Raw genomic sequence first — 144179 nt, forward strand, 5'->3', positions numbered from 1 at the left:
ACAAATAAACCTTTATACCAGTGCCTGTCAACCCCTCCTGGGCAATCTATTGTGGTGACGGGGGGCTGTGTGGATATGTTCTAATACAAAGACCAGAATGTCTGTCAAGGTAGAGCTATAGTCCAAGCCTGTTGTCAGTTCTGTAGTTAGTGATAGGCAGTCGAAGTTACTGTGTGCAGCCATCAGATCCAACAGTAGGTTGTGTCCATGTGACAGTATTACACAGGTTCCACTGTGGGTCATGTCAAGTGGTTAATGTACCAAGATGCCAGGAAACCTTAGTGAAGGAGAGAGACCCAGAACGCCTCATAATTCAATGCTACATCACTGATGTGTGCAGGTGCATTGAAAGATGTATATTAAAAAAAAAAAAAAAAAAAGCTTTTTACACTCAAAAGGTGATACAAGCATTTAGTGTGCAGTTATCTTTCTCAGGGGATGTGGTGGCGCAGCGGGTTTGGCTGGGGCCTGCTTTGTGGTGGCTCTGGGGTTCGCGTCTTGCTTGGGGTATCCTGCGATGGACTGGATTCCCGTCCTGGATGTGTCCCCTCCCCCACCAGCCTTGTACCCTGTGTTGCCGGGTTAGGCTCCGGCTCGCTGCAACCCTGCTTGGGACAAGTGGTTTCAGACTCTCTGTATCTTTCTCTAATTGCTTTTGTACAATATTTATTCCACACATTTCATTTGTGGCTAAGATGTGTGGAATTAGAGGAAGAAAGTGATAAGCAGTTTAACACAGTTTCTTATGTGTGTGACTTGGGAGATTCCACAGCAGTATTTTTTTTTTTTTTTTTATAAATAAAAAAGTACAGGGTTTTTGGAGGCAAGGAAAAAAAACTGGGAAAGCACAGACAGGGTGCAAAAATATTTATTGCTAATAAACCTGTAGTCAGTTGGTATACATTTGCTGTATATTTACAATGACAGAACAGAGAAATTAAACATGAATCAATTTCAAAAATATTTAAATAAATACAAAGGGACTGCCACTGACCAACACTACAAACATAACCAACTTACAGCGGAGTGAACCATTATGATTATAGAAAGAAATATAAATTTATATTACTATAACAGTGAGACTATCAAAGTAAATTTAGACATTGCCTTCTTGGGTCTTTTCTTCTTTTTCCTTAAAAGTTACACTAAGATGTTAAGAACCATATACAAGCCAACATGAGTCAGGCTAACAAGGAAAACTCAGGTTAGCCTTGTTACACTTGTAAAGTAATGCAGGCAAATGTTCCAAAAGCTTGTTTAGAAAGCCAGCAAACATCTGCACTAAGATGATAAGGGGGTCAGGAGTAGGCTTTAACATGTGCACACTAATCAGACCTATCATTACACGCCAGGCTGAAGGCAAGACTTTTGATACCATTGTTTATGAAGTAATATTCAATTTTCAATATGTTTTGATAATTAGGCATTACGAATAGACATTCCTTTGGCTATTCACATATACTAAGACCATGTTTAAAACAGTAGCTTACACAGTAGTGTTTAGATTATGTATGATAGATGCTCCATTAAAAACACAATATTTACAGTAAGACGTGCCAATGGAAAATAGTCACAGTAACTGTAGTGCATGGAATGCAGATTCTAGACATTAAAAATTAAAAAAAATTCCATACCAAATTTAATATAGGACTCATGTGACAGGTGTATTTCTAGATGAATTACAATGGCTAAAATATAGTTTCTCTAACATGCAGCAATGGTTGTTGATTCTTCTGTTAAAACTCCTTCGTTTCCTTGTTGTCAAACAAGTGGAGTCTCTGCTCAGCGGTGAGGCCCTCCTTCAAACTCTAAAAAGGAACAAATGAAGGAAAGATACAATAAGGATCCAATGTTTACAACGAGGTGCAAGTACAGGCAAGGGAACTTCCCAAAACAGCTGCATGACAGAGGAATCAACCCAAGGAGGACACTCAAGGTAGACATCCCGTGAAATACACCAAACAGAGTCACACTTTCTGGTGCACTTTCAGCTTTCTGTCACATAGAAAAGTCACACACGAATGATCAGAAGCTGGCAGAAGGCAATCTATAGTGTAGATTTGTGTTCCTTGGAAAATAGGCTAGATACAACTTTTTTTTTTTTTTTTTAAAAAAAAAGGGGGGGGGGGGTGTCAAGCTGCCACAATAAAGAATAACTTTACAGCTGCAATAAAGTGAAAACTGAATTCTATATTATTACTTATACTCACAGTGTTCTTTTCACTATTAAGGGCAGAGACATAACTCAACAGAAAATATGACTATAACTGACATATTAGAGGAAGGTGGAAGAAAATTTCACATTCTTATAGCAGACATTTGAGATCACCACACCGAGAGTCAATAAATAAGCAAATTACACCATCCAAATATTTTCCATCTGAATGCTACAGTTATCCCAACTATAGATAGAATGTTGTGTTACAGGCAACAACTTCTAAAGGAACGAAGCCTTAACTACTTTTTTTGGGGGGGCCAAGATGGCAGCGCGTGCAGATACAGCGGCTCAGCGCTCCCTCAGTACAGCAGCTTTCAGCGCATATTACTAATTTCATTTACTTTTCACCAGAGACCAGCACACAGCTTCAGATTTGATACCACTTTCATCCCCTTGGAGATCCTACGCGCCCCAGAACCCATCGGAATTGCCATTCCACCAGTGAAGCAGTGCAGGTGGCGGAGGGAGAGGAAACAGAAGCGGGGATGCGAGCTGGCCCACGTGCTCGGCTAAAGGTTAACCTGTACAGACCAGCGCTTCCGAGCCTGTTCCTCACCACCTCCAGGCCTTTTACCAACAAGATGGATCTGAAGCGGATCGGACGAGGGACTCTGGGAAGAGCAGAGGAGGAGGAGGACTCTACGTTTATGTGAACAAGTTAGTGCGGTAGGCTATACATTCCTCCACAAGCTACGTTAGCATTAGAAAAGCTACATGAAAGGACTTCAAAGTTTCAATCTATTTATTCATTCGTTTATCTTAAGTGTTCTCTCTGCTGCTGTTCTGAGGGCTGCCACACAAAATTTTTTTGTATTGCTTACAATGACAAAGTATCTCAATCTCATCTCTATCCACAGCTCCACAATGTGTGCCAATTAAAGACATGCAAAGAATGTTAAATTACTTTTATTCAATTCAAACATTTCAAATGCTGACCCAGTTTTCCATAGGAAAAGTTTCAAGCTATCCACTGACAGAGTGCATTTTTACAAAGGGGACAAAATTAAACTATAATGCTATAACAGATCATAAATGTCTACCAAGAAATGTTCAATGTACCTTGTGAAAATGAGTGCTAACAAGTTCTACATATAGTTAAAAACTTGGAAAATAAAATGGCAAAAGAATTAACACCATTACTTTTTATAGATTTTGAGTGTGTAAGGTAAATTTCAGCAACTACAGGCAGATTAGAATTCCCATTCAGAAAGAAACCATCTGGACAATTCAGATTTGCACAACACAACCTATACAAATCATTATTCTTTTTAAAAAGTCAACTTTTAACCTCATGGTGCAGCATTAATCACAGTGCAGTGTCAAACTGTTAGCTAAATATTACATACACAAAGTGTTTAGTATAGAAAGTATCGACAACACGTGACAAAGCCGATTCCAAAAGCTGTGTTATGTCACCACCTCCACAGTGAAAATTGCATGTTTGCTGAGTGGGACAGAACAAAACAAAACAACACATGCTGAAATATGCGTAATAGACTTGACTGATTACTATTCACACCACCACAGATACTTTGCAGGTGGACTGAGTTGAGTCTTCGGAAGAATTTTTGAAATGGCTGCAACGAAATTAAGGGCACTGCATGAAGAATAAAGGGTAAACTGGATAAAGAGACAAAAAGAAAGTCATCCCTGCATTTATGACCACGAATACACATTTGAGAGCACACCCAAGTAAAGCATTAGTACAGAAATCTCCATTTTTGTGGTTTGTTTTTCAGAAGCTGATGAAATGAAAAACATACAAACATGAAAAGTTTTGTATGCTACTACTTAGGAATATTACATGCTTCCACTGCGTTTACTTACCACAGACTGCATGAGGTTGCTCACACAAAAACACAAAGTGTCAGAAAATACTGATTAGCACAGCGGTGAAAATAACAAACTTTGACCTCTTTCTTGTAAAGAGCCTACATAAATCATACATTACAAAAAGAATTGACCTCAAGAGGCTGGACAATGTGCCAGAGTGAAATCAGAGAAAACGTCAATACCACCACCACTGCATGTTCCAACAATGCATGATGGCGTCATCACAAAGATGGTTGCATCCTCTCTGACAAAACCCCAGAGAACTGAAAGCTTTTCTGCTCACTGCTTGTCCATGCAAAGCCACCTTTGATGACCCTCTGTGACGTACCCATAAGCCCAAAGCGTGCTAAAGTGCCTCATGCTCATGAAACGCTTCAGGCAGCCTTCACAACAACCTGATTTTTAAAGGAGAAGGCTCCAAAGCAAGGGATCTGTTTGTAAAAAAATTATACAGTTCATGGAGTTTGAAATATTTTCAGGATTAGCTACAAAATCAGTTCCAAAATAAGATGAGGTGGGCTACGCCAATGGTGATCTAAAAAGGGGCAGAGTCAGTATATCTTCAGGCAGCCCTAGCTGTTCCAGGGCATGTCATTATTCACAGACTGAGGACAAAAGGAGGAAATGCACCAGGGTGTATTAGACAAAGGAAGAGGAGGGGGGGGGGGGAGGAAAAAAAAAAAAAAAAAAAAAAAAAAAAAAAAAAAAAAAAACATACCTCATTACACTTACCAGGCTTTTTCCTGTTAGATGCAATGGAGTGACATTTTCACATTAGGATCAATTAAATCAAATATAAATCAGTGTACAAGTGATAACAATATTGGAAAGTTATTAGAGGACCTTCTCCAGTTACAGAAAATGTTCTACTACCAGGAAGTTTATTACAACTAGCTCATTGTGGCCTGGCTCCTTAACACAGCTGGAAAAAAAAAAGTGACATTTATAGAGCTTCAAAACTGAGGCAATGGCTTATACAAAGACACCTGTGGAAAAAGTAACACACACACAGAGTCTGAAACCGCTTATCCCAAGCAGGGTCGCGGTGAACCGGAGCCCAACCCGGCAACACAAGGCGAAAGGCTGGAGGGGGAGGGGACACACTCAGGATGGGACACCAGTCCACCGCAAGGTACCCCAAGCAGGACTTGAACCCCAGACCCACCAGAGAGCGGGACCTGGCCAAGCCTGAAGCCACCATGCACCCCTCAAAAATAATAATATATTTAATTTTTTCAAATATATTTTCATATATTCTTTATTTTCTTTACATATATTGTTTCTATATGTGTGTGTGTGATTTTGTAAATACCTTTGAGACTCATTTAAAAAGAATGCTATGGATACATAATGAAAACAGAAAATGACTAGAAAGCAAAAATGTTCTCTGAAAAAAATATTACAAAACTGGGTAAGAAAAACCTCCATAATGTCTCCATGTAGCACAGGAAATTATTAATAGTTACTGCTATAATGCTTCACTAACAGCAGAGGGTACATGAGCAAACTATAATAAATGCACGGCGACTGGCAGAGTTGGCCTGTAGGTGGCAGCGTGACTGTGTCATGCAGCAGTACTTATGTGCTTATATAGAAACAGCGTTTGGCCAGACTGCTCTTTAATAAGACTCCTCTACATTTGCCTAATTTTCTACTTTGCATTCAAGATAAGAGCAGAGAACCAATGCGAAATATGCAGACTACTGCTACCTTAGAGACTGGCGATGTTTGTTGCCTACCTTTGACCTCATCGTCCGCTCTGAGCGTTTAGCAGCTGCCGCGGCCATCTTCAAGATGTCTGGATTGCTTTTAGACTTCATGATATCTGTCAGGAGTTGACAAGCATCAGCTATAGTACGTACTTCAAATAAAATTTGCAGCAAAAGTACCACTCCCTCAAAGATCAGCGGTCATATAAGGGTGGGAAGAACTTCACTCAGTCAAAGTTCAGTAGCATCTAATTTACTGCGAACAAATTGAAGGCTAGCAATTACATGTTTGGGCTGGTGGTCAAAATTCCTGTGAAACTGGATCAGTTTAGAATCTAGCACTATTCATTTCATCACTGCTTTAAGGCTAAATGTTTGTGGGCTTCAGATGTTTTATCCAGCAGTGCTGTCACAACTGGTTTCATAGTGACTCTATGGATATTCAACTAAAAGAAATGTATCCCTTACTTTGAACAAATGGATACCAGCAGCAATTGTTACACTGAATGCCATCTTTAGAAGACAACTCAACAGATTTACTCTGTTGTAAGCTAGCAATGTCCAATGCATCCACTGCTAGGTGCACACCTGGTGTCTTGCACTCCACACTACAAATCCCAAAGTTCAATAGCAATCTGTTTCGTGGGACTTGTACGCTGCCTCTCCGTGAATTTCAGCTTTCAGGCCTGTCAAGGATACTCCATGGAGCCCCTACCGTAGCTGCCGCGCTCCACGTCCTCCAGCGAGGACTCGCCCAGTGCCTCATGGGCCAGCTGCAGTTGCTCCCTCAGCCTTCCCAGGTCACGTTCTGCTTTGGCTCTCACTATGCTCAGCTCCGTGTAGATGTCTTTGTATTTATCCGTTGCATACTTCTTGTCCTGGAGCACATGTATATAGACATTTTGCAACCTCATGCTGTTCTAGTTACAAGGCTGAGTACCTGTGTGACCAAAGCAAGACACTTTTCTCAGAACTGCTGGCTACATACTCTCTGAGCAGCTTGCAGCTCATCCTTCAGGGAGTTGATCTCCTGCTTCAAGTACTGTACCTCTGATTCCTTCACCCGCAGCATGACCTAACAGAGTGAAGAACCATGAGAAATGTTCTCTTATGCATTTCCTTCTTTTATACAGCTGAGAAACTTCTTTCAGTTGCAAAGCTTAAACAGATGGAAAATTTAATTATAGTGTTAAAAAAGTCTTAGAGAATGCCCTTCAGCTGAGAGCACACTTATATTAAAAATGTAAAGTCATACAAATCAAAATTAGAATAAATAAGAACTAATTTAACACAGCATTTAAATTACATTTAAGTGTAGTTACTGTGCTGGAATACAGACATTTCAGGGGTTAAACATTTATTTGCATCATTTTAAAATACCCTTTATTCTTACCTCAAGCTCATATACTTCCTTCCCATGGATCATGGTACAGGAATCACCACCATCCTCACTGGTCATTGACCGTAGTTTTGTTATCTCTGCTGCGAGACGGTTATTGAGCTCCTAAGAAACAAACAGATTCTATATTAAAGTGATGTGGGAAATCTCACGTGTCAGAAACAAAAACATTAAGATGAAGTTACTCTCGATGGTTAAATAAAACTGAGCATTTAAGTGTGGACATAGAAACCAAATGGAGTGTGAGCAGAACTACTCCGGTGTCAAGTGCCAAGGGGCCGACCCCACCACCCTCATGCGACTCAGTTCCAGGCAGACATCACCTGGTTGTGTGCGTTGAGCTCCTGGTTCTCTCGTTGACACTGGCGCAGTGCCTGCCTCTCAGCCTCCAGGGCCTGTGCCAGGTGGGCATTCTCCAGACACTTCTGGGAGTACTGCTCCGACAACACCTCGATCTCTCTCTGGAAGGATGACAGCTCCTCACTGCCACACATACACAGGAACACAATGGGTCACCCTTCATGCATTCTGGCATTGCCTTGCCAAAGCTCACCCATGTTTACAGAGCATGGCCTCTATTTTCCATGCACTGCTGACACAATCTCACTCAATGGCTAGACAAGCAGCACCAGGGTGGAACATAAGGGGTGGTTACTGCCCCTAAACCAAGTACTTTTTGCATTTCCAGTTCAGGTGGAGCCAGAGTCACTGTTCTGTCGTTTCTGTTGCGTTCTGGTCTGCCCTGCCAAGTCTAGTCACACTCACCAGCTTTAACCATCCATCCCCTATGCAGCCTGCATTGCATTCCAGATGGATTAGGGTATTTTCTTAATAGTGCTTGTTTGTATTAAAAAAAAAAGAAAAAAAAAAATACTACTACTCCATTACCACCTATACTAACACTATTGACAAAGGGCAGTCTAAATCTAAAAAAGTTTGACATGGATTTAGTGCACTCATAATATAACATCAAAAACAAAAAACTGCCCCCCATATTATTCCAGTGCCTAATTTAACCTCACACTTGCTGACTCAATCATGAGATATTGCCAACTGTATAAAAAAAAAAATACAGAAATTTATTTGGATAGAAATTCCTCACTTAATAGATAATGACAATAATAATCTTATGTCTGCTTGGTAGGACACTTTCCCCAATGGAAAATAGACTTGCACAAGGGCCCACTTACTCATGCTGTTTACGGATTTCTTCAATATCTGCATTTTCTGTGCTGCTGTTTGCTTTCCGTGCTTTTTCCAGCTCCCTCTCAAGCTCTGTGCGGTGTGCGTTTTTCATGGCTTCAATCGCTGAAGTGACAGAAAAAGAGAGGCATTCCAGAAAAAGGGAATAAGCTAGCCTGGCATCACCAAATACAGCACTGTTGAGTCCACCATTTCTTCATTTCCTCTCACAAAGTAATTTTCCTTCATGTCTGTAAGAATAACCATACATTTTCAGGTTACATGTCAATTTTATTATGCCATTTATCAAAGGGCTTTAACTTTTCAGTTAAAGATTATGTTTTAATACTGTTATCTTTCAAAGAGGATAAAAAAATCCTCGGTCACCTGGAAAGCAAAACTATCCATCTGTTTTACATGATCTCCTATGCAGTATTAAAAACATCACACACACAAATTCCCAATATCCAGTTTTTCCACATATCCAGTCTGCTATTATCTATACCACTTATTAACTGATCTGGATTTTCCTCTGCTTCATCTGGTCTGGGACACTCAGTCCAGGATGGTGACTTTCAGTCTGGCACAAACTGAAACTACATTTTAAAGCTGTACCAAGCAGATGAGAGAGAGACTATGAGACATGCTCACAGTCTCATAGAACGGGATCTCTACACTCTAAGCTGCTTAAATGGACAATCGGGGACTGGAGTGTTTGCACTGGAACACAACATGCGGCCCAATGTTCCTGGTTTATGGTCTGTTTATATGCCTGTTCTACTGACTGTTTTATATTTTAATGAAGAACTTCACCAGTCCACCCTGTACTACCTGTTGCCTAAACTGGGAACACACAGCATGCTATAACACTTTGTGTTTGCATCCCTTCATTGTCTATTTTTTCATTTATTTATTATAATGCTTTATTTCTGAAAAATGGCTCCTAAAGAAGAAAAGTATAAGTGCTGGGTAAGGTGGAAAAGGCAAAGCGTGTGAGTGGCTCATAATAAAATTTAGAAGGGTTAGTGTATAGAATGTGGACAAAGATATTTCCCTTAGGTTAGGTTGGTCTAAAATCACAGTGAATAGTAATTATTCTGTGAGAGATCAAATACAAGCTAGAATTGAAAATGTCACCCTCTCCAGGTTTCTTCCCCACCCACCTAACAAAACCACCTGTGTCCTCAAGCTAGTCCACACAGACTATCACAAACTTGTTTCCACTACACAAGCTTACTGCAGAAAAGCATTATTTCTAACTTATGAGACATATTCTGGGTGATTTTGGAGTGAATTTGGGATAGTACTGGAAAGAATTTTAATAAAGGAATAAGTCATTTTATTTTCCAGTTTTTCGAAACAAATTAGGACTGGTATTAACCAGTTGGATGGATAGACCAGTTGGATATACCCACCCATACATACACACACTTGTACCTCATGTTACAAATACCCAAGTTATACATTTTTAAAGATACAAACATTTCCCAGTTTATTTTCAATTAGATTTTCTTGGCTAGCCCATTTTATAAAATTTCTGTGCTGCATTGAAAAATTTCTGCTTTCTGCCATTAGGGGCAGCAAAATGTACTCAGAAAAACTCAAGCAGCACTGAGCAAGGTGGTAATGGGACTGTAGAAGCAGGGAGCATCTCAGACTAATACCAAGGACATTTTTTTTTTTTTTTTTAATTTATTATTGCTTTTACAGAGACTACCAAACAAATAAATACAACAAACAGAGGTACATATTATGGTTTTTGAGATAAAAAAATTAACTAGATACTGCCAAATGCTAATATAATGAATTGGTCACTTTGTCATGGCCAGCTTTGTTAGTTTGCTATAAGGCACAGTCTGTATTTAAGACAAAACGCTTCTCAATTAGTTGGCACCACAGGACCCACTTTACCGCAACTTACCCTCCTTCCCTTACCCCACAGTGGTAGTGCCTGATCGAACAACATGGTTCTGCCTCATGTGCGTAAAGCAATTTTTATTTATTTTTTATTAATTTCAGTCATTTTAAAGTATACTTAACAGGAAGCAACATTTTAGTTAACAAAAGATAAACTGGAATCCATGTTCTGTGTCATGCCTGATGTTTCCAACACAGGAGCATCAAAGCCATGCAATGTACAAGCTGTTTATAAAAACAGCATACATAAATATGTCTTAGCACAAATTTCTATTCATTTCAGTTTATCTAAGTTTCTAACTTAACCCATCAGGCTTCACATTATCCATTTAAATGAACTAACATACACCTCACACGTGGAGATATTTACTATCATAATAATCACTTCAGTAAAGTAGGTAAGAGGATAGAAGAGCCAGAACCTGTAGAGCCACTGTCATGGACTCAATGTGGATGACTCTGGTTATGTGTATTATGTACTGAGGAGGGCAGTATCACCATAAATGGCTGTCCTCATATAGGAGGTGTGCATCAGGCTCTCACCAGCAATAGTGGCAGCTGTCTCTTCAGCCAGAAGCCTATCTTTTTCCTCCTGAAGGTTCTCAAGCTCGCGTTGGTGCTTGCGCTGAAGCTCCTCGATCACCTTCTGATGTGACTCCTCCATGGCAGCAAAGCCTCGCTCACAAGTGTCCTACAATCATGGGAGAGAGTCCCAGTGTTTCTTAATGTTGAACTATCTGGTTCCTCTGCACTCACAAGTGAGCAACACAACACACCTACAGTTCTGTGCAACCACAGCATCACACACTTAATGGCAGTTGACAAACACGTCACAAAACAAACAAAACACAATGAGAACTGAGCAAATGCCTGATCTTGTCAGATGGACTGAATATAAACAATGGAATAATTCAGTTTCATTTATTAGGCCTACACATTCATCTTGGGTGTGCCTAAAGAACAATACACTGACAGGATTATGCATGGGAAGAGAGATCTGCAATCCTTATACACAAATCTTCAAAAAGGATCTATGCAAATCTGAAATATGGGCTGGGATCAGCCATGATGTTTGCAAACAGAAAGGCTGGCATATCTTCAAAACACTGTATAAAGTGAATTTATCCCAAACCTTAGCCCACTTCTGAACCGTCAGCGTTCCCTCCTCCACAGTACAGTCTGAGGGGAGCTGCTTGAATTCAAGTGTGCTGCTCTCAGATTATTCCCAGAAGAATGCAGAAGGATTGATCACCACAGTTAGAGATCAGCATGGTTTGAAGATAAGGGGGATTTCACTATTATATTTACAGTACGTTTCCATGAGAAAGAATCTGAATGGTGCGTTAAGCTTCAGGCCAAGCATACATCCGCCCTCCTTTCAACAGCGTTAATCTCAGCTGCCCCATACACAATGCTGTCGAGCGCATTCTTGATGTGACCGAACAAGCACATTGCCATCCATTTCCACAGAGTAAAGTCCAAGGGCCCTGCATCCTAACCATCACAATCTCCCAGTATAAACAGCTCCCCAGCAGGGCGACACTGCTTCCCGTCGCCAGAGTTCAGCGACAGCTGCACTTGTTCGCACAGCACTTTTTTTTCTGTCTTTTTTTTTTTTTTTTTTTTTTTTTTACACTCACAAAACAGATAATAAAACTGCTCACGTGAACTTCTCTTGGTATCCAAAAACAGAATTTTAAGGTCATTAAGAAAATCTACATTATTCCAGTTTGCCTTCACAAGATATTTCCAGAGAGCTGTGCTTTAAATTTAAGGACAATCCTGACATTTTGATGCACTTACTTTGGGAATGTGGTTCAATGTAAGCTTATATCCTATGTTCATTCACTTATTTAAAAGATCTTTAACAAAAAGTTTGATATACCTCCTGTTCCATTCACAAATATATGAATGACTCAAGTATCAACTTTCTTTCAACAGAGAACATTTGAACTGTATTATACTCAGAGAATTCTAGAATATCTGGTCATCCTTTTGGGATTTCTCACCCCCTATTAAATATTGTAACCTTTCCCCTTATGTTCCATTTATCTATATGTAGTTGCATTTCTCAATATACTGATTCTGATCCTGCTGTTATCCAGCTCTGTTCTGTTGTCAGGTAAAAAAAAAAAAAAAAAAATACAACCACACAATTTCTGAGGAAATTGGGACAGCCGGTAGCATAGTGGTTACAGCTACTGCTTTTGGATCCAAAGGTCACAGGTTTGATCCCGACCTCAGGCTGTAGTACCCTTGAGCAAGGTACTTACCCTAAAATTGCTCCAGTAAAAATTAGCCAGCTGTATAAATGGGTAAATATTGTAACCTTAACACTGCAAGCTGCTTTGGAGAAAAGTGTCAGCTAAATGAATAAATGTAAATTACAAGTACTTCTTGTAATTACAATAGTTGGAGAAAAAAAATAAAATGCTTCAGAGGTCACAGCAAAATACTTTTACATCACATTAGAAAAATGGCAAATGGAACTCAGACTTTCTCAATACATGTTTTCTACAATGGTATACTGGTAAACTGCCATATATTCTACAGCACATTACCTTAGTTTCCCCTGAAATGTGTCAGATGACCAGAGCTCACATTGTTCACATCAACACCAGAGACTGACCACGAGCCCTAAAGGGCTGGTGGAATGGGGCAAACGGTACACTGAGTGTGTTGCATTACCCAGTGAAACTTTCGATTAGTTGACTGAAAAAGAAGCAGTTACTAACACACACACACACACACACACACACACACAATTTTCAGAACCGCTCATCCCATACGGGGTCACGGGGAACCGGAGCCTACCCGGCAACACAGGGCGTAAGGCCGGAGGGGGAGGGGACACACCCAGGATGGGACGCCAGTCTGTCGCAAGGCACCCCAAGCGGGACTCGAACCCCAGACCCACCGGAGAGCAGGACTGTGGTCCAACCCACTGCGCCACCGCGCCCCCCTATGCAGTTACTAACATTATATGAAAACAATCTTTCCAAACTGGAATGTAAAATATTTCATCCAAATAAGCAAGAAATAAGAATTTAATTGTATAATTTTATACATGACCAGCAGTTATGTGTAAAATAATAAAATGGATAAATATAGCTATAGTCACAAGGCAACAAATATTTCATAGTAAAATTTTCAATATAGTGACAATTTAATAAGCTGCATGAAGAAAACCAAAACTAAGAACACTATTGGAACTGTCATTTAAAAGCAACATTAAGCTTTTAAACTACATTCCTCAGAAAAGAGAAATTAGTGGGAAGACACTTTATGTGCAAGTGTTAAAATTTTAAGAAAATTCATTTAAAATAAATAATTCTAGGATGCGATACTAAGCAAGAGTGGTTTCCTGTACAAAACACTATATAATAAGAAGCAAAAACAAAACAAAAAAAAAAAAATGAAAGGGTCCAGTTTGAACCCAAATTGACAAAGAATGGGTTTTGACTTTGGTGTCTCCACCTGGCAGCACTGAAACATGGTGGTCATCTTAAAAAATATTCTGACAGTGGTGACATTCACACTTATCTTCTTTACAATAAAAATAAATTAATCTAAGACAAAGGATTCCATTTAAATGCAATAATTTACTGTCAATTTAAGGTTTTTTGTTGAATTAATGACACAGCAGTGCTCTTTTTTAAAGAGAACCTTTTTTTGTTCCATTACTATTGTTCATCATCAATAATAATATAGTATAAAATACATCCTTTCAAAATGGGATCAAAAACATTCTATACTAATACCTGTTGACAATTAAAAACTTTGTTCAAAGACATATGTATGTTACTGTTAATGAACTGGGCATAATTTGCAATTGAAAGGGATTTACTGAAAGAAATCCAGGGCAGGAACACACAAGACACACAATCAGTGGTGAGGAACCACTGCACTGCCACCTCCTCATTACAGATCAGATACAGAAATGGTCTCAGTGAGCAAGAAGATCATTTACAAAGTTACTTAAATGTCCAACCGAGGCTAAAGCAAAGTCAGGACATGGCAACATGTCATTTCAGCACAACCTGATTATTTCCCACCCACCTTACAGCTCAATACTTCAGAAGCAAAATATTAAAATTTCAATTCATGCTGCCTCCATAGGTAAATACCTCTGACAGACTTTTTTCCAGAATTTTTGGAAAGAAGGCCAACAACAAAGTACAATGCTTGGAAGTATTTTTAAAGAATTAGTTTTACTGTACATGAGGTTACAGTAAACCACTCACACTGCAAAACAGCACCATCAAAAGAAGAAAGAATTCATCTTTCATAGAGAAATGCTTTTGGAAACTGACAGACAACACCTAACTAAAAAAATGTATTGATCTTCTTGCATCTTACTCATATGATATATACTGGTTTGTATGGTGGAATGTGACAAATTAACTGTGCTCTAGAATCACGTCTCCATCTAAGTCTCTCCTTATGTTAATGTAATGTGCTCATTGTCCCCCCCCCCCCCCCCCCCCCTAAGATGAATGTCACTTTGGAGAAAAACTAAATGACTAAATTTAAATGTGAACACTGATCTTTTAGTGATTATTCATATCATTATTAAAACCTATTTGTAACACGTCTAAATGATCATTCGCAAGTCAGTGGCAAGGAGCAGTTTAAGACGGAAAAAGGAGAAGTCACCAAAGACACACATATGAACCCAAATACATACTCAAATCATAAAACTATTTCATTCCTGGTCCAGGAACAGTACATTTTAAAACAACCAGTGTAAGAAGTATATTAGTGTATGAAGAAGCAATCAAATCAGAATAAGCATAATGTGACTTCTGTATTAGGGTTCCACTGCATGTTTTTGAGTGTCAGTGTATGTAGGGAAGCAAATGTTTATCTTGAAGTCTAGTAGAAGCATGGCATGTCCTGTAACTGTGGGACCCATTTCACAAACAGTTATGGACTTCATTGTACTATTGAACTTCGGCAGTCCTAGTGTTTTATCTTTACCAATATTTAAGATGAGTTTACAGTTAATATTTTCAGTATGACCATCATAAACTATGATAAAAGAAATGGGTACCTCAGTATACTGAACTACACCAAAGGGCTACATGCAGATAGAGGGTTAAATGCCATGCAGCACTTCAGGAAGTTGTTTACAGAAGCAGAACTAGAAAGGAAATAAGGTCACAGGGTTACAAGAGGGGAGTATCACAAGGAGTTACAAGGCAATACAAAAGAAAGCAGAAACAAGGAACACTTCCACCTTCAGTTTTTCCAGGTCTTTCTTGTATTTCAATCGCAGAGATGCTGCGTGACCTTCGCACTCGCGCCGTTTCATCTCCTCAGTCATGATGGAGACCTGGCCCTCTAGCTCTTGTATTCGCTCTTTCAGAGAGGACATCGAATGCAACCTGCCAGGCTCAGAAATGTCTTCTCCATCTGGAGCCACTGTGCTTCTCAGCGCCTCAATTTCCTTATTGAAGTGCTCCTCCATATCTTTCCTCTCCATCTCATGTTTCCTCTTCAGGTTCTCCATACAGATGGTTAGGGAGTCAATCTCCTTCACATTCTCCTCTGATCTCAGCCGGAGGGTCTCTCCTGCTCTAGCAACTTCAAGCCTCAGTTTCTCTGTCTCCTGTTCATAGGCATCCTTCACTTCCCGAAGCTCTTTCTTATGTTTGGCCACCATGTCCTGCAACTGGATGGCCTTATCTAACGAGTCAATGGGCTCACCATCAATATGGATGTGTGTCACTGGCTTGTCTACCTCAGTCTTTGGGCCTTTGTTCTCCAAAACCTTTTTTTGCATGTTTTCCAGTTTGGTTCTGAGTTCTTTATTTTCCCTCAGTAGTTTGGCATAGTTCTGACAGCCTGTTTCAGTGGCACATGACCCTTGCAACATCATCTGTTTAAGTACTTTCCTCTGTACATCCAGCCGGCTTATCAGGTAAGATGAGTGTGCTTCCATAACTGCATCTTGTACATAACCAAACCACCCTTTCTCTCGGTTCTCAAAGTCACATAGCCTTAATACCAATGACTGCAGTTCATTGTTTGAACAGGTGGAGGTTTGAATGGCAGAGAGAATTTGGTTCAGCAAGAAAACTTTCCCTTGTAAAGTTTCCATGAGATCTTTTTTTATTAGTTTATTAGTGTCATCATCAAGCCAGCTGCACCAACTGGAAATGTCCTTGCTGTCTGCTTCAACAATTTTGTTTTCAGTGTTTTCACACACTTCAAAGCTTTCATGAGACTTGGTTGTGTCTGTTGCTTCGACAGCTTTCAGGCCGATTCCATGTCGTTCCTTTTTAGGTAGGGAGAAAAGCTTGCTGGCTAAAACTAACATTCGCTTCTCTACTATCATGCGCTCTGCAACATCATGCAGAAAGCTGTCTGCAAACTCACATTCATTTGACTGAGGTGAGCTGACCAACACATTTAATAACCTCCCCCAAAATTCCCCTTCTAGAAGTAACTTTCTCATCACCACTTCATTCATGTCAACAAGCTCCTGCCCATCAGAAGGCATCTGACTAGACACACTGCTGATCAACTCATTCAGTGTCCTTTCAACATTCATGTCTACCTTTCCTAACACTTCTGATACTTTGCTAAGTGCTTCTGACTTGATCTTTATATCTTCAATCACCTGCTGCATACTTTTTTCATCTGAAAGAAGTCTCTCAAAACCTGCTTCTTTATAGCTAATTATTACCCTTTCCCCTTCCTCTGACTTTCTCACTGCCTTCTCTTTCAGCATCACATCACTCTGCATATCTAAAAACTTCTGACTATGTACTTTTCCTGTTTCCTGGTTGCTCACTCTGAGCTCTGCATTCTGGGCCTGAAGATCATGGCAGGACAGCTCTGCAGAGCGAAGCTGCTTCTCTACTTCAGAAAGTTTTGCCTCCGTGGCTTGTAGCTGATGGTGGAGCTGTGCCTTTTCTTCTAGGAGCAACTCATGGTTGATTTCCTTACCCATTTGGAAGCCAAGACCACTCAGTGTTGCTTCCTTGAGCTGCAGCTTCCTTTCTGTGTCCTTCAAGTTGTTACCTAGCACCTCTAGTCTACGGAGGGCTTCTTGAAGCTTTTGTGACTTCTTGTTTAGCTCTCTCTCATAAAACTCCTTGTCAATAGAGCTAGCTTCCCTCTCTGTCAGGTGGACTTTCATTTTATTTAGTTCCTCCATGACCATCTGATATTCGTGCCCACCTTGCTGATCAAAAAGCTGTTCCTTCAGTCTCTCTATCTCCCTGTCAGCCTCTGTCAACTGATTCATGATTTCTTGATAGCGCTGGTTTAACACCTCATTCTCATTCATAAGCAGCTCCAACTTCTGGGACAGTTTCCTGATGGTGACCTCATTAGCTTCTGAGTGTTCTTCGATCTGGCACAGTGGCCCATAAGGGCTCTTCAAGCTTTCCATCTTCTGCCTCTGTGCCCTCTCTAACAAACCTTCCATGCTTAAGAAGTGCACGTCATAATCATGGACACCTGAATTCTTCAAAAGGCCATCCTCAGATTCTTGCTGGTATTTCAGACTTCCTGTCAGCTTTGAACCACGGGGCCTGTCGCCTACAGATATCTGGTTACTGATACCCATACTATTGAAGAAATCTCCATGATGGAGCTCACCATGGGAGCCCAGCAACTGCAGCAACCCTTTCAAAGTTAAAGGATTGCCCGAAATCAAGTCCTCTACCTCCTGAATTGTTCCAGCAGCATCTTGCAATGTGATGCAAATCGTTTTTGTGTGGTCAGACTCAAAAGGATCACTTTGCAAAATGGCTGAGCTTTGGACATTGGAGAAGGAGGGTTCTTTGGTAGACAGAGGTGAGAGCGAAAGGCCAAGCTGAGCCTGCATGCTGCGCTTTTTCAGTTCTTGCTGCTGCAGGAGCTCTTTTGTTTCCTGGTACTTCTTTTTTAAGTTCTGAGCTTGAGAACTAACCAGCTCTTGTCTCTTCTTCTGGGATTCCAGTTCAGCCTCAAGACCCAAAGGAGGATCCAGCTTGGAAAAGGGGACCAGATAGTTGGTTAACATTCAGCAGAGTTGTGGGGGAAAAATTACTATATTGTGGATTCATTTTCTACAAAATTCTCCCAATTTCTTTTCACTTTGGAGCAATGCAACAAATTACAAATTTCTGGCCTACTTCACAAGGTCTGAAACTTTCAATTTTAAAAGTAAAAATGTCAAAGTATCCAGTTTGATGGGGGGAAAAGCAAAAATGCAGAGTGCTGGGAAAAAAGACTTAAGGGCTAAAGTTAGTAGGTCACAAAAGAACATGCACATTAAATGGTTAAGAGTTATTTATGTTGTAAGAAATGCAAAATTAGTACCGAGTTGTTTACTTGGAGATGGGAAGCATACCATAGTTAAGCATGTACGTCATGGAGGAATTGTATGGTAATTTTTAATTTTCTCCATATAAAGGGCAAAAACATTTCACAGCATTATAATGTATCCGTTCTTGAATACTTATGCCATTAGAGCTTACAAATTTAAAAATGTATGCATGGGTTGAGATACACCTGAAACCTTACAGAAATAAAATAGGATTATTTGAAATAACTGTTCTGAGTAAACTGGACATTAATTCCCGATTACATGTTTCTCTGCATGCTAATAAAGGCAATAAAGACTATTCAACTGAAATAAAACCCTTTCTGGCCATCGCAAGTTTCAAATGGGAAAACATTTCACCCAAACAAACCATAACAAAAACCAAGGATTTTTTTTTTTTTTAAAAAAAAAAGTGTAATGCCCAATACAAAGAGCAAAGCTTTTCATTTGCTTAAGTACACAAACTCAGAGAACGCCTTTTACATTTCCATTTCAATAAAACCCAAAACAAATAACTAATGCCACATCTCATACACTTCAATCATTTACATAAACTATGTTTCTCCATTTAGAATTATCAGCATCAATGGACGATGACAAAGATCACAATTTAGAGAAGACTGTCTACACAAAATATTTAGGAAAGGCCAACACATGAAATGCAGATGAACTTCTCTGGTCCAGATAGTTAACAAAACAAATAGCAAATGCATGCAAATGTATATAAAAATATACATTTATGCCACTTATTTTGACATTTCAGCAACTCAGACTTTACAGTTTTTCTTGAGAAAGTAATCCCCCTTCATCAGCTTCCAAGGATCTCACGCTTCATTCCCAATTCATGTTCATGTTAATAAATGTACATTTCAAAATTGCTAACATGGCTTGTCAATCATACTTATACAATATAGCAAGAGAAGATAAACAAGTAGAAGCCAAAAAGGTTAAAACAGGAAGATCCACATCTTTTTGTCACATGCAATTTACTCATGCAAGCCATTTCTCCTGCTGGTTTGTAGCTTCAATGATGTCAGTTTGTTGTTCTTTGAAAAAATTAAACATGCAAAGACTGTTTAATGGAAAGAATGCCACCAGGTCCACAGACAAGCCCTGCCCTCTCTGCTTGGAGGGACAAAAAAAAAAAGATTGACAAATGAAGTTTACACAAACTCACCGGGGAGATGTATCCAGTGCGGATCTGCTGCTCGCGCTCTAGAGCTGTCTTCAGCTGGACCTCCAGCTCCAACTTGTGGTGGTTTGACTCTATCAGCTGCTGGTGACAGTTGTCCAGCTGCTGTTTCAGCTCTTCTACCTGTCACCAAACACATGCATCATATGGATAGTCAACTGACTGGCAGTCATTTTGTTGATAATCTTGCACAACTTTTGCTGCTAAGTCATGGGGTATAGGGGGTAGCAGGTAGCATTCTTGTCAGGACAGAACCTTTAGACAGAGATTCAGTGGTTTGAATCCCACCTCCTGCTTTAGTACCCTGAAGTAAGGTACTTACCCTCAATTGCTCGAGTAAAAATTACTTGGCTATAAAAATGGGCAAACCATTTTAAGCAGTATAACACAAATGGGCTATGGAGAAAAGCACCCCTAAATAAATAAATGTAAACGTATGACTGGGCTCTTATACTCACTGACTGTTTGTAGCTTTCCAGAAGATTTTCCAGCTCAGCTGTGGCCCTGGCCTGTGTTATGGACAAAGGAACCCGGCGCTCCTCTCGGATGGGTGTTCTCTCCACCTGCTGCCAGCGCTGTTCAATCTCTTCCTGCATCATTTTCTGCCGCTCTAGCAAGGGTGCAGCTACATCCCCATGGCTACTGCTCTCAAGGACCACCCCAGTGGGTTCCAACGAAGACCCTGTGACTGACTCATACCTCTTCCTGCGCTCCTCTCGCCGTCGGTTGCGCTCTATATCACCAAGCTCAGCCTGAACAGCATCAGCCTCCCGTGCCCGCTGCTGGGCGAGTGCCTGGGCAATAGGGCGGAACTCAGCCCAATCAAAAGTCTTTGAGCGTCCCTCTCGTCTCCGGTCCCGGGCACGACTCCTCTTTAGGCCTGGTTCCCGCTCAACAGAGGAGGTTTCAGAAGAGAGGGAGTCCTGCGTTATGTCAGGCTTCAGAAGACTTTCCAATGGGCCACAAGGTCCATGATCATCCGTCAGACTGCACAGTAGAGATGTAAAGTAACATTTCAATATTTTAGCAAACTTTGACTTTATCTTCCACATGACAAGTACATAACCCATTGGGTTTGTGTTTTACTAATTAAAACTATTAGTTGTCCTAAGGTTTCTTGTAGTATATTGCTCTTATACACAGCTGTAACACTGATCAGATGGAGAGAAATGGAGGATGTGTTTATCATCAGATGGATGGGGTTCATGAAAGTCAGACCTAGCAACATCAGGAGCAGTGGAAGGTCGCACATTCTTCATCACTGCCTGTATCCAGTTCCGGCGTATCCCTGCTGTCATGGCTGACAGTGTGTACACAGCTTCTTGTGTCTGAGGTTCAGGTTGATGGGGGGGATGCAAAACATTTAGACGTCAAAGCAAAGGTATGCTGTACATGGCAAATTAAATATCAAGTTTAGAAGCTCCTCTCATAAGAAATGAGGACATCCAGCATACATTTTCAAGCCATTTTGTATCCACACACTGATTTACTAGTTTAACAATTGTACACAACAGCACCAAGCGATAATGGTCCACTAAGTTTGAGAAAAAAATCTTTTTTTTTTTTTAAAAAAAAAAAAAGCCTTGAGGACTAAATTTTTTTTCCATCAAATCTGAAAAGCTTACAGAATGATTTATAAAGTCTGAGTTCGAAAATATTCCATGACTAACATAAAACATCCTAAATTAGCTAAGGAAAATGTACCTACAATCTTTGAACAAAAGCAAACTAACTGGAGTGATCAGCCATTAGGTTGATTACTCATAACTGTTTTTAAACCTCCTGCAACATTTATAGATGGTATTTCAAATTCATTAGAAAATGCTAAATAAACATGTTCAGTCAGTGAAAATCTGGAATGTGCAAGCAAGCTCTTCATGGGTAACTGTTGGCCTTTTCTTGCACATTCAAACTGCAGTGACTGGCCCAGACAGAAAAATTGAACCATGGCATCCTCCACTGCAATATAAGAGCATGGTGTAACACATTAGTTAAGGACCTATTTCCTCCAGTTTCCACCGGGAAATTTAGTAACTCGGTCTAATTCAACTACGCAACCTGTAAACTGTGTCAGTCATTCTTGTACAAGCACTTGCTAGCCCTGAAACAATGCAAGTTTCAGAAAGTAATCTATTATTTACCATTTCTACGCCTTTGGGGCTGTCTCTGGACCACCGTAGTGGCGTACCTGAAATGTCTTTAATAACCAGACAATCTAGTGTAAAATGAGATGACACAAAGAGCTCATTCACTTACATGAATCTGGAAGCCATAATTCCTCTGAACCTGGTATTCAGTAACATTAAAGCAGGTAGTCAAGTCAATCTCCCCATCCAGATCCGAGGCCTGTAACAGGAAAAAGGTGACACTTAAAATAAAAATAAAAAAAAGAGGCTGTATCATGGTTGTATCTGAAATTATTCTGCCAACATTTAAGTAGATGAACAGAATAATTACAGTAAATTTTATCCTTCAAGTACCTCTTCAGCAATAGAATCCTTGTAGTATCGAAGGCTGTGGTCAGTCAAAACGAACCAATATTTCTTCCACTTAAGAGGACAAATAAAACAGTGTTAAAATTTATCCAAAAGTAAATACATTTGTTCTTGGTATGCTGAAATTGTAATACCTTAATTTGTGGGAACAAAGTCCGAAAATACTCATACTTATTTCAGATAACAGCAAATATGTTTTACAGTTATTTGTTTTCTGGTTTTGTACTCCCTGCAGGCCACTGGACCTCACAGTTATACAACTGTATATAGTTTTAAAAACACAAGGATAACAAGTACAATTTAAAGTGACCCAGAAGAACTAGTCAGACAGCAGAGACTAGAACATGGTGGCAGAACTACTACATATATAAACACATCCAGCCCCATGGGGGATCAATTTAGAGGTTTTTCCCACAACATTCAAAGTCTGTACTTTCAGCCATCAAGGGAGAACAAAAAAGCATCAGAGTTACAAGAGGAAATTTAGAACACAGTGATTCTCAGCAGTATCAATATCTTAATTTCAGTTCAAAAGTTAAAAGAAAACAGATAAGAGTAGGTTTCCCCCTCTGTCAAATCTTTTAGCAACATTGGTTTTATTTTTCCCATAAAAAACACAGTATAAAAGTCAGAGCCCTAGATCACAAAGGGTAAAGTTGTGCCTCCATGAGAGCAACTGAATTGATATAAATTATTGGAGAACGTTTCAAGAATAAGAGGTCATGCTTCTTGAAACGATAAAAGCCATCTGAAAAAAGGGACCAAAAAGGGCAGTGGCAACCCTTTTGGACCTTTGGCCATTGAAGCTACAGCTTCAAAGCATAACTCTTCACTTTAAAGGCTACAGAGAATCTCTGCAAGTTCATCCAAACCACTCTGAAGCCTGCATGCATAAATAAATAAAATAAATAGCACTTCAGCAAGTGCAAAGATCTACCAATGTATGCTTTACATTTAACATCCAACAGACACAGTTAAGTACACAGACATATGAGTAAATACAACAAAACCTAATGAACCAAAGCTCTGTGTATACTTTTTGCCTTATAATAATCTCTGGCAAATAAACTAATTAGATTATTCATTATTTTATATTCATTCAGTAAGATTTGTAACATTAATGAGGGTCAAAAATGTAAAAAAAACTAAATTTTGGCCATGGTTACCAGCAGTTCTTTGCTGAGGCTGCAAATGTTTCCACCATGTTACCATTGACAAAATAATCCAAAAACAGAAAATCCCTAATGTTTCTGATCTTCTGACTATATTAATGCAGAACACCACTTTGTAAATCTAACAACAAAACAGTAACAGAAGTGAAGGTATGAAACAGCTGAAATATTCAAAGAATACAGAGAAGCACATACTTGCAACAACAATGTAAAAAATGTGCATTGACTGGGTGCGATGCATTCATGCTTTACTGCGGAATGTATACATGCTACCATTTCAACTTGACTCCTCGTGTGTATAAACTCACATTTGCTGTGTTGACAACTTTGCTGATAACCTACCTGTCCCTGCTCATCAAGTTTCACCATCCACCCTTTTTTGAAATTCAGCAAATCTGGCTGGAAGGGGGGGAAAAAATTAAAGTACTTTGAGTTATTTAAAATTAGCTTATTCACCTTGACATTTCGATGAACAGTAATCAGCAGTGAACCTAATGCTTTTTACTAACCATGAAGAAATCTGACATGACATGCCACCAAGATGAGTGGAATTAGAAACACAATATCAAATTTATGCCAGCTTCAATTCTCTTTCCTGACCACATCTACTTACATCAAAAACTGAAATGAAAACTTGTTCATATGAGTATATCAAGCATTACACTATTACAAAGGCCAATCATTTAAGAGAAAGGAAAAAAGAAATCAGTACCATGAATAAAAGTCACTAGGATAAAACAACTTTTTCTTACATAAACTCACGATTCCTTTAGTTGACAGAAGTTAGAAAAAACACACAAAAACAGCAAGGGCAAAAAAACCTCATCATGTTACATTCTCTTTTTTCAAAAGAGCAGCTTGCGAAAACCAACTACACCAATACTCCAAATGTTGCCACGCCTGTTGGCCACACAGTGATATCGTTAATCTCATCCCAAGTGTTCAGCTGTGAGATGCTGCTGTGTGAGGGGGACCATGCAGTCACACACATATGTGCTCACTAAAACTCACCAACCAGAAACACATACATGCAAGGTCGCCTGTACGGCTGTGGACGCACAAAGATGGATCCATGATGTGTACATAGACAAGGCAAACTGTGAGGAATAGAAGCCATGGGCAAGTGCAAAGACCACATTATGATGACCTGGGCAGTGGAGTAGGGGGGGCGAATGCTGCCCCCAGCACCACGGGGAAGGCAAATAGGATGTCGATGTTCTCAGAGAACAAACAGATACCACAGGAACAAATTAAGTAGGGTACAGGAGGATTTGTTAAAAGAAACCAGGAGACCACAACTCTTTAACAGGAGATTAGAAATAGAAACCACTTAGAAGGTTGCAAGACCTGTTCTTTCACTATTACACTATGTGCTACCACAGTGTATAAAAAGATATGACTGATATACAGATCACTGACAGAGCACTCCACTGAAAGTGGTCAGAAACCCTGTTCTACAACTGGCTGCAAGGTGGTATGGTTGGTTTTTATAGCACCACACAGAAACTGCCTTATAAAGCCTGCTCCTCTTTGCAGACCTCTATTCCTCACCATGAAATGTAGAAACTTGATGAGACCAGACTAAACTTCTGAAAAGGGCAAGCCACGTAATACTGTTAAATTCATAATGTTCCAGTACACAGAAATATTTGTGAGACACAGACTCTTAAGACTTTCTAAAACAATTTCACCTGCAGAAACAAGACTAGATTGTGCTGCTCTACTCATAACTTCTACATCTCAGTCCACAATGATACTTTTAATTGTTCATGCTTCCGTTCAGTTGTGCTCACCTGTGCTCATGTAACTCTTCAACCTCAAAAATCAAGTCTGCGCAAAAAACACTTACTGTCATAACAGATTCCGTGGTTCTTCGGTCAAGTGACTTAGCTCTTCTTAGAGGTGGTAGAGTTGAACGGGTGAAATCTAAACCCTGTGGCAAATCATGTTTCTTCTCCTAAAAAAAAAAAACACATGACCAAACATTACATCACAGATTTAATAATACAGGTATGAAGATGTTCATGTAAGGTATAAATGTTCATGATCATGCTTGGATCAATCCTTTACAGAGACACTCCTGCAATATAACATAAATATTTATGTTCATCTCCAAAACAAAAGAAAAAAAAGAACTAGCTAGGAAGGTGATTAGGAATCGGCAATATTTGGGTAATTTTATGCAGCTACTTGTGTGATGAACGTTGGTGCATATGGTAAAGGAAACTAACTGTACTTAATCACATCTGCAGCTGCGTCTTTCTCCTAAGGTAATGCACAAACTATTTTCTACGAGGTGTACGTCGCTTTGGAGATAAGCATCTGCTAAACGAATGAATGTAAATGTAAGATGTTTTTAATAAAATTCAGTCCTTCCCTGTGCTATTTTTTAATGGCGCCATTAGAGCAAACAGCACAACATTACTTACAAAACAAGGACAATGTATTCACGAAGATTTGTAAAGGATTACTTCTCTACAACAAGGTAGTAACTAGGAATGGAATTTTACATATTTTAGTATGGAAAACAGGACCAAATTTTACACAAACAAAGCCACTTTTATTTCGGAACTTCAGCAGCAGTCGAAATGTTGAGCACAACTGTTGTAAAGTTCTTTTTAAATCACAAAGCACTGGGCTCAACTTTGCTCAGGAAATCTGCTGACATGTCTTCCTAGATCTTCTGCAGCAATTCCCAGAGATGTAGGACACTTTGGGTTGCTTTCCTTTTGCTGTAATGAACAGTTTGTCCCATACAAGTATTGTCTAGGTGTACTCAAACATTTCACATGTACCGTGCTTACTACCTAACTGACACAGTAAAGGAGACAAAAAAAGGAACTCTGTCTTTTTGCGTTGCATTTGTCATATGAACTTTTGTGTCTGCATCAGCACCTCTCTTTGTTCTGAGACTACCAGATTGATACTTTCCTGGTTGTGTGTTTTTATCGTCATGCTAGTGCATTTATTCGCCTTATTCTAGTGACTAGCCAACTTGTCTTCTCTTTAAAAACACAAGATGCCATACTAACCTACATAAACAGACACACAAAGTCTGTGTGAATGGTGTACAGCGCTGCTAATGTAATCCAACTAATCTGTTTCTCTGAAATCAAGCAGCACAATTCTGCTTAGGAAATGACCCACAAGACCAGCAGTCCGAAAAAGCTCTAGTGTTACTAAGCAGATTCTCAGAGGGATAAATGGTTTTATTTCAGGACGTGCATGTACATGTCATTGAATCTAACAAGGCAAAAATAAATATGTCTATATTTAATTTAAAAAGAAAATTAAAAGAACTGAAAAGAAAATTAAAAATACAAACAAAAACCACAGTAAGTCAGCATCAGCTGGAATGGCACAAAAGCTACAAGAAATGCACATTGATTTGGACAGCACTTTTCCACAGCAACGTGATTCCTCCATTAAGGCAAGAATTCAAGAATATAACGGGAAACATTTTTTAACGGAAATATCAATAATGTGTAGAAAGGGCCAAGTGTTTGTGTGGCCCATGGAACAGTGATGGTCAGCAGCAGAGGAAAATTAAGGTCCCTCTCGATCTTCTGCTAAAAAGAGCACTTTCCACAAAGCTCTCAGGTTCAGTGAATGAAGACTTTAGTTTTTCCCTTGTCTTCCCAAGCATAGGGATGCCACCAGGTCAGCATAAAGAGTAACAAATTTCTTTATTAGATCTCAGAAAAACAAGTATTACCAACTGAAGTTTTGACTGTAAATAGAAACCTTTTAAGGAGTGAACCTGACTCCTTAAGTTTCTCATGATTGCAGCTGTAAGTATGCAGTGACCTCTGACCAAACAAGAGCAGCCACCTTCCTGCTTGACCTTCATTTCTTTTTTAGCATCACAGTCAAAACAAATAGCTTGATTCACGTGCTTCAGGGCCATGCTAAACTTCTGTTTCCTCTATGCAAGAAATATAGAACAGAAAAATACACATAATGGCAGGAAGAGAGAACAACATCATTTTAAAAATCTCATTAGAACGATCATGACAGCCTTTGCAGTGAAGCATGGCACAATGAGATAAAGCATTTTAATTGGAAATAAGATATAATCCTCCCTTTCCCTTGACTTTAAAGGGCAAGGGTATATGAGAAAGCTATGTCAGAGTTTCTAAATTTACATTTAAACATCAAAACGAGTCCTAAAATGTTGCATTTGGCAACCCATGATTGAATCATTCTCAAACTGGACTACACCACTTAACTTCAACGGGACATCAGCATGCAAGTTGTTTTAAATTCTGAGGAAGCGTTTTCCCCAGGACAGGGTGGGAAAAGGAAGTGCAACTATCGGGGAATCTAACCACAGCATGGAAAATGGAAATTAATTGAGCTCACACCTCTGACCTCTACTTAGAATGAAAACAAAAACAGCAATAGAGAAGCATCATCTGCTAGAAGTGTAAAGATTCATCCTAGTTTGGTTTCCATGGTGCTTTTTGGGCCAACCTCTTTTTCTTGATTGCTCCAAAGTCACAATAATTAACAACTATAGTGAACTGATGTATAGTGTAAAGGCTTTTTGGTATGATTGCAAACATACTGTACTGTACATTACATTTATTCATTTAGCAGACTCTTCTCCAAAGCAACTTCCAACAAACTATGTAGTGTTACCAGCCCACACACCTTATTCACCAAGGTGACTTCCAATGCTAATACTGTACACTACTGACAATGGGTCACTCATCCATACATCAGTGGAAGACACTTTCAGATGAACTTGAACAGCATGTCTTTGGACTGTGGGAGGAAACCGGAGCACCCGGAGGAAACCCACGCAGACAAGGGGTGAATATGCAAACTCCACATAGACTGAGAGGGGATCAAACCCACATCCTCTCGCACCACCCATGCACTGTGAGATTGCAGCGCTACTCATTGTGCCACCATGCCACATTGTAAATACTGAAAATTCAGTAGTACTTGGTGTTACTATAAAGTTGAATCATCCAGCTTGAATTTTTCTCAGGAACAAATAAAAGAAACTGAGTTTTACAGGTTGTGAATATTAGACTACACATTTCTTTCAATTAAAATATAAAACATCTAAAATTATTTAAGATATAAATGTTTAACATATAAATGTATGAACTGAGTTGTTTTAAGTGATAATCACATTAGCTTTTTGGGTGGAAGAGGCCAGGCTAAGAGGATGAGGCCATACCTCCCTCTGGAAGCGTCGTGTCTCACTACGGCCTTGTCTAAGACTGCCACAGCTGGCCTCCTCCACTTCCATCCTCTCTGCATTCTCCAGCTCCAGAGCCTCCAACTTCTCTATCACATTAGAGCGACTGCAAGACAGGAAAAAGGAGGCCAATATTAATTTAAGAACCAACACAGACAGAAACAGAGTTATGATTGCAAGGTATGACTGAGGAATGAGAGAAGGAATTAACTGTTCCTGTTAAGATGAGGTTTAAATGTATAAAGACTTTTTTGTGAGAAAGAAATATGTCTGCATGAGCACAGGATAATCTGACTACAAAATACTTATGTCCCACTTAAAATGTGTACATAATTCTGCAATCATTATGAATTGTTCCATGTATTAGCTCAGACATTTGCATTTCCATTGTTTACCCCATGAGGTTCTTTTTGCATACATACAAGAGTTGCTGTGAAAAATAATGCCTTTCTCTGATGATCACTTTCTTTACCCACCATTTTGGTGAAAGGAAGAATTTAGACAGCTAGGAGCCAGCTGGAAATATTAAAAGTGACTCTTTTTGAAATTTGACCTTATATGGAGAATTCGCTGCTGTGCCGATCCTCCTTAAAAGGCAACTGAGACAGCCAGCGAGGTATTCGCATCACGACATCAGCTGTCCCATTGGCTGCTAGGCACTAAACGGCACAGCTCACGTAAACAAGAATTAAAACCAAACCACCCAGTTACAATGCGAACAACTTAAGTCACTGTTTAAGTTGTTTCTGACATTTCATCTGCAATCTTCAGTAGAAGGAAAAAGGGGCCAAACATATCTGAGAAATAAACTTGTCCCCCATGGGCTCAAGCCATGTTAAGTGTTAAATTTAATTTTTTTTTACTCTTAAGAAACATATGGCTGAAAAAATATCAGTTTACTTAATTTGTTGCACCTAAAACAAAACAGATGAAATTCAGTTGATTGAGTAATACAAAGGACTTAAAGAAAACAATTACGTATGCATTCCATTAATTTTAAAATGTATTTTTTTTACAATTGTAAATACTCCATGATTAATTACGATTGAACTGTTCATTCGGTGTTGTTCACTTATGCAAATTCAGTTAAACCTTGCATTATTCTACATTTTCAATCTGTTTAGTGAGTGTGAAATATACAGTTATATTAATGTATTGATTACAGATATTTTAAAGTTGATAAATTAAAACAAAGCGAAACATTTGATTAAAAATCATTGTTACACCCCTTATGACGTTAGCTCATCAGGGCTCACCTTGTCTCTGGGTTTGGGTGCCGCTCACTGCCCTGCAGGTCAGGGCTATGAATGCGACTGCGCTTCTCAGCCTTGCGTGACTCTACCTCAAGGCGACGCGAGCGTGGAGCGTCATAGGCTCCAGCCACGCGATGGCCCCAGCCAGGTGCTGGCTCAGCTACATGGCTATCCGTGCTGGTCACAGTACTACCACTGGCATCTGAGTCCAGGGAGCTCATGGAGCCACTGATGTGGGAGCCATTGGAAAGCAGGCTGCTGCCTGATGGGAAGGGGTCACTGGGGGCTGGGGAAAGACACCGTGGAACCCCACCCAGCTCCCCGCTGTGACGGCTGGAGGTGCTGCCTGCTGGTGAGAGGATGTCAAGGGGGTGCTGTGGGCTGGTGGTGTGCAAGGGGAGCCCACCACGGTCCACTTCGTCACCATTGATAGAACCACCATCAGAGTTGAGGTCCACAGGGATCCCCTCACCTTTGACAAGAAAGGAAATATCAAGATAAAATTTATACAAAGAAACCCCCCAAAAAAGCCTACTTGGTTTCTGAGAAAATGTAACGCATACACTAGATACCTGGACTGAATGAACAGCTTTAGCAACAAAACAGAAACAATTTATTTAAAAAAATATTTTCAGAAAGAAAATTTATATTTTGTAGGAGAATTGGGTGAGCATATGTAAATTACTGCTATGTCTTTTAACCTTAACATTTAAAGATTTTACACTACTAAGCTTTTTTAATTTTTGCCAGCTTGCCAGTAGGAGGACGAGCTTTTTTAAAAAGTGTGAATCCAATTTGACTTGGGACCAAATCGATGACCAACATCTCGCCTTTCTCAGTAGCATTCACTATTTCCACTTTGAAAGCAATTGTTGTGTGGTGGCCTGTGATGCTTCCTCGTTGCAGCAGAATTAGCACCACCACATGTGGAACACTTTAGGGTTCAAAAAAATCCTCAATTTGTGTAAAAATACACAAAGCGAAGACACCAGTAACAGACATGGTTGAAACAAACTACAAGCAGACAACACAGGATGTGCAGTGTGAAATGGTTCATAAGCCATAAGGTTCATACATTTCAATATTTTCTCTTTAATCATTACTGTTTGATAGCTTTCCATACTTATTCTTAAATATTTTAACTGAAAATTAGTTACTGTACTGTAACTTTTTCAGTATGCTGTGAGTACATAATAGGCAGTGAGTCAAGGGAACAGCATGCCATAGGATGGCATCACTCAACACAGCACCTTCTGACTAAAACAGTAGCTTACCAGTGTAGACGTGGAAAATTAAATCTGTGAATGCCTTTGGTATTTCAACAGGTCTCACTAAACTGTTTTTGTGAGACATTCTGAAGTAGTGGGAAGAGTCTAATGTCTAGTATTTAAATATCATGCCAGCTAGTAAGACTGCCAAAAAGGTATAATCAATTTCTGCCAAGTGAAATACCTCAAATAATGAAAACACTCAGTGTTTACATAACAGCATGATAGAATTTTTGCTATGAAAGCAATTTATACTGTAAAAGTCAAGGATGAAAAACTAGAGAACTACAGGCTTAGAGTTGCTGAAACAAAAGAGAGTCTTCTAAACCTTTTCAAATTCACAGAACCATGGAGAGAATGAAAATAAGTCTATATAGAAGTGCAAATTTTACATTTCATATTAACATGAGACATCACTGAAAAAGCTTACAATTCCTACTTCTTATTAGAATTTGAAATGAAATTTTTGGCTCCAAAATAAACCTTATTGAAAAAACGGCCATCCATAAAAGTGGTGTGCATATGGATGTTCATATTTTTCCACAAATTTGCTCAGTGTGGAAACACACACACACACACACACACACACACACACACACACACACTTTGTGAACCGCTTGTCCCATACGGGGTCGCGGGGAACCGGAGCAACACACATTAATAAAAAAAGGCAGGTCCTGATGATTATAGAATCATGCTCTAAAGAGTACCTTTTCACCAAAACAGTTTAGAATAATTCTTGACAAGAACTGAAAATTTCAAACAATTGACTTTGTCAGACCAAAGAGTTTAGCTTCAGAAATTGAGGTAAAAGTACTTAATTGCCTGGAGTGCAAAATGCTTTCTGAAAAATAGAAATATCAAATAAGCATATTATACATGGGAGTACAGTAGACTGTATACAGATGACCTTTACCTACTAATCAACAATGTGACAGTGTCTTACAGTAAAATGCACTATGGAATTCTTGTGAACATGTCTTGCTTTTGGGTTAGTTTTACAAACTACTATTGCATTAGAGGTCTTGTAAACAAAGGTAGCCTTGACTAGAAATATTGTATAAAACTCAGCTATGCACATTTCTGTAGATGAAAAACCTACAAAGCAATGAAAGAAAAGTGGCCATTGGGGGTTTTTGTAACCATTATACACCATCCAAATAAAATATCAATACAATAGGTTTAACACACTCCAAAGATATGACATATTCAAAAAGAAAAGGACAAACCAGCAAACAATGAAACAATAAAAACCTCAAAAAAAGACACAAAACAACCAGAGAGGAAATCCAGACATTGACACCATTTATTTTCTTGCATGCCTGTTTTTTTTTTTTTTTTTTTTTTAATTTAAATACTTTAACTGTTCCTCAGCTGGCCCAAAGGACACCTGCTGGGGACTGGGCCTCACCACACTACTGGAAACGGAAGTGAGAAAGTTGGCAGGACTTGAAAGGCCACCTGTTGACAACAGTGTTCCCTTCATACCTGTTGGGGACAGAGGCGTGCTGAGTGGCACAACATCAGCCGAGGGCCAGGCTGGCCCCACATCTGCCTCTTTGTTGTGGAGTTCTTCTTGCCATATCATGGAGCGCGAATCTGGAATTTTCTCAGCCTCTGGGATCCCCAAGCCAGTCACAGCAACCTTCGCAGGGCCAGGCTCCTGAAAGGGAGTCACACGACCAACAAATATTTGCATGCAAGAACTCATTCCAGATTTCATCATCTTGATAGACAATGTGAAATGGCCAATTTAACAAAATCAAGCTGTATGTTGTAATTTTTTAGTTTTTGATTATGACCATGTCCTTTTGCTCATCAACAGACAATTCAGTTGTTACATTTTACTTGTTACTTAAAAAAAAAATTTAAATATTTCATAAGAATATTAGCTTGTAATATCTTGATGACAAACTAACTGAAATAAAAATACACTGATGCACTACAATGGGGCATCAGAAAAAACAATTTCCTCACATAAGAGTTAATTTGTTCTGGAAAATCATTCCATGATGGCAAATCTTGTTGTGAGGTGGTCCAATTAACATTTTTTTTCCATGGGAAAAAGAAAATTGGTTCTCAAATAGAAAATGCCACCTACAACTGAAATACCAAAATAAAAGGTAATAACACCAAGATGTTTCATAATATTTGTAAGAAAAAATATTGATAGCACGTATAAGTTCTAATGTCATTCCTTCATTCATAATTGTTAACTGCTTGCACAATTCACGGTTGTGGAGATTTGGATCCTATCCATGAACCATGAGCTATGACATGGGGTGTTCCCTGGGAGGAAACATTTTCAAAATTTCACTGACGGATGTTTATGACAAAAAAACCCTACATACAACATGGGTTTTGAGCACTCAAGTCTGTGATTCTTTCCATTAATACAAGTTGAGCAAATCTTTAGTTTTTTCCTGACTTTTTCTATCATTTTAGTGTAGCCATTTTTTGTAAATTAGAATTGCTAAAACACTAGAGTGCACACTGCATTAAGCTGCCATGTTGTTCTATTCTAGAACAAGTTAGTCTAAGTGATGTTCCTCCTAGCACAAGCATTACATGCAAGACAGACAGCACTTGGTTACAAATTCAGAGTTACAGTAAAACATAATTCCAGTACTCCCACTGCAATGTGCTACATGGAACTGATAATGAACTTTGCAGCTGTGAGAGTTAGGTGAATGTGTGGTCAGAGGAAGTTACCTGTGAAGTGGTGGGCTCTACTTTGCGCTTCTTCTTTTGATTCTGCTTGTTGGTCCTTGGGTACACCACCAATTGCTCACTCCACCTGGTAACCCAAAAGCAAGTAGTGGATTCAGTTATGCCGTAATATGTGAAGGAGCATGTAGAAACAACAACAGTGCAAAACTTAGTTCATAAAGGGTGGGTTGTGGTTTAACGTTTTGCAATCTGTCTAAAAGCTTGCCTGTCTGTCCTTAAGTGGCAGCAGAATGAAGACTACTGCATTCCATGCAAAAAAAAATGCAGTTAGATATAAACCTGGGCCAAATGCTAACCACAATGCAGGAATTAGTCATTCCATAGGCTCCATATACTCTTAAGCTACAACACTTCAGCAAAAACTAGTTACTGCACCCAAACCTCGACATAACTTGAGTTAAACTTTATATAAATTTCTGAAGAAAAAGCATAAACTAGCTGTGGGGTCAACAGGAAAGAGCAGAAGAATATTTTACACCTCTCAAATATATGACAATATAACAAAACACCAAACAGAAGTCAACAGCATTGCTAGCTTTGAGAAAATCTTAGTAGTCTGGTAATAATAAGAGATTTACATTACGTTTATTCATTTAGTAGACGCTTTTCTCCAAAGCGACATACATCTTACAGAAAGAGACAGAAGCAGCTTTCCCCATTCTTTAGGGCAACAGGCTGTGTAGTGGTTTGAGCAATCACATTTTACCTGAAGGACCCAGGTTCAAATAGTGCTCCTGTTGTAAAACCCTTGAGCAAGGCACTTATCCTAAACTGCTCCAGGCAAAAGTACCCATATGTAAAAATAGGTAAATAATTATATGTAGCTGACTAGATAAATATGGATTTTAAGTCACTGTAGCATGAGCTAAATGAATAAATTATAAAAAAAAAAATAATTTTACTCAAGGAGGACACAGTGATAACATACAGCCTCTAAGCTGCTCCTACCCATTAATTATCTCTTTGTTTTCCCCACGGATGTAGTATTCTTGATCCGGTGTGATGATGCACAATGCGTTCTTCTGTCCGGTCCTTGGTTCAGCATCAATGACATCTGTACACAGGTTCATATTCACTGTTCCCTGAGGCAGGGTGCTTGGCTGGGGGAGGAGGTTAAACAACCGTATTGAACCAGAAAGTAACGTCATGTTGGCTTTACAGGTGAGATTAATTGCAGAAAGCCAGTGAATACAGAAAACATTACACTAATATACCATAAGAAACCCTAACAACAAAACATTAGCGTCTTTCAGCTGCATTTAAAAATTTTTGTTCATGAAGATACATGGACACATCCATTACTCCCTCACAACACCCCTTCTCTGGGTGCTCCTTTATTAACTTCATCTGATCTGGAATGCATGTCACTGTGAGGCCAGTTATGTTTGGTGAAGACTGTTCACTTAAGCGTTCTTGGAAATTATTCATTTGTCTGAGTCCCCAGGGCTGCATCTGCATCTCTAGAAATGGAAAGCAGATTCATGACATAAAATTAGGTTTTCCTCCCACTGCTACAGATGTAATCTGAAGTCACTGGAGCCTCTTTTCAAGTTCCCGTGGAGTCAGAAATAATTTCCCTACTGTCCACAATTACATGGCAGATGAAAAGATAAATGCAATTTTGTGTAAGCTAAACAAATTGAAAGCTGTATCACTTCAACTTACAACTTAGGGAGGGAAAAGAAAAAAAAAAAAAAAAAAAAAATCAAGAGCAGCAAATTCAAGCAGTCTCATAACTTTGCGTGGAAATAGAGACCATCTGTTCATGCTGGACAAGTATTTATCTGCCAGTTAACAACTGCAGAGTTCATCTATAAAACTAGTGTGGAATGAAAGATTCAGGATGCAGTTTCAACCCCTTACAGACAGAGGTTTATTTAAAAAAAGAAGGTGAACAGTGGCCCCCGATTCAGAAGCTCAGTCTGCACTGAAAGGGGAGTGTCTGAGCTATGGCCTTTGTTCTCTGCAGACAGTAGGAGTACACTTCTTGCCCCCCATGGCTGCACCCTAATGCTTGTATCAGAGAGGTATTTTGTGAAAAATACTGGCTACCCAGAACACGCCCATTACAGCTAGGCATCATATAGCTATGCCAAAGAGAAGGTGGGGATTTGGGACTATCACACCACCACTGTGCTGTCTGCCAACACCTATAAGAGTCAACTGGGATCTGTATCATGCAGTAACATTGTGTCACTACACAATGATCAATGCACTATAATTTAAAAGCTTTACATAATAAAATTCTTGTATCAGCTGTATTCATTGCACTGGTTTTTAATAAGTAATTTCAATAATTTTGATTTTGTCCACAAAACTGGCAACAGATTAACAATAACAAATATAAATCTGTCAACATTATATTACATTATGTATTAGACAGGCTGAAGAACTAAACCTTAGCAAAATAATTCTGCTCATGAAAGTAGCAAGTAGTACAGTAAAGCTTTTCAGAGCACATAATGCACTGCTACAGAAGTCAACAGGAAGTCAATATCATTTCAGAATCAAATACAAAACTTCAGCTTTGTGTCAAAACTGCCTCCACTGTAAGGTCACTATATGGTTATCAAACAATTGCTATGGCAACCAGGAAAAGCCTTTCGGTTCATGGTGTGCCAGCTGAAAAGAGAAGGCGACCATGGAAAACCAGAAAAAAGCTTTTTGTAGGCTGTACACAAGCAACAGATAAAAAACGTGTGGGCACTTCTGCACAGTGCACACTGTGTGAAAAAGAGGCACGCAAAATCTGTTTAAGACAATATTAGATGCGAGGTTCACAGGATGTCAGCGATAAACCTGTTCATAAACTGTAGAAGAAAACCAACAATTTCACACTGACATGTCTTTCCCACTAAACATATATTCAGAAAATTCCAGTTCCATAGAAAAGTGGTCCTGAAAACATGCAAAATATTCCACCTCATAAAGAGGGATCCCCCAAGTTCTGAACCCCATCCATCATCCAGCATATGGCAAGAATTTAAAGAGCATGAAATCTTCCCTCTGTTAATACTGTTAAATAAGAGTGAATCCACAAAAGCAGTGATTTCTGCCTTGGCTGTTATCAGGCATTCAGCAGCCACTCGATGTAAAACAGGTGCTCTCTTTTCTGATGCCTTTTATGGCCATTTGAGTGATCCTGCTTCATAAAAAAGCAAGCAAGTTAACCCACAAACCTGCCAAATATGGCAATTACTCTGTGTACATATTAATAAAAGTCAGCACAGCCAGACCTTGAATTCTTTACAAATGTGAATTTATTTAGATTTAAAACAGTTACATGTATGTGTCTCACACAATCTTACAGATTCAATATTTTTATCTTACGTCTTGGGAGGTATTTCAATAACACCTTCCATGCAAAGGCAATGCATTTTAACACCTCATTAAGAGATACATTTACAAAATATAAAAACTCCACACCATATTTGTATAGCTACTTAAACTTATCAGGAAAGAATGAAATGATCCTTTTAGAGTTAGTCTGTCTGCATTTAAGTGTTCTCTAACAGGCTAGATAAAAACGCTGTCCAACTGGTTTGTTACTGGCAGCAAGTTCTTGCCATTCATACGCTGCGACACTGTGGCCCTGACTTTGAAACAAAATCTCATTCTACATCCTTACATTGTTTGAGATTTTTATGGGCTGGCTAATAATAACAACCAAGAAGGGGGCTAGAATTAAAAATAGGGCTTTTGTCAAAGACAGTCAGTACTTCCTAAACAAAAAAGCAGGCAAGATCTGTTGCACAAAAAATAACACAAGAATCGTAACATTCACTTAAAAAAAAAAAAAAAAAAAAAAAAAAAAAAAACCTTATTTCAAATATCTGTTCAGAACACTCTGAAAAGAGTCTTCCATGTCATAACCTTATTAGTTTTAAAACAAGGTTGGCAGAATTGGCTGTCTCCCTATCAAAGCCTTGACTGTCCTAAGGACGCCGACTGTCCACCCTCACCTCTCTGTCACGATGCCATAACACCTCTGTTGGCACGGCAACTATTCACACTATATACTCCAGGTATGTTCCAACTTGATTTATGTCAGTAATGCAACCTGTAACTTCTCCCTCCCCTTCCTTCTTGCCCTAGAGCAACAAGCTCCTGCTTGAGTGTCTGAGAACAGGGACAAATCAGACTCGTTTGAGCCAATAAACCTCTGTCTCATCCTGCAACACGTGATGACACTCCTACTGCGATCTCTTGAAAAATTCAATGAACAGCTCTAATCACTGCCTGTACCTGAAACGAACAGATGTTGTGAATACCTTCAGATGAATGCCAAACTACGTTAGGCCTTCTTCCCAGATGACTTGCATAAAACGTCTTCATATGAGTTACTTCCATGACTAGCTTCAGAGGTTTTTATTGATCCAGCTTAAATATAGAAACCTTATTACCTTTTGAAGGTATTTGTAATGTAGGTTTACTTGAAGTCATGTTTTACTGTCTTTCAGCAGTTTAGGAGTTCAATAACACATTAATAAATTTTTTTTTCCCTTTGTCATTAAGAAAGTATAAAGTGCTGCATAACAATTTAGCTTCTATAAATACTATATAACATTTTTTGCAACTAATTCCTACAGTGATTTTATTAAAAATTAAAAAGCAGAGGAAAGACTAGGTTCTGAGATTTATTTCATTATGAAACATGTAACATTGGCACTCAGTGACTGGTCAAGGTTAACAACCACAACAGTTACTTTCAAAATATTTTACATTCATTGCTCTTACCAGACAATCGAGCTATTTAAAAAATAGGCAATTCACTTGGTAAGTTTGGCATGTTTATTCATAGTACGGCTTTGACAATCAAGTGTGGATGAAATTAAACTAAATTAAAAAAAAAAACTACCAAGCTAACAGATTAACTGCTTTATGTCTCATGGACATGAGATTTACATATGTATTTATTCATTTAGTTGATGCTTTTCTTCAAACCAACTTACAATGCAAAGTTACTTACAATTATCCATTTATACAGCTGGGTATTTTTTACTGGAGCAATTTTACGGTAAATACTTTGCACAAGGGTACTACAGCTGGAGGTGGGAATCAAACCTGTGACCTTTGGGTCCAAAAGCAGCAGTTCTAAGCACCACGCTACTAACTGTCCCTATGAAATGTCCCACATGAAAAGGTGAAATCTCAAATGCTGTGCTGTTTCCTGAATGAAACGTTCATCTCGGGCTCCGTTTAATTCCTGCCCATGCCGACCTTCAGTTCCTAGCGATTAGGCGCAAATATTTTTAACACACTTGGCTAAACAGTGACCTTAATTCAGCGATTGTGTAACACTCAAAGATTTACAGTCTGAATTGACTGTATTTTCATGTTACATAAAGAAGTGATTAAGTCAACATTTGGATCAACAACTGATTCAAATCATTTTAACTGCAGTAATGCCCTGACGCACAATAAATGCATTAAATCAATAACCTAGTCTGCTACAGCACTCAAATGTTTTACTATACATAGATAGCCAACACATCATTAGCAACACATTATTTGTGAGAAAAATAGCTGTTTTCCTATGACAATATGTAAAAGCACAAGATTAACTGAGACTCAATTGAGGAAAGCTGAGCTGAACAACTGACCTGGATGAACTAATAAAATAACAATAGGGTAAGGAATGGTTAAACCGCATAACTGCTTGAGGGCACCTATTACAAAGACCTTCCATGAAAGGGCAGGTAGTAGGTGTACCAGCAGATACATGCTGTGCCTTCACATGTACAACCCAACATACTGAACCGTCCTGCTAAAGGCAGTTAATTCAAACATTTCAGAGCTGTAAAACAGCACTATTTACTACATGTTGCAGGGAAACAGACAGCACTAGTGCAGATCTTTCAGTATACAGAGGTCTGCATAATGTCCTTTTGACGCACAAGAATAAGGTCCACCATTTCTTTTAACCAAACACAAGTTCTGGTGTACTTCTCCTTTTATATGTCTTTGAACTATGGGGACCTTTCGTTTTACGTAACCCCATTGAGTTTCCAAAAAGGATCCTATGGCAGAAGGCCTGTGGAATGTAAATCTTAAGCATATTTTACATTGCCGTGTGGTTTTCAGGGCTAATGTTCTCAGAGTATAATACGTAGCCACAAACAGCCTTTCAGTAGTTCACCAAATATGGACATATTAGAGGAATGCAGAGCTAAGTCCAGACTCTTACTCTACATTCAAATCATCTCCACTGAGTGGTTAAAATATCCCCTTTCCGTTACTCGACTCCAGCAGCATCTCTGAAAACTTGCGTCGAGTTTCTCCACATACTTAACTGCAGCTAAGTGTTTTCATCTATTTATACAACAATTCTACTGTTTATGAAGCTTAGAACCAAATACAGCAAAATCCACCCAGGTGAAACTTATTTGTTCTTATTTCATAGAAAGAATCTGAGTTCATTCTATAATGGTAAAGACAATTCAAATCATGAAACTTGTACAAGTAGCTAGTCATTCCTGATCAAGGTCAAAGAAAAGGCAGATAAATGACCTCCACTGTGGATCATGAATACTCAACCCGCTAAGTCAACAATTCTGAATTTATTCAGAATTAAAATGAATCTCTATGACATGTAGAACAGAAAATTGATAGCTAACTGGCTGAAATAAGTGTAGATGAATGGAGTCAGATGGAGACCGAGTGAGCCAGTGAAAGACAAAATGCTGCGATGAGCAACTTTCGTGAAACAAGTTGTGCTCTCTGAATAGCTGGGCGTAACCAGGCTGCATCATCATACACCAGTGAGTTACATCAGTTAAAATCCTTCAGACAGTAACTGCCGGCCACCCTTCATCAAACTTTATCCTTTGTAAAAATGCACTTTATCTGCTGTGAAAAAAATTCAAAATATAAATGGGCTGATCTGAATAATGGGTGTCCCTACCAAATAGTCACAAACTGGGTCTAGTAACAGTGTTAATTAGAAAGTCATTTTAGAGCACCAAAAAAACAATTCTAGTACTGTAAAGAATTCAGTTACATTCTGTAACTGCTGTTTTATTATACCTTAAAAATCAACTTAAACATCTTTTACAAAATTTGCAAAACCAGAACAGTGAAAGAAAAATCCAGAAATATGTCGAAGAACAATTTTTCTCTAGGAATGCACACCTAACAAACATGTCACTAAAGTAATCTGCAAGTAGTTATTTTGGTTTGAAATTGAAAGAAAGAAAAAAAATTAGGAAGTTCTACCAGAAGAACATAAGTAAGGAAATGGAGATCGGGGCAAAACTGAGGAACAAGAAGTGCTTGTTTTAAACACAGTGCACAAAAGAGCAGAACAAAAAAACATGCATCTTCAAACTGAGAGATGGTCAACTGGTCACTGACTGATCTGAATCAAAGGCCAAAATCCTTTTCTGATCATTCCTATAAATGTTTCTGCTTGTAGTTAATTTTGTAAGCTCAGCAGTAAGGTCTCAGTCACTGTCTTCTTTAGACATGTTTTATTAGTCAAACATGTGCAAGCTCCTGTGTTTCAATGCACAAAGGGAGCCATTTCACTGACCTAATTTCCGTGCCCCCCCCATCTGCTTCATGAACACTCAGAGGAAAAGAGTACAAAGACAATGCAGCTGATAGAATTTTCATAACTGCTACAATGAAAGGAAAAATTTTTTTACTAAACTCAGTGGGTATTACTGGTCTACTTCTATTACTCATTTACATACAGGCCTCCATCACTTTGTCTGCAGTCTCTGAAAATACACAATGGAAGTAGGCACCATGCCATGTCTTATCAAGGTGGGAGCCTCTCTTTCTGTTATCATGAAACGGATTTAGTGATGCACTCTTGCATACAAACAGCTTAAACTTCTGGCAGGTGGGCCAGCTCATTTCAGCTGACCATCTTAAAATACTGCAAAAGGAATGAAACCAGGCTGGATCATTTTAGGGCTTTTCATTCTTGCCACTTTGACATGTCTGTTCTTCCTCCATCCTGGATGTACACTTATACCTTCACGATGTAGGGTGGGGCCCTTCAAACACGATTCTAGAAAGTCCACACTGTTGCCTTGTAGATAAGATGCCAGCAATATAGTCATTCTTCTAGAAGAATTCTTTTCAAACATTACTTCAGACACACGATTAAGGCGATTAAACCAGCACCATTGAATTTAGACTTGAAAACAACAGGAGTCGTGTCAGCACTTAAAGCCATACCAGGTGCATAAACAGTGAGAGGATGTCCTGAGAACTGTCCACACAGATAAGGAAAGCAGACAGGAGATTCCAGATCAAGGTTTTAAAAATGTGTCCATGCCAACAGTGGAGGCCCCCACTATGCTCATTGGGTGACCAGATTCATCACTACTACAGATGGACAGTACACACTGGCCAGTAAACACTTCCAATTTTGCCTCATCCTGCTATGAATAAAGCTTTTATGAGGGTACTTAAAAATGGAATGATAAAGACAACCATAAAAGGCACATTTAAGGCAAAAAAGTTAGACACTTATGAACCCCTTAAGTACAAACTACTTACTGATTCGTCCAGAGCAAACCGCAAACAGCCATGTTCATAGAGCACGAAGAATCTCCGCTGCCATTTCTGCAAAGAGTCAACGTTTCCTCATTCTTATCAAAGTTACAATAAAATGTTAAGCATAGAACTCAATTTACTGTTCTGCTAGAAAATGCAATGAATGAAGTGTTAAAAAATCTTAATTCCCAGTTATGAGATGTTTTAACTAAAAAGCTCAGTAATGATTTACATGTTAAGTGTATCACTAGGAGACTACCCACAATCCAATTCCAATTAGGCTCTCACCCTTGATCTCTGCACCGGATTGTCAAAATCTGTCCCCTCGGGGGCCAAACACAGCCAGCCTCCATAAATAGGTTTGGCCTGAAAAAGAAAAAGAGCAGTTTAGAGAATTATTACAACCAAGCAATATGGGTTAGAAACAAAAATGTTCTTGGAGACCAGATGCAGACTGAAAAGGGTTTTTTTTTTTTAAGCCAATCAATGTACAAACACAGAAGCACTCAAACAATGTCTTCCCAGCCCTGTCTTATGGAAACCAAATGTTGCTGACTGCTGTGATTAGAACAAACAACTTCTGGACAAGTCAGTTTTCTCAAGATCAAATATTAGCAAAAACAATCAACTTAACCAAAGTAGCTTGAAAACAACAGTGCAATTGAACACAGACATCAGAAGTATCCTTAAAAATGCTCATTTTTAAGCATTATTTCTATTACAATGTACAGACACTGAGCGACTGCACCGTGAAAGACTGCTTATACATAAAGGAGTGAAACGGGTCAAAAAATTGTCTTTCAGATGGAGTCCCACAGAACCAGTGGTGCCAGCAGGCAGTCTGCAGTGGCTGCCCCAAGCGCTCCAGTAAATTTCAGTGTTTGGCTAAACGGCAGTCTTAGCGTGCAGCTGTCAGATTCGCACTTTTCTACCCTTACTTGCAATAGTACATGCAAGCTGTCCTCCCTTAAGCATCTTTTCTGAAGAGCTGTCAAAAGTCCAGAATGATGAAGTACTTCTGCCAAGTTTCTATGAATCAATCAAAATATTGCATGTTCAGACTTGCAGACAAAGCATCAGAGAAGGCTGAAGACTCAAGGGACCTTTTCTGTAATTTTAGACAAAAAAAGTTTTGTGGCAAATGAAAGGCACATCTGGATTTTAATGAAAACTTTCATACGGCAGCATAGGATACTGTAGGTACTACCTTTCTAATATACACACACATTTTCAGAACCGCTTGTCCCATACGGGGTCATATATGCAAGGGACTTGGAACATTACATTTTCTTTCATATAACACTTGAAATTTAACAGAAGTACAACAGTAAGTTTATGGAAAGTGTGCAGTGGTGCTTTTATCACGTTTCTCCCAGCTGTGACAGTGTTGGTGGGGTGTTGAGCAGTGGTGGTGGGGGACAGCCACACCCCTATGCTCTTCCTTCACACATTGCAAGCCTGCTTCCTCTCCCCATGGCCCTCCCTGCAGGCACAGGAGGCTTAACTTCCAATTTCCTCCCAGGCCAGGGGCCTCAGGGCGCGGGCCGGTCCCAGCAGGCCTCTTATCCGGGCGTCTGGCTCACCCCTGGATGCACTCTGTCATACCCCCACGCCCCAGGCCCCCGCCCCCCAGTCCAAAAAGCAGAGCAGGAATTAAAGATGCCGGCACAAGCTCTGGGAAAAGTGGGTAAACTGCACTTCCTTTCACAAGCTCCTTCCTCACCCCTGACCCATCACACTCTGCCTCCATCTTCATCTCCGTGTCCCACGGCCACCACGAGGCAGGCAACCTGGCCTTAGAGAGGCAGCACAACTGATCTACAGAAAAATCTCACATTTTGCTGAAGAAAATATTGCTTAAATTTACCTCACGAGGCTGCTGAAACGGAGTTACATCACCACAGCTTCATCAACTAATTAAACTAATTTTTGAGCTGCAATGCATCAAAATCAAGTCTTCTCCAAACATGCTCTCTCACTGAGCCACACACAGGAAGAGAGTGACTGACAAACACTCCCTGGCGTTTCCTTAACATACGACATTCACTGGGGTGAAACCCGGACTAAATAAAATTGCAAGAAAGCCTGCCCTTTCATTTGATGACCAACTCAAACATCTGTTGCTTTTTATTCTTTTACAGGCAGGGCACTGTGCTTGGCAGTTGCGGAAATTAACAAAGTTTGAGAGTAACAAAGCAGTAAATCCTTGGTTTAATTAGTTAAAGGCAGCAATCAAGGCCTTGGTCTTTCATTATTCTGAATGCTTCCTGTCGAAGTAGCCTAGAACTTTCTGCAAGAAGAGGGTCTGTCTATGACCATCAAATCCAAAGAAGAATGACAAATGACACGCTGGAGTATTTCCACCACACAACTTTTACATTTATTTAAAGGATCATATTCTTTGTTTCATATCAATAGTTTGATCAAAAACAGCACTTGATTTATGAATAGGTGCACATAAACAAATAAATTAAAAACACAGTAAGAATCAAATTTTAGAAGACCTATGGTAGAAAGCATGCTGTGCAGCAAAGCATTTTCACTGTCCATTTCCTCAGTTAACACTGAAAGAATCATGTCTTCCTCCATGAAAGTTAGTATATCATGAGATCAGTAAAGCAGATGTTTAAAGTTCTCTTTATTGGTCAGAAAGGAATTAACTTTCAAGCACTGCATTAAGCCCCTAAATGCATAAAACACAGGTAGGAATGGTGAAGAGTCATGCTCTGCACTGAGGGACAAATTATGGCATATGGTATCCTCTGTTGATGCTTAACTTGCGGAACTTGGCCAGAACGTTTTGCAAGTTCTGCAACTCACAGCCAGATTACGCTGAGCCACTCTTGCACGCCTCTTCCCTGGACCAAAACCAGTGTGTCATTGACAGCTCTTGTTTTGTACCAGAACTACACCCACTGGCACAGACACTTTAAAGAGGTAACCTTCACAAACAAACCCTTACAGAGTCTTGACTTATCACTCAAGACAAGGAGATGAAAAAAAGCACTTTAAAGCTGTTGTTTGAAAATGTACGTGAATCATCCCCAAAGAGACCCGGATGCGCTGATTCCTTTCCAACTCTGTGGGCTGGACCACAAAGCCCCGAAGGCCACCATGCCGCTCTGGACGTCTACTCAGACGTCAAGCCAGAGGGAAGAACTGACCTTCATTCGGTCAACTCTGCAGAGATCTTTTGGAAATACTAGATGGTCCTTCTTGTTAGCTGTGAGCTATTGAAACTTTGCAAAATCCAGTCAAGCCCAGAAATATTACATACCATCTCAATATAGAAAAGATAAGAATGCATGAAATACACAAGTGCTTGATGCATTAAACTACCCGTAGAGAACAAAATGACACTGTGTGCTCCTTACGTTACAGTAGTTGCTACAGCACCAACAAGCCAACCCTTTTCCCAGAATGTCAAAACAGGAAGTAACTGAGAACTGTATGGGTGTCTGAGTATTAACACAGCCAGTGACAGAGCATGTGCACAGATAACAATTAAGTTTGCATACAGTTAACTTTTTATTCAAGTCTTTGCTCAAGTGATTATTTTGTTAAATGTCACAAAAGATAAAATTAGTTACGAAAAGTAAGAAATTACAACCAGGGCAGTTTAATTAGCAAATAACTGTTCACCAGTCAAATTCAGCACATTTTTATGATTAAAATACTGCATTTATAGAGGTTGCATAACACAAAGTAGAGTCCTCAGTAATGCATAACTGTTACTGTATCAGCGTAAACTATCTACCATTGTCCACAAAGTATTTGTGAAAGCCTTAAAAAGTTAAGGAATTGTCTTTTTCAAAGATTGAGACTTGTCATATCTGTTACATCAGACAAGTGTGAACTTAAATCATAGAAGAAAAAGACAAATTATTCCCTATTTACACACAAAGCTGAATTAATTTAAATGGATGAATAAGATTCACTGCTGCCTTTTCCACATAAACCTTCAAGAACACTCTATGCCTGCAATGGTTAGTTAGTTTATTCCATATATGCTCCTAAAACTAACCACATAAAAAAAGAGCAAGAAATACATGAAAACTGTAGATGAACAAGACATTTCAAATATGTTAAGAATCAGAAGTATTGGGAAAAAGAAGAGTTGCAAAAGGATTGTACACTCAGATCTGATCAACTTGATAAAGATGTACTGTACAGTTACGGTGTATAATGGAATTCACGTTACCACCTTCTCACTTTACTATATACACACATTCCTACACTCACACATTTTAAACTTAAAGGCCTGCACACTAAAGGATGAAATGTGATATGCAAAATCCAGTTTGCAGCACATAGCTGCAAATCTCCCAGAGTCATTATAGACAGGATATAGAAAGGGATGCTAAAAAACTAAAGCATATTTTAATGACTAAGTAGTTGTATCACTGTATTTTGTTCAGAATACTTTGACATGGTCCATTTTGAAAAACATCAGGATGAATCTGCGAACAATGGAGAATAGCGTGTAACTCCTCAAGATAACCAATAGGCAAGTAAATTCAGCAAAGACACACTGATCAAAATACTTACATGCTAACAACATTTGGGAGGGTTGTGAGTACTATAATTAAAATCTTGCTCTTAAAGTTCTGCCCTTGAGCAACTACAAAATTATTTTACAGGACAATTACAGGACAGGTGTGTCATTTCCTATACAATCACATGAAGCAAAGACTGACTGAGCCAGCTGTAAACTATACTGTGCATATAATATAGTACTGTACACAAATACAGATAAATGCATGGGTTTCAATTTAGCAGTTGTGTTTACAAATCCTAAACTGCAAACAAGCTTCATGATTCTATGAACATAGTATTTAATACCATTGGTTCACTTGTGTGAAAATGGAAAAGGCAATTTTTAACAAGTCCTAATAAATGAGATGAGACAAGTGATATTCTTAAGGCAAATTTTTCCATAAAACATATGATCACCACATTTTGATGAAACACAATGATACTTCACGGCAAGTATTTTAAGAGTTGCTTTTCTTGGATAGGCTGCTTATATCAGATTAGAGAATGTGGCAACAGCAGATGAATTCACGATTTGGTTATGTAAGGGTTAACCTGTGTTAATCACACACAGACCTCCACGCATATGCACAAGGCTGCTGATGTTGCTGTAACGCACATAAGCTGAGCACTGGCTCATTTCTCAGGGATCCTTCAGACAACCATCTGGATTAGGCGAATGGGATCAATTAGAAGGAACTACAATGGGCACAAGCGGTCTGAAAGGTTTCCTCTTGGTTTATTTAAAAAAAAAAAAAAAAACCCACACACCTCCCCCCATTCTGTTCATTGTAGCTGTTTGTTTATTTACCAAGTCTTAAGCAGACAGAGAAGGTACTCTTTCATCGTCTTTGTCCACACCAAATGACCACTGCCCTTGTTTTCGGTTAAGGAATTCAACAAATAATCATGTTGGATGTTTCAGAGCAAAAGAAGTTTTACATTGCAATTTTTAAGTTATTACTTCAGACTGCATGTACAGTTTTCCTAAAAACATTATTACAGATACATCAACTTACCCTTGTAGATGTAAATTCAAAAATGCACTTAAACTCCAAAAATCCAGAGTATTGGAGTACACAGGGCACACTATTGCAGCATGAAAACACTTGGACATAAGAGAATAAACATCAATTCAATAGCAATTAAGGTAACCAACAAGAATTATTGTGAATACATAAGTTTACTGCGGTAATGCCAATTAAGCATTTTCCTGTGTTCATGCTGTTGAATTTTATCTGTAATTCCATCGACATGAGCCTTTTTTAAGAACTGTGGGGCGAATGCATGTCTATTTTACATTATTAAAATAATTAAATGAATACAGTTATGGCTAAATGAGTTCAGACTCTGACCATAAAAAATGCTGAATATGCCACATCTGCAGGTTTAAAACTTTGCCTTAAAAAAAAAAAAAAAAAAAAAAAAAAGAAACCCATGGCTGTTCAGTCAAAGTATAGACAGCACTATAAATAAAGCATCCAACAACAGACTGGATTTTAGGTTTCCACATTTTTAGATAATTTGCTTCTCTTACCAAGCAAACACGATATGTTCTGCTTTCATCTTTGCTTGTTTATTACCTTAGCCGTTTTAAACATTGAAACTCAAGTTTATCCAATGGCATCTCAGGCCTCTCCACAATACATGTGTTAGTCATTATCCTGGAAGTTCAAAAGAATTAATGGAAAAACCACAAATCAAATGAACAGTAATGAACTTGGATATTTAAGTCATACTTGTCTTTTGAAATGCAGCATGCAGACAACTGGCCAAAAGTCCTCATTACTCCTTTACAGAAATTACTACAACTTTTTTAGTTAAGGAAGGGGGGGAACACATTTTTAACCAAGACAGAATTTCAATTCAATTAAAAAAAAAAAAAAAAAAAAAAAAAAAAAAAAAAATCACATAGATTCTAAAAAGTATAAAATGCCACTGTTTGATAGACTGTCTTGTGGGCAAACAAGAAATTCTTTTAAATTTAAATGAGTAGTCAAAAAAAGCTTTTAAACTCAGTAGTCGAAATAAAGTAAATACTGTCATGTTTCACACAATTAAAAAAAACAATAGGGCTAATATGCTTCTGACTAATTCTGATGCTTTAATCGAATAATTTTGTCTGCAATCTGACCTCAATATCACCACACAACGGTTAACAGATTTTTATATTTAAATAACAAAGGCCTATTACATTTATATAATTGCCTTGCAACACATTACAGGGTAAACATGGTAATTATTCAAACAAATTTAAGTTGAACAAAAGCACAGTCTAAAATAAAGAGGCAGGCTCTTTTCACTGATCCATTTCACAGATTTGGCTTCAACTCAAGAATCTGAAAGTCTACTACAGACGCACCAATAAGATCTCAATCCTACAACCAAACTCACAATCCATCACCCTAATTTAATGCTCCACATAATTACATTTCATATAATGACAAATGACTAAAGAAGCATCTTATGAATATATTTTTATGGAGCAGACTTTTGTTGTTTGAGAAGTGCACTTGGTTATGTAAATACACAAAGGATTGTGTAATGCATAGTGGGTGATTACTGCATACCTACAAATACACCTCCATGTGGGTCGCAATGGCTGCAAAGCAAGTTCCTGTTTGGCATAAACACACGGATGTGGAAAGTTTTATTTGCAGGCTGTTTGCAGTGTATGCTTAGAAATATGCAATGGAAATAAAGCACCGTATAATATAAAGTAAGCCTTTACAATGACTAAACACAATACCAGGACCAGCAGGTACTTCAATAGTTAGAGCCGTAACCTGGCAATTGAAAATCCAGGGTTCAAATCATTGGCAAATCAGCAAATTATCTAAAAATGTGGAAACCTAAAATCCAGTCTGTTGCTGGATGGTTTGTTATTTGTAAAGTCATTCTCTGTATTGCTTCAGTAACAATTCCCCATTTGTAATTTTACAATGTGTAATTGTAAGAAAATTAAGAAAAACTATCCAAACTGCAGAATGAAAAATATACAGCAGTAGCAAACAGTAAGGAAGCAACTGCAATTTTTAACAGAAGGTGCTTTCTCATGCATTTTTGAGGTACTGGCAACAGTAATGTGTGCATTTTAAGCACAGAAAGTAAGGCAATATAACTAGCTAAATATTCAGCGAATGTGACAAGATGATGTGCATGTCTGTCACTACACTACGTGTAAGTCAAAAACCTCAAACTGTCAAACATTAAACAGAGAAAGTGTGAGTAAATGGATTCATTTTTAAATTCATCTGTTCTGCTTTTTTTGAAAAAGCTTTCCCTTAAGATCATACATCGGCAGCTTGTCATCCTCCTCCACCATGACTAACTACTGCACTGGGAATGGACAGAATGGCGAGAGACTCGAACGTCGAAGTGCAGAAACCACGTTCCTCAATCTATAAAGTATGCAGCGGATACAACTCAAATCTCTCAACATCTGATCTGAATGCTGAAAAGCTGGAAAAGGGGACTTAGACTTGTCTAAAAAAAAAAAAAAGATAAACTCCCACAACAACAAGCCTGGAACATCAGGGGTCTTTACTTTACACACATGCTTGGCATCCCCAATTCAACTGTAATCTTAGTTACAATCCCCAGTTGTAACTAAGTACATTGACATTTATTAATTTATCTAACTCTAAAGCAACGTATATTTTACAATTATTTACTCGATTTATATAACGTAACTAACTGGAGCAATTTAGCCACTAGGGTAACTACCTTGCCTGCTCAAGCCAGGTAGTACAGCCGGAGGTGGGAATCGAACCTGCGACCTTTGGGTCCAGAGGCAGGACTGACAGTGACAGATGATGATGAGCACAAGCACTCATTAAAAGACAGCAACTGACATTTCTATATTTTCTCATTTCACAGACGCTTTTTCTACGAGAATTCTGAAATGGGGACAGAGAGAGGGTCGAATCCCACTCCGCTGTAGTACCACGCACGAAAATAAGGCAGGTAGCCTGAGGAGACAGTAAAGGAGGCAGCGGACGGGACCCGAGCAGACATGAGTGTCCGTGGACCTGCGCTGCCGATCACGACACGAACACGAGAGTGACGACACAGCGCCGTGTCGCGGTACCTGGTTGAGGTCCTGGTCGCTGAGGAGGTGCAGCTCCCGGGGCTTGAAGCAGTTCTGACATTTACTTTTGTTGAAGATGTTCGCCTGGAATTTCCTACACGGGTTCTCCTTCGCACTAGACATTTTTTTTTCTTTCAATTAATTTCTGTTTTTTTCTTATTCTCTCCCAAGTTTTTCACAAGTTTAAATATGTACTTAAGAAAACTAATAACTGACTCGACCGGCGTCGTCGTCGGGATTCGCTAGACTACACTACTCAATTTTCCCCTCTTCTTTTTTCGTTCATATATTAATTGTAGTCATTCCAGTGAGGAGCAGGGAGCCTCTCGAAGCCCTGCATGGTCCGGATGTCGCGTTTCCACCGGCTGCTCGAGGGTGTCGGCCTGTCGGGAATGTTGTTGTCCGTGTTCCAGCGGACCTGGCCGCCTCTCCTCAGTCCATTATGGCCTGCGGCCGGTTTAGTCGGCTAACTACTCGCTACTAGCACTCAGCTACTTCATAAAAAGAACACAAGAAGAATAATTTCCTCCGGCTTCAAATTTTCCGGCGCGAACCTCAGCGTTCCGACGGCCGCCGAGGAGAACCGGGTCCCATCCGCGTGTGGCGGGGCCAAGATAGTCTATACGCGGAGCTCCGAGCCCGGCGATGTTCTAGTGGATTTCTGCTCAAGTCTGTCCCAGTTCGGAAGGCTCACCAATGAATCCCCACCCCTGCCTAAGCACACGGCTAGCTTAGCTACTTCGAAGAGCTCTCCAGCAGCCTAGCTACCTACGCCAGGGTAGCGGCTTTTTTTTTTCTGCGCTGCAATTTTAAAGTCGTATGGGTTACTGTTCGTCCCCGTGGGAACGAGCCAAAAATGGAGCGCTCCTCCCGAAAGATTTGTTGAAGTGTGTGTGTTTTAGCTTGTTTTGTTTCCGTTACTATGTCCCACCGCCTGCTGCCTTCTCCTTTTTTTTTTTTTTTTTTTTCGAGCTACAGATCTTCTCCCAATGGAGGGAGGGTGAGAGCGGATTTGCTGCGGGAATTCCAAGGAATCTCGCGAGAGTGTGTCCGGACGCCATGTTGGGGACGCGGGGCAAGACGGGGGGAGTGGGGGGGTCGGAGTAATTTCATAATAAAGCTGGAGTTAATTTCTAAGACCGCATGACTCCCACGTCGCAAATACCTGTCAGAGCTCCTTAAATGAAATATCCAGGAGACAAGGGTAGTTTTGTGCTGGCTTGAAAAGACTGGACGGACGGGAAAAATGACTAATGAAGGGAGAAATCTGTAATAAGGGCCTTCATCAAAGTGTTTCGTGTAAAAAAACAAAAGCATGACATGCTGACAAATTTGCATCAACAGCAAACTCAGAGGACTACCTTCATTTAGCTTTTAATGTTTTAACCAATTCTGTTTGTAGTGGATTTCATGTTTTGAAATATATTACATTGTGTTTAAGTGGGGGTGTGGTGGTGGCGCAGCAGGTTTGGCCGGGTCCTGCTCTCTGGTGGGTCTGTGGTTCGAGTCCTGCTTGGGGTGCCGTGTGACAGACTGGTGTCCCATCCTGGGTGTGTCCCCCCCGCCTTGGGCCCTGTGTTGCCGGGTTAGGCTCCGGTTTGCCGTGACCCTGCTTGGGACAATTGGTTTCAGCCAGTGTGTGTGACTTTTTCATAGTTGTTTTTTTCAGTTTTCTCCAGTAATATAAAAGTGAAAAGGTGCCGCTTGATCATAGCCCTACTCATGTGGGTCAGTGCTTCCCAGACTTGCAAAGACCTCTAGCTGTTCCATATATTTGTTCAATCTTCCAACAAGCATGAGCCACTGACTGTTGAGGGCTCGCTGATTAACCGATTAGCTGAATAAGGTGTGCTGCTGCTGCTGTGAAGCAGAGAATGACTGGGCTTGGATCGCCAAAGGAACGTATGTGAGATACCTAGGCTATCAGCTCGTAATACAACTGCCAGCTTTTACCAGTAGATGAAGGTTGTCTAACCTAGAAGTAATACAGGGTGTCAACACACCAGTCATGACTAATGTTGAAAACTGAAAAATGAAAAGAAGCGAAACATAAAGCAAATAAAGTTTCAATGTTATGTAATACGGGGGTGCAGTGGCGCAGTGGGTTGGACCACAGTCCTGCTCTCCGGTGGGTCTGGGGTTCAAGTCCTGCTTGGGGTGCCTTGCGATGGACTGATGTCTCGTCCTGGGTGTGTCCCCTCCCCCTCTGGCCTTACGCCCTGTGTTACTGGGTAGGCTCCGGTTCCCTGCGACCCCATATGGGACAAGCAGTTCAGAAAATGTGTGTGTGTGTGTTATGTAATACCTGCAAATACCCTCTAACCTACACTTATTAATGTTAACTGTTTTTTTGATTGAATATGTAATAGTTTCACTTTTAGACATTTTGTTTAACTCTTTGATTTCACAAATGTATATGAACTGAAAGTCTGAAGATGCATTTGTAATATGGACATTCTGAAATCTACAAGTACATTCAACACAAAATTCTTTAACCACAAAGCAACATTTCTGATTTTATAGTTAAAATTATTGTTTAGAGAGAATAATTTGAGGACTCACTAAGGTAAGAGCAAGTCAACTTTATTTTTAAGTGGCTCACAAACGCAAAAAGATGTATTATTTGTTACACCACAATATATGATGGGTTTAGCCTGTAGCAACCTCATAAAAAATTTACTTCTAAAACAAACAGCTCCCAAACCAAAAACAACAGCCAGCTCTTACCTTTACTTCTGTTGCATAAAACAAATATATCTTCAGATCCAAGAAGCATGAATCTGAATTTTTATCCCAGCACAAAACTGTGATCCTGTGCACTGTACTGAGCGAGAAAGACAAAGGGAGGGAACCCAAATATCTTAAAATATGAGCTACAATTATTGCATGCATTATTGGTAGACACCAAACTAATCATAGTTATTGTAAAGTACTAAAATGCCAGAAGGCTAATAATCAGAGTTGTAATGAGAATGCCTTTTATAAAGCAACAGTACAACAAAAAAATGATACTCAGGCTTTTCCAACTTTCTACCATATTTAAAAATCTATTCTATAGATGGGCTTTCATTAAACACAATCACATACGAATGTGCTTACAGGTACAAAACAGCACCATTTAAAGGCATTTAGTGGATAAAAGTTACACTGTCGATAAATATAATTCAGTTCCAAGCTATAAATTCATTGTGCTTTTTAGCTCTAGGAGAGAGATCTGATTGTGTTTTAGTGGCAGAGGTACAGCATACATCAGCATATGGTTAAAGAAAATAGAAGTCAAGTGACGGTGGGGGCGCAACAAGCACCAAAGGTGGGAAACTGTATAGCAACCCAGCCTTGGAAATCAGTTATAACAGACCAGATGGGACCTTGATGAGAAATTAGATTGGAAACACGGTTGTAGAGAAGTGTCTACATATAGTATTCATTGCTGCTAACAGTTTGAGAAGGTGATCTGGTTGTTAATGATGACACCTGAGTTTTTGGCACTTCTGGAGGGATAGGACAGCTGGTCCCTCAACAGAGGACGCCTGACACCAGTCTAGGCACATGATCACCAGGAGTGATTCAGCCGAAGGCAATGGTGGGACATCCAGGTGGAGACCTCTTTGAGAAATTTACTCACTCAAATGAGTCAGATGGAATCCAAGCAAGTGTGTATTTTCAATAAAGCACCGATAGCAAAATCCATTTGTGTTGGTTACAGTCTGATGATCCACTATGGAGTGAGAACTGCAGAGAAGTTCACATTTTGAGCCCTGATGAACCACTGTTGAGATCTGAGACATTGAGGCAGCCTCATCACCATGTATAAATATTTATGGATGTAGGAATAAATCCAGCCTATATTTTGTACACTGGGGGTCAACAGTAAAATTATATAAGGCATTTATAAAAAAGCTAATTAACATACGTAAAACTTCTCAAAGTCACACACCTGTAAGAGCCAAGAATAAGCAGATGGCACATTTAATTTTATATTTAGTTTTTATTATGTAAATGCGACTGAGAAGACAGGTTTGTTTGGTCTTGTCTATTGTCTTCGTCAAGGCTCTGACAGTATATAAAACCATTTACTCACACCTGGAATTACCTCAGCTGCAACCAGGTGGTTTCTGTTCCTAATGCAAGAAGAGAAAATGTGTCATCAAGGGGGGGGAATGATTTTATGTAAAGTACTCCAATAATTTGTGACCATTAGCTTGATTGGACAATCTCTCAGGCATATTGTATACATTTTTATAAAACTCCTGAACAATTTTATTATTATTATTATTATTATTATTATAAGACCTACATTTTGGGAAATATCAAAGAGTGAGCTCTCTTTAACCTTGACGGTGCAACATCTGTACTTGTAGCCCTTAGCTGATTGCACCCTGCTGAGCTTTGATCAGCACTCAAATAATGGGCTCAGGCCCTGAGGACGTCAAGTCCCACAATTTTCCTTTTTTCATTTTCCTCCTTGAAAAACAGTGAATCAAGCAAAACTTGGACAATCGATAACTCAGGGGTAACCGACGATATGGCCAAGTGAGATTTACGGCATTTCCATGCAGTGAAAGGTTGTGAGCCAAGAAACAACACCCTTGCAATCTTTTCTGTTTACTTTTTCCATGGTAAGGGAAGCTTTAATTGATACAGCTGTATTTCTTTAGGTCACCAGAACAGAACTGACAGCTTCAACCATTTCTGTCTAACATTACCTTCTTTGTACACAGCTGAAGACAATTTTGCATGATTATTATTTTTATCAATACACAACTAACAATCTTATATAACTTTAATTTGCCTGCAGTATTATTGTTTTTCTCAGGGTTTGCTATGGTTGCCTGTTTCATGCTTTAAAATAATGCAATGAAAGAAAAAACACAGGGTAATTTTTAAAAACGTCTGCTAAAGTAATTGGTATTTTATCGAGATTCCGGTATAGAACTACAAAAATAACATCCATAAACCATGTAGTATTCAAGGTCTATATCCTCAGGTATGAGCTCAGAGCTTCAAATGAAGTTACTGATTTTTATAACAATACATCTGTGCCCCAGAATCTCACCGTTTTCTAAAAGGTTATTTCCAGTAGATTAGTGCATCTGAATAAATTTCAAAGCATTTATCTGTCTTGGATTTAATATGAAACAATTTGGATTTAGATTTTTGAAAGCAATTATTTTGCAAGATTAAATAAATGAAAATTAAAATGAAAGTGAATGACATTAAATAAGGCAACTTTGGTAATTTTACTGAAACAGTCATTTGAAAAATATAAAAAGAAAGGAAGAAAATTTCACTCTCAATCTCTTTAAAATTTCAATGCTGATGATACAAGATTGCTGTTTTTCTTCAGAGTGCTGCTGTTGTACTACTAACGTGCAGCAATGCCAAAAGAACACACACACACACACACACACTTTCTGAACCGCTTGTCCCTCAAAAGAACACATAAGTACGTAATCATAACTCTCGCATTCGTAATCTCTGTGCGTACTTTTTCCTTCTCTACTTTCTGCCTAGTCTATTTTGTAAATACAGCGATAATCTCAACAAATGAGGTGTTCTTGCTGCAGTATTTATCATTTAGGTGACATAGGCGTAAGACTGAAAAACAGATTGTTTGGAAATGCCTTTCAGACCATTGAGGTACACATGGTGTACCAACCCCTTCTTTTCGATGCATGAACACTTTGACTTACGTAGTTAACACTGCAGCATGTTTGCTGCTACTTTGTGGATGTATTGCTTTTCCCTAGATTACATTTAAACTGAACAACAGAGTCTCAAGATTGCAATCGATGAACTCTGAAGGACCATGTTAGGGTTATGTCTGATTGAAAGATTTGTTCTCCGTTGCATGATTGTTGGCGCTTACAGCAGAAGCATGGAGTTTGCGATTCCGCTAAAGGGAGTTCCTTTGTTACCTCGCTTTTGTTTCTTACAGAATGTGTGACATCGGACTTTGTTCGGTACACAGTGACCTATTCTGAGTGCGCCTTGAGAAACATGACACCCCCTTTTCCCTGGTTTCGGTGGCTGCAAAGTGTCATGCTATAGATACTACACACACAGCACAGATGGGAAATGACAGACTCAGCTGCAAGCTATTAAAAGGACTCAGACCCCAGCAAGTCGTCCCAGAGGCTGCCCAGAGGGTGTCTGTGAACGAAGAGAGAAGGAGAAGCTTCTGGGTCAATTTGCCGGTCGAACCTGGAAAAGAACCACCTTCCCCAGCTAAGGCTGCTCTCCCTACACACTCCACAAGGTACACGATCCAAAAATAACCCGGATTACAGGTGTGTCGTTGTGTCAGCTCTCTGATAAATCCGCCGAGGGGAGGGGGACGCACAGTGTTGTGACAACCTTGTGTTGTGGAGCACTTCTGGGCACTCTTGGGCTTTTATTTAGTCTCAGTTTATTTTTTCGGCTTCTCTGTGACGGCTCTGGGGTTCTTTTATTCATGAGATCTGGGTAGGAGGTGTGAATAGAGCCATTATTTATCATCTTTTTTTGTTACAGCAGCATGTTAGCAGTGAAAACGTTTTTTGACATCTATGCCTAGGCCAGCATATATTTAGAATCCGTCCTCAGACACTGTACATGCCATGGAATGACAGCTGTGCCACAAAGAAGACCAATTCCAGTATAGTAGCATTACAGCAGTATTTTAATATCTCCTAACGAATACTCAGTTCTCTCACTGTGTTCTTTGTACCAACATTAGAATTATTATCTCCAGATTATTATAAAGGGGGGTTGTGGTGGTGCGGTGGCGCAGTGGGTTGGACCGGGTCCTGCTCTCCCGTGGGTCTGGGGTTTGAGTCCTGCTTGGGGTGCCTTGCGGCGGACTGGCGTCCCGTCCTGGGTGTGTCCCCTCCCCCTCCAGCCTTGCGCCCTGAGTTGCCGAGTTAGACTCCGGCTCCCTGCAACCTCATATGGGGCAAGCGGTTCAGGTAGTGTGTGATTATTATAAAGGCAATGTGCTTGTGTTTATAAGATTACATTGGGTTGTTGTTTAAGAATACACTGATGGGCATACATTTTACAGGAGGTACTGAAAATTTGCCATGGGGGTACAATGTGTGTAATGATACAAATATTATTTGTACTCCTCCTTTTTCTGGTTATTTTTAAATATAAACTTGAGAAAAGTGAATGTACACTGTGTGGTGCTCCTTTTGTGCCTCACCCGTGTGATTGAATCTGGGTTCAAATCTGGCTCAATCTATGTGATGCATGCATCTTCTGCTCGAGTTTCGTGGGCTTCTTCCCACAGGCCAGACGAGTGGGGGAGTTAAAATTGTTCTTTCTGTCCCAATATGTGTGCTTTTGACATACGATGGACTGGTCCCATCCAGAGTGTATGCTGTCTCACACCCTACTGTTATACAGCAGGATAAAAACCACTGTGAAATGACAGAGGAAGAGTGGTTAATGAAAACAGAATAGGAAAGAATTTGTTTTTTTCTTTACAGTGCCCAAACTACATACATTTCTTAACCACGCATTTCCTACTATGCAAGCCAATTTTTTGGAAATACTGTGGCACACAGCACTCTGGGTTTGGATGGGGTGAAAAAGGATGCATAGGCAACATTCATTTCAAACATTTTATTAGAACACTAGTCTACAGGGAAATAATGCTCTTGATTCAAAGATCCCTTTTCCTCAAGAGCCTATACTTCAAACCTGCTTTCCCAACCTGCATAGCAACCCCGGGCTTTTTCCTCCCCCTTGCAAACGCGATCAACGCTTTATTTTGTCTGTAAGTCCCCCCAGTGGTTGCACACTTTAGTCACATTTTCCCCTAATGCAACTTTTTTACATTAAACAGGTTTCCCCCTCAAACTCATGGTAACGCAGACTGTTACATTATGTTCTGCTCTTACTTTGCCTGGTCCAGGCTTGTCTTGCTGTCTTCTTCACCAAAGGATGATGGGTAAATGGCAAAAGTACTTACAGGAGTGTCTGGGATATGGTTTTTCTGTTTTGGCAAAGCTGACACTCCACACCTGGGTAGTCCTGCAGTGTCACCGTGGCAGAACCATCCTAGGGAGACTGAGTGCTGATCAGGCTATTGGTCTTGGAAAAGTGTGTTTGTAACATCTGTCATACTTGATGAGCTGCGACAGAATGATAGTATTAAACAAAAATGACCTTTCCTCCGACTAACAGATATGGTATTCTATTGTGTTTGTCTTCCAGAAGATGGGGATCATGTCTGTCTTGGCCCTGCCTATTCTAGTGGTGCTCGTGGCAGGAATCTATTATGTGTACAATGAGGTGCTCAGGTTCATGTCCAAGTCAGTGGTGCGAAACAAGGTGGTGGTGATAACAGATGCCACATCAGGAGTGGGAAGCGGTAAGGCCGTTACTGATGAGCTACACAGACTTAACCTGCACTCTTAGTGTGTCAGTAAGACCAAATTGCAATATGTCATAAAAATAAATAACAAATACAGTATAATGGCACAGTAAAAACTAAACATGGATTGTTTCCAATTTAGAATAAATTTATGGCATTTTAATTTTGCTCGCAATTATTAAAATACCTTTTGGACATTCTAGTATTTGGCAATATTGTTGATATTACGTGGGGGGTAACTAATCACTTTTTCAGACATTATTAGGAATGTGAGGTTAGAGTGTACATTTTCACATTTTTACAGTATGTATTGAGAATAGATTATACAAAAACCCACACAGAGTATTTAGCCTATCACATGACTAAATCACATGATGATACTGCCTGTTTGCTTACATTTCTAGCTTGGGATAGCCGTATTTGTACGAAAGCAAGACTGACTTCATGCATTGGGTTTTGAAAAGTGCAGAAAAAAGCAAGGTCTCTCAGCGATAAAAAGAGAGACTGTAGCAAAGGGTAACATTTGCAGACTGTCAAATGCTGCAGAGGTAATTCACCTTCAGTAAACAGAGCTCCCCGAACACACACACACAAATTCAGACAGCTCTGCCCATAGGCTCATAGCCTTGGCAATCATCACACATACCTGTGTGGACCCCTGCCAGATTCTCTGACCGTGATCTCTATCGCAGATCTCTTCTCCATGTTATCAGCATTTTTCAAAACCACAATGTGCATAACTGCACAAATGAAAAACAAACCACCACCCACTCTGAAAGTGGAAAGGGGAGTTACTTTCCATCATTAGGTCAGGTGGGCAATGTCCCCCATGCAGTGGCGTTCCAGCTCATGGGAGTTCAGTGGATTGTTTTATGTGACAGGATAAATATTGGCCCATTGGTTTCTTTTTCTCCCTCATGGCCCTTCCTTTCTTCCTGTCTCTTTGCACAGAATGTGCCAGGCTATTTCACAAGAGAGGAGCCCGGCTGATCCTGTGTGGGAAAAGCTGGGATAAACTGGAATCCCTCTCTGATGCTCTGAGCAGTGCATCAGACCCCAGTGTGGTGCGCTTGGCCTTGTATCGGTGTGCTCTAAAAGTCTCTGCAACTTATTTGAAACTGGTCCACTGGTCCACACTCTTACATTTGTTTAGCTTCTTTCATGGTAGAGCCTTGCTCTGCTATCCTGTCTCACATTAAACATACATGCATCCACCTCATCTCACCATCCTGTACACTCAGTTTGAATAGCTATTACCCGTAACACAGCACTAAATCTTAACTCTTAATTTCTGAAGAAGGTAAATGAAGTGTAAGATTATTAGTCACAACCATTCTTATTAAATATTTCTAATTCTACATAGTGTTATTTGGACAAATGATTATACGGAGTATAAAGTTAGTATTTATTGCATACATTATTTCGTTTAGCTGACACTTTTCTCCAAAGTGATGTACAATGTTAAGCTGCTTACATTGATTTGCCCATTTTTATGGCTGGGCAATTTTTTTCACTGGCACAGTTCAGAGTAAGAACCTTGCTCAAGAGCACTTCAGCAGTAGGTGGGATTTAAATCCTTAGGATTCAAATGCAGGAGTACTAAACATTAAGCTACCTTCCAGCTCTCAATGAAAAGGCATTCACTCATAAATTTTGCAAATAAAAGAGTTTTAACTGGTCAAATGTCATCATGGGTCTTTTGAGGTAACGCTTCAATGTAACACAGGCAAAGAAATAATTGGTCCTTGCTACCATATAATTCATTTTCTAGTGCTATAGGAGAAATTGTCATACAGCTATAAATTGAGGATTATTTTTAAGCGTTAAAATAATCCTCAATTTATAGCTGTATGACAATTTTGCCTATAGCACTAGAAAATTAATTATATGGTAGCAAGGACCAATTATTTCTTTGCCTGTGTTACATTGCCTTCTCCATTCATCTGTTAAAATTCTTTAGCAGCCTTTTCAGTTTAAATTATGTAAAATACAAGTACTAATATATGGTCAGTTAGATGCCATTATCAAACTGGAGATCATTTGATGGATGCTCCGGTAATTGTTATTCTCAGGGTTTGTTCACCCATTGTGTCTGTTCCTTCCCAAAAGACCTTCACGCCCAAGCTGGTGGTGCTGGACTTCAGTGACATGGACAGCACACCCAGTGTGGTCACGGAGATCGTGGAATGCTTCGGTTGCGTAGATGTGCTCATCTGCAACAGCAGCATGAAAGTCAAAGCACCTGCTCAGACAATTTCTCTGGAAATGGACAAGACAGTCATGGACACCAACTACTTTGGCCCTGTCACTCTAGCCAAGGGTAACATCCCATTTTGCCATGTGGAATTCTGGGCTATTCTGAGATGTTGTTGTTTAACTCACCATCTGCACAAATATGAGGCAAAATTTTCGAAATGGCCCACACATCCAGGCAGAGAAACCTTTTTTGGGGTGCTTTCGAGGACTAAGGAAACAAAAAACAAAATCGAGTTTTAAAGACATCATCCCTACATAGGTGTGTCTCTACATAGAAGCAAAAATGACGAATAATGTCAGTCATCCAAATGATACCAGGTGACTCACTCTTGTCATTATGGTTCCTATTCTTCTGAACGATTGAGAAAGATAATTATTGTGTATCCAGCTGTGTAAAGGGGTAAAAATGCAAACTCAACAACAAGCAATAAAATTAATCCAAGGCAAGGGTGTGATTCATGGTAAGACTCATAACAAGAATTATGACTATGACACTGTAAACCCATAAATCCTCAAGCTTTTACCTGCATACATTTTTGTTGCAGGTGTTCTGCCTTCCATGATGTCTCGGAGGAGTGGCCACCTGCTTCTGGTCAACAGTGTCCAGGGGAAACTGTCTGTGCCCTTCCGCACTGCCTGTGCGTTCATTTTTCTGAGCTCCTTAAGCTGCACTGATTTGTGTTTTTTTTTTTACCAGAAAAAAACAAACATAAAACCAACATTCGCTGCTGTTGAAATACCTGCTTGACATTCACATAGACTACAGGTTAAATCACAACAGATAAGAGCAGAATAAGATGGTAGTGTTGCCAGGATGCCAGCTGGCCAGTCCATCTTTCTTGTTTATGAGTGATGCAGAAACACACAGTGGCCAGTTTTACAGTAGTGCTGCAGGGAATGAGTCCCGTTCTGTGCTGTTTTTTTTCCCCTCTGAGATGCCGCCTCCAAGCATGCTGTCCAAGCCTTCTTTGACTGCCTGCGTGCTGAAGTGGAGGAGTACGGCATCTCAGTCAGCACCATCAGCCACACTTTCATCAACGCCGCCTCCCAGGAGGTCACCCCTTCCTCCACATCCGACAAAACCCTCTGGACATGTGAGTCCCACAACTGAAACTGAATCACCAAATGAAGTTCCTCATTACATCTCACATATTATTCTGGGATTTTGGGATGTATCACTGTCACGCTGTTTCATATTTACTGTAGTTCATGTATCACATTCCTCACAAACCACAGAAAATTGCAGAGTACAGTTTATACCCCCTGTTGCCGTGCTGTTTTGCCTGGGTAGTGCAGCTTTCCTTTATTCTCCTGTGTGTCTCAGTCCTCTCCAGGTACTTGTCCCACGGAGTCCCCCCAGTGGACTTGGCTGAGGAGATCCTGAGCACAGTGAGCAGGAAGAAAAGGGAGGTGCTCATGGCACACCCCATCCCATGGGTTGCCCTCTACATCCACTCCTTCTTCCCCAGCCTCTTCTTTGCTGTTGTTGCTGCCGGGGTGAAGGATTCACCCATGGCTGAGCAAGTGCAGTAGATTGAAATCACATGAACAGCTGTTCTGAAGCCACAGTGTTCGGGAGATTTATAATTCAACATCTGTGACTGCCCGCGAGGCACAGTTCAGACTATATCAGGCAGAAAAATGGCTGGAAGAGTGTGGTAGTCTTCACTGATCTAAATGGTGGTACAGTTCAGCAGACTTTCAAACAATGATAATTTTTTTAAAAAAAAACTTCTCTTGTAAGTACTTGTAATGACAGAAGGACAGAATTTTCAAAATTTTGTGGAAGTAAATTTTGCTCTGACATATATGTAAAAGAATTTCCTTTGGCAAATTATAGTATAAGATATACTAAATATAAATAAATATATAGTAGTGGATAAATTATAATATTGTACGTGTTTTTAATCAGTAAAAATAGCACAATTTTATCTTTCACATTTATTCATTTAACTGACACGTTTCTCCAAAGTGACTGACAACTTTAAGCTACTTTACAGTTATTTACACAGCTGGGCAATTTTGCTGGAGCAGTTTAGGGTAAGTACCTTGCTCAAGGGTACTACAGCCAGAAGTGAGATTCAAACCTGTGACTTTTGGGGCCAAAGGCAACAGTTCTAAGCACTACACTACCCGCTCTCCCCGCATGTATGCTGCTTTGAAACAAACGAGACAAGATGTCTATTCATAACTCGATTTTTTTTTTTTGCAAATCCAAAGTCACTTTCACCTCTTTTTATCAATTCTCAGTCAATAAAAGATGACATTCATTATTTTTTAGATAGGCACTCTAAAAACCTATGACAAACATATAAAAAACTCTGTACAACACTTTTTATTTTCATTAACTTCAGTCAAAACTAGCATTGATTTAATTTTGCTGAATATAAATAACAGATGTAATTTCTATACCTCCTTATTAGTCCCAGTAGTTAACCGATTCACCACACAAGTGTACCCAGTGCTCATCAGCTTTTGGATATCAACGTTATTTTCTACACTTTATTCTCTACAATTCATTGTCTATTATCTATCTAAGGAACTCAAGGAGTATCAGTGTAATTTTGTTGTATTGCACGCTGGTCCGCTGCAGGGCACCCCAACCAGGGCCTGGGCCCCAAACCCGCCACACATGGGGCTCCGGCCAAACCCGCTGCGCCACTGCACTCCCCCATGACAATAAAGTCTTCAGTTCAATTCAATACCAAGTCAAAAGTTTAATAATATAGACATCCCATGATTTATTTACCGCTTAAGTTCTGTAAAAGTCTCTGATGAAGCTATAAGGTATAAAATCTCTTCCTGCTAATGTAACGCACGCGTTGTATTTTCTATGAGATGTACGTCGCTTCAGACAAAAGAGTCTGCTAAATGAATAAATGTAAACGTAACGCACTGAGCGAGCAAATATATATTTGCTGCGCTGTCGTGCAATACGGAAGAGAGGCCAGAGCTCCTAGAAGTCATTGATACCTGCGCAGTGTGTGAAGTGCTGCCGCAGTGCTAAAATACACAATAGTGTATACGTATACAGCAGACGAGTACAAACATTGAAATGATCAGGTCAAAAGAAATGACCAGACACAAGACTTTAACTGGTCCACAACCATTTTGTTTTATTTCCTTTATTCCACTGTACTGTCTGTAAAGATAAGTCCAAAATGTCAAATGTAGTTAACGTTCCATAGGCTGAGGCCTAACCTGTGTGGGGGATAAAATTAATGTTACAGTGAATATTTGTGCTGTATTATATACGTTTTAAAACGCATGACGTGACGCTTTTCCAAATGAAAGAAATACATTCAATTAAGCTGCGGTAAGGTGTTTGTAACGGATTTAGTATTTTACGCACATTTCCCTGACGTTTAGGACGTACGAGACAGAACCGGAGGAGCTAAAACGGGTCCTCAAAAATGTGCGAAATACTGCCCCTTCCTGGCTAATCTCGGAATAATATCAGAGGTGAAAAAACACTGTAATAATCAGAATATATGCCTACAGGGATCTGCAAATGTTTTTGGAGAGTTTACAAATCAACGATTTTACGTACTGTGGCGCGCAGCGCTCTATATTCGGATGGGGTGAAGAAAGACGCACAAACAGAGTTTATTCCAAACGTTTTATTAGATCACCGACACAGAAAATAGTGCTCTCGGGCCAAGGACATCGGGGCCTGTACCTCAAGACAACCTCCGAAGCCTGCTTAGCACCCCCCGAGCTTTCTCTTTCACTGGAAGACACAACCACCCCATTATATTCCCCTAAATTCCCCAGTGATTGAACACTTTATTTACAATTTACCCAGAATCCAACTATTTCCAGAGACCTGTTTCCCGCCCAAACTGTCGGTAACGCGGGTCGTTACAACACGAACACATCTGTATCCATGAATCAAATACATGGCATAACTTTCGAAGCTTTGACGATAAACTTGCGTGTATTTAACAATTTACGATAAATTCAGCAAACGTTGTACGCTCCGCGTTAATCGTTAAGAAGTCGCCGCGAAGCGAAGGGACGCATTTCGCCAACAATTAGCTGCTCCAGAATCTCGTCAGGTGCGGAGGTGTACAGCTCGTTACTTTCCGCAGCGCTTCGCCTTTTAGGGAAACGAAACGAAAGCAGGGCGAACTGTATTAGCGAGCGGCGTGTCTTCGCGGAGGACCGCAGTGCCCCTTTACAGCGATAGAGAATGTGTTCCACTGATGTGTGGATGAGTGATCCAGTGTAAGTAGTGTATCTAGCAGTGTAAGTCACCACGGTGAGTAAGGTGTGTGGGCTGACAACACTGTATAGGGTTCACTGGAATTCGCTTGAAAGGAAAAGCGTCTGCTAAATAAATGTGATGTAATGTGTAGAAGTTCCACCTCCCTGCCAGCAGGTGGCACCAGTAACGCGCGCGGCAAAGGACACTGTTCTGTTCGCGCTGCTTGGAACAGAGACCAGGTTTAATGCTGTGAAATAGTCATTGCTTATGTGCTGTAGCTGTCAAAGCACAAGTTTATTAGACATGACATTTCATTAATACAATTTCTATTGAAGATTATGAGTGGAAATTAAGTTCCCAGGAAGTAATTTGTTGCACTTAATGGTGAGCTGATGGTGGGAAAGATAATTGCTTTATAATGCGACTATTAAAATTAACACTATTTGGATGGCTGGCCCTTGTTTGTAGTGACAAACAATGAGACAAGACAATTGTCGCTTCCAAAGTATACATTGCTTTATTTTTGGCATCATTATTATTTCTTTAGCAGCCTTATTATTTTTTTTTACTAAACATTTGCATATGTGATTTTCTAGCTCATTAATTCAGGGTAAATTAAATTGCTGATGTATATGCTTTCAATATACAGTTTGCAATCTTTAAAAAGATGCCTTAATTACTGTCAACTGCCATGATTGTTGATAAGTGGACAATATTGCTTGTCATGAAAATGCTTAAATAAGGTCTGGACTTTTGCTCTGGAAAATAATCAGTTTTGTTAAAAAAAAAGTGATTTTGTCTTTCTTGATTAATAAATGTAAGTCAATGCTGTGTCGAAAATATAAAAATGGTGATGTAAGGCAATTACCGCTTTCTGCCAACTACGACTCATTGTCCTAGACCTTTTACCAAAGTTGTAAACACAAGCGTGCAGTAGTTATTGTGTGCCGTGCTGAGAATCAATGTGGCCCTTTTGTTATGTAAATGAAAACAGTGAGACACACATATTCTCTGTGGAAGGGTGGAGTACAGCTGGCCCTGGTCGCTATCAATCCTGTAGGTCACTCACTCCTGTGGGAGTTCATCTCCATGTTCAAGAACAGGATCACACTAAGCTCATGAAGAAACAGCATAGTTACACATTAGACATCTGAATAATTTTAAATAGCATTCACCGAAAACAGGCTGAGCTCTAGCAAAATTAAACAATTCGTGATATTGCTCTTTCCTTGATCTATGTTTACTTTTGTTTAAATTTTTATGCTTGGAAACTGTGCGTAAAAGCATACATTTAATCAGAGAATGTGAATATGAAATGTATCCGATTTACAGTTCTGCAGTTTATGCTGCCCGGTGGGAAAAGATGTAAACACGGTGCATGCCTTGTCATTGAATTAGTGTTGCGTTCATAGCATCGCAAACTAAAACTTATTTATTCATAAATCTATTCTTCAGCCTCCCAGGCAACACTTGAAGAATATATGGGCAAAAACTAAATTATTTAAAACATCAAGAATATCTGGAACTATTGGCTATGCATTATTAAAGCCCCATTTTGAGACTAGAACAATGACTAGTTAATTACATTTAAATGGATCTTTAATAACTAAGATGGCTCTTTTAAGAGGTAGATTTTTCTAATTACCTTCATCAATGACAAATGACATACGTAGGAGCATGTTTATTAGACTATTAGAGTGCATGCATTTAACCACTCCAATGGTCAATTAATTAAGCACATACAATAATTTAGTTAGTATTAGCATGTTTTTTTATATTACACACATATATATATATATATATATATATATATATATATATATATATATATATATATATATCATGGACGTGTGTTCAATATAATTTTGAAACAACTATTGATACCGATTTTTGGTTAACTTGATCAATTAGGCATTACCATGGTGACTTGACTTGCAGTACAGTAGTGATATAGTGATACTGCACATTATGCGTGAACATGTAATATATTAATCTATAGCTGTATTCATATGAATATACAAGGGGTTCTTGAGCTGTCCTTTGTAACCATATTTAACCTAAGTCACATAACACGAATACTGAGCTGACTGACTGAAGGAAAGTCCAGGGAATATTTCCAGCCCCTCTCTTTTAAAACGAAAGTTAAATGTGCCATATTGTGCGTGAGGAAGTGAGTGAGACTTATTAATATTTAAGAGCTGGAGTGATTGATAGGGGTTGTGTGGAGTGCAAGTTAACCATGCCTTAACTCCAGCGCAGATCATTCCGCTTTTCTGTCTGTGCATATTGGTGATCCACGCTCTTCTGCTCTCCTCTCTGGATCTTCAGCCAAAACTGGGGAAACACTAATCGGGATTTAAAAAAAAACTTAATACTCAAATCAGTATGCTCAAAATGAGATAATTTTGGTGAAGTTCTCAGTGTATTTGTACATAGCAACATGTTGGAAATATCCTTTATGACAGGATTAGGGAGTACGGCCTAGTGCTCTATGGCTCATATTAGAGCAGGCAGGACAACACAGGGACTGCGTACACAGGACAGTCCACACAAACCCTTTTTGTCCCATTCGTTATGAATTATCGTATCCTAGACGTGCAAGAAATAACTGATGGTGGCTGAGCTGTATTGTCTTTCTCATGTTTCAAAGATTAGTCTGAAATTTCTTTAACAGATTAGATTTTAATTTAGTAGCCTGGATTGTCTTTAATCTCTCACAAAACCTCACTGAGTACAACATAATCTTTCTTAAAAAAGGGTTGTAGCAGTGGATCAGTGGCTTTGCACACGTTGCTTCCTCCGGTCATGGACAAATGGTCTTTGCGCTGCAATTTCTCCATGCAGAACCTTCACATATCTCACATTTAGGGTATTTGGCATGCAATCTTGAAAATTTGAAACAATGCCCTTGCATTTCCTTCTGGTAATTTCCATGTATTACTTTTCATTAAGGAAAGCTGGGCATTATATTATTTACAACATTTAAGTAGTAATAATAACATCAATTATTCACATGAGCATTTTTATTCAAATATGAAATTTTTCTTTTGTATTGTAGACTGTGCATTTTATGGGTACGTTTACTCATTTTGGAATTAGAGAAGATAATTGCGGTACCCTGTATGTAGTGGGTGAATAGATTTGGATGCCCATATTTAAAATGATGTCTAGACATATGTAAAATAAAAGAATAATTTGGGCTTTATCTGATTTCTGTGCCCTCATTACTGGGGCGAGCCATGTTATGACATCCCCCTCAGATCTGTCTGACATGTTCTGTCTGTCATGCACCGAGCCCCAGCTAACTGCCTTCTAATCTTGTGTAACAGTAAAGAGCATTCATATATTAGTGTAATTGTGTGAGATTTGACAGTGTTAGTCTGCCATTCACATTGAGGATGTGTCTCTTCAGTGATTTGGATGATGATGACTGCTCAGATGGTCCTGGTCTTTGTCCTGCCACTGTTTCTGGCTGAGGGCTGTAGCCCATCTATGAGAGCTCTCTTTGACGGTCAATTTGATTTGTGTCCAGGGTGTAGACCTACCCTGTCTTATACCTTATGCTCCAGAGCACCGCAACCCTGTGCAGGTAACAAGTGCAACGCACTTGCAAAATTTGACAAAAATGGCAGAATATAGATAATTCATGAACTGCAGGCAGGGAACATGCTGGGTAGGATGCCAGGTCATTGCAGGGTGGACAGACAGGCCAAGGACAATTTAGAGTGACCAGTTCACTTGTACTGCACATCCTTGGACTGTAGTTCGATCACAGCTATACAAATACGCACAGAGCCAGGCTCACGTTCAGGCCCACTTCCATGAACTCGTGCAGAGTTTTACACTATGTTAGATAGACTGAAACAATAAACAACACTCAGTACTTCCCAAAAGCATTTCTCTTTATTTTTTCAGACCGTCTGGAACTTTCAAAGACCTCTTAAAACCAAGGTACCTCTTTATCACTGAGTGAGGTCTGAATAGTTTGCCATTTTCTATTCATCTCTGTTTGCCATCAATATGAAATAATTCTTTAGAAAGGAGTAAATGCTGTGTTTTGTACAGTACAGTAGTTTACTGGTATAGTGCATAATTATATTCAATTACCTTGAATAAAAATGTCAACTTTTTTGTGACACTCTACTTTATGTTTCCCTTTATGTTAGTCTTGCACTTGATTCATGTTAAGTTATGATAAGCTTGCTGTGGACTGAGGATTTTTCAGTTTTGTTGCCATCCAAGGATCTTCCTTTGAATCTGGTTGTACTCCAGTTCAAGGGGGGGAGGTGTGGGGGGTTTGGCTGGGTCCTGCTCTTTGGTGGGTCTGGGGTTCGAGTCCTGCTTGGGGAGCCTTGTGATGGACTGGCATCCGTCGTGGATGTGTCCCCTTCCCCTCCAGCCTTGTGCCCTGTGTTGCCGGGTTCGGCTTTAGTTCACCTCGACCCCGTTTGGGACCAGCAGTTTCAGACAGTGTGTGTGTGGGCTTCATACAGTGTGTGTGTGCATTTCAAGAAGGCAGCCATCAGTTCCCAATCAGGAATGACACATATAACTGATTGTTCTGGTGATGGTGCTGGCAGTTGTGCTGGGTGGCATTGGAAAGGTTTGTGTCTAAAAATGGAAGAAAATGAAGTAATTAATAGCAATGCACAAAGTGTATAACAATGTGTGCTGCTCCTTGTAAAGATAGACAATGGGGTTCATTTGGGAATAAATGAACATGTCTATTAACAAAGTGAGGTCAGTTCCACGTCTTATAATTTGGATAACTGCCAGTCATCTTCCCCATATTAGACATCCTTGTCTTTGTCAAGGAGTATGTCGTGGCAGAAGACACGCTGAGCTCCTGTGTCTAATTGCAGATGTTAATAAGGCCTGTAGCCCTTCTACACTATTGATTAGGCTACTCATTATCAATCGATGTATCAGACTGGAACCCAATGTTCAGTGTCATCTGGTGCATATTTCGTTTTAAAGGTCATAAAAAGCTCTGCTGCACTTTTGTTTTGTGAAACATAGCCCTAAAATCCAATTAATCCTTGTGTAATTAAACATAATCTGTCCATCCTACAGCACAAACAAAAAGCCTTTGTTTTGTGGAATGCATTTAACATATGTCTAAATGGGCTCTCCTCTTTGACTGTTTACTTTGCCTTTGGAAATTTAATTGGTAGTTTATGCCTCGGTAAACTGGGAATTCAGACTTTGATATTTGCTGACGTGTGTCGCTGTGCCCTGTAAAGCAGCGTGTAACCCTGAACAACCGCACAACTGAATATAGACGTTAATATTTTAAAGGCTGTGTCTTGATCTGCTTGTTTAGACTACGAGTCAAGAAACCGGCGTATGCACTTTCGATGGCGCAAAGCCATTTCTCAATATTAAGCCTGTGGCAGCAATGCAATTAAAAGGCAACAATATTGACATTGTGTAATTATCGGAGGGGCCATTAGGACTGGAGCTATTTAAAAGAATGAAGAGGACTCCATTCCGGGGATGCCGGCTTGCTGGCAGAGCACTTACCTTCTCCAAAATTAAACCGTAATGATGGTGCGGAGTGGGAGGGAGCCGCTAATGAAACAGAAGGGGCTCAGGGCAATCTGGGAATTACACACAACTCTGGGGTAGCAGAGGGGCCCTGAGTAATTACTGTGGGCAAGTGGCCTGACCCCTCCACACTCTCACCTCCATGCCCCGTAGTCCACAACTTGGTCTCCCCCCCTTGTTCCCTGGTCTTGGTGCTGACCATGGGCATGCCTGTGTTGTCTTCCCTCATTGTTTCCCAGCCTGCCTTTTTTGAAAGCCACTTTTTGCAGAGCGGATATGTGTGGATGGCACTTTGGTTCTGTGAGAACTGCTAAACAGCTGTTTGGTACAGCCTGTGGCATCTGTCTGGGGTTTTACACCCTGGGATCCTGCTTCATTACACTGAGACCGAAGAGCTACGTCACAGTGGAAATTCCTTCCACGCTGCAAGGAGACTGAAAGAGTAGTCTACTGGTCTACTGCTCTCATGCATCTATGGAGTTATAGCCAGATCCACATGTAATAACTATTGACTTTTTTCTGATTTATCCTTGAGATGATTAATGTAGCTGCCAAACAGGGGCAGCAAGAGATATATTAATGCAGGTGTTTGCTTAGAACAGAGCTTCACATATCAGCAAATTTATGTTTGCTTATGTTAACAAGTGATGGTCACTCAATGAGTAGCTAAACCTGGTCTGATTCATGTGGATTTGCCAAGAAGACATCCAGTGCAGAGGTGATGGCCTGTTTACAGAGGTTCTTGGTATACAGTTAGCAGTAGCATCTCTTATGTTAGATAAAAGGGAAACTGGTTTACAAAAGACCTACAAGTTTCTTGGCTTTAAACATCCATGATTTTTAATATTTCCTATGGCTGTCTGTTCACTGATGCGTATTGGCTTAGGCACACTGGTATATTTGGAAACTAATCTATGAATTAGTTGGATACTATGACCTGGGATATTGTGGAAAACAGAAAAGGTGGGTTGTTTAAAGTTTTGCTCTTTGGTACATAATTATACTTCATCAAGTTTAGATTTACAGATTTAGATTGTATAGAATGGGATTATAGATGGGGGACGTGGTGGCGCAGTGGGTTGGACCGGGTCCTTCTCTCCGCTGTGTCTGGGGTTCGAGTCCCACTTGGGGTGCCTTGCGACGGACTAGTGTCCTGTCCTGGGTGTGTCCCCTCCCCCACCAGCCTTATGCCCTGAGTTGCCGGGGTAGGCTTGGGTTCACCGTGACCCCATATGGGACAAGTGGTTCAGAAAGTGTGTGTGTGTGTGGGATTATAGATTAACTCAACAGAAACCTAAAGAACACTTCCCTGATTGAGAAGGACAAGACAACACTTTCATGTTTTGACACAGTATATTTTCCCTATAGATTTATATAAGCTGAATATCATCAAGGGAGTAATGTTAAGCATCTAGCAGGAGCAGCAGGCTGTGCCTATGAAAATTCACTGAGCCTTGAGGAATTCTCAGAGTCATACAGCCGTGTGTGTGTGGTGGGTGGGGCACAAGACCCATATGGTGGGTAATTAAAGACCACATGAATTTTCTGCTCCCGACACTGATGGAAGACAGAGGACAGAAAGCTGGAGGTCTGTGAGGGTGTCACCGGTTCTGCAAAACGGTGCCCAAAAAAGGAAAAAAGACATACTTCAGTGGATCCAGAATATACAAATTACTGTGCTGCTAATTAAGTTATCATGTTTACTGGCGATTTATCTGCATGCCTACATGGTGCTGTCTTAACAAATTTCATTATCTGGTTCTGGCAAAAACACATGGTCTAAAACCTATTTTGCCTCTCTGTGGTTTAGAGCTGGGCCTGACTGTAGAAATGGAAGTCGCTATTTGTAGTTCTACCCCGTTGTGCGATGCAACATCGCTGAAAAGGAGAAATTCTACATGTCTGCAGCGCTCCACACCAGGTGATATTTGAGGTGCGAATTAAGCGATAATAACCAACCCTATAGCGTCCAACTAACTCTCCTTGAAGACCTCACGATGTCCCAGGGACCAAGCTAGAACAGCACTCCTTTCCGAAAACATGAACTTTTTTCAGTGCATTTTCTGATTTTAGTGCACTTCTTTTGGCTAATGGTGACCCCTCTCATTTTTAGTAATTTTGCATTATTTTCATAGACATGGGGGTTCCATAGGAGTAAAATAAATGCACTTGTAAACTGAAGATTCAAATCTCACACCCTGGTACCGGTATGGTCCACTTTCCCTGAGGTGCTGCAGTAAATACAACCAGCTGTGTAAATTATTTGAAAACTGCAAGCTGCCTCAGATGAAAATTTCAGACAAAGCATCGGTAAATTAACAATAGCCATTATCATAAGGATTTCTGTGTACAAATCACAGAGTGACTGCAAGTAGCTGTTAAACAGACGAAATGCTTGTAACATCATAAATTGTGTACGTCTACTTGTTATGTGGCTTAAGTTAGCCTGTCCTACTCACTGATTGTTAAAGGCATACAGTGTGTGTCCACTTGGTATATGCATAATTAATTTTCATTGGGGTAGACATGTGGGGGGGTTCATCTTTCACTGTAAAGATAAATTAAAGACATAAATTGAAAAGATGGTTTGGATTAGCAGTGATGAGCAGAATCTGAATCCCAAACAACTCTGATGGTGAAGCAATGACAGTTCTCTCCAAATGCTTTCCAGTTCAGCGATCTGCGACCTGATAGCGATTGCACAAAGACCCAGACTTGAACGTGGCAGGGGGAGAACAAAACCCTTGAACAATAGAGAGCCCTGTTTCCGGGAATACTGAAGCTGTCATCCGCTGAGAGCTCTCGCAGAAGATTGGACGTGCTGGTCATTAACAGAGCAAAATAAAATATGAAAGAGGGAGAGGAAAAAATGTGCACAGCAGAAACTCTGTGAAGAGCTTTAATTGTATATGAAAACCACCACTGTGAAAATATCGCTCTTTTTTGCGAAATAGGTGTTTTTTTTGTACGTGTTCTGCATAAATTAAAGCATTTACATTTTGGAAAGGATTTTTTTGGCAAAAGCTTAGCTCTCTTTTTCGAAACATTGCTCAGAGGTTACTTTAGAAGTATTTACCCTTGTATTAGATATTTTGATGGAGCAGTCTTTCTAACAAACTGGAAAAAACGCATTTGACCATTAGTGCCTCTGACTTAATATTAGGAAATTGTTTATTTGTTCAAGATATAGTGTATTTAGTATTAGTATTTAATAAGTCACCTTAGATGAAAGGTGTCAGCTAAATACTACACAATGTTCATTGTAAGTTGCTTTGGAGAAAAGTGTCTGCAAAATCAATAAATGTCAATGTAAGTAAATGAGGCGAGATCAGTTGAATTTGTTGTCTGCTCTCAACGGGCTGTGTGCTTCTAATTTAATGTCTGATATAAATTAGTGTAATTTTTAAGACACACACACACACACACACACACACACACACACATTATCAGAACCGCTTGTCCCATAGGGGGTCGCGGGGAACCGGAGCCTACCCGGCAACACAGGGCGCAATTTAAGACAACCAGATTTTACACATTCTATGTTGTCTTCTTTGTGATGGACATCCTGTCCAGCCTTGTACCCTGGGCTTCCTGGAGAGGCTCCAGACCACAGTGACTCTGAATTGGACAAGTGGTTCATGCTAGTGAGAAGGTGAGAATGTATCCTTTAGGGTTGGTTGGTGGTGTAGTGGGTAGTCCTGGGGGCCTACTACCCCCATGGATTTGCATTTGGGTGTGGGTTCAAGTCTTAGTCCGTCTACAGTTTCCTGTTCATGTCTGCTCCCTGTTTCTTTGGAGTTTTTTAATCTCTTTTACCAGCTTTTTGATGCAACTTCTTGCGCTTAACAAATATGATTTGGTTGTTGCTGTTCTTTTTCCTGAAATGTTGCCAGACTTACAGGGACACCTGGTAGTGTGGTGGTTAGAGCTGCTGTCTTTGGACCCAAAGGTCACCGATTCAACTCTCACCTCTGGCTGTAAAACTCTTGAGCAAACTTACCCTAAATTGTTCCAGTAGAATTACCCAGCTGTACAAATGGGTGCCTAATTGTAAATACATTCATATTGTAAGGTGTTTTGGAGAAAAGTGTCATGTAAATTGTATCTTGGCATCCTACAGCTTTTCTTTTTCTTCTGATTGAGTGCAAAGCCCATGTTCTCCTGTCTTGGGGGCCCCAAAGCACAAGCAGTGCTACGCTGCATGGCTGTCCTGCAACCTGACAGGGTCCACAGTCTACTCGCACAGATGATTGCTTCCTCCAGAATCTACAGAGATGATAATTTTTCTCATTACCATACCACCTACTGGGATGTCGTGGGTCGAGGAGGGCATCAGATGTCATTTTGATTAGGCAAAACCAGGTCCTGCCTGTGATGTCTGCCAGATTTGCGTCCATGTCATTCTCTCGCGTACAAGGCTCTACCACAGCATCCATTCTCCCTGCTGGTTCACGACAACTGCAGTCGTGCCGTGATTTCTCTTACTCTCTTTGTGCCATTTCACCTGCAGCTAATTACTTGAACCCCTTCCGCTCGCTATTAGCCCACCTGATCTTCACTGGGCTCCAGCCGAGCTTGGTGCAGCTGCCCTTAAATCTGTTATTGTCTCTTATCTAAAATCATCATGTCTTTACGTGGGTGTTGTAGTATTAATCATCCCTGGGAAATACTCTTTTGAAGACCTTTATTCCATCTGCAGTTGGCAATTCTCTTTTTTTAGAGAATTTTAGATGGACATACAATTTTCTTTCTATGAGACAGACTTTTAAGAAACTGCTCAATACTTTTCTTAGAAGATCAAAATATCTTTTTCACTTTTATTTTGTGCTTGAAATGTTGTGGATCTGCAGGAATTAGTATGAATTGAATCACTTGAATCATTTATTTGTCCAGTCTGTTGTCTATGAATTCTTCAAACTCCTTTTGAAGCTTCAAAAAAAAAAAAAAAGTTAAGTTATCACACCAGTTGGTTTGATGGAAACTAAAGATGATGTGAATATTTTTAGTGGGGAAAATTTTGCTTTTGATTTTTGAACATTTACTTTATTTTTACAGGTTCACAGAGACAACTTCTTTGTACGGAACTTAATGCTTTGAAAACTTAGAAATGCCGCAAGAAACCAAAGTGACAATTAATATGTAAAAACATTGTTATAAATGTGTTTAATTTTTACAGATTTGACAAACTGATGCATCAGTGGAAATTGCTGCAGAACAACTGGGATTAAATGCCTTGTGAAAAAAAAAAAAAAAAAACCTGCAAGTGCACTCAAACTTTTGACTGGCACTGCATGTATAATATTTCTTTCATATAAACAAATTCTTTGGAACTCATATACAAAACATTTGTGCACAAACATTTACATTCATTGATTTATCTGACACTTTTCTTCAAAGCCACTTACAGTGTTAAGGCACCTACAGCTATTCACCCATTTAAATAGCTGGGGAATTTTACTGGAGGAATTCAATGTAAGTACCTTGTTGAAAAGTACTACAGATAGAGGTGGGATCTAGAGCAGAAACAACAGTGATTTTAAAAAAAAAAAACCTTAAATACCTTAAATATTTAAATGCGGACAGCTCTGTACAAGGTCCAGAACATGTGGCAAATTACAATGGCTTTGCAGCTGTGTTGAAGGCATTAGGTAAATGCTAAATTCTGGTTTTTCTAAAGTGACAGGGACACATGCCGTATACCAGAATCCTGAAAAATTACAGTTTGATCAATCATTCACAAACTCCAGCTTCAACAGCTACTGCACGCAGTCATATCTGCGCATATATATTAGAAATGAAGACAAAGGCAGCCCATTCACTGTAAATGTCAGCTGAGCTGGACATTCACTGGTTAAATGACTTCCTCAGCGCAGTTATTAAGGTTATTAGTACTGACCGGTTGTTTTCAGTGCCATCTGCCCTTTTCCAATTGCCCTGGAATTACTGTAATTGACAGATTTCTCGTTGTCTTTGAGTTGACACTTTCCAATAACTTATTTAGAGGACGGAACGCTAAACAGATCCAGGGATAAATCAATCAGCTGGGCTTTCTACATTGCCTGTTGGTTGAATTTTAAGACCAGAAGAGAAAATAGAGCAATGCTGACTGATGCCTATGCCTCACTTCCTACTTTCCAGAGTGTGCTCCCTGCCATGGACAGTTTATATTATTTTAATTTAAGTGGTGACTGTCCTGCTCTGAAGCTTTTGTGTTCACTATGCTTCAGTGTCACTTCCATCTCAGCAGTCCGTGGTTTCAACATGTTTGTTTGAAAAGACACAACCAACTTTTAAGGAACTAAATTTATTTATTCAATAAATTTAATAATACCTACTCGAACGATGAACCTCGGTGCAGCAAGTGGTAGGCAACAAACTAGGTTTGCTTGAGACTTTCATGTCTGCAGCTATGTCTCCTTCTCTTAATGTAATGCATAAATTGTACTTTTGCTTAGATGTACGTCGCTTTGGACAAAAGTTTCTGCTAAATGAAAAAATGTAAATGTTAATTTTCTCAGTGTGAGTCTTTTGGGCCAGAACCACAGTGGTGTATCCAACTGAGGATATCTGCACTCAGATGAACACTGGGACTTACTTGAAAAAGTAGACTGAAGTTTCCTAAATGGGCAGTATTTATCCCAAGGCATCTGACACATGTAACACGCACTGAAATTGCTTTCATCCAGAACAACCAGCTTATCAAAGTTCAGTCCAGAAATCCAGTTCCTCAATCAGTCAGAAGTCTAGTTCATTAACCACAATCAATAAATCATAAGTCTACATTCTTAATCACTGTGAGCACTAGTGTACTAACAATTTCTCAGTTTCCCCTAGTAACTTCTCTGTTTGATGGAAGGGTATTTGAAGCAATAATGGAACGTTGGAGAACAGAAATTGAAATGTTACTGAAGTTCGAGGTGGGTGAAACAATCCCATGCCCTAAAGAGAAAAACAAACAACACGCTGTGGAGATGGTGACGAGCGCACAGGACCAGCGGTAGACGTGCGACAGAAAGGGTCGTCATTATTGAGGAGTGTTTCCGTCATGGGGGAGGGAGGTGTGCCCATTAGTCGTGCGAGGCATATGTCAGGGAGCAGTCAGATGGCCAAAGGTCTCCAGGGTGACACACGTCCCACAGCTGCTCCCGCGGCAGACAGTGCGAGACCCTCATGCGTGGCGCTCACAGCGTGGAGCAAGGGCTCCGCAAGCACAGTCTTCACTGAACTTTGAACAGACTCCAAACTGCCCTGACCTCTATGATTAATGAATGGTTTAAGGCTTAAGTACCACAAGACAGTAAGTCTGGGATCATATACAGAGCTGTGTTTTTTGAGTTGAACTTCTTGAGGAGTTATGCTGATGATCACACAACACCAAACTGTATTAAATAAATGCATGTAAAAAATGTGCATGGCAATGCATGAATTCATTTCTGTAATATTATGGACTTAATGGTAACAAATTACTGGACAAAGAATAATACATTATAAGCAACAAAAAAGTTGTGTACAAGCGAATAATTTTGTAAATGCACCTTGTCAGTTTCATGACAGTGCAAAGGCATGTTCTTTTAACCTGTGCACTACTGTGGCTGCCCACCACAACAATGAAAGAGGCACTTTTTTATTTGTTCCATTAGACAGAGTCATCGCCTGGAGAATCACTCTACTGAGTGCTTTTATATGACTTGAGCAAGTAGGAGTCCTTGTGTAGAGGTCTGTGTGTCTGGGTGTGTATGGTGGTCAGGGCACATTGTTTTTTGGGGTGGGTGATGGGTGATGTTGTGGATGGACTATCTCTGCTATTGTTCACAATTCAGTCATTATTATGAGAAAAGTAAAGAAAATGAGAAGTGCAGGGGCCCAGCTGAGTGACCTCGTGTTGATCAGTTCCTATTAGAAACAATAAAGGCAAAGCCCAGGGGATTGGGGATGCTAAAAGGGTCATCAGTCTTCAGCTATTTGCTGCTGTCAGTGCTCGTGGGAGGGGGCCTGGCAATTACAGCATACCGCAATGGACGACCTCAACGGGCCGGTTCACCACACCGTCCCCTTTCTCCCCCTTACATACTGAGGACCAGAAATCGAAATTTCCCAAGCTCCTCTGTATGCTACATCAAGATTTGTTCAAGGCTTCTCATAATAAAATATATGCCACATGTGACTGCCATGCACCAAAGTTTCATTTAGTTTTGTGTGTGTCTTCATCCAGTTAAACCAGGTGCACAGACCCGAAAGTCCATTTGTGTGTATCCTGTGCCGCTGGTTTTTGTATTAGTTTTTATGGAACATGGCAGACTATGGTTTCACTCAGCTCCTCGCAGGTCTTACGGTCCAGCAAGTCCTAATTTTACCCAGCCAGTCCAGAAAATATTTAACCGATTTGTCTTTAAAGTGAAATGAATGATGAAAAACTGGAAGACTGAAATTGTTCACATGCTGCTATTAAAATAAGCATGCTGCTGGAAACCAGCAATTTTCTTCAACAGCCAGCACCCAACCCCCTTAGATGTTGACACTCTTGGTTCATTGTTGCGGAAACCTCAGGTGCCGGCAGCACTAACAACCTTTCTGGGTTATTAGTGCTTGTTCAAACATTTGGGGGTGTGAATATTATCATCACTATTTGTGTTAGTGTCATCTCTAATAAAAAAAAGACCCAATTAAACAGCTCATATGAAGTCCTTCAAACCATTTAATCTCCGTGTGGCCTTAATCTTTCCTTAATTCATTCTGTTCTATTACTTGAACTTTACTGTGTTTCTGGAATATATATTTTTTCCCCTTTTGTCTGGAACTTATAAACAAATGTGAAAACTGAGAGCATCTGTCTTGAGTTCTGTTTGTAATAGTGGACTGCTCAATTCTGTGCTAAATAAAGAACTGACATACAGGGTTACTATTATCCAGTCATCTCACTGACATACTGGAGTGACTTAATATAATATATCTGATCAAATTCTGCTCTATTTTTACTCAATTTTATGGGGCATTGACAAGGCTAAGAAATAAATAAGCTTTTAGATTTTACAAATGAATGTGTTACTCTTGACAGAATGAATCACCGTAAATGAGAAAAAATAAGCACAAGTAAACATTTACAATACATTTACGTTTACATTTATTCCTTTAGCAAATGCTTCTCTCCAAAGTGACGTACATCTCTGAGAAAAACATGAGTGCGTACATTCTGCTTGAATTAAAAAAAATACATTTAGTTCCTCCGTTTACTGAAGTTTTTCTCGGACATTAAACTTATTCTCAATAATTTCACTTAATAATGCTTTATAACTGATTACCAACAAAAGGTAAAAGTTGGTTTTAGCCAATTGTGTTTAAGTTCATTGTACTGTATCCATAATCAGTTCATGTGTATTGATGAGTTATCAATTTAGAAACTCCCAATTTGACTACATTTAGCACAAGAAAAGTTTAGTATCAATGTCAATTGCTGGTTGTGGTGACTGATAGGAGACAGTTATGAAAACAGGGAAGGACAGTTTAAAAGTTTCAGGATAGAGAACTACTCAAAATTTAATCAAACTTATTAGAAAGAAACAATAATAAACCCAGAGTGACAATGACTTTTATTTACCAAATTAGTGCAGAGTGTAAAAAGAACTAAGCAGCGCAGGAACATACTGCCAAACGTTTACTGAGAGATAATGAGATTTTTGAAGGCACAAATTTCAATTCAAGCTAAAAATAGAAAAAGGAAATTAAGTACAAGGAAGGGATTATTACTTGTGAGTTGGACTCCTTGACTGCAGTGATCTCAGAGATGGTTTAGGATTATTTTTCACATTTGTATATTTAATTTAGTTCTGTTTGCTAATGCATTAAGCTTATCTGCTGTAGAGTAGAGGGCAGCTGCAAGTTTAATGACATCAGATGTGTAGAGAAATGATTTGCAGGCTGGTACACAAAAGCCTAATTTCAAAATGGAGTGCTTGGTTTACTAAAACAATTCATAAGACTTGTACATGGAACTGAGAATTTAGAATTTAGAAGTGGAAATTCAACGAATCAAATTCTGCTGGAGAAAACTTTTGAGAAATACTGAGCGAATAGTTGACAGACTAGCAAAGTAAAATTTGTCAATGTGCACATTTAGTAACTATAAACAGAAGGAATTCTTTTTTATCTGTGAAGGAATCCCTTTATGAGAATGTGACAGGGTTAGTCCAACTCCTGATGCTTGTCCATTGTAATGGTTTCAGGTCCACTGGAGAAGGGTTTGGCGACGTGGGCTGAGTGACAGTGAGAAGGGCTTAGTCGCATATGATAGATTGGGGGGACAATGGCAGGTCAGGTGAGGTGGGGCGAAGACCTACAGCCAGACAATGATCCAACATCTCACTGTCCTCTAATCCCACGTGGGGAGTTTCCAGAACTAATGCTGCTAGGCTTTTCTGGGATAACAGACGAGCTGGACATAATGTCTTCTTCCTAAAGTGATCTGTAATCCCCGCTATTTGCAGTGCACTAGGTTCTAATAAACAACAATACCAGAAGCGATTTAGCTATATGGAAATCAGGTCAGCCGTATAACAGGTATAATCTTACTCAGAATCAACAGTAGTCATTTTCAGGTCTCATATTTCATTGGAATATGTGGCTGTCATTAGCATAGAGATGCATTGCAAGTGGCATGATGGTAGGCAGGTGCAGGCCTTCACATTTCGAAAAACAGAACAAGGAACATTTAGTTGACACTTTTCTCCAAAGTGACTTACGATTTTAAGTCATCTACAATTATTTACCCATTTATACAGCTGGGTAATTTTTATTGGAGCAATTTTTAATTACATGAATCTTCCTGAAGGGTCCTACAGCTAGAGATGGGATTCAAATCTGCAACCTCTGGGTGCAAGAGCAGAAGGGCTACCCACTACACTACCAGCTACACCTACAGACAGTTTGACGTGAGTTCTGCCAGTAGGGAAAATCAGGTTGTGGAGCAATATACTTCATTGTTCCACTGGCCTGAAAGGAGCTCATGCTGAACATCCTTAGTTCTTATAGAGTGAGACAACCTCCCTATAAGCTGCTTACATGGTGATCAAAGGATTGCTGCTGCTTCACATAATTCAAGACAAGTAAGATCATTATGCTCTGTGGTATGAACTTATCCATGACACTCTAGCATTAAACCAACATTAGGGGTAATTAGCACAGGGCTCACCAATTAATCTGCAGTCTGTCACTTAGCTATGCAAAACCCATGTAAATGTGTTCACGGATATCAGTGTGATTATGATACATAAAACAGCTCTGAGAAATAGTTGTGCTGAAAACACTAGCACCAGCATTCGGCAAGAAAATCATCTTTGTGGAAGCACACCTCAGAGATCTGTTACCATAAGAGCACTAAACTTTTCTCCCTCAACAGCTGTAACTCTGGAGCAGTGTACAGATCACCTCTATGAAGGCACTTTACAATGTCAACCTCTGTTCTCGACAAATATTCACTCTGTCAAGTCAATAAGTCTTGCTTTATCTGAGCATTTTCTTCTTTCTCTGTTTTGTTCAAAAGCTCTATAAACCCTAGAAAGTTTGAAAAAACAAAAATCTGAACTGCCATTGACATTATGTTATTATTATACATGACATTATGACATGGCTCATGGTGACACTTGTCCATGTTGGTGCCAGTAGTGGCAACATTTTGTACACGGGATGTGGCATGGCCTTAAACACAGTCACTGGGTGAGAAGTATGTGACTAATATCCAATCTGTGTGAGTCTGAATTTAGATTACATTGCTAACCAAGAAGCTCTTAGGCTTTGCCTGCATTCTAGGAAGTATTTTAGCTGTTCTGTCTCTGGAAGTCCTTTGCAAGTTCCTTGGTTCTGTCCATTGAATAACAGGATCACTGGATGAGAAGATAATTGGACAGGTGACATGATCCACAAATCCAATCATGTTCACCAGTTTCCATGTTGGTGCAAAACATCAGGTGCTGTTTTTGTGGAATAAGGTAAAGGTGGTTACTGATAAAAGGCAGTTTGCAGAACAGGAACAAGAACAAGAACAAGAAGTTGACATATAAGTCAGTTTGTGCAGCATTTTATTATGCATATGACCAGCTCAGTGTTCATTCAGTATCTACCTCTGTCAGCAGACTTACTGGATGCAGTCATAGAGTGTGGTAAGACTGACTTGTGTCATCAAAATTAATGGCAAATCTCATGTACTTAACAAAATTACATAGTTTATAAAAGGGACAGACCATCCATCTCATGCTTTCTTGATCTCCGTCTGGCACTATTATAAAGCTCTGTGGCAGATGGAATGATTGTCAAATCTATTTACTTGTTGTACTATGTCCAACTGTCAGCATTATCCTCTTCTTTGCAATGTGACTGGTCTGCTGGTGTGTTCCTGCTTTCAGCTGTTTTTGAGCAAACATAGGAAGTCATGGGTGTAATCTGCAAGATTAAGGAAACACAACTGTTCTTAAGCATTTTACCCATTTTAGAAATTTTAATATACATTAAATTTTGTCCATAATGTATTACTAGTTAAAATATTTTCCCAATATGAGAGTATATGTAGTTCCATCTGCAACTAAATATTTTGGCTCACAATGTTTTGTGAATTTATAGTACAGTTTTGGTTGTGACTAAATTCATATTTTTACATTTTAACTGATGTTGCTGCGATGCTGCATCCAACTGGGTTGAGTGATTGCTGAAATTTAGTCTGAACCACATCCTCCATTATCCTAGCCTCCTACCATAATGACACCCTGGAGATAGTGGGTGCACCAAAGCTTGGTTTAATGGATTTGTTTGAAACAGTGACATCTGCACTCCTTTTATTTTTTTTAATTAATATTCTAAATCCCATCCTAATGAAAGCTGAAATCCCAGAAACAGACTATCACATGTGACACAAAAACAATCCATGTTCTTAAAATAGTGAAGTGAAAGAGAAAACAAAATTGAGAGGACAAACAAAGCAAAACAAAACAGGACTATTCCCTATAACATTGTAGCAGAGATGCTGAATTGGTAAAATGTGTGGAAATAGACATAATGCATGTGATGTAGACTTTTTCTGAACTTAGAATAATGGTTCAAATTCAAATTTTATTTGTCACATACACAAGGTTCTTGGTGATATCTCAGAAAATGTTATTACTAACAGTGTGTCTTATTATTTATGCACATTAGTATATTGTATTTCAGCTTCTGTCTCTGGTCCTTCATGGCACTTGCTGAGATAGTTGTAAACTGTCTTCAGAAAAAGATTTAAAGAACTTCAGAGTCTTTGGGATGACTTCTTCTTCTGGCCCCAGCTGACCCAGGCGGACTCCAGGCCCCTGATAACCTGGGCTCCATCCAATCAAAGCAAAACTCACAGTAATATTAAAAATGACTGATTAATGTCAACTTTTGGTACTCAGTTCTAAAATGTAGAGGTTTCCTTTTCAAATTATAATGAAAGAATCTGAAATGCTTTGCATTGTCTACAGTGCTCTGAGGGGTTGGGCATCAGTAGGCTTTTTTCAATGTTACCTTGGGGTGTGGTGCAAGTTACTTTTCACATTGTATGAAAGAATATTGTGTAATTATCAAAATTGCTACAAAGCTACACATAGAGAGTTCACCTCATAGCAACGGTGTCTAGTACAGTAGTGAACTTTAAAGTTTGCCTGTTTTAAACCATATAAAGACTCTAAGTTGATAAAGTCAAAACAAGTAGAAAAAAGTAGAAATAGTAATGGTGATATCTCTTTGGAAAAAAAAATCTAACAAGCATTATTTATTGCATCACCCATGGAGTATATAACACTGTAACGTACTCTTAAACATAGTTATACCTAACTGTATGTTGGTCTTTGCATTACCCGCCATTGATACAATTTGTTTGCTCTTCTCTTCTCTTCTCTTCTCTCTATATACTTAAATACAGAGGTATGCATCATGCTGATTTTATTATGTGCTAGACAAAAAGATTGATAGATATATAGAAAATCTTTTTTTTTAATCTTTTCTTTTTTGAAATCCTTATTCATTGACTTGTGTCAGAATAGGATCATGTGTTTGGCACCATCATTGGTTTACTCAGTCATTTCAAGGTCAATTGAGCATGGCTAAAATGTCAATGGCTCAGCAGAAAGCATTTTACCATTTTCAGTGGCTTACACACCAGTCAGTGATTTCATACAGAATGGCCAAACTGCATGGTCCCGAGTATTGGATTAGGCCTAAAATATAGGGATTCTGGACTAAATAAAGGCTAATTTATAGAAAAAGTAGTAGGAACCGGAGGTTAATTTAAATCTCTTAGTGTTTGCCTCCTAAAAGAGCACTTTCAATGCTTTATTCAAATACTTTAAATGGACTGATCTTATTATCAACCTGTATTTAAAGGTTGTTCAATCTTCAGTGTTTTTCAAAGTACTATTTCAGCTGTCACTGTTGCTACACCAATCCATCTTCTCTCAAATTGAGCAATAGCAAGCTCATCTAGTTGTACTGCTGACCCCAACCTAATCCATTTTGCTGACAGTAGGGACCATACACACATTACCTTAAGGTATCTTAAGCGATACTAGTCCACCATTTACTTAGTAGCACACATGATGTGTCATCATGATGTGGATTATAGAAATGTCTTTATAATTTATGTGCAACTCACATGATCTCTGTGAAGTTCAGTGCCATGTACAGGTACCTGTAAGTCCTGCAGTTTTCCGTGATGGATATTTTAAGTAAATCCTTTTTTTTCTGAATTCATTATTCAGAAAATCACATGCTTTCTCAGCCACTCCATAATGGTTTCTGATATGAATTCCTTGCTGTAGCAGCATCTGTACACAACCTGTTCTAAGATATTATCAGCATCATGAGCTAACCCAAATGGGAATCTTGCTGTCTGACATTGCAGTTCCTATGATATTATTTATTTAGCAATATTTTCATTTGGGCAGGTCACACACCTCTGTGAAATCTTTTCTAAAAATGATTTTTTAACTCCCAAATAGTTCTGAAATAATAGACTACAATAATAAAAAATAGAGAATAAACTCAATAAAAGTATAACAGCTAAAAAGCATGGACGTAAAAAAACAAGAATAAAATAAATATATAAAAATGCAGCAAATGTCACGCTTTCGTTCCAAGGGATGATGGACTCATGCACAGACGTCTTCTTAAGTTATTACAACAGATAAACGTAATCCAAAAACGAAGTCGAGGTACAGGCGAAGGGCGGGAGATTGGCGAACAGAGTACGAGGGACAAGGCAAGAAGCGTGGTCGTAATATACGTAAGCAAAGGTCAAGGTAGGAAGTAGTAACACGTAACACAGCTGACTAGGAAAGAGGGGTTGCTGAACAAGGTTCCGCATTCAGGTCTCTGCGGTGTTCCTTTTTATCTCAGTTCCCATCAGGGAACAGCAGGTGTCGCCGATGTGCTATTTGATGGAGAAGTGACAGTACCCCCCCCCGATGGGCAGCTCTGGACGCCCTAGGCGGGCGGGGCCGGACGTTCGGGATGATCTCGGTGAGGTCAGGGTCCAGAATATCAGAAGCGGCGACCCAGGACCACTCCTCTGGGCCGTATCCCTCCCAGTCAACCAGGTATTGTAGTCTGCCTTGTCGCCGGCGAGAGTCCAACAGGGCCCGGACCATGTCCAAAGGTCCCCCTCAACTGGTAACAGGGGGACCGAGTTGAGACCGCCGGCAGCTGGTGAAGGGACACTCCTACAGGCTTCAGTAGGGACACGTGGAAGGTCGGGTGTACCCGGAGATCTAGAGGCAGCTGCAAACGGTAGGTAACTAGGGTCACTCTGCGCAGGACCTTGAATGGGCTGATGTAGCGGGGCAAAGTTTCCTTGAAGGGGTTTTTAGACGGAGTTCCTGTGTGGAGAGCCACACCCGTTGTCCCGGCAAGAAGGAGAAAGTACGCCGATGACGGTCAGCCTGCCGTTTCTGCCTCTCGGAACTGCGGAGCAGGTGGTTCCGCACCGTCCACCACACTCGGTCACTCTCCTGGTGCCAGGATTCAACTGCCGGGACCGGACTCTGCAGGGATTCCCTAGGAAATAGAGCAGGTTGGTATCCCAACACACACTGGAATGGCGAGATACCAGTGGATGAATGTGGAGCCGAGTTGTGAGCATACTCCGCCCATGACAGGTAGTGAGACCATCGGTGAGGTCTTTGGAAACAGTAAGCCTGGAGATACATAGTGATGTCTTGTTGCAGGCGTTCAACCTGCCCATTGGCCTGCGGGTGGTATCCCGACATCAGGCTTACCGACACCCCGAGTCACCTCCAAAACGCCTACCCACCTCCGAGGGTAAGACCGTGATTCTCACTGTGGTAGACCAGTTCTCCCAAGCCTGTCGACTGGTACCTCTCCCTAAGTTACCCACCGCCCTAGAAGTCGCAGAGATATTATTAAAACAGGTATTCCGACTATACGGACTCCCAGAAGATATCGTCTCCAATCAAGGACCACAATTTACCTCCTGAGTCTGGAAGGTCCACCAAGAAGTCAAGGGTGATGTGGGTCCAGGGCCGAGTTGGTATAGGCAGTGGTTCCAAGAGGCCCGCAGGCTCTTCAGGCAGGGTTCGAGTCTGTGCACAAGTAACGCAGGCCTGAATGAAGTCCCGGACGTCGTCCTCCTAGGAGGGCCACCAGAACCGCCCCTGCAAGAGAGATAGAGTGCACCGAATACCTGGATGACCCGCCTCAGGGGCTTCGTCGGCCCACTTCATCAAGGCCTGGCGAAGCTAAGTGGGCACATACTCTCTCCCTGCGGGTTTCTTTGGAGGTTCCGGCTTGTTGGCTTGTGCATTGTGGATGTCTTGGAGCAGCTGCCACCTGATGGGACCTACAAAACATCTTCTGGGCAAGATTCCTTCCGGGACTGTTGGTGTTGGGTCTGGGTCGTAGATCCTGGATAGGGCATCTGCTTTCGTGTTCTTAGATTCTGGTCTCTAGGACACTGTGAAATTAAACCGGGTAAAGAACAACACCCATCGCGCCTGGCGGGAGTTCAATCATTTGGCTTTTTTGAGGTATTCCAGGTTTCTATGGTCGGTGAGGACAAGAAATGGGTGGACAGCCCCTTCCAACCAATGTCGCCAGTCCTCGAGCGCGAGTTTGATGGCAAGGAGCTCCCGGTTCCCGCTATCATAATTATGTTCTGCTGGGGTCATCTTTCGGGAGAAGAAAGCACAAGGGTATAGCTTCGGCACTTCCCCTTGCCTCTGGGACAGGATAGCTCCTACACTGACAGAGGAGGTGTCTACCTCCACCACAAACGGCAAGGAGAGGGGTCTGGATGTCTCAACACCGGGGCCGAGGTGAACCTGGTTTTCAGCTCTTGGAAGGCCCTGTCCGCGTCATCCCCCCATGGGAGGCGACGCTCCTTACTGGCCGTTAGAGCGGTGAGGGGAGCAGCCACGGTGCTGAAACCACGGATGAAGCGCCGATAGAAATTAGCAAATCCAAGAAAGCGCTGGAGGGCTCTTACCGTGGTTGGTCGAGGCCACGACGTCACGGCACTGACTTTCTTTGGGTCCATAGAGATCCCCTGCCGGTTCAGGATGTACCCCAGGAAGGAAATCTGTCGTTGATGGAATAAGCACTTCTCCCCTTTGACATACAATCGGTGCTGTAAGAGCCATCATAAGACTGATCGTACCTGGGTGAGGTGTTCCTCTCTGGTCCAGGAGTAGACCAAGATGTCATCAAGATAGACAATCACGCACCGGTTGATGAAATCCCCCAGTACGTGGTTCAAGAAAGCTTGGAAGACCGAGGGGGTGTTTACCAGGCCAAATGACATGACCCGGTATTCATAATGGTCCAGGGTGGTGGAAAACACTGTCTTCCATTCGTCTCCCTCGTGGATCCTGATCAGATTATAAGCACTATGGAGATCTAACTTAATAAACCAGGTGGACCCATGGATGCTTTCCAAAGCAGCGGTGATCAAGGGCAATGGATGAGGATATTTCAGTGTGATTGCATTTAAACCACGATAGTCAATGCAAGGACGTAATCCTTCGTCTTTCTTACCTATAAAAAAGAACCCGGCGGATGCAGGAGAGGTGGAGGGCCGGATGAGGCCTGCAGCAAGGGCCTCAGTGATGTACTCCTGCATGGCCCTCTGTTCCGGTAACGACAAGGGGTATACTTGGCCCTGGGGTGGCGTGGTCCCTGGCAGGAGGTCAATCGCGCAGTCCCAGGAACAGTGAGGGGGTAACTCAGCCACTCTGGTATTACTGAAGACCTCCCGCAGGTCTTTGTACTCCGGCGGAATCTGTGGCTGAGGGAGACCCTCAATGCCCTCCGCTGACGTTTCTCGACAGGGAAGAGTCAGGCAGGATGAACGACACTTACTGCCCTATGACACCAGTTCATTAGTACTCCATCGGAAAATCAGATCATGATGTGTTAACCAAGGATATCCCAGAATTATCGGGGTGTCTGGTGCACGTATCAGGAAGAAGGTGAGCACCTCACTATGACATGCTTCTGTCTTAAGATGAAGGGGAACAGTACGAGTATCCACCACTCCCGAGTCAAAGGGTTGGCCATCGAGGGCTTTGACCCTTAAGGTGACCTCACAGGTCTTATGGGGAATGTGGCGTGTCCTAGCAAAGCCCTAATCCATGAAACAACCAGCGGCCCCGGAATCTATCAGGGCATGGCTCTGTACCCGGTGATCTTCCCACGTGATGCACACCGGCAGTCTTAATTGACCCCTGTGTTCCCCAGACCTCACCTAGTCTTCCCTGGGATTTCTCTGGAGCGGTCGCACCGGACAGGACGAATGGAGGTGATCAGGGGAGCCATAATAGAGACACAAGTTCTGCGCCTGTTGACGCTTCTTCTCCTCTGCGTTGAACCGGCTCCTCCCCAGCTGCATGGGCTCCAGCTCCTCCTCTGACCGGGATGGACAACCTGTTCCTCCCGCCTCTGTCGGCTCCGGCTGAGGTTGTCAATCGCGATGGCCATCTCCACAAAGCGATCGAAGGTCCAGTCCTCCTCCCTGTAGGTGAGCTCAGCCTGGATTTGAGGGTGAAGCCTGTTCCAAAAACAGGTGAGAAGAGCAGCGGAGTTCCAACCGGTCCTCTCAGCAAGGATACGGAACTCAAGGGCGTATTCAGCCACGGTCTGGTTCCCTGGCTCATACGCAGGAGATGGCTACCAGCCGAGCAACCTGCTTGCGGGTGGTCAAATACTGCCTCGAATTTCTCCCGAAAGACAGCGTAGGTGGTCTTTTGGCGTGTACACCACCCAGTAGAGACAGGACAAATGCGACTTTGGCCTCATCAGTCTGGTACTTATGGGGGGAGCACTCAAACACCAATTCGCATTGCATCAAGAAAGCTTGACGTTGATCTGGGGAGCTGTCATACCTTTCCGGGAGGGCAATGTTGATTTCAGGTCCTGACCTCCCGGGAGGCGCTGGTATCATGTGCCTTTCAGGAGCCGTGGGTGCTGCCTCCGTGTTGCGCTGGAGAATCCCTGCTGTTTGAAGGGCTTGGTGAAGTTGAAAGACGGTGTTCTCCAGTCTTTGTTGTGATTGGGAAGGCGCACCGAGGGGCACACTCTGAGTGGGGAGAGCGGTGTGCATCTAGATGCTCTCTGCTGAGTCCGAATACAAGGCGGAACCTTCTGTCATGCTTTCGTTCCAAAGGACGATGGACTCATGCGCAGAGGTCTTCTTAAGTTGTTTATTACAACAGATAAACGTAATCCAAAAACGAAGTCGAGGTACAGGCGAAGGTTGGGCGATCGGCCAACAGAGTACAAGGGACAAGGCAAGAAGCGTGGTCGTAATATAGGTAACCAAAGGTCAAGGTAGGAAGTAGTAACACGTAACACAGCCGACTAGGAAAGAGAAGTTGCTGAACAAGGTTCCGCATTCAGGTCTCTGCGGCGTTCCTTTTTGTCTCAGTTCCCATCAGGGAACAGCAGGTGAGATGTGACAACAAAATTGTAAAAAGAGCAACACACACACACACACACACACACACACACACACACACACACTTTCTGAACCGCTTGTCCCATTCAGGGTCATGGGGAGCCAGAGCCTAACCTGGCAACACAGTGCGTAAGGCTGGAGGGGGAGGGGACACACCCAGGACAGGACGCCAGTCTGTCGCAAGGCATCCCAAGCGGGACTCAAACCCCAGACCCACCGGAGAGCAGGACTCAGTCCAACCCACTGCGCCACTGCACCCCCCAAAAAGAGCAACATTAAAAAGCAAAATTAAATTTAATAAAATCACATACACAGAACTGATGTGGTGAAGGTTCATGTTTGAAACTACCGATTTTTCCTGTGTGTCTTTTATCTGTACCCTTTGGTGGCATGGGAACTACGGCCCATACAAAACGCATGCTGTATCACCAGTATTTTATGTCACCAGGAGCTGATGGCTGCATACCATAACCGACAGAATAGCCAACCTTGTGTCTGGACAATGAATTTAGCTTCCATATATAACTAAATGAGATGTTCAGGTCTTTTGTGTACTAGACATATCCTCACCGGTCCCCTGTGATCACATTACAACGCTGAGGAGGGGTGACCGCTGGTATTTGGACCCCCAGGAGGCTTATTTTTCTCACTTTATTTGCAGCTGGGAGTTTTCTTGTTTTCCTCTCCTCAGCTGACAGTGGCTTGTACTTAAGGTCAGCTATAAATGTTGCTCATCACATCCTGTAATATTGGATCTTTCCCAGTAACTTCAACAGTTTGATACTCTGGTGTGAAGAGTGTGCTTTAAAAATAAATTGAATTTAGTGGAATTGAAAGGTTTTCTAAAGCAGCTTTCTGCTTGTTATGTGCTTCACTAACTCATAAGACAGTGTGTTGTCAGGTCATTTTGGTATCAAAACTGAAATTAGTTCCATAGACCATTTAATGATAACAGGTGTGCTTCCTTTTTCTGTTGCTGCCCATTCATTGTCTTTTCTTGAGAGTTCAAAGTATGGCCTACAAAGTCTGCACTTTATATTGTGCAAAGGCTCAATATCATCTAGCTGTAGTATCATGCCCTTGAGCCAAGCGACTGCACCTGCCCTGAATCAGAGCCACAGGGCATAAAAGACACTGTCCTGGCTCACCTGTTTGCAGAACCTCATTGAGTCAAACCGCTTCTCCTGCGATAAGAAAAGAACCTCACTTACCTCCTTGTCTTAGCTCTTTGTCCTTTGTTCCCTGTTTGCTGCCTTTCTGGTTTCAGATCTCCTGCCTCGCCCGATCAACTTAGATTCCTGTCTCGTCCAAAGAACAATGTCTGTGCCTCGAACGACCCATGCCTATCCCTGACTACGATCCTGGATTGCTCCTTGTTTGCACCACAATGAGCGAACCCGTGATTGGGTCCACACCGACTCCTCGGTCTCCGGCGTGTGTCCCAGTGACATGTAGTATGATAACAACGATAATACTCGCAAAAAGATGAACATTTTCTCATTTACATTTTCTCATTACCTTAGATTATTAAAAACATGTAACAGCCTTACAAGATACACATAACTTAAACATTAATAACGCGTTTTCGAACATCGCAGAATATATGAAGAGAAAATACTGTTAAAAAGTTTCATGGTACAAAATACAGATCTGCACATAGCTGGACATTGCAAGTTTTCTCACTATATTTTAAAAGTATAGCTCTGTATTGAATGGCTGAGTCACCGAAGTGCCATACTGAAGAAATTAATTTTCTTTGGGCATTGGTTACAGCTGCCCAGGCCTATTGAAGGAGACAATAAAATATATCAAGAGGGACACATAATTGACAAAATGAAAGTCAAATGACTTCTGAGCACAGAGGAGGCTTGGCACTCTTCCGGTAAATTGCAGTTAGAAATTAGCACTCCTTTTATGTCTCCCTGGCCAACTGTTTAACACATATTCTAGGGTGGTTAGGGTGGAATAATTCCCTCTATTGACTTGACATTGTTACAGGCTCCAGTGTCTCACTGAACACCGAGTGAAAATGTAGTGGATACGGGATACGGTGTGAGTCTTTATACTGAAAGGCTATCTACGTTGATGCATTATGGAACTCAGCTGTGCTTGGAAGCCAATGCAAGAAATGAAGGAAATATGTCTGGATATACCCATTACTACAAAAGAGAAGAGTATAAAATGATTCAAGCTCAGTGCTAAATTGTAATATCATGACCCAGTCAACTCCCGTTGTCTAAAAGCAATTTTGATGTCATCCCAACCAGATTATAGTAATATATTTTCAAAAGATTTTTCTTTACATGCCACACTCCACTTTAAACATATTATTCATGGTTTGAGATGCATTTACTTACATAGAATGCAATTTATTAATAAGTTTTTTTATACAATATTTATTGGGCAAACTTGTTTACCCTATATTGTTTTACATCTAATTCAAAATGATGCAATTAATGCAGCTTTTGGGTTACAAGTGAACTTCTGTAGCTGCTAAGCTGCTTAAATGTTACTATGGGCATTAAAAATATTTGGTTTCATATACTTTATGAGATTAAAGCAAGTAAGTTTCATATCAGATGAGGTTATTTGCAGTTTCAAACTGAGTTTGTAAACTTTGAGCAGTACATTGTTTGCACAATTTAGACACCGAAGATTAGTTTTTCTACACACAAAAATCACAGATACTAGAAACGATCATAAACTGATTGACAGCTGAGTGCCACGTGGAGCCTCTAGAGACTGACAAAACATAATAAGAAGAGGCTTTAGTGAGAGGATGTGGATGATTGTGTAAACTGTTTTCTGAAATCCTTGGCAACACAAGGCATTGTGTTTATTGCAAAGCTCATATAAAATGCAAAGATAATTTTTTACCATCTACAGAAAATGGCTTCTCCTGCATTTACTAAGCACACAAGGACAAAAACTTAATGAGAGCTATTGGAAAGTGTTATTTTTGGAAGGAGAAAGTCAGCATTTGAGTTCTGTTTGATTGTGGGGAAAATCCCCACAATAAACCTTGAAATTGCGATTAATTCATTAGAGACCAACTCTTGGACACAGCTTACCCCAAGGATCTCAGCATATACCAAAGCCCATATGTATGCAAGTTCTTTCTTCAAGGTCTTCTTTTAATTACTCAATTAGCCCAGTCACTTTCATATTTTCAACTGTTTTTTTCAAAGTTAACTGTGACCTGAGTTGAATAAATAATGTTGTTATGCTTCACTGTTTTGGGTTGAAGGTATAGGAATTAATTGTTCAAATAATTAGCTCCTGATTGGACCAATTAAGCTTGAGGAATGGGTTGAAATGACAATGGGAATAGATAATTCTGTCCAGAAAGGATCTGACATTGTATTTCTATGCAACTGGAAGTGTACTGTATACTATGACAGTCCTAGTGATTTTCAATATATAACAATACTTACCCATGTATATAAAAATGCAAGTTTGCACTAAAATATTCTGTTCTAATATTCCATTTATGAATTTCAATATGTACTTATAAACAGCACAGCTCTGTACAGCTCTAAAAACAGCTATTTGAGAAGTGCAAGTTCCAGTTAAGAAGTGCAAACCATGAAGAACACATCAATGTACTGATTCTAAGAAATAATGTAATGTTAATATTACAGTTTTGTGTAATTCTTTACCAGTAAGTCACTTAGAGCAAGTAACCATAGTTACTGTCATACAATATTTATGAAATTACAGTGTAATTAGAACAATCATAAAGGCTGCTACCGACGAATTTTTTAATATTTAATATTGTAATACTCTTGGTCATTTTTTTTACAACTGGATCTAGGCTGGCAGTTTTTGCCTCTAACCTTAACTCTCTATTTACTTGAAAAATGCTAATTTCCAAACACTGTCAACCAGCAATTTCCAAAAACAAGACTACATCCAACCATGTTTTTTTTCCCCTCCTGAAGAAGCTTGAGCTGGCTCAGCATTCTGGCAACATCAGCCCCAGTGGGGGTTTAATGGACAGCTCCTGGATTTACACTCATGTACTTGAGACAGAGAGCAGCCATACTGTGACAGCATGGAAAACACTTGAGTTGGCTGACCACCAGCAACTGCCTTCTAAACCAATTATGTCAGAAAGCACCTTTTGGGGTTTATCTCGAATCTGTTGGTTAGCCTGCACACAGGCCGTGGTTCTGCAACAGCGGGTGCCGCCCCAGCTCTGCAACCAAGCTGTCCATGTAGGTGAATTAAGTTAGGCGCTTACAGGGCTTACAGGGAGTTACTGTGGCACATGGTCACTAAAGTAATGCAAACGATCGCAAATATACTACCGAGAAAAAACTGTGCAATAACAGAGTGGCGATTTACTTTGTTTGATTTTATTAATTTGGAAAAATCCCACTCCTGCTTTTGTACCCTGGATCAATGTACTTTAACTGGATTACTGTAGTTAGAATATCCTGCTATGTAAATATGTAAATAGCGAAGCTGATAATCATACATGGTACCGGCCTTGATAAAAGATGTCAGCTACATTAATAAGAATGTTTTGTGCAGTTTTCCAAAAAGTTGGTTATTTATTTATGGGAGCCGTGGAAGGCAGCTGTCAAAGGCACATGGGCCACTTCTCTCCCTGCTGTCAGGAGGAGGGACCTGCCCTCCAATCGGCTTCTGGGCACATTTTCATGAATGAGGAGTCGCTCATCAGAAGAGAGTCATCTCTGCTGTACGGATGGACACACACAGACGCACAGACACACACACACACACACACACACACACTGCGGTCACATGGATGGTGAGTCCGCGCTCGGATACTGAGGCACGATCCGCATAACGCGTGTGGAGCCGTGCACTGACTGAGCCCAGCAGGACACAACGAAAGAAGGCGACTTTGGCCCCTATTCCCGCCGAGATGCTGCGAATCATTGCCGCCTGTGGCACTTAAACCGCCCGGATCATCCCGCACGGCGTGGCAGAGCGAGGTGGCCGCGCGTCATGGCGCGCGCCGCGGAACTTCTCCAAGTGGCTCTTCGCGAAGGATGGCGCCCGTGTTGCTGAGGGATGGCGCCACTCAGCAGCCCACACGCGGACGCGCGCGGACTCCTCCACCGACTGCTGCTCGTGTCCTCGGCTGGCGTCCTCTGCGTCTCCCTCGTCTACTTTCTGCTCGGCTGCTGTGACTCGGACGTGTCAGAGAAGCGGGACGCGGCGGGCGCGTCCACGAGGTTCCCTTCCGCAGACTGGCTCCATCCGAGGAACGGGTCGCGCGCGGAGAAGCCTTGCGCCTCTCCGAGCGCGCCTGGAGGCTCCTCCGGGCCCGGGACCACTGGCACTCCGGGGCTGGACGGCGACGGCGCGGGGAGAGAGTGGACGGCGAGCAGGAGGCTCCCGCAGGCGCTCATCATCGGCGTGAAGAAAGGCGGGACGCGCGCTCTGCTCGAGTTCCTCAGGCTGCACCCCGACGTGCGCGCGCTCGGCTCCGAGCCCCACTTCTTCGACAGGCACTACGCGCGCGGGCTTGGCTGGTACAGGTAATGATCGCGCACACCTGACGTGCGTGACGCCCGGGCGAGGGGTACAGTTATTCAGCTGATCTCAAATTACGTGTATATTTATTCATTAGCAGACGCTTAATTTCTGCAAAGCGACGTACACCTGCTCAGGGTAAACAGCAACAGCGCAGGGGTGTTTCTCCAACAGACGGAAAGGTCAGCCTGGACGCGCGAGTCTCAACAAACTACAAAGTACAGTCGCTTAGTCAGTAGTTTATGTGGCATTTCATGTCACTTAGTCAGTAGTTATGTGTTTCCGATTATTCCGTAAGGTTTCTGCATTTCGTTCTGCCTGTGCGCTTCTGCTGCAAGTCTTAAAAAGGAAACCTTTTATTTTTAAACAAGTCAGTTTAGCCCCTTAATTAATTTAAAATGAATAGAAAGCGAACTGCCTGGCATCGTGCAGTCTGATGAAGGTTGCCAGTTCGAGTCCCACTCCTCCTGCTGCAGAGTGCTCTCGATCGAGGTGGTCACCCTGACTGAGCTGATACAGTCAAAATTCCGCGCTGAATAGGTGGATAAAACGCTGCTTATCCAATGTTTTAAGCTGATGTGAGATAAAGGAATACACAGGAATAGTATGAATAAGCGGACAGGTGACTGACAGTCAGTACCTCCGACAGCGGAACGTGACATTACAACGAGTGATGATCATGTCTTAACTAAAATTTCATTTCTTCGTTTCTACATCATCATCTTGATGATCTGTCTCCCGGAGCCCAAGCATCTAAAAACACGATTCTTCGCCTGAGCTGCAAATCCTGCCCTTATGTCCTGTAAATAACATTCTGTAAATTTCCCCTTCAGGACGCCGATATTTAAAGAGGCACAAGATAAATTATAGGACCCCCTGCAAGTTTTGACAGCCCACCCAAATAAAGTCATCTGAGCGTGGTTTACAGCTCGTTTATCACCGGAGCCCTCAGATTTGTCTAGAGAATGGGCAAAACTCAATTATTTCCCACTGCTGGCTGATGGATCATTTTGTCAAATTCATACATTGCTATATGATTAACTAGAAATCAAGGCAAAAAGGGAACCTCCACTAACAATGGTAGAACTCTTGGTTGTTCCTACAAGTAAATATAGCACAAATTACATGTTCAGTGTAATAATAATGATAATCATAATAATTTATGGTCCTATATGTTAAATGTTAACCTTAAACAGTAATTGTAATTTTACAATATACCCCTCCATTCAGTATTAATTCGTTTAGCCGATGCCTTTCTCTAAAGCATCCAAATGTTCATATCTTAAGCTGCTTACCATTATTTACTCATTTTTACAGCTGATCACTCTTTACTGTGTCACTCAGGGTAAGCACCTCACTCAAGGGTACAATAGTGGGAGTAGGGATATGAATCAAGTGCATTTGATTGCTGGGCAGTTGCTGTAAGCAGGATGGCCCCTTAAATGTGAATATTTAGCAAGATAATAACTGTAATTACTATAACTCTAAAGTAAACAGCTTGGGTAAATAGTTAAACGTGAATATTTTGTTACATTTTCTTCTTCAATGTTCTTCAATCACTGTTCAGTGACATTAGCAGCAATATTTTTTAAAAAAAAGTTTGTTGTTAAGAATTAATTACTATGGTACTATGAACCGGTTTATGTAAGTGGAGAGATTGTTCATGTAAGTCAATGGAGAAATGGACTTTAGAGTGTGCTTTATATCTAAGCTTCCCAAAGACCAATTGTATGGTGTGTTTTAGATACCCGAGGGTAAGTCGGGCTGTACTATGCAGGACAGCTCAACATCATTGTGGGCCCTGTAAGCTGACCTTTAGCCCAGGTCGTTTGTCCCATAGATAATAATGATGTGTCCATGTGAGTTCAGGGCCTGCTGAACACATCTCCAGGGCACTGTCCTCCACTGTGGTAGGAGGACTTTAGCCCAGAAAGCAAACTCTCACTGTTAAATCTACTCTTCCTGTCACTGGTGCACTTTAGATCTGTATCCCTGAGGAAAAAAAATAAGTCCCAGATGAATGTCTGCACTGGTGATAGGATCTCTGACAAGTGAGGGAAAAGGATGCAGTCTAGTTCCGTGCTTACGCTGTCTCTATTGATCGGCCCTCGGTTTGACCTTGACTTGATATGAGCATTAAAGCAGTTAGCCTTGCTCGGTGTGGATTCTGTTACAGTTAGCAAGGGGTTTCATTGATGCTGTACCCCATATTTGGAGGATTGTGATTGTGTTTCATTTTTATTCTCTGTGATAATCATAAGGTATGAATGTGCTAAATTCAATTCACATATACTTCACTACAGTGTACGGTTGTGTTTTTTTTCCAGGTGCATTGTTAGAGATTAATTGGACTGGACCAGAAAAGTTCACAGCAGACAAGACTTTCTGTGAACTGCTTTTTTAATTTGTGCAAATCGACTTTTAGATTTCTATGGATTCTGCAATGTGCACTGGCTGTCACGTTGCTGCTTCAAGATGGTATCATGGCATTGATTATAAATTACTGCTGAACAATTTAATGCCTTCAAAGCTTTGATGCTTCACTTTAAAGTCTAAAGTGGAAGCACATTGAACTGTAAGGTGCTGTGAGCAAAATTAGTGAGAGAATTAACTTTTGGGAAGATTTGTAGTGCTTTCCAGAACCTGAAGAGATAAGTTTATGTTTGGAGGTGTAGGGACAGGTGTGTCCTGTAGTCAGAGCAGCTCTGTACTGTGTAAGATCACCATAAGGCCCAGACAGTCTGTTTTTAATTCAGTCCTCATTAAAGTACCACCGGGAATTAGAGGAGACGCCGTCATAGGGCTTCCGATGATGGATGTGAGAGGGAAGTGGACAAGGCACAGTTACAATTGACTGGCTTTTTAATGGATACTGTGCAGTTTAACGGATGAGTGGACCTCAACATACATGCACACACTCTGAACTGGACTCAGCCACATGCACACTTATGTACATACTATATATTAGTTTTTATTATTTTCTTGTTTTTTTGCCAGAAATGCAAACAATGGTTTGAAACTTGAAAAAAAACATTACAATACTCTTTACACTTTCAATAATCCACTTTTTTATTCATCCATGTGTTGTAAGGTGGTATATGAAACATGAATCAAAGAATCAGTCTTTGACAGGGGAGAGCATGGCATAGCCTTGAAAAACATTCTTGCATGTGCACAAAGGCACTGGATCTGTGTATCCTGAAACGTGAGGCATGAGATTAATGGCTGCAAACATCCCTCCCAAACAAAAGTTGATGCCCAATGCAGGGAACAAAGTAATTATCCCACATCTGCTTGTGCACAGCAAGCCACTGATGGGACTCCAGAGTGCCCTGTCTATGGGGTCCACCTGCCACCCTTCCAGCCAGCTGAGGCCTGTATTACCATACTCCCGCCATAATCAATACCCAGAGTGTGGCGCGAAGCCTTTTAGCAGACGCCCCGCACCTCCGAGCTCCGAGGAGACACAGGCCCAGCCGGAATGCAGGCTCAATTAGGGGCAACTTATTTACCCTCACGTCGGAACCCGTCTGAGCAGAGAAACAGGGCGTGATAACAGAAAATAACATTTGGAGAAGTGTCACTTCTAATGAGCTTATGTTTTATCCATTAATGCTGCGAGTTTTCATAATCTAGAGAAATCTTAAGGAGACCAGGAGAAAATTAATGAAAATGTTTTATTGTAATACTTGGATGAATACAGCCGTCCCGATACTTCATTTGCATGTGACGTGGCTCTATTTGATTTAATCTGATAATTGACATTGACTGCAAAATTATTTTCATAGCTTTTTGCATGTAGTGTACTTGACAAAGCAGTGAATACACTTAAGTCAGTTTGAAAAATATGTAAAAGAATAACATACACTTCTGTAGAAATTTATTGGCCCTAAAAGAAGAATTTATCTTGCAGTTAACTAAATACTGCATGATGAAACTACACATAATATTTTACACAATGTACAAAATTTTGTTTAATCATTCAATGTATACATTTTGGATAATTTCCATAAAACAAATCAATCAACGAGAGCTATTTGGAACATACAGATAAAAACAGATATATCCCTTTCAAAATGTTTTTTTTTTTTTAAATAAAATGAAAGATTTTTCAAATCAGACCATATATTCTCAAATTATTGCATGCAATAGATTCATAACCTTGTATCATATATTTTTTATTTAAAATGCAACTGCATAGTAGTGTTAATTGCCTGATTGTTGCTTCTTTTGTCTGACTGAAAGCATATTGACTGAAAAGCAATGAACGCCATTAGGATCCATTTAAATAGAGAGAGGACTGAGGACCGCAGTTAATAAAGTCATCTAGTGCAGGACCACAGCAATGCTAAAAAAATCAGGACTGCTTTATTGTTTTGTGTCATGCAGGATGTTCTCTCAAGGTCGTCAAGGTTCAGTATGTGTGGTGCTGGTGGAAATATGAAGCCCTAGGGAGATTCCTCAGATATAACTCGTAGAGGTCAGTCACTCATTTGCTGACTCACCCCATGACCTGTTGATTAAATACTTTATATTGCAAAACTGAGTTCATTCATATAAATGAGAATTTGAAAGCGGAATGTTTGTTCAATGTTAGCAAGATTTGGAAACGTGATCTTATATTTTGTTGTAATACACTATACGATTATGTAACAATAAAAAAACTATTGTACAGGTTAGAGTATATCTATATAAAATAAGCTTTGTCTGTGTTTTGGCAACAGTTTGTAAGAAGTGATACAGAAATCTGACAAAGTCTAATTTCAATAACTTGCAAGTGATTATCACTTTTCTGAATACTATTTTTGAACAACATTCATGGCTGTTTAAGAAACTGCTTTTACAAGTCACCCAATATTGTGTATAATCTGTGCTTCTTCACTAAGTTGTTCTCTTACCTCTTAACACCAGGCCTATTCCAGAAAGGCAATTAACAGCCAATTTAGATAATGTTGTCACTGGGAATATTTGCCTCAATATTTGTTCTGCTAATTAAATGTTCTCACATGGTGAAATCTCTCTATGAGCGATAAGGAGTTACTGCTTGGAATTCATAATGTCTTTTGTCTAATTTAGTTCAAGAAGCAGCTTTTTGTTTTTTTTGGCTCATTTAACACACTGTGTTATAGCCTCATTTCAATACTTAAATCTTTTCAATAGAATTTAATAGCCAATACGTTGCCTCTGAGTTGAATCAGCCGTGAGTAGCACAGTACTGCACTTTATAGCCATAAGCTTGTTACAAATCCATTTTTGCACCGAAAAATAATCGGACTCATTCTTCACGGAGTCCTTGCCAAGTGCACTTTCTTTTTTCGTCAGTGGTTAGATAAGCAACAGACATACATTATGTTTTGCTGCTGGGGCTGCTTCACCAGGGCTTTTGGCTAATGGACTTTACTATTTTTCCCTCCGTGAATTCAGTTGTCTCCATGTAACGTGTGCTTCCTACCTCCAGTCCGAGATGGTCTGATGCTCACGTGCATCTGCACCTGACCCTCAACCATCACAGCGTCATGACTCCTGTGACTCTCTCAACATGCTTATTTTCATCAGTCTGCATAACCTGGGCAGGGACTGACTGGGATGAGTAGATAGCAATGCCTGTTTGGAGAAAAAAGAACAGTCAAAAAATAGAAAGCTCTGAATTAATAACTCTCTCTCCAAGGTACTTGTTGGTGGGATAGAAGTTGTAGGAGAAAATTCACGTCTGCTGGAAGGTGCTGCTAAAACAGTGCACCCAGGGATTGTGAGAGGTCTCTGTGTGAGTTCCTGAGGCCTTCATCTTGATTTTGGGGGTCGTGTTGCAGGTCTTAGCTGCCCTGTAAGGTGAGCCTCTCTTTCACCAGATGACACTGTAATGTTTAGCCTTTTCACCTCTTTCTGCATAAGTATCAAATCCAAAGTCTGTCTGCCTGCCCCCTTTGAGGACAAAGGTTAACAGCTGTGTCAGTCACTCTTTCCAAAAGATTTCTTGGATTCAAAATAATGTTTTGTCTCCTTTTTCAAATTACAAAGTGGCTTCAAAAGGTCTGGAGAAATTAATTAAAGATGGCATATTATATGAAATGATGCCTTTAATGAGTTATGTAGTACTTTTGCCTTTCTAAAGATGTGTGAAATGTTTGAAAACGCATATCAAAAATGGGGTTCTTTTCAGTAGGAATTATTCATGATTTAGTGTGGTACTACTGTGAATGGCACTGTGCAAAAAAGTAATAGTACTGACACTTTAGGTTTATTACCCAGAGCAATGCGGTACAGTGATTATGGCCTGATTTTGCATCTAAGATGGAAGTTTTAGAGCTCTGAAACAAAATGATGTTTCACTCACTGATCTCTTCTTAAGACTGCTCAGAAACATGAGTAGAAGTATTATAGCCACTTGAATAAAATTCCAACTTTTCAGCACAAAAAACTTTGCCTTTTAATACCAAAATACCGCAGAAAAGCCACATTCACATCAAGGTCCCTTTAACCAATGTAGTGAGCTGATAATTGATAAAAATGAGGCTTGCGGAGGAATTGCGTAGGTTGTTACCTTTGTGGGGGGGTGCAGTGGCGCAGTGGGTTGGACCACGGTCCTGCTCTCTGGTGGGTCTGGGGTTCGAGTCCTGCTTGGGGTGCCTTGCGACGGACTGGCGTCCCGTCCTGGGTGTGTCCCCTCCCCCTCCGGCCTTACGCCCTGTGTTGCCGGGTAGGCTCCGGTTTCCCGTAACCCCGTATGGGACGAGCGGTTCTGAAAATGTGTGTGTGTTACCTTTGTGAAGGTGACAATATTGTACCATAGGGGGCAGGGTTGCAGCAGCATATTTCATTACTGGTGCTCTTTTTAAAGCATAAAGAAACAGCAGTCTTCTGAGCATGAGGAACACTGGTAGGAAAACACACTTGGCCCAGTTAGCACCACGTCAACGCTAACCTCTTAATGTGAATGGGTCCCATCTGCTAAACAGTATGGGGACGTGTGTGATGAGCTCCCTGTGACTGATGGTGCCCATGCCTCAACAGAACATCCTTTCCTACTAAAGCACTTTTTGAGTAGCACTTAAGAATGGGGGTTGCAGATCATTTGTTGCCAGTAACTGACATAGTGCCCCAGGTGCCTCATGCAGTACGCTGTATTGCTGCTGCACACTGTTCTGTCCATAAGAGGGTCCTTATGTTCAGACCCTAAAGATATAACCTTGGCAGCTCTCCGTCATAATAAACACAGCAGAAAAGGACATGTGGCTACAAAAGATATTATATAACTGAATCCCAGCGTACTAAAGAAAAATATCCATCCATCGTGAAGAACCGTTTGTCCTGAGCGGGGTCACGGTGAACTGGGGCCTTGTCCAGCGGTGCAGGGAGACACACCCAGGAGAGGATGCCAGTCCATCGTTAGACAGGGCTCAAGCCCCAGACCCGCCACACAGTGGGCACCGACTGAACCCACTGCATCACCACGCCCCCCTCTCAGAAGAAAATCCAGAATCATTTTATTAGTAGAAATTCCAATTGAAACTAGGTGACTTTTGGAATTTGGCTCAGATAGCATGAGCTGGTCTCCATAACTGACCAGTTTGTCTAGCTAGGGGTCAAGGTTATAACAGATTTGTACACATTCTGTTTCTAACTCAATCCAGTGAACCATTTCTATTCAATTAAAAACAATTTTACTGTTGAATAATCAGAACACTTTATGTACTGTGCGCAGAAGTAAGTAAAAATAATTGATTATGCTGGAACAAAAAGAGCAAGTACTATTTATTGATTGCTATTCACTAGTGGTGTTTTACTCAGGAACTTTCCACTTCACCACAGCTGTCAAGAGCTGGTGTCCTGGTTTTCAATGTACCTCGGCTCATAATTGCTTTAAGAAAGTGATTATCTTGAAACAGGTCACGTCACCTGACATATCAGGTGTCAGTGGAGCATTAATTAAAATTCATTCCGCAGCTTAGAGCTTCACCTCTTGATGACAGGTTTAGGACTGTGTCTACATTTGGCTAAATCAATATAATGGAACCAAACCTGTTTTCCTGTTTCTCTTTCTTCACAGGAGCTTAATGCCTAAGGCTTTGGATGGGCAGATTGTTATGGAAAAGACACCAAGGTACTTTGTCGCTGCTGAGACTCCTGCCCGCATTCATTCCATGTCCCGGGAGATCAAGCTGATTGTGGTGGTGCGGGATCCCGTCACCAGGGCTATTTCGGACTACACACAGATCATATCCAAAACGCCGGACATCCCCAGCTTTGAGAGCTTGACTTTCAAAAACAGGACTAGTGGGCAGATTGACTCGCAGTGGAGTCCCATTTGGATCGGCCTATATGCTAAGCATCTTGAACGCTGGCTAGCTTATTTCCCGCTGTCTCAAATCCACTTTGTCCATGGGGAGAGACTGATCAGCGACCCGGCTGGGGAGCTGGGTCGGGTACAGGACTTTCTTGGCCTGCAGAGGATCATCACAGACAAGCACTTCTACTTCAACAAGACCAAGGGCTTCCCTTGCTTGAAGAAGCCAGAGGGCAGCAGCAAGCCACACTGCCTCGGCAAAACCAAAGGCCGGGCTCACCCTAAAATCGACCCTGAGGTCATCCAGAGGCTCCGAGACTTTTATTACCCTCATAACCTGAAGTTCTATCAACTTGTAGGGCAGGACTTTGGGTGGCAGTAAGGATTTGACTGTATGGGTAATAAATTAAAAAAACAACGGGCAGTATAGAAGACATAAGATTACAGAAGGTTTTCATTTGAAGCCTTTCCCTGCTACAGTTATACTACCATTGGTCAAGGTTGTTACTGAGAATTTCTCCAAAAAGTACTTGGGAAATCAGTTTAAATAGGTGTTGACTAAACGCTAGTTAACAAACCATATTGCTGAAAGAAACCTCTCCAAAGGAAGTTGCTCTCTTTCATTTGTTACGTTGCAATGGTTGTACCCAGATATTAAGGGTAAATTGCAGTAAGCTTTGGTGTGCTGGGTTGCTTATGTAAACCTACAACTGAATATTATTTATACGATTCCTTAATAATATTAGCAGAAAGAATACTGCTTGGGATGTTATGGGAATAGGGATAAGTACGTGATGTGCACACAAGTATGCAGCAACTATAAACTGGACTGTAATTCAGATATTTACAATCGACCAGTCTACTTCAAATTAATTATTGACTTCTGTGAAATTTTACTTGCAGTGATATGCTGTGGATAATGTTTCTGAGGCAATCAGAAGCTCTATAACAGCAGTTTACAGCCTTGATCCTGGGGAGCAATGTGAATTTTTTTTTTCTTTAGTGAATTAGCCTTGATTGAACTCATCGTTGTATGAACCACAGGATTGAAATTTACACTGAAAGCATTAATCAAGCACAAGCCATAATATGAATTTGATCAAAATAGTTTTATATTTTTAATGTGTAATACTTAAACCTTTGTTTGCCCTGAAAATGCATAAATCCCAAATATTCTCTAATTTAAGTGATTCAATTACTTAGGTATGGGTAGCATAGTTTCCCTGCTGCATGGTTGGTGCTGTTTGTGTGGGGTAAACGTGTTTTGCTTATGTTTGCATCTGTTTTCCCAAAGAGACATGTGGTCCGATTGAATTAATCACTCCAACTTTGTTGTGGTGTTGGTGTGTAAATCCAGGATGTATCTTGTGCCCTGCAGATTGACCTTGGATTGCTGCAACCCTCTTTGTAGCAGCTGTCTGTAAAATGAATAAGTCCCTTAGATAAATGGAATACTAATATAATCCCTTTTATATTTTTCAAATGGTCATACAAAGGTAAAATATTTTACTAGCAACAATTCACCTGGAACAATTGTCTAATACCATACACCTTCAGCATAATGAACATTCATCAACACATAGTTGGGTGATACAGCATAGCATGGCTGACACCATTGGGTTAACTGTGAGTCTGCAGCTAATGTGATTTGAAACATGTGATTCAGTCATGGAATAGCTTGAGCAAAGTTAATTAAATGCAAGTTGACACAATGTTCTTCCAGGATTGAGAATGGGAACTCTACGGGTATTTTGTAGAGGGTATAATTGCTTTGCTATAGGGTTTGTCTTCCATGTAAAAAAAATCAATTTTGTGCTTAAAAAAAAATTCCAAGGTATGTGCGGTTCCTATCATGATGGCTTTTTTTTTTGAAGAGCCATTGTCCTCTGCATATTTTCATGAACGTAAAACTATTTGTTGTACCACCATGTACTACTCATATTTAGTGACGGTGATCAATGAAAGCTGTATTTTCTGTCTTCCGTATTACATTGTACAATCTTTAATATCAGCATCAGCAGAATACTTGACAAAAGTACTTCAATAAAACACCTAGCCACTGTATAAAAATCTGGTGAAGTTCAGAAATATGAAATATGCAAGTTGCTGTAAATAAAAGTCTGCCAAGCAACTCGATCGTAACATAAGTGACACAGCATATGTGCTATACTTTTTATAGAGCATTCACTAAAAGCAAAATCTGTCTGTTACACACTTTTCATAGCCACACCCAAAAAATATTGTATCTGCTCTCATGCAATGTTTTCTTCCTTCTGATAACACAAAGGGGTATTTTTAATTAACTGGCAACAATGTAAATATTTACTGTCGCAAATGTTTTGTTTCGGAGGATAGGTGAGGACTCATCAATGTGTTGTTCCAGGTCCTGGGATTTTTTTAAAGACCTGTAATCTGAAAGGATGCTTCCAGAACTCCTAATAAAGACCATTGTAATAACTCCATGGAATCTGTCAAATGTACAAGTCTTATGGTTAGGTAGTATGATAAAAGACATCTCACTATTACAATCAAGTCATTAAGGCAAAACTTTTTTTTAGAAAGTCTGCAGTCACGTACATACCAGAATGTGGAAATACAACTCACATTTACGTTTATTCATTAAGCAGATGCTTTTCTCCAAAGTGACCTAAATCTCATAGAAAATGCAATGGGTGCATTATATCAGCAGAAAGAGACATAACTTGAGTTTGTACAAAATGGAGTGTGACACAGATACACACATTCCATTGTAGGCATCTTTAAGAAAAATGTATGGTGTGTTGCTAAAATAGTGCAAAGTAAAAAAAAAAAAAAAAAGATCAAAAAAGGTATTTATGAATGATAAAATATACTAACAACCTTTATTATTGTTACAGTGGTAAAAGTGAGGACAGTCTTGAAGTCAAGGCAAAGATGTAGGCTAATCTAATCAACAGTCTGAACCTGCTGACTTGGTGCCATTATAGATCACAGCTTTAGAGCTGCCACATATTTAGGCCATTTTAATGTTTCTTTAAATCTAAAATTTTTTTGTACTTCTAGCTTTTACATAAACCTGATTGCCTAGACATCAGGACTTTAAAATTGTAGTATATTTCAGTTAATTTCATTTTCAAAATATTTGAAAAGTCAAAGAGCAGGATGACACGAAAGAAAAATCAGACCTTCTTGCAGTCGCCAAAATAGCGGTCAGCCCTGGACATTACACACCATTGTGCTATTTGTCCGCTCACATCATTACTGATCATTCTAAGATTTAGAAATTTACAATGTGTCTTGACAGCCTCCTTACCTTTTCTCAGAGTATACCCACATATAGCTACCCCCATGTAGGAGGCAGCTTGTAGGAGAGTGGTTAGTGTTATTCCCTATAAAGCCAAAGGTTGAAGGTTTAAGCCCCCCCTTCAGGTGTAGTACTGGTGAGTAACAATTACCCTGCTATATAAAAGGGTGATTAAGTTGCTTTGGAGCAAAAAAAGCAAAATTAAGTACTTTTTTTTAAAAAAAAAAAAAAAAAAAAAAAAAAGGTCAGAGGACTAGGTTTTGGATGCACTACCTCACTGAACACATTCTACATATTGAAATGGGAAAGGTATCTAAAGTATGTCTCTCCAATTCTGTCTTCATGAAGCTCATGACATGCAGCTCTTTGACACAAGTTCACACAAAGGTTGATGTTAATTCTGTGGTCTTTTTCAAAGTGAAAACAATTCTGCTGTATTTATTTTCATAGAGCACTCTTCTCTCACAGTGACACAGAGGAAAGTTTCCCTTAGCATATTAGTCTTTCCCTTCATTATAAAGGCAATGCATTCCTGAAAGACCCTTTGTAAGGTGAATTCTTATAACAATAAGACATTTACCACTAGATACAATGATAAACACTTTTAGCATTCTGAGTCACAAAACTGACACCTATTTATACTAAAATATCACCAAATCCCATTAAAACTGGTCACATCATGTTCCTAGATGAGGGTAATATTGCAAGAAGGAGGGGGAAAAAAAAAAAAAAAAAAAAAAAGAGAAAGTATTGAGCCCAGATTTTGGGGACAGTAAAGTCAGACACAGAAATGCACATACACACACTACCAGAAACCACTTTTCCCTAGCAGGGGCAAGGTGAACAAGAGCCTAGCCCAGCAACATAGGGAACAGGATACTAGCCCATCATAGGGCACCCTAAGCAGGACTCAAACCCCCTACCCACCAGAGAGCAGGCTCCAGCCAAACCTAATGCACCAACACACAGAAACACAATGCAACTGAAATAACCTAGTGTCCTTAGCAAGAGTGATGGACTACTTAAAATTAAAAATGCTTAATATTGTAAGCCACTTTAAAGAACCACAATCACAAAATGGCTACTCATAAACCGGGGGGATCCTCATCCACAAAGTTTTGCACCTCACACACATTTACTTTCTATACTGGGTCTCTTTATATACGATCAGCCCCACCCATTGAAGGCCATACCATATTCAAAATTTCCAAGACTACATATGACAGCCATACCTAAACACAGAACACCAGAGCAGAGTACATGCAGACATTCATTTGACACACATAAAACATAAAGAGCTGATATCAAAAGAGATAAATACATTTGTTTCACGTCACAATTGCCAACACACGTTGGGCTCCCCTGCAGTAATGGTACGTCCCAAGATGAGGGCGGTGCTTCCTGAGGAACTATATAGCCACTTCAAAAGGGTTTATTCTGTTTGGTGGTGAGGAACCAGAAAGTAACACCCAAACTGGCACATTGGAAGACCAGTAAACACAACAAGTGATGTGGTATGTCCTGCCTTGTTGCCTTATTTAACATGTTGCTGGCTGTAGGTGTAGCATGTCATTTTAGGAATTCATAGCGCCAAATATCATACCTCTTTCATGGCTTATTCATATTCTTAGCTGGCAAATTTCACTTAATTTGTAATGTAGTTTACATTTATTTATTAAGAGCCCACACACCTTATTCACCAAAATGACTTGCACTACTAGATACACTACTTACAATGGGTCACTCATCCATACATAGCAATAGTAGTTACATCCACATTTATTCTTCTGTACCGTTGTCAGTACTTTGTTTTACAGCAGATGAACATTTAGCAGACAAATTTCCATTTAATGACTAATCAAAAGACCGCCAGCTTTTTTCCATTTCCGAAACACAGGTGTCAAAAGCTGAATTATTACTTCAGTTTCATGCCACGTGTGATATGATAGGAAAATGTTTTCCCCTTTTCATTTGGGTGAACACTATATATCACTGCAGGGACTAGCATTAGATGCTATGGAGCAATTAAATGCCTGATTTGCTCCAAAATCTGCCACATTTAATGGGCCATTAACCAGGTTATGCAGCACGAGGAAATTCTATACCCTGGCCTGTTTTGAAGGAGCTTGATTGAAATCTGGTCTCAGATTTAACACTGGGAAATAAATCAATGTGCTTTTGTGGTGCCTGGAAAACATCACCTGTTTAAATGAGAAAAGCGTTTCCATGTGCTGCTCCCCAGTTGTAAAAGTGCTGCAATACGCAACCCACAGAAAGTGGGCGTGTATGGTGACATTGGGGGAAAATTATGCGTATGTTACAAAGATGTATTTATTTTATTTATTGTACATCTGCACACTGGAACAGGGAACAGTGGTACTTAGTGAACAGGGTTATCCTTTCTCAGTGGATGTAATGCCGCTCTGTAACTTAGTGAGGGTGGCACAGCTGAAGGATTGAGAGGACACCAGCTGTCCCAGGATCAAGAACAACTGATTTAATGCTTTGTGATAAAATGGTGTGTTCGGGAGGGAGTGGGGGTGGAGGGCACAGATGCCGCGTTTAAACTGTGGGCTCTCATGCGGAGGCCTACTATAAAGCGGGGCTGTCTGGACTGTGACAGGGTCGGTTCTCGAATTGAAACACAAACACTTTCATATCATTGTGAGCACTTCTGGCTGACTCTCACTGGACAATGAATGCTTCCTAACTCATCCCAAAAACAGGTCAAAGCTGACTAAAAAGTTTATTCCACAGTTTGTGCTATACTCAATAACATAGGGGTGAAGGACATGGACTTGGTGGCTGCCAGTTGAAGCTCCAGTCCCTGCTTCTGCTACACTACCCTTGAATGAGGCACTTGCAGTGAACTGGTCCAATAAGTATCTCCAGGTGCTTATATGGTTCAAGTACTGTAAGCTGCTTTGGGCAGAAGTGTAAGTTTGTAATTGACAAAAATAATAGTAAACTTAAAAACATGTGTTTCATATTGAGGGTCCATCCATGAATGTTTTTCAAGTGAGTACTGTCAGTGTGTTGACATGTTCTAACACACTGAAGCATCTGGGCATGCCTGGGTTGCCAGTTGTCCATGAATTTGGCTTAGTTTGCTGTTGGGGGGGGGTGCCGTGGCGCAGCGAGTTGGACCGGGTCGTGCTCTCTCGTGGGTCTGGGATTTGAGTCCTGCTTGGGGTGCCTTGCGAAGGACTGGTGTCCCCTCTCCCTTCAGCCTTGCGCCCTGTGTTGCCGGGTTAGGCTCCGGCTTTCCGCGGCCTGCTTGGGACTAGCGGTTTCAGACTGTGTGTCTTTGTCACTGTCTACAAGTCCAGAGATTTACTGTGTGTAAAGGTACATAAGCTACATACATATGTGCACGTTTTCTCTTCTCGGGTCAGTTGGCAACCATGACACGTATGAACATACATACAAACATGCACAAAATGCATTTTAATTCACTATTTTGCAGTCTTATCCATGTCTGACTGAAAATCTAATTCAAATTGGAGTGGCCCCAGGAAGCATAGCGTAGGCCTGGTCGCACTGCATCATTCTGTCACAATCTCATTTACCGCTAACACAATCCGTTTGCTTTCGCCAGAATCCAAAGCCTCTGCAGTATCAATTAAAACAGCAAAAATCCATATCTCATCAGGCTCAGGCCATAACCTTCATTAGGAGTAGTTTAACAACTTGCTTTGTTCTGCAGTTTCAAACAGTTTTCTCTTTTTACCAACTTCATTGCCAGGCAAAGCCATACAGCTGTTTATGCTGATGTTATGTGTATAGATTATTTCAATTAAAATAATCGTCTATTAAAATGTCGCACGTTGCACAAACAATGCAGGCCAGAAAAAGCGAGCACAAGTAAATTTAAGGAAACAAAAATGTGAGCTCAGATGCAATTCTTATGATGCAAGAACACAACACTGAAGGTGATATTTTTGTGTATCTTGATTTTAATGTCTGTTTCAGAAAGTAATGATTTTATGTCAATACGGCTGAATGTGCCCATCAGCTGTAAACACACAAGTCCTGCATTTAGGAAGCTGCCATTTAAAGTGCTACGAAAAGAGTGTTTAACTGTAGCATTCACACAGATCTTGAAATACATTAAGAAACATGAGACTTTGTAAAGTGATATTTCAGTGCCCTCTAATGGACACAGGCTAAAGTTCTGTTCACTGACCCCACACACTGGTCAAAATTACTTTTGCAGAGGAACACATAGAAAAACTGTTTTAATATTGTTTTAAAAGTAAATGTAACAGCTGCATAAGTGATATGTGAACCATGTGTGAAAGAGTTCAGTATGATGGCATTATTTTAATGAAGAAAAGCAGAAGACATATCAAAGTTGCACATTAAGACACTATGATGCAGATTAAAGTATGTGAACTATATTATTGTATATATAAATGCAACTAGCCATGTGCCGAAATTGCTAAGTACAGGTGAATACAGTTGCCCTCTGTTGTAGTGGCCCACAATGTTTGTGTGCTTGCTGTTAGTTGTACAAGAGGGACATGCTGGATCTAAGGGTAATTGTTTCATTATTCTGGTGACTTTGGAACCTGTAAGCTCATTTCATATTCAAAATCAAATTTTGTTTTTTTTCACCAAGCTCCTCAGAAAACCACTTCTGTTCTGCCATTTAACAATCACATCTGAAAACTAATCTGCAAAGACTGTAACACATCAGCTGTCATAAAATGCTGCTGCTCCTTTATTTGCATAAAACATAAGGGATGTGGAATAGCATTACTGCATGGGATATGTTTTACAGTGATACATTTTCTGCAGAAACTGTGACATGGTCTTCAGGGTGCAAAAGTGCTTTTATTTTCTACTCCTGGACCTTAATACAGTTGGTTGCATATCCATCTCCCAAGAATGTTCAGAAAATATTAACCCCACTTAGGTAAGTCAGTATTGCTCTTAACAGTAAAAGACCTTTAGAAATTTCCTGTCAATTTACTCCACAACTTGTTTTACGAGGAACAAGTGGAAAAATGTAATTTTGTTTTTTCTCTCCCATTTTATTTCCTCTTCCATCTTCATCGCAGCAAGCCCATCTAATCTTACTTTCACTCACATGGTCTATATTTGATGTTAGGTAATTCTTAAGTGAGGCACCCACTCATAAATCTGATTTGCAATAATTCCTTTAGCTCTGGCTTGTATAAAGGCTTAGGCTGGTTCCTGTGCAAAGCCCTATGCTCCATCATCCATTGAATACAAACAGCACATATTAATCACAGATTACAGAAAAACATCTCAGCTTGCATTGTGCAGGAGTTGTGTAAGCTCTGAAATATCTTCACAAATGAGACAAATCCTCAGGGTGGACAACGTCATTTGTGCAGGTGACAGCCCTGTAACAGGTAGCTTTACTGTGTGACTACTGTACATCTCAGCTGAGTTCACATACGTTGTCTGAGACTGCTTGTCCCAAGCGGGGTTGCGGCAAACTGGAGCCTAACCCGGCAACACAGGGCGCAAGGCTGGAGGGGGAGGGGACACACCCAGGATGGGACGCCAGTCCGTTGCAAGGCACCCCAAGTGGGACTCGAACCCCTGATCCACCACACCCCCTCACTGATTTCATCTATCAGTTAACATTATCAACGCAAAAATAAGAGAATGTTCACAGGAAAGCTGTGTAACTGAGGGGGGGCCTTGCCCTGAAATTCTGCCACTTTTATTTATCTAATTTATACCTTAACATCAGTAAATCACTATGTGAATTACAGTGACAGATTTCAGGATGGGGTGAAAAATGTGAAGTATATTGAAAGTAACCACCTGTTTTTACAAACTGCCTCTGACTGAAATATAACACGAGCGATGGAGATTGGCATTATTCTATCAGCTATTTACCCATATCAACCCATCGTGGATGGCTGAGTAAACACATGTACAGTGGTACTTATTCATACTATAAATTTTGCACTTCTGTAATAAATGATTCCTTCACAGATAATTTATTGGGAAAAAACATACTGTATATGGAGTTTTCCATTTAACCTGTAAACATTGATAGCGATTAAGAACATTAAAAAGTGCAATCAGTTACTTGATAAGTAATTGAGTGATTGATGGTACTTGTATTGTTTCTGAGTGCGGTATTTATATTTGCAGTTCTTTATGTATATGTAATACAGAGGTGCTTTCTGTCATTTTTGCTATAACTTTTGGATGTCATTTTTTAATGAAAAAGAGAACCCATTTAAATAGATTTTACATTTTTGTAATGAACAATCATAGAAAGTGTAAGCAATTAAAAAAAGAGAAAACCAGTTTTCCATTTTGCTTTATTTCAATCAGTAGTTTTAGAAGAAACAAATCTTTTCATGGGCAGCTGCTGAGCAGCTTCTAGCCTGTAATGCAAACTGGTAACAGGACAGATCATTGTAGTCTTTACAAACATGTAAGACATTCTTTCAAAGTCTTGGCAATATTTAGTTCAACGCCACACTCACCTCTGACTTTAACGCTGTCCTGTGAATTTAAACCAACATTTCAAATGAGCGAGTCTTTAAAAAGCAGATAAAATACGTGCTGTTCTGCACACATATTGCAGAAAAGGTGCCTTTCAGTAGCCGAGCTTTTAATTAAAAAAAGAAAATGGATCACTTGCCTACAAATCATGTAGGAATGAGATGCTCATTGATTGATAGACCAGCACTCAAGGAAAATGTTAAAACTGTTAGAAGTGGTAGGATATCGGATAAAAAGATAACTTTAGAAAGACACTGCTGTTCTCCCTTTTTCCAGTGGAGAAAGGGAGAAAAGCTCTGAAGTTTCTCCAGCTGCCATTCAAACATATGAAATATAATAAAAATCTGAGACAAAATATCAGAATAACACTGTCCATGGTGTACACTTACTGGAGCCCTGTGCCTCCTGGATACACTGGACTATGGTGATCCTGCACTGTAATGGCTCTTTTTAATAATGAGTGAATAAAAATAAGTGAAAAAACAGGAGCATTATAACATGATCCATCCATCCATCTTCCTCCGCTTTTATCTGGGGCCGGGTCGCGGGGGCAGCAGTCCGAGCAGAGTCCTCCAGACTTCCCTCTCCCCGCACACTTCCTCCAGCTCCTCTGGGGGAACCCCAAGGCGTTCCCAGGCCAGCCGGGAGACATAGTCTCTCCAACGTGTCCTGGGTCTGCCCCGAGGCCTCCTCCCAGTGGGACAAGCCCGGAACACCTCCTCAGGGAGGCATCCAGGAGGCATCCGGAACAGATGCTCGAGCCACCTCAACTGGCTCCTCTCGATGCGGAGGAGCAGCGGCTCTACTCCGAGCTCCTCCCAGGTGACTGAGCTCCTCACCCTATCCCTAAGGGTGCGCCCAGCCACTCTGCGGAGGAAACTCATTTCTGCCCCTTGTATCCGCGATCTCATTCTTTCGGTCATGATCCAGAGTTCATGACCATAGGTGAGGGTAGGAACGTAGATCGACCGGTAAATTGAGAGCTTTGCCTTACGACTCAGCTCCCTCTTCACCACAACAGACCAGTACAATGACCGCATTACTGCGGACGCCGCACCGATCCGTCTGTCAACCTGCCGCTCCATTTTTCCCTCACTCGTGAACAAGACCCCGAGATACTTAAACTCCTCCACTTGAGGGAGCAACTCCCCCCTAACCCGGAGGGGGCAATCCACCTTTTTCCGACTGAGAACCATGGCCTTGGATTTGGAGGTGCTGATTCTCATCCCCGCCGCTTCGCACTCGGCTGCAAACCTCCCCAGTGCACGCTGCAAGTTTTGACTTGATGAAGCCAACAGGACCACATCGTCCGCAAAAAGCAGAGACGAGATCTCGCGGCCACCAAAACAGACACCCTCCGTTCCCTGGCTGCGCCTAGAAATTCTGTCCATGAAGATAATGAACAGAATCGGTGACAAAGGGAAGCCCTGGCGGAGTCCAACATGCATCGGGAACAGGTCTGACTTACTGCCGGCAATGCGAACCAAGCTCCTGCTCCGGTCATACAGGGAACGAACAGCCCGTAGCAACGAGCCCCGAACCCCATAATCCCGAAGTACCCCCCATAGGATGCCACGAGGGACACGGTCGAATGCCTTCTCCAGGTCCACAAAACACATATGGACTGGTTGGGCAAACTCCCACGAACCCTCCAGCACCCTAGTGAGGGTATAGAGCTGGTCCAGTGTTCCATGGCCAGGGCGAAAACCGCATTGCTCCTCCTGAATCCGAGGTTCGACTATCGGTCGGATTCTCCTTTACAGTACCCTGGCATAGACTTTCCAGGGAGGCTAAGGAGTGTGATCCCCCTGTAGTTGGAACACAATCTCCGGTCCCCCTTCTTAAAAAGAGGGACCACCACCCCGGTCTGCCAGTCCAGAGGCACCGTTCCCGAACTCCACGCGATGCTGCAGAGGCGTGTCAGCCAAGACAGCCCCACAACATCCAGAGACTTGAGAAACTCGGGGCGGATCTCATCCACCCCCGGAGCCTTGCCACCGAGGAGTTTTTTGACTACCTCAGCAACTTCAGCCAGGGTAATGGACGAGTCCCCCTCCAAGTCCCCAGCCTCAGCTTCCTCTACGGAAGGCGTGTCGGAGGGATTGAGGAGATCCTCAAAGTACTCCTTCCACCGCCCGAGGACATCCTCAGCTGAGGTCAGCAGCGCACCACTTCCACTGTAAACAGTGTTCGTGGAACACCGCTTCCCCCCTCTGAGTCGCCAGACGGTTTGCCAGAATCTCTTTGAGGCCGACCGAAAGTCTTCCTCCATGGCCTCACCGAACTCCTCCCAAGCCCGAGTTTTTGCCGCGGCGACTGCCAGAGCCGCGCTCCGTTTGGCCCGTCGGTAACTGTCAGCTGCTTCAGGAGTCCCATGAGCCAGCCAGGCCCGATAGAACTCCTCCTTCAGCTTGACGGCATCCATTACTTCCGGTATCCACCACCGTGTTCGGGGATTGCCGCCGCGACAGGCGCCGGAGACCTTATGGCCGCAGCTCTGAACCGCCGCCCCGAGAATGGAGGCGCAGAACATAGTCAATTCAGACTCGATGTCCCCCACCTCCCTCGGGACCTGGTTGAAGCTCTGTTGGAGGTGGGAGTTGAAGACCTCTCTGACAGGGGCCTCCGCCAAACGTTCCCAACGGACCCTCACTATGCGTTTGGGCCTGCCAGGTCTGTCCAGCTTTTTGCCCTGCTATCGAATCCAACTCACCACCAGGTGGTGATCAGTTGACAGCTCAGCCCCTCTCTTCACCCGAGTGTCCAAGACATATGGCCGAAGGTCAGAAGAAACGACTACAAAGTCGATCATCGACCTCTGACCTAGGGTGTCCTGGTGCCAAGTGCACTGATGGACACCCTTATGCATGAACATGGTGTTCGTTATGGATAAACCGCGACTAGCACAGAAATCCAATAACAACTCACCGCTTGGGTTCAGATCAGGGAGGCCGTTCCTCCCAATCACGCCCCTCCAGGTATCACTGTCGCTGCCCACGTGGGCGTTAAAGTCCCCCAGTAGAACGACAGAGTCCCCAGTGGGAGCGCTTTCCAGCATGCCCCCCAGGGACTCTAAAAAGGCCGGGTACTCTACACTTCCGCTAGGCGCATAAGCAAAAACGACAGTGAGAGACCGTTCCCTGACCCGAAGGCGTAGGGAGACGACCCTCTCATTCACCGGAGTAGACTCCAACACATGGCGGCTGAACTGGGGGGCTATTAATAAGCCCACACCCGCCCGCCGCCTCTCACCTTGGGCAACGCCAGAATAGTGGAGAGTCCACCCTTGATCGAGAAGAGTGGTTCCAGAACCCAAGCTGTGAGTGGAAGTGAGCCCGACTATATCTAGATGGTATCTCTCAACTTCCTGCACCAGCTCAGGCTCCTTCCCCGCCAGTGAGGTGACATTCCAAGTCCCAAAAACCAGAGTTGGCACCCGAGGTTTGGGTCGGCCGGGTACTTGGCCCCGACCACCGCCCAAATCACAATGCACCAGCCCCTTACGGTTTCTCCGGCAGGTGGTGAGCCCACCGAAGAGCGGCTCCACGTCATGGCTTCGGGCTGAGCCCAGCCAGGCCCCGTGGGCATAGACCTGGCCACTAGGCGCTCGCATGCGAGCCCCCCCCCAGGCCTGGCTCCAGGGTGGGGCCCCGGTGACCCCATACCGGGCGGGGTAAACGAAAGCCTTGATTTTTTCTTCATAAGGGGTTTTTGAACCGCGCTTTGTCTCGTCTGTCATCCAGGACCTGTCTGCCATGGGAGACCCTACCAGGGGCATATAGCCCCAGACAACATAGCTTCTGGACTCATTCAGGCACTCAAACCCCTCCACCACGGTAAGGTGGCGGTTCACGGAGGGGCATTATAACATGATAAAAATATTAAATATTTTGGTGTTACCGTCTTAATGTATAAAAACTCTTATTTTTGTATTTTAGGTGGCATTCCTCCCCCATGAAAGTAATGGTAATTTAACCACTCAAACCAGGAATTTACCTAACAGGCTTCATGAAATGAACTCACCCTGTTCACCCATGTGTGAAATGGGTGTAAAATAGGGTGCCAATGAAACCTTTTCAAAATATTTTTGGAAGTCTCAACCCTTCATGTTATTCCTTTCGGTATAAAGGCAATATGAGGCACATTCCAGGATAATCCAGTCATTTCCGAAATATATCACTTGTATGTACTCAGGGTACATTATGGATGTGGCATCAAGTCAAGTCTTACTCATATAGTTTCCAAGAGAGGAGTGGAAGTGGTTTGCTAGGGCCTTTTCTGCATGTCCAGGTGTACAAGCACAGGAAAAATCCAAACTGGACACAGAGTTGGACTTGAACCTCACACCTGCTGAGTATCTCAGGAGCTGTGAAGCACTAACTTCAGAATATTATCAGTGATAGAAGATTAGAGCAGGAGTGACCCCCTAGATATAATAATGTTTTTGAGAATATTCACTTTATCAAATGGAACAAATTCAGAGGTTAACACCTCAAGAACAAGCAAACAAAAATATTTTCATAGGCACCCATATCTGTCGAATGGTGGCCGCAATGTTCTTTATGCTGTAGTACAAACTGCTTTTTTTCAGTGTAAAATGGCACCATCCCACCGTGAGCATGCATCTGACATTATAGCTAAAAATGGAAGAGGGTTTCACCCTGTGGTTTACAGGCCTGGTGCTCAGTCAGCCCAGGATATTACACTGGCAGGCTGACTAATTGGAAAACTCAATGGTACTTTGAACAATAAATTAAAAAGGTGGAATTACAAAGCAATGCAGGTGGCATTTGAAACTGATGTTATGTTGGGTTTTTAACCTTTCTGGTGAAAACCTTTGGAGAGGCCAGTGGTTTTGTAACTTGGATCAGTATAGTCACTATAAAATATGAGTATCTGCTGACATAAAGTCCATATGACAGCTGAACTCAATGTATGATTCATATACTTGAAATAAAGTTTATTGGTAAGGTATGACAGATGTATAGATGTTATGTGAATGTGCATAACCTGTTCAACTCGGCTGTTCACATTGCCGAATACTGAAACTTTCCTGCTTCTCAGGCTTCTTGGCTCACATTAGTCTAATTTTTGGGTACATTTGTTCTTTCACCAATGTGACGCACAATACTCCAGTCTATAGTGCACCATACCTTATGTTTATAAAGTCTTAGTCAGTTGTTCTGACAACTTTTGCTGGACCAGATAATGTATAAGACCCATATAAAAGCATAGGAACATCTTTTCTCTTTTTAGCTTTTTCTTTTGTCATATTACTATGCCTCTAAAAATGCTATAAGAATTTAGTTTACATTTATGAAGTTTTTATTTCACGGTATTGCTCAGCTAAAATGATTTTCTGTTCATATGTTCTAATGCTGGCATGCAGTGTAAATGCCACCATTCTGATGTGAGCATGGTAAATACAATATTGGAATACAGGGTTTCCTCTTTCGGAGGGCACAAGGAATTTTTTTCCTTTACAGAGAAACACATTAATTTGGCACAAGATTCTTATTATTTTGGTGTCCCTAGAAACATTTACTAAACTATTAATTTCAAAATTCCACAATATCCAACATGCAATTAAATTTGGAAAAAATCACAAATAGTTCAAAGCAAAGGCACTTAACATACACTCATACCTTTACAGACTTTTTCACAGCAGAAAACATGAGGAATTTTAAAAATGTTATTTACGTGAGAAGAAACCTCAAAAAACCCTAATGTCACAAATTTTCTCTGATGTGGTCATATAAACACACACGTAAGAAAAGAAAAAGATAAAATCCTGACACTTCATTTAGAGATCTTACATTAAATTCAATCCACAGCTACAAGGGAAGTAATTTTTAAACAAACCTTTTAATTAACAAAGAAACAGTTGCTGTTTCAGTAATATTTTCAGTTAATTCACTTTCTTCTTTTTTATACTGAGGGATTCAGTACTTATTCTAACAGAATTATAACCATAAATTTCAACATCAACTGATCTTCGGTTTCAATTTGCAAGATAATGAATAACTCATTGAATTAATCTCAATAATTATAAGTCATAGAGCCATAATAAGAACACTGAACAAGAAATGAATTGCCTGCTGTTTCAAGTGAAGCCAGATGGAGTAATTGCACACAGCAGAGCCAGGTGACAACTGGACTCAGAGCATAAGCGGCAGCACTTCGATATTGCTGGGGCCGATTGTGTGCCCGTCCAGCTCTTGCAGGCATTCAGCAGTACTCCTCCACCTGCGAGTCTGGCAAATCATTCAGGTCCAGAAAGACGGAAGTGTTGGACAGTTTGCGGCCGTTGCTGGAGAGGTCCATCAGCTCCTCGGCCGTGCTTGGCACCGAACTAATGTACATGTCCCACACCTGATCTGGAGAGTCCAGGTCGAGCAGCTTCTGCTTGATCTTCAAGTTCTTCTCTATATTCCTTCGCTTGTGCTTGAACTCTAAGATAGTCTTTGTATACCTGTTGATTGTGGTTACTGATGAGGCCATACAGGCCGTAAAAGAGCTCCATGCCAAGCTGAAGGAAGAGATGAAGATGGACAAGAAAAATTATGGTTAAAATGTGAATGTGAGAACATGCACACCACTTGGTCTGACTGTATGTGCAGTAGGGTACATGTGTGTTCACAGTAACCACCACGGAAGTCAGTGACCTGGAGATGGTGAAACACAAAACCTAATCTAAACATCAACTAAAGTGTAAAATAACATCTGTCCATCGCTAATAACCATCTCTTCAGTGCAGACTCTGTGGTCCAGAGCCTATCCTGGAAGTATAGAGTGCAGGACAGGGCACTCCCTGGATGGGGTTCCAGTCCATCACAGACAAATCTCTCTCACCCACTCACTGTGTGCAGTTCAGAGTGGCAGTTCATCTGAAATGCATGTCTTTGGACTGTGCAAAGAAAGCCATGTGAGGACATGCCAACTCCTCACACACTGAGCTGGAAACAAAGTGATGGCTGAACTCGCAGCCCAAGGGCTGTGAAGCACCAGCAGTGGCCTTTGTACCACTGTGTCACCCTTCTAACATATTAAGATTTACAGGAAATCTAATGTCATGTCTTGTTTTTAGGCCCATAGACTGGATTTACTGCACAAAGAAATAATGCAGCAAGTTGTACTTAACAAAGCGGTGAAGTGGTAGTCATAAAGTGACAGTTGTCCTCATTCCATGACATTAATCTGGACATGTTTATACGCAGCGAAAGTTAACACATAATTATTAAACGCTTTCGTCTTTCACTTGTTTTACTTTGCTGTACATGTAGGTTTAGATTTTCGTAGGGTGATTACCTTCTATTTGTTTTGAAAATTAACTGAATTAGTTTACTGCACCACAGTTGGTTAACTGCAATGTGCATTATGGAGCTCATTTCAATTAACACATTTAATTAGTGGTTGCCAAACGATAATAGGAAAAAAGTGTCATGTCAGTGGCTCCAAAAGTTAATGAAAACCAATTTCAAGAAGTCAAGAAGCCTTGAATATTACCTGAATATATTACTTTAATTAAATCATCATGCATGCTGCCTGCTTATCATGTCATGATGCTTGGAAGCCCTGTAGAAGAGATCTGTAAGGCCATATAATGAAAATAAAACTGGTGTTTATCTTACATGTAAGACCAGCTGTAGTCCCATGTCTGAGGCTTCCAGTCTTCAGGCCCAAGGCTGACGGTGAGCTGGAACGCGGTGGTGAACATCATGTGAGCCACCATTCCCAGCAGGCCTGCGGGACACAGCAAAGAGAACAGAGTATTACTCTGGCTTGCACTGATTTGTGCTCTGAAAATACAAATGTCATTTTACCGAAACAGTTCAGGTTACAACTCTTGGGTCCTTTCTAGGACTCATACCCCTTGTGGGCCTTGAGCCTTGAACCTTGACATAATGTAAATAGTTTGGATGTGTTGGGAGAGGTTTTGTGGGTTGTAGGTCACAGGATTTACCACAATGTGTCAGTATAGGACCACTTCTCTATCAATTGGCCTCCGTACGCTGCTGCATTTTCATCTCTTGGAGTTTAAAATCATGGCATTTTCATGTAAATTGAGTGATGCATCCTTTTGTAAAAACAAAAGATACCTAGGTTATTTTTTTAAAGTGTAATATTCTGTCGTTATGTGAATTTTGCTGTAGTTCTTTCAAAAGAGACCACAAAGGAGTGACGTTTAGCAGAACACACAGAATAAATAATACATTACATATGTTATTAATTAATACAAGATATTTGATTTTATTCTGGTAAAAAATGTGGTGAAGTAACTAGGCCACTTTTTGGGGACCAGTTCAGCAAAAATAATAAGAGCAACAACAAAGTGCCACAAACGCACAAAGTTTAAAGGGCTCCGCTGTAGATCCTCGGTTGAGCGTGTGTCCAGAGGACCACTGATCCTATTTAAACATATCCTCTGATTGGGATCCACACAGCTGAAAGCTCAGGACGAAGCTTAGGACTGGGCCTTATGAACCATGCCATATGATCCCTTTAGCTGAGAGAAGCACCAGTCCCCCGGAGGTACTCATGCACTGAGTTCCAAACCCAGCAGCAAAGTTAATGCCTTAACGTACAGTACCATATCCTGTTGTCCATGTTCTCAAATAAGTACAGCTTTTAAGGCTATTAAAACAATATTTAAATAGAGTTTGCTTAATTTATTTCCTTTGACATGCTTGCTGTTTGCCCTTTCTGTCTTATGTGCCCCAGAATGAGTGGAATTGGAGGTTTTGCTGCACTGCTCACCCTCAGCTTGGGGACCACAATGTGGAACAGGTGAACTTATCTGAGCCCCTACTCTGCTCTTCACAGCGTGACATCTCCTTCATTTAGGTATCTTTGTCCCACAGCTAGAGGGAGACAACCCGTGCGGGCCTCATCACGCTCCAGAAAACAACACGGCGCCTGTGCAAATCCGATTACCTCATAAGCCCCGGAATCCCAAGACGGTACAAGAGCAGACTTGATTCAGGGTGTGTCCTACTAGTTCCGAATTCCCAAACCTTGTGTTTTGCCACTTGGCTTCTCCCTCTGTGTTCTGCACTTTAAATTACCGCAGTTTATTTTTTTTCCACCCATTGACTACCTATGATGCAAATATTGCCTGAAAAGGATGTCAGCAGTAGGGAACCGTCCAGTGAGCAGCATTTGTTATCAAAGGATTAACCCCCCAAAATGTATTTTCTGCTGTACGTGTTTCTCTGTGCCCAGTTACTTCTTTGTGTCCTATTTGTAAGTAATCCCTGTCTCTGCTGTACACAGGGCAGTGTGACGATGGGGACAAATGACATCACAGCACACTGAGAAGCTGCTTTTGGGGAATATCCAAAGCCAAAGTTGGGCCTTTCTTATTCAGAAGTGTGAATAATATGTCATAGCTGTAGATTTGAGCGCCATTAGTTTTCAGCAGTGAGCTGAACGTGCAATGCCGAGCGTGGCGAGTATCGCTGCTCAGTGCTCTTGCGGACTGGAACCTGTCAAAGAAACTAATTCTCGACCAAGTGAAGAGTGCACACACTAATTTAATACACATATTGCTCTGGGTTAGAGCACAGAGCACAGAAGCAGCTAGACTCTAATATATGTGCAGTCTGCTGCATATTTCAGTCTCCACAGAAAGATCTAGAGATTTAGTGTACATCTTTAGAGCTTAGAAAAAAATGTAGTCAGTGAGCAAAAGTGACTGATAAGGGACATGAGCAAGGCATGAAAAATGTAGAGAAGCATAGAAGAGGAAATATTTTGCTACACAAAAGGTTTTGGAGTTTAGAGTCAAGATCCCAATAGTATAGGGAAAGCAAAGCTCTGAGATTCGTCCAAGTCAACACTAGATAACAAAAACAAATGATGCAGTTATGTGTCGGTATGTCATTGTCGTATTTAAAAATGCCATGGTTTTAAAAAATATCTCCTTGCAGCATACATTCTTGGGTTATCTTTGCATTGCACATTGTTTCTACCAACCTCTTTGACTTTTTTTATAAAGCCTTTAAACCCATCTGAGATTTATACTGAGGCTGATTTTCATGCTAAAGGTTCATGAAATCAAAAGAACAGACAGTGCAGAACGACGATCTGCTGAGTTACCTGACAAAACGGTAAATATTGCGGCGAAGGCATTTAGCTTGAGGCCATCAATGACGTTGCTGTAGTAACAAACTTCTATTGACATGAGGATGCCGCCGGTCGACAGCAGAACGATGTAGAGGCACTCAGCCACAATGCACAGCCACAGGACCCCTGAGAAGTACCGCATGAGGAGTGTGAGTGTCAAGCACTGCCACCACCCTCCATCCCCTCTGTCAGGTACAAGATCCGTTGCTTTCAGACATGAATGAAAGTACAGGTTGTCACATGACTTCATACTAATCATTACCCAAGAACGGTTCACAGCAGCCCAGATGGAACACTCGATTGATGGAAAGTCATCTTTTTTCTAACTATGGGTATGTGTTGGGATTTGAGGGCTGTTATTTCCAGGTATTAGATAGACTTTTATATAAAACCTCAGAATAAGATTAATTAGAAAAAATCCTTTGCTTAATCCAGAACTGAATGCATCACAGTAGCCTGAATATGCTGTTGGAATTTAAGAAATTTTGCAGAAATAAAAAAAATCTTGGCAATATGCTGTATTGTTCATAAATATTTAATCAAAAAAGGCTGGCAGAAGATCTGTCATCTGTCATGTTCTTACTAAATCTCTTCTGTTTGACAGCATATACATGTTGATTTTCTTTATGAGCTCAATTCATCCACTAATTAGCAGTGACACCTAAGGAAGTCTCTGTTCAGCGGCTGTTGACAACACCCCTGAGTGCACAACCAAACTACCAGAATGGAAGAGCTTGTTTTCGCTCTTGAAATATAAATGCTTTTTTGATATTCTGCTGAGTTATGCCCGATCAATGCACAGCGACATGATGACAAAACAGGTAGCAGAGAACATTCTCTGATTGTTGAGCTCTCACCTTGGATCTTCTGTGAAACTCACTCGTTGTTCCAGTTTTTGAAACCATGCACTCAATTATTAGCATCACACAGAAACCTTGTTATATCACAGCAGGTAAACTAAAACATTAGTGAAGAAACAGCAGGCATCATTCTCAGTTTTATTTCTTGTAATGCGCTCTGCCGACATTGTGACCAAAGCTTGTTAAATGCAGGTCTCCTCTCTTATAGATAGAGAGGGGCCATATATATGTGTATGTGTGTGTGTGTGTATATATATAAATACATATAGACTGTATATTTAGTAATAATTTAAAAAGTAAAAAATCTAATATTAGAAAGCTATCGAGATGAATGAATATTATAAGGCGGCCAATCCCAATATGAACCTATCACTGGTATTTATAGCTGTACTCTCAATGCGCAGACAGCCCGGTAATTACATTCCAAATAAGGGTCAGAAGTCTTGCAGTTACTCAGCGATTTCAGTCCACGGGTAGCAGTTTAGTCAATGACAGAAACAAGCCTGTCAGCTTTTGTCACTGTGTACTGGTACAGATTCTTTATTATATGCTGCTACCACATCACAATGTCTCGAGCAATAAGGGGAAATCATACGCATGACCTTGGAGTTGTGATGTGACACCTGACTTTTATTTATCTCCACCTTGTTATCTGCAGCATAGGTCAAGCTCTGTTGCTGCACTGTTATTTGGGTGAGCTGGTGCTTTGCACACACGCTCTTTCCTGGCAATCTTGTGACCGTATCTTAGAGGGCATAGCACAAAACGAAAACAGGTACTGAAAACAGACCTTGAAATGATCTGCTTACGCAGCACTGGTCCAGGTGAACATTATCAGAATGGAAGGGTCCTCAAAACTGTGACCTCCATTTACAAGGTGGTTTTTAATGGAAAGTGGCAACAGATTTTCAGGAAATGTTTGTACAGTTGCATATCATAAACATTTCTCAAATTTGTCACACAAAGTGAGTACAATTAAATCCATTTTTTTTACACCGCACCTCTTTACTCTGACTCTGAATGTGCAGGTACAGTATATTTAGTACATTAGTTACTGCATACTGCTATAATGACATGACAACAGTGTGATGTGGACCAGTGTACCATCCACAGAGTGCAATGAAGGCATTCAGTTGACAGCAGAATTCTTAAGAGCTCTTTAATGTTCATGCCTTCCACATCATTGTCAATCTAATGTCACAGTCAAAGGGCTCTATTAATGTAGCTGCTGGGAAGCTGGAGACCTGCACTGTGAGAATGTTTCTCACTGGACAAAGTACTGCTAGAGCAGATGTAGCATAATGGAATTATGAAGAAGTTTAGCCTTGCGTTTTACATTCTAGTTGACGAGCTGTTGCGTATTTTACGTGGCGAGCAGCATGCTGCTAAGCTGTGAATTTTAGAAAAACTCCAGTTAACCTGTGAGATTTGCAGGGTGCAAAGCTGCTTTTTGGCTGTGCTGCTCACATCCAGGAGTTCTGACATAAGAGAAGCTGCCTCTCCTGTTGAGGCTCAAATCGCTCCTTTGAGAAGAAAGGCTTCCCAGGCATCTCCAGGTGAATCTCAACAGTGGAATGAGCTTCCTGCCAGTCAGGGCAGTCCTCACTGAGGTTTCCTCCACAGTGGAAAAACAGCTCATTGTTCCTTAGGGTCTCATGACTTTGAAACAAATGTACCGTAAACCATCACTGGTGATGCTGAAGGACTCACTGGCTGAATTTATTATAGTTCATATGGAAAGTGTAACTTATGCATGTATTTTGATTAATTCACATGTTATTTATCCCTTGATTTACTCAGGTGTTCCTTTGATTATGGAATTTTCTTTTTATCTGGATTTCATAATCAAGAAAATTCACCCCTTTCTGCACAATAGCCAAGTGTCTTAAAGATGTAGCTGCATTACACCTACTTTGGTATAGTAACAAAATCAGTGTTGGGCAGGAACAGACTTATGTTAACATTATTATAACTGTTCCAATGATGGTGCTTATGGAATCTCAATTCAAAATATTTCAGCAGTCTGTTGTTACTGGGAGTTATTCTGGAAAATTCAAATGTATTAAACTGCTGTACATGCTAATCTACTTCAGCAATTTAATTACAGTAGTTTGACTTAATAATGAATTTATCTTTCTAATTAGACCAAAAAGAAAAGTTAAAACATAAAGCATTAGTTTAACCGTGAAGACACACAATTTTACTCTGGAGCTCATACTTTAAAACTCTTGCAACAGATTATAGAATGATCACATCAAGCCGTCAATTAATTGACAATTCATTTACAAGTTATGGTATAATGTGACTGTCTTGAGTACATACCTCTTTCATGTGAAGGTGCAATATTTAAAAAACTTCTGCAGTTTTCCCCTGGAAGTAGATAGTATACTGTTAAGGACAGTTTAAGAGTGGTTGATACATAATGTTTTTAGGCATCCATTCTTATAATGAAGCTGAGATTTTTTAAATAACCAGTTTTTTAAAAATGGGTTGAAGGGAATTTGTATGAAATGATAAACATAGATTTATGTAAACACGGTCTTTGTATGTACAATTTAATACAATTTAACAGAATTTTGCTTTATATGTAAGAATATATCAATAATGTGTGTGTCATATGTTCTTTAATCACTGAAATCCTACTTGATGTCCTAATTAGCATTTTTATTGTAAATATTGACTGAATATCTGTTTGTTGTTCATCACATTCTTGCAGTGCTTGTATGACATTTCATGGTCTGCATTATAGGAGATGCAGTGTCTGAAATGCAAAAATCCCAAAGATCTATATGAAACAGAATTTTATCATTCCAAGGCTCTTGAACCAACTGCTTCTTCTCTTTTCTGAACTGTGACATTGAATTTTGGTGTTTTCCAACACTGTCCTCAAACACTGCTCTCCAGGATAGAGAGCACTGAGTGAAACGCCAACCCCTTAGCCAAATTCGTAAATGAAGTAAAAACCTAGTAATAACTTTACAAAACCAGTGATTCAGTTTACACAAAAAAATAAAATACAATAAAAGCATTACAATAAAATAGTTAAATAAGTGTTTAGTGAATTCAGTTTACTTTCGAAAGTCGAGGAAGCAACTGAATAACACTGACATGCATGCAGTGTAAGTGCGTCTTTGGTGCAGCACTGTCTCTTACCAATCATGTTGACGTTCTGCTCACACGAGAACCAGATGCCGGTGTGGAACTTCCTCATGAGGAACTTGTCCTCCCCAGTCTCCCAGATGTACTGGACCAGTCGGCTGTCATTGAGGTTAGAGCTGTTGTACCTGATACAGAAGCTCTGCTTGAGCGTCACGGGTCCCGTGCAGAACGGCTTGACCACCTTACGTGTGCCCTCGCACCAGTAGCTGGTGGTGAGCGCCGATACGGCAAACAGGAGCGCTAGGAGGTTCAAGGTTAGTGCCAGGGTGGCTCTCCGACGCCGGTCTATTCCCATGGTGGAGCGTGGTGAAACTCAGCAGCCCCTGATCCCTGGCTCACGGCGTCCTCCCAGTCCCCCCTCAGATCTTTATAATCCAGCTTGTCATTAAAGTATCCTGTGGTAATTAGTTGTCTGCCTCTCTCCGGTGCTGCTCGCTCCGTGGATATGCTCAATTGATGAACAGATACTCTCTCTTTGTAACCCCCTCCCCTTGTGTGATCCCTCTCTCTCTCCCTCTCTCCCGGCGTTCACTGAGTCACTGAATGGGCAGAACTGTGCCTTTCCCCCCTGTCTGTTTGCCTGTGTCCGTGGCACTGTGTCGGCTGCGCTCCTCTCCTTGTGGGCAGGAACATGGGAAGAGTGACAAATTAGACTGAGAGGTTTATGCAGACAAGATTGAATGACATTTGCCAGGCAAGGTGGGGGGACGTACGGGGGGCCTGGGACACCATGTGCGGGGTGTGCACGGCATCTGGAAGGTTAATGGTAATGGAAGTGATGCCCACAGCAAAGCCTCCTGTGGCATATGGATAATATGCATATTGAGGAGCTGCGTGCTTTAGAAACGGATTTCTCGGTGGGCTGGAGTAATAATTTGACAGCTATCATTTTCGAAAACGCAGCTAACGAGACCAGGAGTTCTGTGCTACGTATGCCTCCCTTGCTGGTCTTTTCATGCAGCAATTGAATAAACCACCACCTTAAAAATAAATTTTATATATATATATATATATATATATATATATATATATATATATAAATAAATAAATCAACAGTTTTGTCCATGACAACTTAGTCATCACATCAGATGAGAGTAACGATACAAATATCCATATTATAAGCCTTTGTTATAATACATTAGTACTATAGTACCCAGTTCTGTGACCATGTTCTCAGGCAGGGGAGTAGCCCTGCCACAAGTCTTTAAGCCCTTGGCAAAAAAGAACAGGTGATCCTGCTGCTCTCCCTGTATCTGGAATGCTGTTACTCCAGCGAGAGGTCAGGTCCACATGAGGAGTGACAGATATACACCAGGGACCACTCTGTGAAGTACCATCAAAGCATTTTCTCCAGGTCTTAACCTCTCTCTTCTTCACATGGAAAAGGGGGAGAGCCAGAAAAAAAGCATTACTCTTAAACAGTCCCATTAAGCACCATATGACCAATGATGATGTCAGTGAATCCTTTCCGAAATTAATCAATCAATATGCCACACAGTTTACTGAGGGTCTGACAACTGAATATAATATGGAGTTTTAAATTCTGACAAACATGTTTTTGGTATTCCAAAAGTAGCAATGATAATCTTACATTTCATCTGATCATATCTGAAAAAAATGTACAGCAGTTAAGTGCATAAATGTAATGTATAATGTAGTTCCAGTCAGTCTGCCTTATTTTCTTTCCTTGTTTAGTCCCCGTTGTTGCACCCAGGATGGGCTGGTCAATATCAGTGACTGTCTGTGTAGTGTGGAATAATAAACAGGTTGTCTTTCAGAGTACCTAGAGTGGCAAATGAGCAGCCCTCCAGTCCGTCTCACATGCATGCACAGCTCCAAGTGTCAGAGGCCCTGGTGCAGCCAGTGTGAACTAATGGTGATCAATACTCATACATAGAGAAGCTTACAGAAATGTACACCTGTGCATTCTTCCTATAGTGATGTCTGAATTGGAGACCCTGGTGCCCATCTTCACAGAGGTAGCTTTGTGTCGCACAGATGCTTTTAAACATTTTACACATTGGACTTGCCCAATAAGGGGGCGTGGTGGCACACTGGGTTTGGCCTGTGTCTGCTTTCTTGTGGGTGTGGGGTTTGAGTCCCACTTGGGGTGCCCTGCGCTGGATTGGCATCCTTTCCTAGGTGTGTTCCCTCCCACTCCAGCCTTGCACCCTGTGTTGCCGAGTTAGGCTCCGGTTCGCTGCAACCCTGCTCAGGAGAAGCTGTTTCAGTCAGTTGTGTGTGTGTGCTTGCCCAATATGTAATATTGGTGGACAGTTTCAATGAAAATTTTTTACAGCAATAATAGAGAAGACGGGGGGGTGCGGTGGCGCAGTGGGTTGGACCACAGTCCTGCTCTCCGGTGGGTCTGGGGTTCGAGTCCCGCTTGGGGTGCCCTGCGATGGACTGGCGTCCCGTCCTGGGTGTGTCCCCTCCCCCTCCGGCCTTACGCCCTGTGTTGCTGGGTAGGCTCCGGTTCCCCGCGACCCCGTATGGGACGAGCGGTTCTGAAAATGTGTGTGTGTGTGTAATAGAGAAGACACTATCACATCCCAAAATATTCTGAAATAAATTTAATGGTACACATATTGCACGTGGGGGGGGCATGGTGGTGCGACAGGTGTATGGTTCCAGCTCTGGTTGGGGTACCTTTGCAATGGACTGGCATCCCGTCCTGGGTATGTCCCCTCCTTCCTTAGCTTGGTGCCCTGTGTTACCAGTTTAGGCTCCGGTTCGCCGCGACCCCACTCGGGATGAGCACTTTCAGACTGTGTGTGATTGAGTTATTGCATACTGTACTTGCATATACACACATGCAGTCATATTTTCTACCTAACAGCTACCAAAAACCCAAGTCAAATGTTATGCATTGGCTTATTTTATTTTTTTATTTTAATTTTTAAAACTTTTTAAATATAAATTATTGGAATTGAAAAATATTTTGTGCAGCATCGTTCCGCCGCTGTTAAACTCAACAAAAATTTTAAATATTGATTTAATATGGGATGCTTGAACATTACAGTTTTATCATCAGTTTCATAGTCAACATGTCCTAAGAGTAACATCACCAAACCCTAATGCTGTTCAAACAACATATAGATATGGCACATAAAATGCATTATGAAATGTTATATAAACCAAGAAACAATATTCCTGAAGAAAAGTTAACACTCCACATGTTCCAAGAGAAATATTACTACCCCATGTCTCTTTATTCTCCGTCCGTCCGTCCGTCCATCTTCCTGACTCTTTGTCCTTCTAGGGTTGCGATGGCAATGGGGAGAGCAGAGAAGCCCAGACGCCTTCCCTTTCCTCTTCAACAGAAATGTGCGGTTGCAAATCAGCTCTCTGATTTTCTGTTTCAGAAAGGTTTCTTAGATTAAAACAACTCAGACTTCTAACCTGGTTACTCAGTTTAAACATTTCTCCTTACCTACTTTGAAGCTGTCCATTTTGCTATGGGAGTGAAAACCTGAGCTGTTTTCATACTCCTGGATCTGTCTGCAGCTTATGGAATTGTTAATGTGAGATCTACTCTGTTTATCATCACTAACCATGCTGATGACTGCAAACCTTGCATTTAGTTGGCGAGTCCTATCAGATGTCCTATCATAGCTTTAACATCATAAAGCCTAGCCACAGGTGTTCAGCAGGGGTCAGTGGGAGGACCTCTCCTCTTCTCACAGTACACACAAAAAAAAATCTTCATTCTGTGATCTCTTCTGGTGACTTCCTAGGACTACTACACTATTGATGTAGAAGTATAATATATATGTCCCTCCTTCACACACACTGTTCAACACATGCATCAATAAAAGTTTGGACCATACCTTGTCTACAATACTGCTATTTTGTAATGGCCAGACCAGCAGCATGGGCTATCAGCACACTGCAGCTCATCCAGAATGCTGGTCAATGACTTGTCTTTGATCTGCTCAAGTGCACCCTCACCTCATCCCACTTTGTCTCATTTCTCTCACATTTACACTGTGATTAACTTTGAAACACTTGTCTTTCCACACTAATATTCTTGTGGCCTGTAGATGTTGACTTGTACACCTCATCAGAATCTCTATAATCTTCTAGTTATCTTCAAGACAACTGACTATAGTCTCTAAAAGGCAGCATTTCACCCTTGAAGTACAAACACCATGGCTAACTTAGTGCAATTGGATTCATACACATTTTTAGATCATAGTCCCTATGGTATAGTTCATGTCACTGTAGATTATATTACCTCTTATATTTCCTTTCTTATGTTGTTAATATGTAATATGGACCCCTTGAGCATGCTTCCTATAGGCTTATACTTCTCTTCTGTCTATTGTTGAGGTGGTTAACAGTTGATTTACAATGTAAGGTTGGGTTAATAAAATGATGCTAGTTATAGCTGTTATATCTTTGATCTTTGCCATTTATATAATGTATTTATACCTGATAATTTTTTTTTAAAATTATATTTTAATTATGTCAGATTTCTGTAAACATTATTTCATACTGGTTGAGAGGTATTAAAGAAATTATTTTTACTCTCAACACTTTTAAAATATTTTAAGTGCTTTATTAATCTTTATTAAGCTGCTGGTTTCCCATTTTACCAGATCTTCCCACATATAGAATTAAAATTATGCCACTGGGATCCTGAAATGTAAGAAAGTTACATAAACACTGGGCATGTGTGGTATTGGTATAATTTAGTGTGCCTTTCTCTCTTCAGTTTCTTGATTGCACCATGCAAGTGTAGGAGTTTTGGCAAAAGGCTTTGAAAAATACATTGAGAAGATGATGGATGTCAGATTCACAGAAATCTTCCATTTTCTTCAAATAGATTTATTTAAATTTCTCCAAGCATGTACAATGATACTGGGAACAGCTGAAACCAACTGTAAAATTAAGACTATTCTGACATTGAAGGTAAAAGCCCAAATTTAAGATGCATTTAGACAATGTTTTTCTTTGTCTTCGTCAGTACAAGCAATGTTCACAATTTAACTAAAGTAGTATGTACAGTGCTATGTTCTTTTTCTTCTTCATGCTTCATTTTGTTAGGAGAATAACAAAACTAATGCTTAGAAAAATGTACAATTTAATATTCAGCATAACAAGGTTTGTTTGCTCTAATGCAATGTTTTGGTAGGATGCTGTCAGCATGACCAGACTCAAAATGCCCCCATCAGGGAGTCAATGCCTCTGTTAATGACCCCTAACCCGGAGCGGGTGCAGCTGCTCATTACCCTGACATGAAGGGTTCCAGAACAGCAGCAGCAGCAGCAGCAGCTGCATGCCTCATGGAACCTTGAAAGTCCTCTTAGGGGCCATAGCTGCAAAGCTCTGTTCCCCACCCCCCACCAAACCTACATCTTCTCCCTGGTGATGAGCTGCTGAATTATGACCAACCCTGCTTAATAATGCACACGGCTAATGTTAATAACCCGCAGAAGCATTTTCCGAAATGGGCTCTAATTTCCCAAGGATGAGAGGGAGCACAGTCCGCCATCATGAATCAACAGTTTTGGGAGTGCAGGTGTGGCTCAGAGCCTGTGCCCGTTTCACAGGGATGCTCAGGACAACGCCGTTGCCAGCAAATAAAGAGAAACTCATTCCTTCTCTGACTACAAATGAGCCGGACTGTGCTGAAAGATTGTTTCGTCCATATTATCTAATCCCCTCGCCCCACCCTGTAATGTTTGATTCAGACAAGCCAGTAAGGGCAGGAAGACCGCCCTTGGGTTGCTCTTTGGTTAACAGAGACACGTTGCACTGTGTCTGTTTGAGGGACTTGTTATTCTTTGCCCAAGGGCCTGTTCCGATGACGAAAAGCATAAAGAAGAGTTAATACGCTGCTGCTAGACATGCCATCAGTATTTATGGAGCGTCCTGTGTTCGTTTTAATGAGTGACATTAAAAGTGGTGACTTTGGTTTGTACTGTTTTTCACCCATTCAGCTGAAAAATGAATGTGCAGCTTGATATCACACTGCTTTTCTGAAAGGTGCTGCTGAAATGTGCACTGGGCAGGTATGTAAAAGGAAAGAAAAGAGACAAAGAAAAAGATCTTGTGCTCCAGATTAAGGTCTCAGGTGGTTTGATGCACCATGAAATTACTTCACATACATAATCCTGATGGGCATGGCTGGGTGGCTCTGGGATTACTAAATAATAAACAGGACTTATGTAATAGAAACTGTTGGGGGGAGCCTTTTGGGTCTTTATTTATTGGAGAACCTATAATAAAATCTAGGTGGTTAGAAACAGACTACATTTTAAAACTTTGATGGAAAATTACTGAAATTGTCTTGTCAGAACAGCCAGCTGAATGGAAAACATGAACCTTATATTACCTGTACTATAAGTGTGCTTATATATTATATACATATATATGAGCTATTCATTTAAAAAAAAGCTTTGAAAGAAATTATACAACAATGTATTGTTGCTGTGTATGTGCTTGTGGTTTTTCACACAAAAAAATGTTCTAGCCATGCTTCGTATGGCACACCTTTTTTTTGTTATATCTTCAGACAAATTCTTATCCTTGTGCCTTTAGACCATACTTGGTATCATAGCTGGGAATGATATGAAGGTGATTTAGACAAGTTTAAGTATAACATCATAACACTGAAAATGTTCAGAAAACTGTAATTATAAAAATGTAATATACATATTTCAACACATTGTGTGTAATATGTATATATGTTCTGACTTCTCTGTATTTCCAGCATAAATTTGATCATATTTTGTCAAAAAAATACGCGCACCTAAAAGTGCAAAATACACCTTACAGGATTTACTGTATGTTCAAAGACAGATGGATAAGTGATAAATGCTGAATGTTGAAATGTTCACCATTGACATCTAGGCATTTTCAAATTCTGAGGACTAGTGAGTGGAAACCAAGATGTTAAAAAGCGTACACATTTTTTTAAATTCACTTTGTATAAATAAAATGATTGACGTTCCATATTTAATTTACGCAGATGTATGACATAGACTCCTTTGACATAGCTGAAGTCTGGTCTGCTCCATGGCCTCTACAGCATGCTTTACAAAATGTTAATGATAGTTCAGATTCATTTTCTCTTCTGCTAAATGAATAATTGTCCCCATATTATTCTATAAAATAAATCTTTAATTATACCTAATGCTGCTGCTCATTGTTGGTCTCTAAAGAGTTTTATTGAATGGAGCCCTCAAAGGAAACTGCATTTGAATGAATACAACCTGGATGTTAGATGTTCTTTGTGGCGCTGGATCTGAATAATCAAACAGGTCACCGATCTAGACTATAAACAGTATTACAATATTACAAAAACGTACTAATATAGCCAGTCAAATTCAAATTACTTCTGATTCCAGTTGGTTGAAGTTTGGTTTTAGATTTGAGAGGTATAGTGTGGTCCTGTGCCCATTAGTATTCAGTAGTGACAGTTACATGATTGTCATTTAAAAACTTCTGGAGAAATGAATGACTGCAAGGAACAGACAAACTAGTACTTTGGTAGTACTTTTACATTTATTCATTAAGCAGACAGATTCCTCCAAGGCAACATCCGATGAACACTATCTATTAGTATCAGCCCACACGTTTAAGGATAAGAATTGTACGTTACTTACAATGAGTCACTCATCCATACACCAATAACACAAACTTTTGGTGAGTTAGCCACCAATCCACCTGAACTGCAGGTCTTCAGATTGTGGGAGGAAACTGGAGAACACCCATGTGGACTGCTATTTAAAATATTTGGCATCTGTTTTTCAGGTCTGTTCACACTGCTTTTAGTTCAGCATATGCACTAGGAACGTGTGGACACTTTTTCAGTTTAAAGTTTGACCCAGAATGGGGGGGGGGGGGGGACACAAAACTGAAAAAGGCATTACTTTAAAGTCAAGCAAGTCAAAGATGGAGCCACTGAAGGGGAAAAGACTGGAGAATTGTACAGTTCAAGAGGTATCACTCAAAGCAAGGCAATCTGAAACAAAGGAAAAGGGAACGCTACTTGCAGCTTTGGGCATGCTGCCACTTACAAATATACAAAGTTTAATTTTAATGCAAGGCATCGCCAGGATCAGTTAAGGATTTCCTGAAAAACAGTAAACTCATAAGGATGTTATGTATACATATGACCGCTATGACAACAGTGAAGACCTTCTGGAAATGCTAAAGTTTAATAATGATGCAAAATCTTACCACAGCAAATCCCTATTCTGTGCTGTCCTGTTTGATGCGCAGATAGGAACAGTACTTTTGAAATGACATCTGTAACCCCTGTGCTGAGGTTGTATAGAGGGCAAGAGCAATCCTTTCACACTGGCATGAATTTCATAGCCATCACTGGGACTCCAAACTTGCTAGATATAGGAAGACATACAATTTCTTAACCTGAAGGGATGCAGGTTACATCTAATACACACACACATTTTCAGAACCGCTTGTCCCTCACGGGGTCACGGGAAACCGGAGCCTACCCGGCAACACAGGGCGTAAGGCCGGAGGGGGAAGGGGACACACCCAGGACGGGACGCCAGTCCGTCGCAAGGCACCCCAAGCGGGACTCGAACCCCAGACCCACCAAAGAGCAGGACTGCGGTCCAACCCACTGCGCCACCGCATCCCCTGTCACATCTAATATTTATCTATAAATATGGTCAGTGACATAAAAACTGAACAAGACAATCAGCTATGAGAATGGCAGTAGTGCTGGATTACGTTTGAAATCAGGCATCATGAAATGCATATGCTCAGTTTCCATATTTTCCTAATGTATTGATTATGAATCTGTCACCCAAGAAGCTGTCCCAAGTTTGTCTTTGAAAAGCCATCTAACCATGACCACCTGTCCCCTTGGGAGATCATTCATTAGCTTCCTTGGGGTTCCTTAAGGCAAAAATGAAAGTTTAGTGCTCCATTTATTCAAAAATGAAATCAGAGTTATGTGAGACATAATGTACTCTTTTATTATCTGAATGGCAATGGACCACCAGATGAATGCGAGACCCATGCTGTCCCGATCACAGAAGAAAACCCTAGCAGGCTGCATGTGGCGCTGAAGTCACTCGTATCAACCTACAGCACCCAAGGGTCTTCCTTTGCTCAATATACACATTGCCTAGGACAACTGAGCAGAATGCTCTTTCCATTTGGTAGGTCAGATACCAGCTGATACCAGCACAGACCCAGTGGGCGGGAAATCTATTGCATCTGCTAGTCCAATCCCTTTTCAGAGGAGCAGGATTATGTAAGAAACCAAACATCTGAAGTGGAGTTTAGAGTTGAAGCTGCTTGACAACGAATTCAGTAGTTTTTAACTTGAGTTATCATAGCCTCTAAATAATGAACACTGAATACTGTTTTTTCATGTAGACCATCTGCAAAGGTCTTATTTCTTCTATTCACAACAGCTTGCACTAGCTGCCTTTTCTCAGGTACCCCTTTTAAAAGTGGTTGCTTCAATAAAGCAATTCACCTTAAGTGCCCTATTATAACATAACCATAAGAATCTCCAAGGTCTTGAACCTGCAGCCTCTTTTATTACTATGATACAAGGTGCTGTGTGAAAACATGGGTCAAGGTACAATCTAGTACAGTTTTATTTGAAGGATTTTTGTGCTTCATAATGAGAAACCATTGTATAACTGAACTGGTACTAAATTGAACAAAAATGGTTCCGTAAAACAATGTAGCACATTTTCTTTTATTAAAAATTAACAGCAAAACAACAACACAACGATCATGACTTTTGTGCGCTATGTATATTCATTTTGAAAGGGGTTTGACTAAGTAAAGAAAAAAAAAAGTTTGTTATGGGATTTAACGAAATGTAAATTCCACAAAAAATGTTTCTATACCTTTTTCAGCCCTTCAGTTTCAGAGCATGATCTCACATCATACTGTATTCTATATATCTTTATTTTATGAACCGATGTTGAAGAGCTTTTCTGAAATATCAAAAGTATATACTTTTTATTGTACTTTTGGTATTTCAAAAATATCTTTCTGTGTGGAGTTTCATATTTTATGGAAACCCTGAGGCAGAAAATAAAAAAATAAAAGTTGTTATAGTTACTCCTTTTCAGAAATGCTTTTGATTAAAAAAAGGTGAATGATTCCTTGATCCTAAAACAAAACACAGTTGCTAATAGAGTTATAAAAGAAGCAGATTCATTAAAAAATGGTTTTCTCCGATACAAAGGTGGCATAGTGGTTTAAAGCTGCGACTGTGCACTTGAAACTATATTCACATCCCATCTTATGCAACAGAACTCTTGAATAAGGTACTTACCCTGAATTGCTTGTTTAAAAATACTACATAATTGTCATATTTTAAAATTTATAAATGAATTAACTAGTCAGTTGCTGTAAGATCACACACACACACATTTTCAGAACCGCTTGTCCCATACAGGGTCACGGGGAACCGGAGCCTACCCGGTAACACAGGGCGTAAGGCCAGAGGGGGAGGGGACACACCCAGGACGGGACGCCAGTCCATCACAAGGCACCCCAAGCGGGACTCAAACCCCAGACCCACTGGAGAGCAGGACTGCGGTCCAACCCACTGCGCCACCGCACCCCCCTTATGCTGTAAGATCATGTGACTGTTAAACAGAAAACTGCACTTAAAAGGAAAAACTTTTGAAAAGCATTCTTTAATTTAAAAAAAAACAAAGCAAAATAATACATCAGTATTTTTCATACCAATCTAAACTGTTTGCTTAAGTCCAGACATTCATTCTTCATTGTTATATTATGGTTTCTCCTAGTGTCAGCTCACATACTGAATATACTCTTTGGATACGTATAATGAATTTGGGCTGAAAGGACTTTTTAAATGACACATTCTTGCAAAAATTCTATTGTTTTGCATTAGAAAATATCTTAAATGATAAGATTAACCTGAAATTTTGCAGCCTTTATTATTATTAACCATTATTTAGCTGACACTTTTGCCTAAGATAAAATGCAATAGGCGGGTGTAGTGGCACAGCAGGTTTGGCCAGGTCCTGCTCTCTAGTAGGTTTGGGGTTCAAGTCCCACTTGGGGTGCCTTGTAAAGGACCGGTATCCTGTCCTGGGTGTGTCCCCTCCCCCTCCACCCCGTGTTGCCGGGTTAGGCTCCGGCTCGCTACAAGCAGCTTCAGCTGGTGTGTGTAAAATACAATGTTAGGTTTGTTTTCTAAGCTATGAACTATTATTCATACAACTTGGTTATTTTTCCTGGAACAATTCAGGTTAAGTACCTTTCTGAAGGCTGCTACATTCAATGCTGATTCGAACCCTCTACATTGCATTCAGGATTCCAGTAGTGCTGATTAACTGATCAACAGCAGGAATGCCCAGTTCATCAATGGTGTTCAGTACCATATAACGAATTTATTCATCTTGTGGTGCTATATGACACTATGCACTGGAACGTCATCCTCTTTTTTGATGACTCTTCACTGCAGGGATGGTTCCTTGAATGCTGTATATGTGTTAGTGTTACCAGATTGCACTGCATCCTGACTCCTTGGGAGTGTCAAATCAGTATTTTATCCCTCAGTTACAGTCCTTTCTCATCCCTTAAAATGACAGAATTAGAGAAGTGAAATCTATTCAAAAGAGTTTTATATTAATGCAACCATTGCAGTACGTGCAATATGTCATGTCTTTTCTTGTGTACCGATAGCAACCAAAAGAGCATCGGTTTGTTATGGTTTACATGCTTTTTGGTATAAAACAAGTTTATTTCTACTGCAGGCACTTAATCAAACAATCCAGAAAGAACATTTTAAGCATGCAACATTTATGCAACTACTACTTATTTTGGGGATTTAAATTTAAAATAGGTCTCTAGTTTACTGGTGGGGAAAATGTTATATTCTAATAAATTATAATTATTTTGTTTTTCTTTAATCTCTCATGGTTATTACAATAGTATATAAACAGTAAACCTTGTACTTCAGCTTTGTAGTTAATCTCTTATTCAGAAATTCAAGCTGAAGCTAATTACACTGAGGTAGTATACTATGAATAAAAAGTGTGAGGCCTAGAAAGACTGATATTTGACCTATATAAGGGTAATTTTCAGTTGTTCATGCTACTATTTTGTTCATTGCTCTGGAATTGTGTGGGGGAAAAAAATCTAACTCAACCAATAATATTTTAATCTTCATTCCAAAATTCTTGACTTTTAAAAGAAAAACAAATCAAGCTCTGCACATAGCTTCAAACTCAACTCTAAAGCCTTTTATTCAGTTTTGATGCTCTGCCACCCTTCAGTGGTGATAGGGATCATTGTCTGTAGCTACAGCGCCAAACTAGAACAAAGGGCACTACAAACAGCAACCGTAATCATTATGTGGCAGGAGTGTGTGGATCGGCACACATGCACGCATGCGAGCACACACAATTGCACAGACAGTCGAAAACCTCCCCAGTGCATCGGGCCAACTCTGGCACACTGAGCAGGCTTCTGTTCCAGAAGTGCTAAACAAAAATTAAAAGACTTAGATCAACACACATCGCCTGTGATTGTGGGCTGGAGCTTCCGACAATACAAACAAATATTAGACGCTTTTTTTTTTTATTTTGTCATTGTCACAACAGAGCTTTGTTTAATAAATCACGGATTCAATTCCATTTATAATCTAACCGGGGAATGATAAACTGAGAACAAAACAGTATCTGCCCTGCAGTAAATAAATTTTTCTCTGCAAGGCCCTTGTAGAGAATTACTGTTGCTGCCAAACAGTAGTACTAGAGAGATTCTTTCTTTGGAAACATTTTAAAAGTAACATAAAACATTGTGGAATTAGCAAGACATAACACATCATACCGTCATGTTGGTCACTTTGCTTGTCTCTTGTCCAAGAGATTGTATTTTGGTCAAACTTGATGTGTACAGTGATGTCATACAGAGAGAATTAGTCAGCTTTAAACTGCAGGTGAGATAAAGCATTTGTAACACTCACCATCCAGCTAACATAATCTATGTATATGTATTGAATGGTTTAAACATTTTTGATGCAGATGGCTTTTTGTTCTGCTGCTGGAATAATAAAAGGCAATTAGTTGACTGGTCATGATGTCTGAGCAGTAAAATCATAACACTGCATTTTTAATGTATTATTTTTTTCAAGAACTGCAAACAAACGTCATACTAATCAGGAAATAGTCCCTTGGGTAACCACAAAGTCATGTTGGCACAAAATATTTTGAATAATTTCAATCCATTTAATTTGCTAAATTCTTATTTTAATCTTCTGCCAAATTAAAAGTGATGTTAATATGTAGGAAAACTTGGATATAAGAATAAGATGCATTGGTTATCAGCTGTATTGTGGCAAAATAACTGTAAATAGTCTGATTAATTTTAGTTTAAGAGAAAGTATACAGGAATTGTTTATGCAACAAGATTGAAATTATAGTATTACAATGAGACTACAGAGTTTTATGAATATCTCAATTCCAAATTACTGATCAGTGACCATTTTGATGACCTCATGTTTGATTCAGATATATGGAAAATCAATGAATGAATTACAAGTATCAAGTTAACTATTATTAATGTGATTTTTGTTGTAACTGGTATAAATGATTGACTGATGATTACAATTATACATTCTGTCTTATGGGTTACATGCTGATACAATAATGTGCCTCTGTCTGAAGAAATTTTATGATGTCCATGTGCCACAACTATACTCTCGATTACATTTGAAGACCAGTGGACTAAATGTGATTAAGGTAAAAGTAACAGGTCAATACCGATTTAGCGATTTATTTATGTTCATTGAAGCGATATAGTTAAGACAGACAGTGGAATGACACTAATGCCTTTGAAAGAGAAACATTAAGCGTTATCAGATTTGTTTGTAGACTTGTACTCAGTTCTGTGAGGATTTCTGAGGTGACATTTTCAAACATATTCAAACATTCAACATCAAGGTAATCCAGCGAGAAATCTTCATGTAAACTTGAAGGTTCTTGGCTCGTATTAAAGAAGTAATTTTCATTGTCACGACTAAAAGCTGTATCTGTACACACACACACACACATATACACACACACAGGGTGTATGTATAACAGATATTCATAACTGTCAGCCCTAATACCTTCATAGGATAGAAAGGGGCAGGGGTGTATAAAACCTTGGGATTTCAATTCATAAACAAAGGATTGATTTTTTTTGCTATTCTTCTGAAGGATTACGGTATACAGGCATGTGAAGATAAGTTAGTAATTCCTTCTTATTTTCTCTACATTAAAGGAATATCAGCAAAGTGCTCTGCAAAACCCATTCAAATCTGAATTTATGGGTCTCCTGGCAGTTTCATGTGAGATCCATATCTATGGCCTTGAGCAAAACCAGTGCGTTTTGAGCCTGGTGCCCTTCTCCAGATTCATAGCTTTATTTGAGTAGCCTTGTGTTCCCTTGCACCTACAGCATGTGGTTTGACCAGCGGTAAGAGCTCTTTGGATGAATTAATTCACAAAGGGCTGGTTGTACAGCACAGCCCTGAACCTTTTGACAATTGCAACATGCCAAAGTGATTTCCCAGATGAAAACTGCTGTCTAATTGTGACATCAATGTGAACATGTCACATGGTGACATCTCTTAATCTTTCTAGGGACAACTGCATGAAAAATCCTGTTGTCTCACCTGATGAAATTTAACATTGGTTTGTAATACGTTTTTTTTTTTGGTGAAGAGATTAAAGGGCCGGTTCTAAGCAACACGTAAATTGATTTTCTGCATCTCACAAAACATACATTATTATTTGCAACTGAGGAAAAAAAACACACACTCACACATAGGTATCTAACATCATGTCTTACAGCTTCTAAGCTACTTGTTTGTGTGTGAGTTTGAATCTGACTCAGAGTGTGTGGACTTTGCATGTTCTCCCTCTGCTTGCAGTCCAGAGAAGGCAATAATGAACCATTTCCATTCCCCCCTTAAAATGAAAGTCATGTGAGTAATTGCTATGAGTCAAATTTTATTCAATGCGACTGAACTCTACGTTGATTTAATACCCATACTCGCACAGATACATAGACACTGAGTGCATGGAGTGTAGGGCATTGTGGACATTGATATTGATAAATTGGCTGCGT

The 144179-nt window shown here is 40.6% G+C and overlaps 4 protein-coding genes across 9 annotated transcripts; 2 read left to right on the plus strand and 2 right to left on the minus strand.

Annotated features, from left to right (window-relative positions):
- Window positions 1-858: 858 nt before the first annotated feature.
- On the minus strand, window positions 859-52000 carry LOC108940019 (myosin phosphatase Rho interacting protein). 3 transcript variants are annotated; one of them, XM_018761769.2, is made up of 24 exons: window positions 51032-52000; window positions 42697-42774; window positions 42412-42477; window positions 34849-35000; window positions 33883-33967; window positions 32659-32833; window positions 29906-30374; window positions 28629-28755; window positions 25287-25394; window positions 23780-23836; window positions 22251-22319; window positions 22027-22116; window positions 20989-21098; window positions 20229-20757; window positions 19756-19893; window positions 15498-18242; window positions 10802-10949; window positions 8350-8467; window positions 7483-7642; window positions 7154-7264; window positions 6749-6835; window positions 6476-6638; window positions 5791-5876; window positions 859-1808 (listed from the first exon to the last, which is right to left on the minus strand). In XM_018761769.2, the coding sequence occupies exons 1-24, from the start codon at window positions 51152-51154 to the stop codon at window positions 1737-1739; spliced, it is 6066 nt and encodes a 2021-aa protein (XP_018617285.1). In that variant the 5' UTR covers window positions 51155-52000; the 3' UTR covers window positions 859-1736. The 3 variants fall into 3 exon arrangements, with proteins under 3 accessions (XP_018617285.1, XP_018617287.1, XP_018617286.1); XM_018761771.2 differs by lacking the exon at window positions 15498-18242; XM_018761770.2 differs by lacking the exons at window positions 29906-30374; window positions 32659-32833; window positions 33883-33967; ... (2 more) ...; window positions 42697-42774; window positions 51032-52000 and adding an exon at window positions 29126-29161.
- A 5158-nt stretch (window positions 52001-57158) lies between these two features.
- Window positions 57159-63516, plus strand: dhrs7cb (dehydrogenase/reductase (SDR family) member 7Cb). Of its 4 annotated transcripts, none has more exons than XM_018761693.2 (7): window positions 57159-57321; window positions 59231-59387; window positions 60342-60454; window positions 61500-61710; window positions 62192-62284; window positions 62582-62740; window positions 62971-63516. In XM_018761693.2, the coding sequence occupies exons 2-7, from the start codon at window positions 59234-59236 to the stop codon at window positions 63177-63179; spliced, it is 939 nt and encodes a 312-aa protein (XP_018617209.1). In that variant the 5' UTR covers window positions 57159-57321; window positions 59231-59233; the 3' UTR covers window positions 63180-63516. The 4 variants fall into 4 exon arrangements, with proteins under 4 accessions (XP_018617209.1, XP_018617211.1, XP_018617208.1 ...); XM_018761695.2 differs by having other exon boundaries at window positions 59234-59387; XM_018761692.2 differs by having other exon boundaries at window positions 57159-57290.
- Window positions 63517-96406: 32890 nt separating this feature from the next.
- Window positions 96407-105537, plus strand: hs3st3l (heparan sulfate (glucosamine) 3-O-sulfotransferase 3-like). Its single transcript, XM_029246959.1, has 2 exons — window positions 96407-96876; window positions 104919-105537. Exons 1-2 carry the CDS (start codon window positions 96407-96409, stop codon window positions 105535-105537), a joined length of 1089 nt encoding a protein of 362 aa, XP_029102792.1.
- A 15513-nt stretch (window positions 105538-121050) lies between these two features.
- Window positions 121051-129375, minus strand: gsg1l2b (gsg1-like 2b). The gene is made up of 5 exons (XM_018761732.2): window positions 129075-129375; window positions 128244-128291; window positions 125035-125187; window positions 122568-122679; window positions 121051-121465 (listed from the first exon to the last, which is right to left on the minus strand). Exons 1-5 carry the CDS (start codon window positions 129373-129375, stop codon window positions 121165-121167), a joined length of 915 nt encoding a protein of 304 aa, XP_018617248.1. The 3' UTR covers window positions 121051-121164.
- Between the last annotated feature and the right edge of the window lie 14804 nt (window positions 129376-144179).

The sequence above is a fragment of the Scleropages formosus genome, chromosome 20, assembly GCF_900964775.1.
Source record: "Scleropages formosus chromosome 20, fSclFor1.1, whole genome shotgun sequence".
Taxonomy (NCBI): Eukaryota; Metazoa; Chordata; class Actinopteri; order Osteoglossiformes; family Osteoglossidae; genus Scleropages; species Scleropages formosus.

Excerpts from the sequence above, each read along its gene's own strand:
- LOC108940019 (XM_018761769.2), bottom strand. The coding sequence starts at position 51,154 with ATGTCTAGTGCGAAGGAGAACCCGTGTAGGAAATTCCAGGCGAACATC. Across the intron at positions 42,775-51,031 it reads GCGACCAGGACCTCAACCAG|GCCAAACCTATTTATGGAGG; the intron begins GTACCGCGACAC and ends TTTCTTTTTCAG. Across the intron at positions 22,320-23,779 it reads AACTTGATGAGCAGGGACAG|TGGAAGAAATATTGGTTCGT; the intron begins GTAGGTTATCAG and ends TGTCCTCTTAAG.
- dhrs7cb (XM_018761693.2), top strand. The coding sequence starts at position 59,234 with ATGGGGATCATGTCTGTCTTGGCCCTGCCTATTCTAGTGGTGCTCGTG. Across the intron at positions 59,388-60,341 it reads CACATCAGGAGTGGGAAGCG|AATGTGCCAGGCTATTTCAC; the intron begins GTAAGGCCGTTA and ends CTCTTTGCACAG. Across the intron at positions 60,455-61,499 it reads GTGCATCAGACCCCAGTGTG|ACCTTCACGCCCAAGCTGGT; the intron begins GTGCGCTTGGCC and ends CCTTCCCAAAAG.
- hs3st3l (XM_029246959.1), top strand. The coding sequence starts at position 96,407 with ATGGCGCCACTCAGCAGCCCACACGCGGACGCGCGCGGACTCCTCCAC. Across the intron at positions 96,877-104,918 it reads CGCGGGCTTGGCTGGTACAG|GAGCTTAATGCCTAAGGCTT; the intron begins GTAATGATCGCG and ends CTTTCTTCACAG.
- gsg1l2b (XM_018761732.2), bottom strand. The coding sequence starts at position 129,375 with ATGGGAATAGACCGGCGTCGGAGAGCCACCCTGGCACTAACCTTGAAC. Across the intron at positions 128,292-129,074 it reads GCAGAACGTCAACATGATTG|GGGAAAACTGCAGAAGTTTT; the intron begins GTAAGAGACAGT and ends ATCTACTTCCAG. Across the intron at positions 125,188-128,243 it reads TGCACCTTCACATGAAAGAG|GGGTCCTGTGGCTGTGCATT; the intron begins GTATGTACTCAA and ends GGTACTTCTCAG.